The sequence below is a fragment of the Genypterus blacodes genome, unplaced genomic scaffold (genome assembly GCF_046128005.1).
Source record: "Genypterus blacodes isolate CSIRO-AG114 ecotype Tasmania unplaced genomic scaffold, CSIRO-AGI_Gbla_v1 ptg000003l_1, whole genome shotgun sequence".
In the NCBI taxonomy this organism is placed as follows: domain Eukaryota; kingdom Metazoa; phylum Chordata; class Actinopteri; order Ophidiiformes; family Ophidiidae; genus Genypterus; species Genypterus blacodes.
In genome coordinates this window covers 2,709,233-2,853,411 of record NW_027466817.1, presented here as the reverse complement: position 1 = coordinate 2,853,411, position 144,179 = coordinate 2,709,233, and the positions used below count along the sequence as shown (strand labels likewise).

At 41.5% G+C, this 144,179-nt stretch overlaps 8 protein-coding genes across 8 annotated transcripts; 1 reads left to right on the top strand and 7 right to left on the bottom strand.

Moving 5' to 3' along the window:
- Positions 1-63,072: 63,072 nt before the first annotated feature.
- Positions 63,073-94,485, top strand: ecel1 (endothelin converting enzyme-like 1). Its single transcript, XM_076143365.1, has 18 exons — positions 63,073-63,145; positions 63,221-63,930; positions 64,790-64,858; positions 65,344-65,454; positions 65,583-65,675; positions 66,842-66,966; positions 79,538-79,760; positions 81,547-81,645; positions 82,175-82,249; positions 84,089-84,192; positions 85,194-85,252; positions 87,160-87,211; positions 89,037-89,104; positions 89,639-89,763; positions 90,115-90,180; positions 90,686-90,781; positions 91,686-91,762; positions 92,940-94,485. The coding sequence occupies exons 1-18, from the start codon at positions 63,073-63,075 to the stop codon at positions 93,037-93,039; spliced, it is 2,325 nt and encodes a 774-aa protein (XP_075999480.1). The 3' UTR covers positions 93,040-94,485.
- Positions 94,486-96,892: 2,407 nt separating this feature from the next.
- mrps23 (mitochondrial ribosomal protein S23) lies at positions 96,893-100,446 on the bottom strand. Its single transcript, XM_076146129.1, has 5 exons — positions 100,310-100,446; positions 99,073-99,252; positions 98,386-98,463; positions 98,051-98,174; positions 96,893-97,492 (listed from the first exon to the last, which is right to left on the bottom strand). The coding sequence occupies exons 1-5, from the start codon at positions 100,351-100,353 to the stop codon at positions 97,373-97,375; spliced, it is 546 nt and encodes a 181-aa protein (XP_076002244.1). The 5' UTR covers positions 100,354-100,446; the 3' UTR covers positions 96,893-97,372.
- Positions 100,447-101,114: 668 nt separating this feature from the next.
- LOC142992203 (trace amine-associated receptor 13c-like) lies at positions 101,115-102,116 on the bottom strand. The gene has a single exon (XM_076142555.1). It carries the CDS (start codon positions 102,114-102,116, stop codon positions 101,115-101,117), a length of 1,002 nt encoding a protein of 333 aa, XP_075998670.1.
- Positions 102,117-105,003: 2,887 nt separating this feature from the next.
- LOC142992198 (trace amine-associated receptor 13c-like) lies at positions 105,004-106,005 on the bottom strand. Its single transcript, XM_076142541.1, has one exon. It carries the CDS (start codon positions 106,003-106,005, stop codon positions 105,004-105,006), a length of 1,002 nt encoding a protein of 333 aa, XP_075998656.1.
- A 3,826-nt stretch (positions 106,006-109,831) lies between these two features.
- LOC142992189 (trace amine-associated receptor 13c-like) lies at positions 109,832-110,833 on the bottom strand. The gene has a single exon (XM_076142530.1). It carries the CDS (start codon positions 110,831-110,833, stop codon positions 109,832-109,834), a length of 1,002 nt encoding a protein of 333 aa, XP_075998645.1.
- Positions 110,834-114,086: 3,253 nt separating this feature from the next.
- On the bottom strand, positions 114,087-115,076 carry LOC142992180 (trace amine-associated receptor 13c-like). The gene has a single exon (XM_076142518.1). The coding sequence runs from the start codon at positions 115,074-115,076 to the stop codon at positions 114,087-114,089; it is 990 nt and encodes a 329-aa protein (XP_075998633.1).
- A 3,268-nt stretch (positions 115,077-118,344) lies between these two features.
- Positions 118,345-119,334, bottom strand: LOC142992174 (trace amine-associated receptor 13c-like). Its single transcript, XM_076142503.1, has one exon. It carries the CDS (start codon positions 119,332-119,334, stop codon positions 118,345-118,347), a length of 990 nt encoding a protein of 329 aa, XP_075998618.1.
- Positions 119,335-133,991: 14,657 nt separating this feature from the next.
- On the bottom strand, positions 133,992-134,981 carry LOC142992165 (trace amine-associated receptor 13c-like). Its single transcript, XM_076142492.1, has one exon. The coding sequence runs from the start codon at positions 134,979-134,981 to the stop codon at positions 133,992-133,994; it is 990 nt and encodes a 329-aa protein (XP_075998607.1).
- Between the last annotated feature and the right edge of the window lie 9,198 nt (positions 134,982-144,179).

Here is a 144,179-nt window from a genome sequence, read left to right as displayed (position 1 = left end):
ACCAACCAAGATCAGCTGCATTTGCCAGCAGATAGGAAACCACGATGGAACAGTGTGTGAGTGGAGCTTTAAAATGTACACGTAGAGTATAAATATAATTCTACTGTACAGTGTATATTTGATCCATATTGCCTTTGTAAAATCCAACACTGTAGTAAAATGGTTGGGTAGCACATACATAAAATGTGTACTTTACAAAAAAAATCTTTAAAATATCACTTTACTTAACAAAATTAATAGCTTTCTTTGAGAATAGATTAAACTTTAATGACCTGGAAATGGCATATAATGCCATTTGTTGTAATGAGATGTTCTTCTGAAATACCACAGTAAAGAATATGACAAAATCCCCCTCAGACATATTATAGTGTAGGATGAATGGGGAACATTTTTATGGGGTAATGTGCTTTTCACCATAACTCTCAGAGAGGTCATTTAAAGCAGCCCAAAGATTTGGGTGCTTTCAGCCCCACATAAATCCCACTGGGAGACTGCATTTCCCATGGATGGTGGTGATGACATGAGATGGCAAAGCTTTCTTGTTTCATCTGCCCAGGAAAATACTCAAGTTGTGTCTGAACCAGAAACCAGCTCTCCAGTGGCCTGTGTGATTGGAGCCAACAATGGCTTCCAGTCATGTGTGCTGATTGGCACAGAGAGCTTGGTTGTGTTACTTGAATCACTTCATAACGTACGTGTACTTATTGTATCATCAGTGGCTTAGGTGTCTTTTGCTCATATGCTGATTTTTAAGTTTTATGTCAATCTACTTGTAAGCTGTTTTCCTGCATCAAGAGGAGAACAGACAGGGCGGAGTAAAAATGTCTCGCCAAACCTTTGCATGCAGAAATAATAAACCATTACCACATTAATTTTCAGACTAAGGTACAATTATTGTAAACAAACAAAGTTTGGGTGGTGAGAAGATTGGCAGCTTATAGGCTACATTTTTAGTATGAGTCACCTGGTTGGATCCGACTGTTAATCTGCTAGAATTGCTGGAATTTCAATAACAAAAAATAACTTTATTTCAATAAGACACAACTTTCGTGTTAGTTTAGCGCATCTGATTGCCTTAAGCAGTAGTTTTGCGCTCTGTATTTGCTAGCTTTCCATTCATCCTTTGTAACTAATTCACCCTTTGTAAATATAACAATGTTGGTCATTTCTTCATTACAAGTTTTTTCCTTATCTGGATAATGTGTCTGAATACAGATCACATTTTAATGCAAGGAATAAAACTTAATCCATATACTTGAGCCTGAACTCACCAAAAAATGTATATCCTTCTGAAGATATTTGGTCCTAGAATACAAAAATATACACATAGCACAAAACGCTGTGATCTCCTATGCTTCAGCAGGCACAGCATGTACTGGTTCAGGTAGATACATGAGTGTGTTCATGAGGCTTGACTGAGGTCGCACACTCGGAGTCGCAGCACAGACAAACATTACTGTTCATCCATTTCCCATCTCTCCTTTCCTCCCCTGCGTTCACCTGTTAACCCCTTTTTGTGAAATACCCAACGGTGTCTTTCTGCCTCGCTGACTACACCAGCATCCCCTCGAGATGGGTTCTCCCATGCGGGCAGGTTCATATTTACAAGACAGGATTGTGATGGGAAGGAGGGGGTGTGATACAGGCAAGGACAATGAAAAGTAGTCGGCTAAGTTAGAGAAGTGAGAGGTGGGTAGAAGTGAATCCGTCTGCTGGGCTGATATCAAACAGCGATCAATGGCTTTGGACTGAAGCGGCGAATGTAACACAGAACTTTTTACTTGCTGGGGTGAGAAAACTTCTGATGAGTCAAAGATGTCACACCGAAATCATTACAAGTTAAGGGTTACACATAGATAACCAGTATGGTATTCAGCAGTAATACAATAACAGAGTCATCAATCAAACTGCATCATATCCTTCATGAGCTGGACCACACTGTCTGCCTGATATGTTTTTTCTTAATAAAAGTCTAATAATGACTTGATATATTAGTTTGTCAAACCTTGATGGAAGCATAATATTGAAAACAACAGAAACGATGCTTCTCTGTTTTTTGAGCGATGAGGAATGAGATGGAAGGCGTGGGGGGGAGGGGAGGGGGGAGTAGTGAGTGAGCAAGACGGAGAAAGACAAGAGAAGACAGTGAAAAGAGGAGGAAGAGGACAGGGGTTGATAGAAAGAGAAGAGCGAGAACGGACGATCGAGCAAAGGAGGGAGGAGGAGAGCGCTTTCCAAAGAGCGTGTATTGCAATGATGAAAGGAGTGTGAAAGAGTGAGAGAAAGAGGGAGAGAGACGGAGAGAGAGAGAGAGCCCATGCTGGCAGTAAACAGCTAATGGAGAGCGGTGGAGTCCATTGATCCGCTTGGCAGCTCAGGCTGTTTCATTTGGTCATTCGATTATTCCGTCATTTGGCTGATGTTGTTTCTGTCTGCGAGGTTTGCTGCTCTACATTCAAACGTATGAGAGTCGCACCTGAAAACCAGAGGGATTACAGCACTATGGGAGCAAATGACGCGGGGCTCTAGTCTGGAAAAATGGAAGGCTTTAGCAGGTTGAGATGCAACTTTGTATGCACGCTCTCCAAATCCCTTCATTTATAGGTCTTCACATTTTCTTTACTTCATACCTTTGATTTTTTTATTTTGGTTTCCCATTTTATGGATCAGTTTTAGGTGAAAGGAAAAGGAAAATGAATAAACTCTGAGTAAAAGTCCAACTTTTTCCCAAAATGAATAAAGGCTCATGGGCTTTACCATATTGCAGTTTTAAAATGGAGAAGAGGATACAGTAGCAGGAAATTGCTGGTTCATAATCTTATTGAATCTCTTTAAGAGCTATGAATAATTATTTAGTATAACATGCCCTAAATATGAAATATTAAAAACCTTCAGGAAGAGGGTGAGGAGGTCAGAGCAGAGCTGCAGCTGGCTTCTTGGCTTGAAAGGAGGTGGCTAATCTCTGGCTTGGGAACACCTTGGAATAACCCGAGGAAGATCTGGGGCACGGCCACGGGAGAGGCAACTATGATGAGCCTCTCCATGTTGCTTCCTCTACATGGACCCAAATAAGTAGTGGAAATGGAAGGATGGATGGAATTTAAGAAGATTGGGTACACAATAATGTACTTGAGGGTATCTGGTATGGGTTAGGGTTATTATAAATAATTTTTGATGGGGTCTAAAATACAAATGATGGCAATAAACAGAAACACAGTTCGATGATTAAGGGGACTTCCAAGTTCCCTGAAAGACCATAACCCAGACTGTCCACTGAGGGCCACTATAGCAGAAAAGCAGCAAATGGAATAGATAGGACGGGGATATTTACGATCCCCTACGAGAGGATGTACCTTCCAGCTGGCATGAGAGCTCTATAAAGCCCTCAGTGGCACATCATTTACCCAGAAACAGCACTTCACAGCCAGCATTAAAGGGGTGAAAGACTGATAAACAGTCCAAAAAAAACAGTCGATGCCCCAAGGCAGATGGAAACAAATACAACTTCATAGATAAAAGTGAGATTTGACATGACAGCACAGAACCCTTTTTTGTAATTTTTCCATATTTACTGCTGCAGGTCTCCTGAAAATAGTATCGTTTTTCTTCTTGGGCTCTCTTCTCAATCTAAAGAAGCTCTCAGTACTTACTTGCAATTCCAAACTAAGTTTTGCCCTCAAACTCTACACTGACTCACTCCTCTGACCTTGAAGACATTGGCTCTTAGCATGACACTGCTTTAACGCCATCCTGTTGTCATTTGCCATTAGCTTCACATTAGTCCAGGGAGATTTGTGGACTGACCTCTCATCAAATCATTTACTTCAATGAATCAATTTAGTCTGACACACGCAGTATATTAATCAGCTGGCTTAGCCGGCTTAATGGCTCAATTGGAAGCCGTGGAAGAAGAGGGAGAATCACAGCGAGTTGTGGAGGGTCACGGCAGAAAAATACTATCCTTAAGTAACCTGCTGGCTGTTAGTGTTGATCACACAAGTCTATCAGACAGGATTTACTTTAATCACAACCTGAAAGGGAATGGGTTGGAAATGACTTCTCCTTTCTGTGTGAGAGGAAGATAACAGCTATCTCTGCACAAATTGCAGGGATTTTGTAGTATAGCTGCTAGCAATGATATAATGTTGTATAAGAAAGTTCAGTAGGTCACAGATTTTATAGTGCTGTTGCTTTACAAATAATTCAGCTGTATAAGTGTTCTGTAACTAATCTGTAACTTGCCTTAACATCTACCTCAAGGCCAGTATTAATATCATGGCACCTTTCTTATTGTCATACATTCCAAACTTAACTGAAGTTCTGCTGCCTTTTGGGCAATCAATGACACTAGCAAGGGACTGTATTCCGACTTGATGCATAGAATTATGTAGATCCTTATTCAGATATCAAAATTGCCTGAGGGCTTAAGTACCTCTCAGGTGAGCTATGAGTTTGAAGTGTAGTTCTCTCATTCAGGATTGTCTGCAGATAACCATGACTCAGCCTTGGAATTTAATTTCACTTGGTGTGTTGTGTAACTATCTGTTTTTATTTTATTTTGTCCAGGTTTTTGGCAGCAGGTGCCTTAAAGGGACGAACTGAACACGATGTAAAATCTAATATCCAGAAAGTTGAACACAAGGAGATCCTGAAAGTTACTGTCATGTGTCTTTTGGAAAAGGAAACACAGGTTTTCTATGTATACTCTTGTAACAATGTCGACTATGACATTTAATCAAATCGACAATGGCTCTAATGAGGCTTTGACAACATGTCAGTTGAATGAAATGCTAATTAAGGGATTCATTTTCACGACACATGTCTCCAAAACAACTTATCACAGGAAGTCTGTCATATTTACTTGCAATTTGCAAGGGATTACAGTTTGCAGCAGTGTTCGTTTTGACAGGGACTTTGATTTTAGTTTTCATCTTTGTAGTGAAGCCAGTTTCAGACAGATCTTAAAAATATGGGATTTTTTAATCTAAACTTAAGTGTTTTCATTTTCGTTTAAGGCTGTGACACCGGTTGTGATCCAAAATCCACCTCTTTTACAATAAACCACCCACTATCTCTGCCAAAGGCCTCAATAAAGTCTATGGAGGCTTTGACACTTTCCTTCACTCCCTCCTGCTGCACCTGGAAGCCGCAGGCAACTATAATGAACATCAACAATGAAACTGTTGAACTGGTTAACTCCTTTAAATACTTCTGACTCACTCAGGACAATAAACTCAATTCTGACCAACACACCACTGACACATAAAGCAGCCAGGAAAGACTTTGTCATAAGAAAACTCACTCACTCGTACTTTCTGTTGCACCTCACCTTCTGTCACTATTGTACAAGAGCATCACCCAGCCCATCCTACTGTACTGCTCACTCTGTTTCTTCACCACAGACAAGAACAAACCCACATCACACATATCACCTCAAAAATCATAGGATTCCCCACACATAAACTCTCAGACCTCAATAACAGAGCACTAATGCACAGAGCACTGATCATACACACCTCCTCAATCCACTCTTCTGAGTTTTGGAACAGGCTGAAACATGTTGGTATGTGGATATACAGTATTTTATATATATACATTTGATGTATTTATGCAAGATTTGCAAAAATCTGTGCAGACAAATTTCCCCTTGTGTTGTATTGTAAGAGGAAGAGTTGTATTTGTCATTGTATTTCCACAGCAAAAGCAGTATCACCCTACACCCTCTCACTTAAGATACTAGTCATGCTTTCTTCTTTATTTATGTACATTTTTAATGCATTTTTGTTTTGCAAGAATATTTGCATTATTTTCTATTTTTTATATATTTCTTTATTTCGTTTAGTACTATTTTATTTGATTTTATTTGCACTATTTGATTTTATTTGCACTATTCTATTTTATTTGCATGTCGGGAGACGAAAAACAAAGTAAGAATTTCATTACACACTGTAAACTGTGTTTATCTGCTGTGTAAATGACAATAAACATCTTGAATCTTGAATCTTCTTTAAAATGGGGTACTGTGTAGTATACGGGCGAATATGGCCAAGCGTTTTAGTTTTATCTTCTTCGAAAGACAGAAATGTGACCACATGAAGCCCATTGTGTTAAATATTCAATCGGTGCTGATGCTCAACCTTCAGCAAGGATGTTACCTTTTGGTTCCAGTCCACTTCTAATTTCATTCCTTAATTGTCCCCACAGGATGAGGTCCAATCTTTCCTGTGGCTTGACTTTTTCTTTTCACACCAAATTGAAGTCATACATGTCCAACATTATGGTGTGATATTGAGACACTTGTGACTAAATATGCCACTCAGTTTAGGTAACAACAGGGAGTTTCTGGTGTTGATTTGATGTGACGATTTCTCTGGTGTCCCACCTCTTCCAGAGGTGGTGAAAAAAAGATTAGAAAAAGTGATTAGGTTTTTCATCCATCCAACAATTCATTTCCTGGGGAGCCCTGCAGACCCACTGTTAGTGTGGCTCCAGACTTATCTTGGTATAGATAAGGCTCACAACACCAAATCATATACACAGATTAGCAGATCTGCTGACTGACAACGTTTAAATGATCTGACATATGTGCTTTTCCTTTCAGCTTCTCACTACAAAAAAAAAGTAAAGCTCTCCTTACATGTTACTGCCAACAATACATAATGTATAAGAATGTGTCATTCTATGGCCGCTTTCTTTTTGAGACAAAGTCTACGCGAATAGCTGTGGGCTAAAAATGCAATAGAGCCGAGTTGACTCAGTTGTTATCCAGACAGATGATGTGTTAGCTTGGAGTGTTAAAGTGACTGTAATCCTCTATTCATAGCATGCAAGCAGGCATATGTTGGTAAATGGCCTCAGTGGATTGCGAGCCAAAGATTAGTGGGGTAAAGGCTTGTTAAACACAAAGGGCCCAATTCAGCGATGGTGCCTAAAGTGGGCTGCATTAATGGGACAGCTTAAGTTAAAAGACCAACTGGAAAAGTATTCAGAGTTGAGCTTCATGCGTGCGTAACTTTATATCTGGACGGCACATTGGGATGATTACTATCAGCCCTGTCCAGTCCACAACTCTGAGGTTGCCTGGATCACCTGGTGTTCATGTTTAAGAGATCGGGGCTTTCCCACAGCCAATTTCAGTCCCTGCCTTTGAAAACACATCCCTGCTATTAGTCTTCCCAAATCTAGATAAGCATTTTGTTACAATGATCACGTTTGTTTAGAATCAAAGCAAGATCTATGGACCTATTGAATAGTAAATATGATCAATTAAATCTGAGTTCTCCATTAAGAGTCTGAATGTCATGTGTTTTACGTCTTTGGAAATATTCTGGATAACCATTTGATGCTCCCACCAGAGAAAGCAATGTAATATACATTACAGCAATGTTCCCTCAGGTCTCTCACAGTTCCTTACGCTCCCCTAATAAAAGCAGAAAATCTGTAGTAGGTGGCAGAGATCAGAGGTTGATTGATCCAATTATGAGATCACAGATAATCAATAAACACCAAAAAAGCATGGAGATGAGGTGAACTCAATGAATGTCGAAATACATCAAAACTGAATAAACTGCTGTAGTGGCAGAGGCAGAGTGGTTGCCTGTGAGTGATCATCACGGCTTCCAGACACTTTCCAGCACATATCAGTCAGTTGTGCAGGATTTCTTACAGCTCCCTGCAGGAGAAGACCACTCCTAATTAAAACGTCCCAAGTCTGATATGCAGTTAGCTGCATGCATAACTGATCTGAGAGTCCTCAGGTAAGTCTTCAGTCTGAATTAAGAAGTCTAGAGGAGTGCAATTTGGGTATGAAATCGATGAGTATCTCAACTCTGAATGCATAATAGATACCTACACATTTACAAGATGTATGGCCAAGAACAAGGAAGAAGAAGAGCAATAGAGAGGTATACCACAAAGGACGGTAAAGAAAAAGGAGAATGAACAAGGGTGTAGTGGATGTGAAAGGGCAGAGGTTATAGGTATCAGGAGACAGCAAACATGTTTACAAGTATACTAGTATAGTTGCTTTGTCAATGTCACTCTTGTTGTCATGCCAAGGCAATACCACAGCATTTCATTCACTCCACATTGCAGTGAAAGAAGGCTGCTGGGAGGAGGAGTGAAAAGGAGGGTTTGTGGGGTCGAGGGAGCTACAGATGGAGAGAGCAGTGACGGATGACTGGGAGATGGATGGACGGCACTAAATGACGCCATTTGTCAATGAATTAACGGCGCGTGATGAGCCAGCATGTGAGCAAGGACTTTGTCTGCTGCCTCTGCTGCCAACAGTCAACACAGACGTGTTTGTTTATTTGTGCAAAGGTGTGGGCACCTAGCAGCTGCAACGCTAGGATATGATGGACGGGGGGGAGGCAAAAACACAGCAATGAGGCGATCAGCAAGACAGTCAACAGGACTGAAGATTTAAACTAATATTCCAATGGGTTTACAAAATGTCATGGTTTTGCGATCATGTGCGTGCAAACGAGGGAACAGGATTGTAATTTAGAGCATTCTGGTCAAAACAAATCAGATTGAATATGGTATGCAGTTCCTGATCCCGTGGTTGGGAATGAGTAAGACACAGTGATTTGAATATGTGGATCAATGGACCTGGACTGTCATATTAAGTTGAATCTGGATTAGGTCAGGAACACAGTTCACTAGGCCTAGTTTAGTCAGCATGTTACATAATATGGACATCAACTTCAGACTGTTGAAGAAAATAATAGCCTGTGTAATAGGCCATGGAATGTGGAACAGAGATGCTGGCCAAACATTTGCTGTCTGGACAATTACTCAGGTGTGTTTAATCAGATGTATACGTGGATGAACTCAAATGGGTCACATTTTTTGACGTGAACATGTTAGAGAAGTAAAAACGAATTAAAAACAGAGCTTTCAGGGCTTGTACCATAAAGATGTCAATCTCAAGTTTTGACACTAACAATGTTCAATACATACTACTGACTATATTACACTGAAGGGAAATGAGGGATAACAAAAAGCAGAATATGTCCCCTCTCCTGTCAGATTGTGTTGCTGGTGCTGGAATTTAAATGCAGCTTTGTAACTGTGAGCCATGATCCAGATTGCCTCTTTAATCTTGCACTGGCTGTGGGAGTATCATAGCATTTGCGCTCTTCAGACTCTACATCTAATTTTTATTTATTCACAATTTGGAGACATTTATTGAATGCGTGATGTATTTGAATTGATCTTACCAATGAAAGTTTAATATCTAAACATTGATTCTTAAACATTTGGTTGTAATCCAGTTTTGGAATGTTGTACTGGATTTCTTTTTTTGATTTAGTTAACTGATGCGCTTGACTGATGCAGTTGACCAAAAATCAATTATTGGACAGTAAAACTATGAATACCATGGTCGTTTTTGCTCTATAAGGTAAAAAAAAACCTTTGCTTGTCAGGTGATCTCTCGTGAAATCTTAATCCACCCTGGCATTTTTCATAATGCTTTTAATGTTTATGTTGTTCTGCGGCAGCCAGGCAGGCAGGCAGGCAGGCTGACTAACTTTGTTAGGGCAGGACATCCATTACGGGACAGAGCTGGGTGTGATTATTTATGCACACTTAAGCCAGAGTGCGTCGGTATGTAATTAACTGTAAGCAGTCTTCATTGGAATTGCAAATCAATGTCCTGGCATGCTTTACCTCAACTCCTATTGAAGCATTCCCCCCCCATTTCTTAACCACCCCGCCCACCCTCCCTCCCCCTCTGTGTCTCTATCCACTCCTACCTGTATTGAACAGTTTGTCTCCCTGCTACAGCCAGCATTTGCTCCTGGAAGCAGGCCAACCCCAGTATGAATGAGAAAGATGGAGGGATGAAGAAGAGGCCCCGGTTGCCTCCTGTATATGGAAATTAACCTTCATGTACGGTGAGTCTCCACTCACATCTACTGCAGGAGAATCTGCAACTAGGAGAAATTCACAATTACAGATTTTTATGGAAGTTTGTCACATCCTACCTTATGGAATTTAACCATTTTTTTGGGTCAGGTGGACAGATTTCCTGCCCCAAATGTGTGTTTTGTATGCTCCATTGAAGATCCTGAGCGGGCTGCATTTGTTCAGCTGAAAGATGGATTGTGCCGATTCTTATCCATAACATATCTGTCCCAAAGATAATTTTAATCACTTAACAATAAAATTTGGTCCCTCTTCCTTTTCCTGTTTTCAGTTTCCAACCGATTGTCATTTGAAAGAAAGTTGACAGAGATTTAGGATTACGATTCCAATAACTCTTCATACTCAGCGCCCATCATAATCTATAATGTCTAATCTCTGTCTAAATCTATCATTTGTCGAGGAATTTAATATATCTTACTTTTTGTGATGGACTGCCGAAAAGAAGACATTGTCTCAATAATAAAGCAGTAAATTCTGGCTCTTTTGCTTGGTTTGGTCTGTGCTCATGCTCGTGCTTCATCACCAGTTTCTGAGTCACCAGCCTCTCCAGTAATCAACTCTTATCCGAAACACCTGTGGATCATTCCATCCGTCATCACAGCACCTGTAGTTCATCATCACACCACCCATATGGACTCTGTGACACCTTAAGGTGATTTGAGTGGTCACCAAAACACAAAAAAAAAAATGTGAGAAAAAGGAAACATCACCATAAATGAAGCGAGTTGACATTCATTGAGGTATGCTTTTTGAGTTTTGCCAACCCCTTTGACTCCTGTTTTCTATTGCATTTTTGTATTAAATAAATCTGACTCTTCCACTTCAAGACACACACATAATTTCATTTCTGGCTATGCTGGTGACACTATTTGGTGCTGTTGTTTGTCTATTTGCGGACGATCCCTGTTAAAGTCATTTCTTGTAACAGGAAAGGGTGGTTTGATATGATAAATGGTGGTGCTGCTGGGGTGGGGGAGGGGTAGCAGGTCCTTTAAGTGCTCCACTGGCATGCAGCCCCTTGTGGTTCTGAATTGATGCAACATGGTTTATGGTTAAAATGTCTGGAACCGAGTCACTCTCTCCTCTTTCTTTGATCATTCTTTTTTTTTTAAAGACATCTTGCTTTCAAGGTCCCTTTTATGTCAACGGATTGTAGCAGAAAAGAAAAAATGCTGGGAATAAGGCAAAATGAAGAGGAGGAGGATGATTTAAGGGAAGAAAATATGAAAAAAAAGTGGAAAGAAAAGACGGAAGCAACAGAAAAGGCGGTTTTGGCATGTTTCAATCAAGAAAGGAGTAGCTTGGGGAGTAGGAGGAGACGTAACGAGGAACCTGGCGGAAAACTCTCTCCTCTCCTCCTCTCCGTCACATTTTTACCTCTGGATTTCTGTCGTCGTCCTCTCTTCCTCTCCTCTATCAGAGCGTAACCTTCAGGCTTCTTTGCGCCGATCTCCTCACCGCCGGCTGTATTAGTGGAACCTTTTACTGCTGCCTCGGCCAAATCAGTCACAGTCGCTTCCCTCGCTGTCTGCTCCTCAAACACTTTCTCCTCTCTCTCTTTTCTCTCAACACATATTCTCTCTCTCTCTCTCTCTCTCTCTCTCTCTCTCTCTCTCTCTCTCTCTCTCTCTCTCTCTCTCTCTCTCTCTCTCTCTCTCTCTCTCTCTCTCTCTCTCTCTCTCTCTCTCTCTCTCTCTCTCTCTCTCTCTCTCTCTCTCTCTCTCTCTCTCTCTCCAGTTTTCGTCTCTACTCTCTGTTCATATCCTCTTCAATCTTCTCCACACCATTCTTTCTCCTCCTTTTACTTTTTGATACGCCACTTTTTCCTTCACTTTACAATGTGCCACATCCTTCTGTCTGTCCTCCGTTTAGCCCCCCTTAACCTGTTTACCCGTTCAGTTCCTCCTGGCTTGAAAATGCATTCTCAACACCCTCTCTCTTGTTATCACTGCTTCTCCTCCACAGTTTCTTCGCCGCTTTCCTTCATTCCTTCCTCCCACCTTCCTTTTCGGATTTTTCTGCAATTTCCTGCCACTTCCTCCCATTTGTTCTCTCTCGCCTTGTTGTGCTCCCTGACACCCTTTTACCCTCATTTTTTGTTCCATTTTTACCTCCTTCGTCATGTCACCCTTTGTGCCCCCTCCCCTGTGGTGTGATTCACTTTTTTCCCATCATCCAGTCAGGCCTTGGGTCCTCCAGCCAAATGAGATTTGGAGGCCAGGCCCATATGCTCTTCTCCCCCTTCAGATTGGAGTCAGTTACTGTAGGCTGCATGCAGGTATAAACCATTTATGGGTCCCAGAACCACCTACTCAGCCAGACACAGAACGGAGAAAGGGAAGATTCACTTTCTCTCTCATTCTCCCCCCACCCTCTTCATTTTCCCCCTTGCTTGCCCTCTCTTGTATTTTCTCCTATTGAATGTTACAGTGCAAGTCTTACTTATGAACACAGTGCATCCCAAGCTGACAAACTGACAAACTCCTCACATCGAAAGTGTATCAGTGCAAAATTTAGCAGTTGAGCACAATTTATCAACGCAAAACCAGAGTACATATAATTTTATCATTTTCTGCTTACAAATCTAATTTACATAATCAGTTTGATGCCTCTAAATCATAAATGTAAACACTCCTGTCTGGAAATACAGAGAAAGATGAGTTCGGTGTTTGCTGAAAAACATTTTAGGAATCAAAGAACATCAGACCTTTTCACATCCAACTATAGCAACCCATCGATTCTGATAAATGCTGCTCACCCAGTAAATAGAGATTGTGGGTAAGTACTTCATATGAGCATTGGGGTCTTTCTCTCATCTGCACACATGAATAGCACCAAAATAATAGCTCAATTTTGGAATAGTTGTTCATGGAAAAATGTGTCTCTGGACAGTGCTGAGTGAACTGTGACCACTATGCTTCAATCTTGGTCATAATTTCAAACTCAAACTCAAATGTATGAGGCAGAATGTGAAGTTCAATGTGTTTTTTACAGAGTAGCTTCAACATGACACAGATGATGAGGTGCAGATGATCTCGGCCGTCATTACTTTTAACGCTGATGACGATCTTAGCCAAAAGACTTGAAACAGGACTAAGAATTTCCTTTTATCTCTAATATGCTTTTGGAAAACGAGTGAAGTCTGGTCAGGCAATCATTGACTCTTAACAGGATTTCCTATTCTTCAGTCACAACATGATGATTTAACGTCTTTACAAGTTACATTTAATATCTTGCAGCCATGCAGCTCAAAAACAGATGCTATGGAGCTATTAAAGCCAGGGCAGGTTTGGAGTTGAGGGGCTGTGTTTCACATGCCCCATGTTTTGTGTGAAAGAGTTATATTGGCAAAGTGAGAACATCAACAAGTACAGTTGAGCTCAAAATAATGAAAAGAAATGCAATGGAAATTCACACCAGCATTTTACAATTTAAACTTTTAGTCATTGATCTTGTGTTCATCTGTTTTGCAGTTTCTGAGCCTGCCTTGTCTATGTCGAACCCTCTTTGTCTTTGATCTTGGGACTGTTCTTGGAATTTTGGTTGAATAAATACTTCTTAAAAATCTTCAGTTTTGTGTTATCTGTGCTTGAGTCCTCTCCTTTGGGGACCTATGAGAGAACCGCCTCCAAGTCTTCAGTTCCTGCTTGAGCTTCTAAGTAGTCAGGTGTTCATGTGTGTCTTTATTGCATGTTCTCAGTTATTGAGACTGCTTTGCCCTTTGCCTTTGTTTTTGGACTCTTTTTGCATCTATGTTGAGATTTGAATTTGTTAAATAAAGCCTTGTCTTTGTCCCCAGTTTTGTATTGTTGTCTGTGCTAACTCTTCACCTCTGCCACCAGAACCCCCAGGATAGTTGCTTCCTCCTTTGCTCCCTTGTACTGCATCTAAGTTTTGGACATAATATTAATTTGCTAGACATGTGTATTGGATTTCATATCAAAACAAGGTCAGCAATGCTCAGAGCCCAGAGGCTTCAGCTTGTTATGCTTCATTCTTATGCATGGATCCATATCTGCTCCTTCATGGCCTTTTAGGTCAGAAGGAATAAATGCATTGTGAAAGTCTTATTCCTGTATGCCTTGTCAGAAATATCAGTAAAATGCACAGTTGATGGTGGCCATCTGTTTGGAGAATAGGTGGTGGTACACAAATAATTTTCACATGACTTCAAACACAGACTAATACAACTACCAGTGCATGAAATACTATATAATATCTGCATTAGACAGAAACAGCAAAAATCTGAAGAAATTCTACTATAAAAAACAGCTACAAACACAACCCATTGATTTTTTTGTGAACAAATGTTTTGAAATTTTATAACAGTTACAAAATAGAACTGTGCAATACAAACATTAAACTCCACAACCCATTATCTCTTATAACTCATTATTCTCTGTGTGTGTGTGTGTGTGTGTGTGTGTGTGTGTGTGTGTGTGTGTGTGTGTGTGTGTAAAGCTTGGTTTAATAATCTCCAAAACATGAATATATGACCTTTCCATGAAGGACTAGCTTGGTCCTCCTATGGTCAGAAGCATCCCAACACCCGCATCTTTATCCAGTTTGATGTTCCTGTGAACACGCATTAGCTTCCAGGCCTGTGAGTCGTTCATTAGACATGCTGCCTCTGAGCCACATTTTAAACTTCACACATTCACATGGCGGATGATCGTTCACATGCTGGACATATCCAACTGACAGTTTACGGTGTTTCTCTCTAGATAATGTCTTATGAAAGTTTAATCGCAATAATGCTCATTATGTTAGGTACATCATCTGCCTGCTCACTTGTGTTAGCTGGCTTGAGATCTGTCAGCTTCATCATAACATCAGTGGAGGATCGGGGGAGCACTGGGTGGGGGAGGGGTTGTGCTAGTGCACTTCATCACATCACAATCACTACTAAAACACACACACACACACACACACACACACACACACACACACACACACACACACACACACACACACACACACACACACACACAAAGCTGCTAGGCAGACACTCAAGAGTAGTTCAACCCTGGCTGTGTATACAGTTGTGTAGCTCGATTTTATTTTCACTCTGAAATAATTACTGAGGTCCAGACGTTGCTGACCTCATAGCTGGCTACAGCCATGGGTGTGGCAGATAAAAATGCATTACGATCACAGTGCTTTCTGCATGCATTAACAATGTGTATCGCAGCTGTACAGCTTTTGATTAGAATCCAATCGCAATTTGAGCCGGACCACATCTGTATGAGGTCTGGCACGTTGGATTGCATTTAAATGACAATGTGGTCTGTGGACTTTTACCTCATGTACTAACATGTGCTTTTCCTTCTGGATCTCGATGCAGATTGCATGTTAATGCAAGCTGTAAATGTATAAATGTCTAAATCTGCTCTGGACTTGTATGGTCACTGGAGAAGCAAAATAAAGCTGCAGAGAGTTGCAAAAGGGCTGTTCAAACTGATATCCCCCTACATGTGCAGAGACCTGTCAAGCAATGTTTGTGCATTTGGCCACATTTTTATTTTTTAGGTCAGTTGCCTGGATTTTTATTGTAAATGGAGTTCTGACCACAGCCAATGCTCTGAGGCCCTCAGTGGCTCAAACAGGACCAATTCATCCACATGACTGGATCTGACTGAGAGGCAACAAAATAGACTTTACTAGCAGCAATGAAAATTGTAATGTGACCTTTACCTTGAGAGTCACTTCAATTGTGAGCATTGTGAGTAACCCTGTCTGCTAGACTCTATTCTTTTGTTAGTGTGTTGTACATGACATTATTTAGAGCTCACTGCGTGCTTCTCCCTTATAGTTACGTAATATGTAATCAGTTATCAGCAACACTTAAAGTAATTGAGCAGCTTGAGAAGTTTTAGTGAAAATGATACTTGATATGCAGTTACAGCAGTATTTCCTCTCAGCAAACATCTCTATCTACATCACATTGTCGTTTTTTTTGGTTTCTGCTTCCCTTCGCTTGGCTTTGTGCCGTCTCCATTCCCCACCTCTCTGTGGCTCAGCAGGGTGCTGATGCGCCCAGCTGGATGTGGAGGGATGCTAACTTTACCTTTTGCCAACATATCTCAGAACACAATAGACTGCCCCTGTGCCACCCCATGCCAGTATAGCAGATTAGACCCACTTCACCTCACCCTGCTTGCACTGCAGGCCAACCCCACTCCACTCAGTCCTGTGCCCATGGGTGAAGAGCCCAGCCTCCTTAGAGTCTTCTCCTGCCTGTGTGAGGAGTGAACGCATGTGGGATTGAGTGGACAAGGTTAAAAAGAGATCAATCCCAGGGCCAGATACCTTTTGTGCTGGTTTGGGATGCAGATCATAATAAAAATAATATTTTGTATTTGTGTAGCAACTTTCACAGACAACAGGTCACAAGGTGTTCCACATGCAATAATATCAAACAAAAATTTGGGAAAACAAATACATAACAGATATCCACTAAGACCAAATAAAACCATAAAAGAAAGTAACTACCTAAAAGCTTGTCTAAACAAAAAACACTAAACACGACCTCAGAGTCAACAGAGCGGACAGCAGAGAGGGGATAGACACCGGAAGGATCTATCTATCTATCTATCTATCTATCTATCTATTTGTGCCTATCTATAATTTTGTGTCCCAAGTTCATCCTACTGATATAAACAAACATATATGTATGTTTACGTATATAGGATAAGATTGAAAGATGAAACAAAACTGAATAAAAAAATCATTAATTATAATAATAATAACAGAATCAGAGCCACAGAGTTTTCACTCTTATCTCCATAATCCTTTATACTTAGGGAACCCACTGAAAGACTGCCATAGTTTCTTCTCTGGACAGATCCAAGCAAAGTTTCTCCTAATTTACTTCTAAAGGTCTTTTATTAGCTTTCAAAGTCTACATGCACCTCTCCCAAACACTGATCCCAATCCTCACACTCAAACTGTCTGTTAAAGAGGACATGCCCCCTGGTAAACATTCAGCCACAGCCATCTGCCTCTCTTGTTGGTTCTGGCCCAGTTTCACAGCTTTGTGCCGAGATGAGACCAAATCCCGAGCTTCCTGGCAAAACTGGAGACATGATCAATTACTGGAAGAAAGCTGGAAATAAAAAGGAAATTGGGTGCTTGCTGTTTTCCATCCATTGACAGTCTGGTTAATCAGACCTGGGACATTGACTCACCGAGACGGCGATGTTATTAACCGTTGAAAAACACCCATTGTGTATTAAGTTATCTTCTTGAATACATTTCCGTGGGCTTACTTAGTTTTCCCTGAGGTGAGATTATGAGGTGTAGAGAGCAATATAACACCACATCCACAGCAAAGGACAGGACGACGGGGAGGACAGAGACAGAAAGCGAACAGGTGAATAGAGCTGAGGAGATAAACAAATGGGGGGATATATCGAGAAAGACAGACGCAAAGAGGTTGAAACAAAGACGACAGCAAACGAGGAGGAGGAGATGGGTAAAGAGACTTCGAGAGGCCAGAGTCAATGTAGCGCTGCCACTCAAATGAAAGGTACGAATACAAAAATCATTACAAAAACTAAAGGAGCAGAAACGAACAATGTGAGAGAAGAAGCAAGGCACAGGAATGACAGCAGTAAAGGTCAAAAGGGAGGAGAACACGCTGAATGAGTGGTGACGAGGGAATTAGCGGTTAGATGAAGAGGGAGGTGGTAAATGAGGACAGACGCAGTGATAAAGGAGGTGTACAGGTGTGAGGTTTATAAGATCAGAGAGGGGAAATGATCCCTTCCTACACAGTAATGAGCGTGGAGGAGAAATTGAGGGGTGGAAGGAAAACAAAAGAGGGGCTGATAAGTTTTAGATAAGGTTATGAGAGTAATAGCAGCTGAGAGATTATGATTTGTATCACAGGTGGAGATAAGAGACGCTTGACAAAAAGAGAAATCTGAGGGAGCGTCAACAACAACACACACACGCACACACACACAATAATGTCACTACTGCTGCCACTACACATACATATTTACGTCATGTTTGATAAGGCTAATACTATACTTCAGTTCATGTTCACACCCCATGATAGTTCTGGATGGTGCTCCAAGCCATTTATTAGCAGCATGTAGGTGCATATAGGTTTAGCTTAGGTTTAATTGTATAGTTCTACTCCATTTTCAGCATAGCTCCTGTCCGAAAATGCTTTTTCTGACCACCAGATCCAGACTTCATCTTTTAGTTGATTAGTATTAGTCGTAGTTTATCCCTGGAGACATATGCCTGAATTTTCCCTTATTAATGTTAATGTATAGAAGGATCCGTCTTACAGGCTTGGTTATATTGGTAGTACTCTGAATACACAGGACCCATTGCTTTGAAGATTCAACTGTGAGTTCCATAAGCAAAGTGATTAGCATAATACTGCAGCAGTCAAACAAGCTGGGCTGAGTACATGTTTTCATTTTTCACACATTAATAAAGCCTGTTTGCTATTTATCAAAAGGCTGAACTTTTATATTTTGCACGCTGCTATGAAAAACTGCTTTTATTTTTCATTAGTCTCACCTCACTTTTCCCCCCCACTTCATTATATTATAACAACTTTGCATCTTTTGTTTTCCTGTTTTACATCTCCTCCATTTCATCCTCTTCTTTATAACACAATTTCCATCTTTCACCTTCCTCCGTTTGGCCACGCTGTGCTCTACATTGTATTAAGATTTATAGGCACAAGAGTTGAATGCACAGTACACACACACATATATATACACACAGACACACACAGTGTTCCTGTGTCTTTCAATTACATTAGCACACTCACAAAGGATCAGCATACAGGCAGCACTAACTAATGTTTTTCATTATGTAGCAAAATCTCAGTAAAGGTTCTTTTCAATGCAACCAACACTTTGGTTTAATGAATGAATGTCTGGCTGGTTGACGTGGCAACCAGTGGCCCATGCACACAGGTATCCAAAAGCAATTTAGTCCATATAAAATCCATGCGTCTTTGATAGTGAGTGACATTTCAGTGTGTGTGTGTGTGTGTGTGTGTGTGTGTGTGTGTGTGTGTGTGTGTGTGTGTGTGTGTGTGTGTGTGCAAAAAGATGACAGGTGTTTTCTCTCTGTTTGAGAGGTGGTCTGGAGCAGCTGATTGTGCGTGTGTGTGTGAGTGTGTGTACGTGTGTCCAGATTACACTAAAAGCTCTTCAGTATGTGCAAACGAGTTTTATTGATCTTCAGCGTCTCATAAACTACAGTGTTATTTAGCTCTCCTCTGTAACAGGAGGAGAGCAAATATAAGACATTAAAAAGCTAAACAAAACTATATCCAAGTAAAAACATAAATCCTTAAAACGTGCACATTTGCAGAGGCAATAAACTCACACTGACTTATCCATCGTTTCAACTGAATATACTAAAGTAGTCCTCAGAATAACAGGAGGGCACCGCAAGTGTAGTTAAATTAATGGAATAAAACATGAATACAGAAAACACAATCAGAAAAGAGACAGTACATTACTGACGTGTTCATACAGAGAGAATGGGGTCTGTACTTTTAAAGCACCATCCTTGAAAAACTGACCTTGGTAGTAAGATGATGACTGAATAGATGGAGATGAGGATCATTTTCGAACCTGAAGTAGTTGTAGGAGATATAAGGGTCCTGGTTTGTGGAGAGTTTCTGATTGGTTGCCTGAAGTTTGTCTCATGGCAGCTAGAACACATGACAATAAAGCCCATATGTGTTTTTGAAAAATTCCTACAGTGAACGTTAATATTACATGTGGATATGTTTAAATCTGACAATTTTCTCAGTGTTTTTGTGTATAAACGTTTACATAGCTACATCTGTCCAGCCCACAAGAAAAACTAAACTTTTTCTCCCCATCAGACTGTTTTTCTTCTGCCTCTTGGTCTGTCTGCCTTCTCTAATCTGTTTGTAGTCATGCATGAAGCCTCTCATTGTCTTAAAGTGCAAGGGAGCAGAGTGGCAGACCTCAAACTTCATGGGCAGTAGGCATCAAGTTGATTCCCACACCAGCGTCATGCACAGCTGAATGCTTTGTGTGTGTGTGTGTGTCCGCGTGTGTGTTTTCACTTTCACTTGTCTCCCTCTGCCTGCCTTCCTCCCGCTTCAATTCATCTCATTTCCACACCTCCCTCCTTCTTTGACTCCTCTGTGAACCATGAGGAAAACACTCGCTTCCTCGTTTCACACCGCGCCTCCTCTGCCAGCCTCGCCGCTTCTCAGCATTAGCTAGAACCCATCGCTTCAGAAGACGCAAAGTGTAACAGACCACACACACATGCGCACAAGCACGCGCGCGTGTAACACGTACACGTGCAAACCTGAACATACACAAACCCTTATGCACACAGACGTGGTTCAGTGCACTTATTCATACCAATTGAAATGATTCAGTCTCATTTGAATAAGTGCACAATTTGCTCTCTCAAATGGATTCACTTATTGTCAATGCAAATGGCTGTATATAGTGTATGTATGGATACAGTGTAAAGTATGCGCCATTTTCCCAAAGAGCACACATATGGAACAGGAAGAACTCAATGGCTCTTGCCAATCTCGTCATTCGCACCCATACATACATACATACATACATACATACATACATACATACATACATACATACATACATACATACACCCATACATACACCCACACATACACCCATACATACACACACACAAGTATATGCCCACATATTCATATACATCTACATATACATATACACAAGAATAATTGTGCAAATTTCCAATTCAGGCTCTGGTGGTGCTGTTTTCTCCCCTCTGAAGTAAGTCCCGTTTACAGAGAAACTGCTGTAATTATGGAGTTTTATGGCTGTGATTACTGCTGGCAAGGACTTGAGTTTAGGATATTAGTACATCTATTCCTGTCCACTCCTCTTTTCTCTATATGTGTCCCCTCTGTTCTCCTCTATCGATCTTGTTAGGGCCACAGTGTGGGCTGAAGCTGACTGTGAAGCTATATCAACTAAATGACTGGCCATTCATGCTTCTTACATTGCCATGGCATCAAACACCCCACCCCCATGCTGTGTCAATGTGCAAACACACATACACACGTGCACAGACATACTCGTGCAGTCACAGAGTGGACAAACAGAATGAAACACAGCAGCAGTTAATATGCTGCCCTACTGGGAGAGAGATACTGAATTGAGTCGATTGATAAGATTGACTGGGCAGTCGCAATTCACTCAGCCTGTGTGTGTGTGTGTGTGTGTGTGTGTGTGTGTGTGTGTGTGTGTGTGTGTGTGTGTGTTATATGTACGCAACTGGTCTATCTATGTTTTCTAAGAATCTTTTTGCACATCTGTGTTGCATTGAGGTTTGAATTGTGTGTTTACATGCAAGTAGATGACCATAAGTGTTCATGAGAATCTATGTAGGTGTGTGTGTGTGCTCGTATCTTTCTGTGCGTTAATAAGTAAGTGCTGGTCCTGCGGTAAATTGTGTGTGTGTGACAGGTGGGGTGCAGTGCCATTTTAATTTTAATGATGAAGTCAGTGGAGTAGAGATAGTTCTAATTTGCTGTGGCCTCCCCAGTGGCCTGGCATAATGGACTGAAAATGGGCTCAGAATTAAAGTTAGGGACTTTCCAAACACAGCAAAGCCCGAGCTAATTCCGATCTGTACCACATCGTCTGACAATATTGCCGCATTTATGTTCATCCTGTGCAAACTAGTCACACAGGCATGATTAGCACAGTCACACACATGGGGAAGTGTCGGTCTTTCTGTTGATAATGTGTCCATCCAACACATAGTGAAACCTGGCAACTATTCTCATGACTTCGAGCTCCGACTATGACCCTTGTAGCCACATCTGTTATCATTGGCGCACTCACACCCAAAACAAGAGTTCAATCTCCCACCTGTGGTACTTCCAGCTTGATATCAATAAAATGTGTTAGTGGTTGGGAAGCTATTGAGTATTCTCATGCGTGTCGCTGCACTAGTCAGTTCGCGATCGGTTGGGCCGGATATTGAGGGATCCAAGAGATGCTCACCATTGATCTGATCATTATTCCCTTCTAATCCAGTCTACCTTGACTAGTTGAGTTAGTAGTGACAAGAGGAAAACTGGGAATCAGGCATTCCAAACTCCCCTGCAAACCCAGAGAAAGCTCAGTGTCACACACAGTCTCGGGTGATTCCCTTTAGCTAATGTTGCAGTTATTAGATGGAGGTCCAACAGGTCGAAGTGCAAGAAGCAGCCGGCAGAATTTATTATTAATCTTTGAACTCCAGAGCGTAAGGCTAAGAACAGTACATCTTTTGTTTTTCTTTTACAAATGCAAATTATAAACAATACTATAATCTCAAGACAAAAATGTTTGTGTTTGTGTTCTCCTCAGTACTACTTGAACATTCACTTACAGCCCTGCTCTAACAGTGTCCTGTTTGTGAACAGCTTGTCATTAATTAACTACTACTCCAATTTTCCATACTCACATGCATATTGTGTATTTTTGATTACATTTGTGCCAAATATAAACAGTTCCACTCATGTCTATTTCTCCTTTTTTTATTTTCAAAGAATTCAAAGATGGAAATGTGTTGCTGCCAGGTAGAAATGTTTTATCCTAATATGTCTTTTTATTGTTTCTATAGAGAATAGCTTTACATTTCACACACACCTCATGGTCAAACGAAGGTGAATGGAAATAGTTAAGCTGTGTAATGTTAATGTGTGTTTCCCTGCTATGAACACTAACAGCACAGTCCATTGTGTCTGAATCTTTTATGAATCCCTTACTATTTATTCAGCAGTTCATGTTGGTTTGGTGAGTCTTTGTTTTTCCATAATACAAGCAAAATTGGATGAATCAGTAGACAGTAGACAAGCTAAATAAAAGGATAACATACTGTATGCGCTTTTGCATTTCAAACATTTTGCTGTCAGTTAGTTTCAGAGCTGCTAACTCACAAAGGGCCCAATACAGAGTTGAAATATGCAATCTGAAGTGGGGTTTGATACTAAAAATGTGCTCTTCCATATTGACTTTGCCTCAGGACTTAAGCCGCTCTCAGGTGAGTTTGAAAATGGAACAGAGACTTGGGACTTCAGTCGTTTTCCATTGCACCTGGTCCTCTCCAGACGCGATCTGTAGTAAGTCCTGAGCAACTGATATGCGCCGGGACGTTTACATACAACTGTCCAATTAATAATAAAGCAATAAGGAGGAATGTTAATGTGGTATTTATTATCTGGCCGGGTGTTCAATTACACTTTAACATTCTTCTATTTAAATATATATATGGTGTGTGTATGGTGTCTGCTCAAAATGTTCCTGGCGATATCTATACAGGTGATCCTGTATTGTCACAGACAGGAAACCATTCGTGGCCTCGACCCGATGTGATGTCACTAAGGGGCCTACAGTGCAGTCAAAGAATTTGTGTGGAAAAGCGATCCAAATGATGAAGAACTGGAAAAAGAATCCATATTCCCTCTCTGTCCTCCTCCGTCACTGTACTCTTGGTCTGCTCATCGCGCGTCAGCGTCTCGGCCCTTCACGTTTTTAAAAGAGTTATGCTGAAGCACAAAGTTGGAGAAGCGGTGCGTAAAAACATTTGTTGTTGATGTTTTCTTTTGCCAGTGTTGGTTTTGGTTTCCCAAATGTGATGGATAAACATGACTGCACACACACAGCATCAGTGAGACCCCCAGCACACACTGATAGTCTTTCTCATGTGCATCCCAGTAACGTTGCAACATGGATTATGTATTGCAGTATTTATGTATCACTCTGGATTATTAATTTGTAACCTTAAAAAAACTAAATAAACACTCAAGCCTCACTGTGAGTGAGTTTAATGTTTGCCAAATAAGACGAACAACAAATTACACATTTAAAAAAATGCCTGCTTAACACTTACAAGAATGGAGCTCCTAACTTAAGGTTATTGATGAAGTGGGTCTAATCAAGAGAGACTTGAAGACTTCCAAAACAGTATCCACCAGTATTTTGTCTAAAAACATTTGAATGTGACCAGGTGAAGACATCACTCTGCCCCAACATGCTGAGTATCATTTGAAACCTGAGCCTTTACTCTTTCCAAGCATACAAATATTCTTTATAGTGAGTCAAAGGAAGATGCTCACTTCTTGATAGAATGCCAGCATTTTGTGTCTTTCTCATCTCTTACTTGTTCACTGCCATTACTTCTGTTAATTCTATTACTCTGAGGACTGCTTTAATGCCATCAGTGAAAATGTTTGTGAGCCATCGTCCTTGATTAAAGGGTCTTTTCATGTGTCTTGACTTAAATCAGCTGTTTCTTCTGTTCTGGAACTCTCTGGTAAGTTGTCTTATTAGCTGTAGAAGAGTTGGAGTCATTTAAGTGATGCCGTACGCTTTGCGTCTAAATATGGAGGCTTCGTCTGGGTCTATCCTCTCTAAAATCTTAAACCTGAAATGATTTTCTTTGTTCAATCTCCTTTATGTTTGATACAGTTATTGTCCAGGAGGTGTGCAGCAGTTTTGCGGTGGACTTCTACCATGTGGTTATTGTGATAATAGTGTTTTTGACCTTGAAAAAAAGAAAACAAATCAAATTTTGTTCAAATTTTGTTCCAGACAACAATACTTTGACATTGTAATATTTCTAAGGCTATTTTCTTTCTACCTAACATGGATTCTCAGGGTTGTTGGCTATCCAAACGGGTCTGAACCCTGCATACTGCCCTTGTGGTTGGATCGTTATTCTCCATTTGCTTTGAGCTTGTAATTTTAGGCAAGGATACACCAAGAAAGCCCGATGGCTCTGGGGGTCGATCAGAACGGTTTTCCTGTCGTACAGGATTCGGCAAAATCACAGGCAGGTGATTGTTTTAAAGTGAGGGAGACAGGAGACATTGAAAAATCTCTTTCCCAAATAGCTGATCAGCCGCCGATCCCGGCACTGATGAGCTGGCTACATTACTGCCAAATGATTGGCAGAGAAATCTGTCATTATGTACGCAATGAGTGAGAGGTGCAGCATTTAAACAGAAAGCAGTTAGTGGAGGGGAGTTATCACAAAACATACGGTAAAGTAATTTATGATACATTAAAGGTTTTTTAGAGAAGTTGTCGTACGTTCAGCCCACAAAATAACAGCAGCTCCTTTCTTTTGTATTGTATTGTTCTCTTAAATACTCTACAGTGTGTCTGTCACTGTTTCTATATGTGGAATTCAAACGCGTTCTAACTGTAAGGCTGACAAAACAAAATTGATTGATCATAACACTAACTGCTTCATAAAAATATATGAAGTACAGTATTTTATTATGCATTAGCAATTTCTTTTAGCCTGGCCGGTGGCGTTTCTTTCTTGCTCAATTGCAGGAAATGGACACATCAACCACGCCTGATGGGCTTCTTGAACCACATCAATGACTCAATAATTAGTTGGCTTAGAGTTACGATTAAGCCTATATAGTAGAGTTACACAGTAGAGTTATAAGATACTAACATAAGCCCACACACCTGCATTTTCAACTTTTATATGATAGTCATCCGTAAGCCAGACAAAAAAGTCTGGATCTATTTCAGTAAAGAACAGATTTTTAGTATTTTGCACAGAGGATGCTCAGTCTTTTTGATAAAATCTGAAAAAAGAAGCAACCAACTAACAACACAGTGACTGGTTTCACATATAATAAGTTGTATGTAAGTCATGTTTATGTGAATTCTTTCCTGAGAATGGAAAGGAGAGAAGGAGGAATAAGTTTTGTTTCTCAGGGTTTCTTCCTCGTTCCTTACATGTCAAGGTTTTTGAGTCTTCCCGGAGAGCTTTGGGCTGCGGCAGGAGCCGTCTGTTGTTGTGGGCCTAAAACAGCCCTTCGAGATATCGGGCTCTACAAATAAACTTGACTTGATTTGAAATAGAGGTAAGAAGCGTGTGCGAATGAGGATAAAAATAGACAAAACCAAACATTTCATAATAAGCACTGAAGTCTTTACCTTCTGTAAAGCCTGCTGTGAGCTGAATCAGCACTCCTTAGTTTTTCAGTGGCCCAATAAAGTAGAGTGGCAGCCTGCATGCCTGCTCCGACCTGACAACACTTGGACACAATCAATCAACACTTCCAATCAAAGCTAATGGAAAAGGCCGTGCGGGCTCCTGTGTGTGTGTGTGTGTGTGTGTGTGTGCGTGCGTGCGTGCGTGCGTGCGTGCGTGCGTGCGTGCGTGTGTATGTGCTGTGTGAGCATGCATACTTACAGCAAAAGTGAACAGACTCTAACATGTGTGTCAATAAGTCTTAATGAGTTGTTAATTAGATTCTTGTGAGGGCTTTTCATTGACTGTATTCTAACCTCTTAAACATCATTATTAACCACTGAATTAGTATTTTTTAGGTTAGTTAAGCTCTCAACACTAAGCTAATGACCATGCTGCTGAAGATCATTAGCAGGCTAATTAAAGAGCACAGTGTCTCTGTAATGGACAAAATAACAACATGGTGCACATTCAATATGCTTGGTGTTCACAACCAGGTAAAACATTGCAAAATGACTCATTAACACATAAGTCACACTTGCCTTAAAAAACACTTTTTGCAGGATATTTTAATGTATAAATGTGACAGAAACTGGTGTAAATTGCTCTTAGCTGTCTCACGTTACTTACAAGGACATATTTCACTAGAGAGGTTCTTCATGTAAACTATGTATATGTGTTAACCCTATGAGATCATCGCATCAACGTCCCTGATGCCATCCTGCGCCCACACTACTGTGCCATGTTCTCACAACCTCCAGTGGCTGTGGCTTCTTGCGGTTTCAATCTCAATCTACTTGTACCTCATATTGCCTATTTTACCTCAGGGTCTACGTATAAAGTTTATCATCAACAGTAGTAATTATAATACAACCTTCCTTCCTTCTTTCTCTCTATCTATCTCTCTCTTTTCCCCCTCTTTCTGTATGAAAAATTATCTCCAAAATATCCTATAATTGTATGTGCAATGTAAAATGTTTGCTTCAATAAAAACAAATAGTAAAAAAAACGAAAAAAAACTATGTATATGTACAAATTGCACTACCTATAACAAATCGTGGGGGAAGACTGATCAAGGGATGTTGGCCAGTATGACAGCTGCACCACTTGCTCCCTACCGCATGCAGAAGTGTATGCACAGATAAAATCGAGTCAACTAAATCTAACGTTCCTTTGGTGTGAGCTTTTAAACAATTTCCACATTTGCCACTTATCTTTGGAGGTCATTTGGTCATTGTCAGGCCATGAAACTCTCTATCTGGGATCGCTCTCTCTCTCACACACACATACACACACATTACGTCAGATTTACAGCCCTGCACCGCGCTCGTACTTCAAACCCACAATCAATACACGTCAGACCAAAAACCTCGGCGCTGCCAAGCTCGGTTCACTCACATTCACACATCCTCACACAAACCTCTTTGTATGGTCTGTTTGTGTGCATTGTGTGTGTGTGTACATGTTTCTGCACAACTCAAATAACACTTTTGTGTCAAATGTCATACTTTTGACCCAGAGAGCATCATGAATGTGTTGATCAGCAGGATCAGTTTACAGCTGGGACCTTTTTTCAACAGTGCTCGCCTTCATTTTTAGTTAGTTTGATTTGTTACTATGCATTATTAACATGTATTGGCCTACTTCTGCTCTGGATGCATTGAATGTGAGTTTCTCTCTAGACACTTGGCACTGGCTTCAATAAATGCAATATTTGGAGCCAGATTCTAACTGGGATGTCAATATATACATTGACTTTTTGAAGACACCCCATGCTATCGCTCTCAGTTTATTACCCCCCCAAATTAAGTTTCAATTGGACCATCTTCAGCCATCAGGTCAGTCTCCGGATCAATCGAGTAGTCCTTTCCAAAATTGAAATTGTTCTCATGACTCATCAATCAATTAGATCAGTTAGATTTTACAATGTTACTGAAACACGTATTGAAATATGTCTCTGTCACAAAGAGAGAGGCTCTATCAGGCCTAGGACGCGTACAGTAAGTTCCTATTCAGACGATAAATGATTTATGAGAGGAGTGAGTCATGAGTCAGTGATTTTTTACTGTTGTCCGGGTCGACAATGTCTGTGTTTTTCTCCCACAACCTCTAAAATTCTGGGCCAATTTATGCACTGTTTTTCCACGATCTCACTGGTCCTCTCATCATTTTATTGCCATCTGAATCAGCATCTCTGAGTCTTGATGGGCCTGAAAATCATTTTTAAAATCTTTCTGGGCCTCTACTGACTGCAGTAGTAATCAGCACAAACTATATTGGTTTTTCTTCGTTTGGAACAATGGGAATGTTGCTATCAGACTCGAGGGGCTGAACACGCGAGATGAGTAATTGGCCGTCATATTGACTGACAGAAGGTAGCTTTGTATTCAACTGGAGCTTGTAGTCTAGATCAGATTTGACCTCTGTTTAACAGTATTTAAATACTTAATCATCACTGTCCTATCAATTAATACTACTTGTAAAAATGGCTCTAAAAAGGGCAATAAAAACAAACAATGCCAGCCTTTTTCTTTTAATAGTTAATTCTAGGGAATTCTGTCCCTTTAATTTTCAAAATAGCATCTTACATTCAACTCTTCCTCCCGTGCTTGACTTAAGAATCAAAACATTTCCGTCTTTTATGTTTTCATTCCACCTGCCTGCCTCCTTATGACAGGCTGGTGGCCCCATCCTGCATTTAGGTCAAGACCTTCCCCCCCTGCAGCCATGAGCGAAGAGTGAATGACTATATCTGAGCCATATGCCAGGTTCCTTCAACTGTGATGATAGCAGGGGTCGGAACCTTTTCCCACGACAGGAGCCTAATGCTATCCTCAAAATATACAAAATATACAGCCTCACGTGCCTGCCGTCATGGATCAGTCTGTTGCTACTGGCACAACTCGAACCAGGAAATCCTAATGCCAAATTATTCATGCTCAGAGAGAGAGAGTGAGAGTGAGAGTGAGAGAGTGAGAGAGTGAGAGAGAGAGAGAGAGAGAGAGAGAGAGAGAGAGAGAGAGAGAGAGAGAGGGAGAGGAAGAGGGAGAGGGAGGGAGACAGAGAGATCCGGCTCAGCTTCAATTAAATAACAGGTACAACAAATACCATTACGGTTTCTGTGTTCACTGTTCTGGTGGGAGCGATGTCTCTGCTTGTTATGTTGGCAGAATAGATTAAACTGTCTTAACTGCAGACAGTCACATGTACAGAATCCAGCACGCACAGGTCAAAATGTTGTCGCCTGGACGGGTTGCCTTCACTTCAGCACAGCTCCTTGAATTTTTATACTGAGCACATCCTTGAGCTAAATCTGCTGCATTTAAACACATCATTTCCTATCCACTTCAACGAGGTGAAGCTCAGGCGTTTGTAGACGTAGCACGCCGTCAGCATGCGTTGGACTAACTAAGCTTAGAACGTTTGTGTTTGTGAAACTATCACATCGAAAAATCATTTTCTTTGCAGCATTTGATTACTAATTTTGTGGCTTTTACTAGTTTTGTGCAGATATGTTCGGAACTGATACTGATAAGCAAACATCAACCAGTACATGCACACACACTTGCTTCTTGTAAGCAACAATTCAAGGGCACAACATGTACAGCAAGCCAAAATGTTTGAGCATGTGACTTATCATATCTCTAATAGTTGCACCTTTTAAGCCTTGTTGGGACTTAACATTTAGCTTTAAACCTCATAGGGATTAAGAGATAACAATCTAGAATTTATTATAGAAAAACAACTTGAATATGGTTGCTGTTTTTGACGGAGCTGCTCCCTTTTTCTGCCATGAAGTTGTTTTTATCTCCCTTAGGTGGCTGCTGGCAGGACTTTCTACCGCTGCAGCATTTCCCTTTTTCTCTCCGTGTCTCCGTTTGTCTCATTTTCTGTCTATGTTTCATTCCTGCGGTTGCCCCTCTCTCATTTCGCCTCAGTAACTTTACTGGCATGATTGTGTATCAGGATCAATACTACTATAACAGTATGTGCAATGTACAGCTTTGAGAAACTACAAAATGCTTTAACAAGACAGTACTGCATAAATTCAAAACAATATTGAGGTGTCGGTTTGAAATTATGAACCACATATCACAAAAGCTTCAGCAGATAGACACAAAACACAAAGCATCCCTGTCTCTCCACACCTCTTACTCTGCTGTTTGACTCGTTCCATCTTTTTGATTCATCACCTCCACAACTTTTGTGTTTTTCTACATCATATGTCTTTGCCATCTTTAAATCTCCTTTGCCTCTGTCACCATATTAATTGCATCGTTCACCCTCTTCCTTTCTCTCTGTTGTGAATACTTGATGTCCTTCATGAAACTTGTGAAAATCTTGCACATACAAAGGAGTGTGTGTGTTTGTATGAGGCTCAAAGCTGAATCGGTGCCCAGCTGAGCTGAACAATTAACTGCTCTGGAATACAACAGATAGACATTTAAGACCCCAGCATACTTCAAACAACGTGAAATTTCCATGGCTAAAAGTCATCTGGCACAATTGGCAGAGATTTGGGTTCCTTTGGTGCAAACACCCCAAAGCCAACTTTAGTTTTTTGTGTTGTCTACTTCTGATAACTCCCCTGGAAAGAGGTGGAGGCCTAGATTTGAGTGTAAAGCTACAGCAACACTGAACACCTTGTAGCTGCATTTTGTATTTTAAATATCTCTTCTTCAAATTTGTTTTTAGAATGTTTAGAATAAATGGTGAGTAGAGTTCAAGATGGCATCAGAATATTATTTCTTGCTGTCACGGTAATGTTTTCATTAAACATACCGTGCATGCAGTATCTGCTGCATGATTTACAAGATGACTTTTCACCAGTTCCCATCAGTAGATTGACATTATCATGATTAACTTAGCATGTGACACTTTTTTAATCACGCTAGAATAAATTATTAGAAAACCCACCAATCAATAAAGTTGTTAAAATATCTAACTTCATCTTCTTAGTGTATGTAGATTAAACCCCCCCAAACTCGGAGCACAGTAGCAACCACCCAGCTTTGATTGGCATGATGGTAGATTTTGTCAGTATATCTACAGTAGCTGCATCGTCAGGCTGAAAAGGAAATAATATAATCATGCTGTTTCCATAATCGGTATCTTAATTCAACTGGCATCATTAATTATTTTTTTGCAGACATTCTTTGTGTCAATTTCTTCAAAGTGTGTGTTCAGTATAACCATATAGCTGTTCGGAAAGGACCTCAGGCAGCAATGTGCATCATTTGCATTATGAACAGTAACCAGGATTTTGTGTTTTGAAGTGTTGAAGGTTTCAATTCTTTATTTTTGCAGTGGGGTTAGGGTTAGGGTTAGAGTTAGAGTTAGAGTTAACCCTAACCCTAACCCTAACCCACAGAATCAATGGATATCTACCTTACCCACAGAATCAATGGATATTCTTCATATAAACTATGCAGGAATTTGGATCAGGTTGGATAAATGCTGTTCCCATGCCTGCATTGAGGGATTTCATACAGACAACAACAACAACAACAACAACAAAATTAATCCTCGCTGTTGTGCAATATAAAAATCAAAGCCAGTCCACTCTATATATCATAACCCATTTCATCACAGCTATAGGGTAACTAGCCAACTCCTGCTGGAACAGAGATCCATTTGGCTGTTTAGCCATGATGTCATTTTCTGGCTGTGGTCACTGTGATGTAGCTCAACAAAAATTAGAAAGATTCCTGAGGACAAATCAGGGCATCCTCTGCCAGACAAGACATCAAGATGAGTTTGTTAGCTTTACTCCGCTACACCATACAGCGTGTCAACACTGCTTTTTTTTCACAGATTAAATTAAAAGTGAATATTGCAGCTTTAGGAGCCACTCGACTTATAGTTCACAGTATACTGTAGATGACAATGTCTGTTTGATTGGCTATGACAGAAGGAATTATTGATGAATTAAAACTAATAAATCATTGCATTGGACAGGAGGATGGACATTGTGCGCAGTATAAGTCTGACTCTAACTTTGACTGTTGGAGCTGATATTATCAGAGGTGCTGCGTCGGTGACAATGCACTCTTTTTATCTAGACCTACTCAATACATGTAAGATCGAGTAAATTTAGTTAAAAAAGTGCTTTATTAGTTGTGTGAAATTTCCTTAGAAAATGGCAAAATTTGCTTTGGACATGGGGACATTAGTTCTGTCCCGAATTATTTGTTCTGCCATTAATTTTGCCATTAGGGGCGGCAGTGGCTCAGTCCATAGGGGATTCAGCTTGGGAACCGGAGGGTCGCCGGTTCGAGTCCCGTATGGACCAAGAAAGTGGACTGACAGCTGGAGAGTTGCCAGTTTGCCTCCAGGGCACTGCCGAGGTGCCCTTGAGCAAGGCACCAAACCCCTAACACTGCTCCACGGGCGCCGTATAATGTGCGTGTGTGTGCGATATGAGGTGGTGCAAGATAAATTTCAATTGCATGCGATTTGCTGTGAATTGCATGCAAAATGACGATTAATAATAAAGTATCTTAAAAGTATCTTAAGTATCTCTTAAGTATCTAAAAAACCATAAAAAGTTATATTTGGGTTTGTTTCTTTATGTCAGACTTGGTGTGAACAGGTTGTAAATGTGTATAGTTAGTAAATAGAAAGTGAGTGTTATGCTCTGATTGGTGTTTTCATGTGCTTTGGATGAAGTGACGGAGAAGTTAATATGTTTAATATAAGTTTCATTTGTTCATCCAATCTGTATTCAGGACTATACTTTACATTACTTTGATTATTATTATTATTATTATTATTATTATTATCTGTGGATATAAAGTGTTGTCCATATGTCCTATAGTAGCCACCGCTCTCTGCATACTAGGTACTTATTGTTTTATATATTTTTCTTCTTGCTCCGATATTATCCCTCAGGAGCAATAAAGATTCATACCCTGAAAACCCTTCTAGGTACATTGCTGTGTTATTACCGACAGCAATGAGGCAATGTTTCTTTCTTACATATATTATTACACGTAGCCTCCATGTCCTCTTAAGAAATAGCTTTAATTTTGTGTGAATCTGTAATGTTGGTTTCATGTACGGTGGATGTTCAACATTATTACTTCCCAAAAAAGAACGCATGATCCCACCAAACAAAATCACATGCTGCCCAGAGACACTTAATGGACATTGCAAATTAAGGTTTCCTGGTCATGAGGGCACAGGGTTGCAAACACACATAGCCAGTTAATGATGCTGCCTGTACGCTGCCTAAAACAAAATGTGACATTGGTGATTTCAAAGGATGATATCATACAACACAATGGGGGACATAGTATACATATTTCCATGTCCACCTGTTCACTCAGGCCTAGACATTCGGTCTACTTGGGTCTTGGTATATGGTCTTCTGCTACTGCTGTGAGTCTGGCGTCTGTATCCAAACTGTATCTCTATCAGCTCTGATCACACAGTGCATCATCACCACGGGGGAAAATTATTTTCATTGCGTTCGTGCATCATATTGCTGCCAGTGCATGTCCTCTCTCTCTTTATTTAAGTGTGTTTGGGTGGACTGCATTTTGGCTTCCATATAATAAGATTATTCACACTAAAAGCAGGACATTTTTGGCACTATGGTACTTTACGGCCCCCTTCTACTTTTTCCTGATAGGTTGCATCAGGCCTGGCCAAACACTCAAACGAAAGGTGTACATCTCTCAGATAGGATCCTTATGTCCATTCATTACAAACAATCTAATGCATTTAAGATACAATTTAAGCAAGATTCAGTATGATTCAATTTAGACAGGACATGACATGCTAGGATACCATATGATGCAATTAAATAAGGTGCAATGTAGAAATGTGTGCTGCAGATAATTCAGTTTCAATTAAGCATCTCATTTGTCCTCATGCTGACCTGTATTTCTGTGCAAAGAAATATAAAATACCATTGTAAATCTTCAGCAAACAGACTTTTTATTAATTAAACAAAATGACACAAATGAGACTGCTCAGAAATATAAATATGCTGCACCAAAATATGAATGCTACACTCATTTCACTCAGCATATTATATCGAAAATGAATTAACAAGTGTCTACCAGATAAATGAAGTTGATGTGGTGAAAGATTTGTTGCTCTTCATGTAAATTAATTGGTGGTGGTAAAGGTGTGTTGATTACCAAAGAGCAATTACACACAGAGCGAGAGCGAGAACCAGAGAGAGCGAGAGCGAGAGAGAGCTCTGGGAGTGTGGGGGTCTAAACTAAGTTTTACAGATTTATCTGCTACAAGCTTTTGGGTTTGCGCAACTGCATCATAAACATTTATACTGTATCTCAATCACAAGCCTCCAACATTATGGGTGTGTCTAACCAGGTGTGATGTTGGAGTAGAAAGAAATGTGTTACATGCTGACATACTAACATGTTACAAAAGTAGAGCACCAATCTTAATGGAGGCTTTCCTGTGGGTTTGTCCCATCGGATGCATTTCCATTAGTTTTGTAAGGGCTGCAACAACTAATTGGCTATATGAAGATGATGTTACCATATCCAGTTATAATCCGATACCTCAAATGATCATAAATCAGCTTGCTTACTGCAATGTAAATGCCTTATCTGTAGTTTGTAGTAGTTTTTAGAACCACCCCCCTGTTGCCAGTCATCATGACTAATACCGTCTATGAACAACTCAGTTCCGCTCTACCGAAGCACCACAGGTGTGCACTTTCAGCTACACCGTCTACAATGCCTGTATGCGCTCCACTGCCACATGCGGGGGTTTGTTAGTTCGTCCCATCTGTGTCAGTTGGAACTGATCTATTAAGCCTCTTTACTGTCCTGCTGTTACTGCTTATTATGAGTGATAAGTTATTGTCTTCATTCTAATTTATTAAAGGACTGAGAAAAGGAAGTTAGCCCACAGCTGCTGCCTGCAGGGCAAACAGTCTTCCATCTGCAGTGGGAGCTGGTCAGTAGCTGTTGAACGGTCCTGTTCTTATCATGTAAAAATAAGTTATTGCTTAAAATTCAACGGAGTAACAAAATGAGAAAGAAGATTATGTGATTCTTCTCTTCAAAACAGCTTTTCATTTAGGTGTATATGTTAATTTGCCCGGGCTGGTGCCAATGAATGTATTAAGAAAAATGAATTCTGCTTTTCATTGAGGATTTTCCCTTAATGTTTATGATTTTAATTGAGTGTAATTAGGAACAACATATCCCAGTGCATTATTACATCTACAATAACTAAATATCTATTCAATTTAAGCTTCCTTATTGTGGTGGTAGATTATGCTCTCTACTTTCCCTTCATGTCAGCATTTTTAAAATCAGAGCATAGAGAATTGATTTGCATGTAAATTGTGCAGATATTTGTACAAATATGGTTTTGTCTCAACAGATTCAGTAACGCTGCATTCACCCCACAGCAAGAAGCTGCTCTGCCTGATGGCATCCGGAATATGCTCCTGACTGACATGACAACATTGCATAGAGTGGTGACAGCCAGTTTTAAAATATCTCCGAGTAAAATTATCGCCATTGTGCATGATAATGGTGCAAATATTGTGGCTGCTGCAAACATACTGGAGTAGAAGCAGGAGTGACCCTGTGTCCGCTGCTCAGGCTGCACATTGCAAGAACCCAAACACTGATGGGCCATCGGGGCTGCAAGGTGTCTTGTACAAGGTTTTTTTTTTTTAGTGACTGACCTGCAACAAGGTAATAGGGAAGTGACAACAAATGGTCACACCTAACCACAACCTTGTTCAAGACGAAAGTACAAGATGGAACAGCACATTCTATATGGTAAACAGACTACTTGAACAAAGGTGCCCTGTAACTCCGTCACACTGTCGGACTCATCCATCATAAAAAGGGGCAAAAGAAAACTGATCAGTGGACCCTGCTTGAATAACTCCCACTGCCCTGAAGCCCTTTGAACATGTCACTTTGTTTATGAGTGGGAAGAAATACACTACAATCTCTGCTGTAGGGGCTGTTGAAGTCCACCCAGAGTCTTTGAGTCAGCGCCAATGAAAGCTTTCCAAGGCACTGTTACAGAGCAGCTTCGGCAGGGATGGAAGAAGGAGAACACTTTCTCTGACAGTGCTCCAAATACAGTGATCATCTCTTCAGCTTTGGACCCAAGGTTTAGGAAAACTGAAATTTCTGATACCTGGCCGAGTCTTCAGTGTGCATGACAAAGTCCAAACATTGGCATTCGGAGAGAGAAAGCACATGGATCAGCAACAACATGCCATAAGTGGCACTGAAACTAGTATCGCTGCCAACCCAGTGTTACTACAGATGCTGGACCGATAAACTCCGTCTCACTGCTTGACTCACAGGGTTTGGGAGTCAGAGCTCAACCATCATGTGAGAAACAAAGTCCTGGCATACTTTGGTGAGAGCCCTTTGGGCAAGGAAGAACATTTACTTTACTTTGGTGGCTAATCAGCATAGATAGCCTGCCTAGGTGAGGTCCTATCTATGTAGCCCTGGAACCTCAACAGCATCTGAGAGCCTTTTCTCTCAGCAGTAGGAAACATTTCCTCCAAGAAGAGAATCAGCCTTAGCCGGGAGCATGTCAACAGGTTGATGTTGGAATAGAGAAGCAAAGTGTTTGTATGTGTGTGTGTACGCACATGTGCCAGCGTGCGTGTGTTCAACTACTGTACCAAGACTGATAATGACTACCAGAATTTTTATCTCAAAGTGGTTCAAATCGATGTCTCACTCAGTCCCACCAATACCAAACACACCTTCAGTCGGAGCTCAACCATACCTGCTAAGCAAGACCTTTGAAAATAAACAGAACTATATGGTCACAGCAGGCCTGAAGTAGCTGCGAAATCAAGACAACTAGAAAACTCTTACCAGTGTTTATCAAAGTCACGGCAATGCAATAGATGAATCACACACACCTGAAATTTTGTTGGCCCTCCTACACACACATACACACACGCACCGGAGGGGGCACCGCAATACAAACATTTCCTGAATTATTCATGCTGTTTTTCAAGAACTGGAACTTTCTTTGTGGAGATAAGGTTAAGTTCCCTCCATATAGATTGTTCTCATTTCTGTAATTGGTAGAAGAGCGGATGGACACTGTGAATAGCCTCTCTACTAAAGAGCCCAGCAGGTGTTGTAGGTGCATGTGAGCACCTGGTCAGAGTCTTCCTGGGGGTCTGTTTCGAGTTCAAGATCTTTTTGGGTAAGGTGACAGTACTGACCATCAAATCCATGTGATGCCTCATCCCTTCTTGGTTCCATACTTTGGAAGAACATTTCTGAGCTTTGCCTTCTGTGTAGCTTGGGCCTTAGACCCAGACACCATCCGCAATTTTGGTCCGTCATAGTCCCATAATGAGACTCTTTACCACCCTAACTCCGCTGTTGCACTTTGCCTGTCTGTTAATAACTTTAAAAAGATCTCTACACACACTGGATGCAACATTTGACAAATCTAGTGGAGGAAAGCGGAGGGAAAGTTCACAAACGGGCATGCAAAATGCTGATTCCCCACTATTACGCTCTTTCACTCCTTTCTCATCATTTCACTCCAGCTCACACACAAACAGAAGTGGCAACTCATAAAACAAACCCCACAAATACACACACACACACACACACGTGCGTCACTGATTTCACTTACAAATGACAACATGCATATGGACCTTGCATTTTGCCCGCACATAAATGGATACCAGCACACTCACCCAACCGCACACATACATTTGGATCATTTCACTGTCAGATGAAAGCACTCACACACCACTGGTGCCATTTCACTCTCAAACACATGCATACATAAACAATCACACACATCCATCTTTACTGTGGGCAGCTGTGGAGTCAGTCAGTGGGTTTTCTGGCCTGTGGTAATAACAGAGAGGGAGATGATGGGAGCTGAATGTTTAGTGGTTGCAGTAGAGGGCAATCTAAGTGAGACTGCAGTCCTACACACACATACACCCATACCCCCCCCACACACCCTGTCCACAGTGACTGGGACAGTACTGTCCATTTTTATCAGGGAGGAAGGAGGTAGCATCTTTATATTCTGAAGAGGGAACATTAATGAAAAAACAAAAGGAAATTCAGGAAATGGATTGAAGAATGCCGGAAATGTGAATGTATGCTCATTTATTCATGCACCTGGGATTAATAGTCATTTATTCTTCATGAGGTCAGCACAGAAACAAAATGCAAAATAATAACAGGACTAAAAAACTACACAACAAAAAAGACTCCACACAGTGTAGTGATACAGACATTTTTGAAGTGAGTAGCCCAATCGTATATTGTAAAATTAATCTATTAAATACAGTTTGCATATTGTGATTATTTGCATTTTAAAGTATATTCAAATTTAAATACATATTAACCATCATAGCAGCTTTGTTGAAAAGTAAGTTAAAAATCAAAGCTAATTTTCACCTTTACACCTGGAACAATTTGGTTGAATATTTGTTTTTGTCACATTAACATTTACTTGATAGACAGATACAATGCCAGGCTGTCAGTCAGATTAATCGCTGGAGGACGCTGTATACTCCCACTTCCCTTTTCAGAAATCATAATTTCCACATTTCATGCAAAGTTAGGATGCAAAGCAGAAACACTGTTTTGTATCTCGCTCGCATTTTATTTATGAATGCAAGCAGCACTGATGTATTTTGTCATGAAACGACCAAACAGAGGTGAGAATGTACATTAGTGCAAGTATGTTATTAAAGCATTAATTATTATCTTAACTAACATTATAATTTGTCAACATCTATACTGGACAAAAATATAAGCACTTGTAATTGTGGAAGATTACTGAGTTCAATGGTAATGTCAGCCAAAATAATTTAATTAAGCTCTATCTATTGATGTCGTTAGATGCATCCATCTGGTCTCTGTAGCTTGCTTATTCTAGTTCATCCAATCCCAGTGGCCATTGGATGAGAGACAGGATACACACTAGACAGGTCACCAGTCTGTCACAGGGCTAACACACAGGAGACAGACAACTGGCTCATACTCTCATTCACACCTACGGGCAAGATTTTCAAATTCACCTATGCTGCATGTGTATGGAGGTGGGAGGAAACCAAAGTAGCCGCAGGAAACCCACACGGACACAGGGAGACATGGAAACTCCACAGAGAGAGGCCCACACGGGAAGTAAGTCTGAGCTGGACGTTGTTGTTACATTCAAAAAGAATGAAGCTCTAGTTCCTCCACTCTACGGAGATATTGGTGTCCTTCATGTTTTGAGCCAACACCATAAACAGTTGCCCTTTAACAGGTCTCATTGACATTTTTATGCATTGCCATTTCCAGCAGAGGAAATATAATCAGATAACATATATGTCTTCAGATTTCTCTCTCTCTCTCTCTCTCTCTCTCTCTCTCTCTCTCTCTCTCTCTCTCTCTCTCTCTCTCTCTCTCTCTCTCTCTCTCTCTCTCTCTCTCTCTCTCTCTCTCTCTCTCTCTCTCTCTCTCTCTCTCTCTCTCTCTCTCTCTCTCTCTCTCTCTCTCTCTCTCTGTGTGTGTGTGCTTGTGTGCGCGTTGTGCATGTTTATGGATGTGATCTTTGAGTGTATTGAATCACCATGCAAAATCAAGCCTATCCTTCAGGCAAAAGCTTTATTGACAGGTGTCGTCAACAGGAGGCTTAATCTTGTTTGAATTTTTTGGCCTGAGGCACTTGTACCTGTTTTGTGTGTGTGTGTGTGTGTGTGTGTGTGTGTGTGCAGCAGGTGTCCAAGTTGTTGGACAACTTTGTGTGTGTTTCTACGCAGATGTTTCTGTGGGAAGTTGTAACTGTGTTTGTGTGTCCAATGGGTTTATGGGTGTGTGATGCCTGTGGCATTTCTCCCTGTGCTGGGTGTTTTCACATGCAGCACCAAAGCACTGAACTTCAGTTAATTCTCTGTCTCGCCTCCATAACACACCCACAGCATGAAACTCTCTTTAACACCCACTCTGCTTTCAATTTTGATTATTTATGACAGTGATTGACAGCCAATTAATTACCAGGCACATTCAAAAAAATACCTGAATTGAATCAGTGGTGGGTTTTCCATTGACCTGTATTTTCTCATAATTTTAAGTCGTGCTGTTGAAAAATGGGTAATCGAAACATTTACCACTCATAAACAGTCATATGTTTATAAAAAAAAACCTCCCCTCAAATGTCACGAACATTATTTATGTTAGCTTGAGGTGGATTTTGTGGCAAGCTAATAAAAAAATATTCAGTTATTCCCAAACTAAAGCAAACACACTTTCTGATTGAGTGGTTACATAGGCCATGACGTTTAAGCCCCTTTCAGACTTGACTCCTGTTATACAGCTGCCATCACTGAGCCATTAAAGTGATGGCTTTCTGTTATTCAGAAATTCTGAAAATTACGCAATGGTTTTGTTTTAACACAACAGGACCCTTGCAGCATGATTTTAATGTTAACTGTTAACTCCCCCGCTGCTGCAATGTCACTTCTTTTGGTCTCCTCGGTGTGGATGGAGAGCAGCTCCATAATTTTCTTTGTGGGTTCAGTTTGTATACATTATTTTTTAGTCCCTGCAAGTTTGTTTACAAGTGAAAAATAGGCATGTTGATCCCGGTGCAGCATTTAAATCATTTCCTTGTCTCTCCTGCTGGCTTTATGTCTACATTAAATTCAAACTCATGCTGTGTTGGAAGAAAGACAGCTTTTTAAGTACGGGGCCACCAACTAATGTTGCCGAAGCAACTACGACGGCAAAGTGACAGGAATGCAATTGCAAACATGACCCAACAGTGTACTAGATGGAAAGCAACACAATTATTTAGGAGTTACAAGAGGATATGTGGTGAATGGCCATTTAAGTGATTATAGACCAAACATTTCATTGTCAAGGAGAAACACAGACAGATTTGCGGATATATTGATTATTAACTACTACTAGACCCTTGAAAGTCCACTCCATGATGATGTCTGATCATAATATCACATAAATTGTATATAAGATAACATTTCCTATATACCTAAATGGAACGGAAACCCAGTGCAAGTGTATCATCAGACAATTAAAGGTCAATGGGACACTAAAGTTATCAATTATTGATATTTGGAGATAAACTGAAGTCAGGAGGGGGAATTTTGATTGTTACCCTCTAGGTGTTCTTTCCACTGACCCTCAGAGTGAAACAACAGGACTTGACAAACACGATGGGGGGGATGTCCCCAGCTCACCATGACTTTGATCATTTCTTTATGTTTCTTCAGACTGAAGGGAAGTATCAGGTATGTGTTGAATACGCGTATGAGCTCAGGACAGAGGAAACACTGTCCGAATGAGAAATTTGTTCAAAAAGAATGGAGTAATGATAAAGTTATCCTTCACCAAGCTCAAGCACAATTAGTTTATAGTCAACAACAGTGTTTTTTAGGCTACTTTATAAATAGTTATTAAGATTTTTGAACGACTTCTATGGTACAACTCACTCTAAACTCAACTTCCTGTTAAGTTGATGGTTCTGACTTGATGCAGAGGTTGAACATTTTCAGTGTATCTCTGGATCAGTCCAGATATCTCCATTGAAGCAAAAGCTGTGAACACATTGTTATATGTTATAATATCTGAAATGAGGTTTGCCATCCAAATTATCTGCCCCAATTCTCCTTATTTGATAGTTACCATAGTGGCTTTAATATGTTTAAGAGTTGTAGACAAGCACCATCGTACAGGTGAGAAAAGCTCTTAACAGTCCAGGATTATACATTACATTACATTACATTACGAGCATTTGGCAGACGCTTTTATCCAAAGCGACTTACATTACATTACCACCCTACGCAGAGGGGGGAGCAATTGAGGGTTCGGTGCCTTGCTCAGGGGCACCTTGGCAGGGACTCGAACCGGCGACCCTCCAGTTCCCGAGCGGAAGCTCTACCCACTGAGCTACTACTACTACTACTACTGCCTCCCCTTCCTTATACTTGATGTGATCTGTCCACACAGTTATCACACAAGCAGTGTTACTGACACACCTTCTTGCATGTATTCTATCTATCAGGGTGTTTAAATACTACATCCATGTGAGGCCACGTGAGGACTATAAATCATATCTCGTCGGCTAATCCTGATTTTACTCAACGGTTAATAAAGTTGGCAACAATGAAGGAGATCAGGGAGATTTTAGGTATAATCAGAATTAACCACATTTTTACGATTTGTGTTTCAACATACTGCTTTTTCTAGCTGCCGTCCTTCACATACAGGTGGGATGTGTTTTTCCAACTTCATGAAACCTTTTTCTAGCACATAATGATTTAAGGTCACAATCAAACCTAATACCCAACAGCCAAGGTATATTGCAAGGACCTCTTTTAACCAATTTATTGAGGACAGTATAACCTCTTTCTCAGCTCTAATTTGATCGAAATGATTTTTCTGCTCCAAGCGAAGCACACATGGCACAAAAACATCTTTTGATGCTTTGGTAGAAAAAGGTGCACAAACATGTCAGGGATGAAAGAGAGCTACAATTGCATGTGCATGTACGAATAAAGGGGTTCATAAATTCAATTAACAGGGATAAGTAACTTTAATGTTTAATATGTGTGTTTTGTACTGTCTCCTCCTACACATTGTGTGTGTGGGGTGTGGGGTGTGTGAGTGTGGGGGGGGGGGAGGGGGGAGGGGGGAGGGGGGAGGGGGTATTATGGCAGGTGATGGGGATTTAGGGAAGGAAGAAAATTGAAAAGAAGTCTTGAAGGTGGCTCCTCATTATCGAAAAGGCAATTCCAATCCAACGTAATTAAGGAACAACAATGCAATAACTGTCAGCTCATTACAGAGAATAATAAAATTCACATCACAGTGTCACTCTCACAAATGCCAACTTCAGGCGCCAAGTGTGATCATGCAGCCAATCCCACCCTCTTTAAGACAGAAATTACAATAGAGCTTTGGGTGGCAGCCCATCTGCTTAGATTTCTTATCTGCTTTCAGCTTTCAGTCAGGACTAGGTAAGTGTGTGTGAGGAGACAGGAGCGGAGGTGTTACACATTCATAAGCCCACTGTAATTAAAGGAATACAAATAAACATAAATAGAACGGAAAATCATGCAAATGATCTTTTCAGTTTGAGACTATATGGTTATTTAAAAATAGATTATACAACTGCTAATTAACTCTCTCTTCTACGTTGTACTAAATGGAAATAATGTGTGTGTGTGTGTGTGTGTGTGTGTGTGTGTGTGCGGTCTAGTCTGAACTCAAGCCTACATGGATATATGAATATAATAAAGTAGCACTGGGCACATAGAAACCTTAGAGTATGTTTGCGTGAGGGCCAAATGAAACACATCATTGCTCCTGTGTGTAATGGAATACCAGCAAACATGACCATCTTCTAGTGTACCGTAAAAGAGAAAGAGAGAGAGAGAGATGATCTCTTGGAGCACATACAATTTAATTATAGCTGCAATCAATCTGATTTACTGACACTGACACACACACACACACACATAAAGACACACACAAGCCCTCACATACACAAGTGCACCCAAGATCCTCTTAATAAGATTACACCGCCTCACTTTGCCTTTTTGTATCTGGAGTCTGGAGTCACACACACAATGAAGACGCCAGAGTGGCTTTCCTCTGTTCGTATATCCATATCATAAAAACACAAATTCAAGTTACATATATACATCTGGAGAGATAGCCACCCATCCTCCCCCTCCACACACACACACACACACAAAGTATTGTTCTCAGCAGTAATGTAATCTTGCCTCAGCTGCTGGCTTCATCAGACTGATGTAATGGGAAACTGGTATTTATGTTTTTCTGAAAAGATGGATTGAGTGGATAGCAAGAGGAGGGTGACAGGAGGTTGCGACCGTGAACCAACTCCACTCAGCCTATCAGGCTACAGGAGGGAGGAAAGAGAAAGAAAATGGGGGGGATGAAAGAAGTAAAGAGGCCAACGAGATTGGATCAGAAGTGGAGGATGGGTAAACAGTTGTTAAATGAATGATGGGAGGGGGAAGGAGAGATAAATATTCATACCGTGAGAAAAGGTGAGATTGGATCAGAAGTGGTAGAGATGTGGAGAATAGAAGGAGGAGGAAGAAAAACAGAGAGTAGACATATTGAGAAGTTGTTTTGGAAGGAGGAGGTGTATATTAAGTAGATTAAGCAGATTACAGAGGAATGGTCAAGACTGTGTGTGTGTGTGCAGTGGAGCGCGGTTATTACACGGAGGAAATCCCCTGTGGAAGGAATTGTAATGTGAGAAGTAATTCAATACTATGTCAATAGCAGCAGGGTGAATGGGACTGTTTGCTTTATACAGACATAGTAATGACAGTGAAAATAAGGATCCGGGGTTTACACACTTCCATGATCAGCCATCTGTGTGGATGCATGTGTGCGTGAGTACATGGCTGTAAATGTGAAAGAATGTGTGTAAATGTTTATGTCACACACTCTTAGGTTCTTTGAGATTGCCTCTGTTCAGCTGGTCCTGGCAGAATGATTCCAATGATTTACTGACATAAGTTAACTGGCAAATCATCTTAGGGAAAACGAGTGAAGTTCTTCAAAAGGTTTATTTTTCAAAATCTCACCTTTGAGTTTGAGTATTTTATACTGCATTGGATGGTTGCTTTGGCACAATGAAAGAATCTACTTTTGCTGTTGCGCCAAAACAGTTTTTACTGTTACAAGCACTGCACAAGTTCAGTAATCATACATAGTATGTTGTGCTCATGCTACTGACCCATAGCCTACAGTGTCTTTTTAGCCACAATGTGGGTGCTCAGGCTGTACGTCTTTTGTACGTCTTAAAGTGGCATCATCATCAAAAATGTCAACCCAAAAGGAAAGGCACCATTACTATTATCCTGCACAGAACGCAAAAATAAATAAAATGAGTATAGATCCACAGATGCCTTGAAAGACATCATTGTATTTGTAATGTTATTGTTGTCGTGCAGAGGAGCACTTCCCTGGACCTACTCACACTGATAGTCAGCAGACCCACATTCACAGGAATCCATCCAATCAAAGTTCATTTAAGGTTCAGGTAATTATACGGACATGGAGAACCCCCATGACACTCTGCTATGAGTAGTTCAGTTGTCACATGGTTGGGTGTGTCACCAATCGAGCTCTGCTGGTTGGCCCATCAAAACACAAACATACGTACATAGTTGTTTGAAATTTGTGGTTGTGTATTTCTATTGAAGCAAGCATTAGACATGACGCGTGTACAGTTATAGGACATTTCGGAGATTGTTTTTTATACAGAAAGAGGGGGGGAAGGAGAGAGAGTAGTCTGAAGGTCTCAAAGTTCAAACAAAATTTGGACAAATTTCAGACTTGCCCCACAGATTTAACAGGCACACAACTCCTTCAATTTTGACCTGGGCTTTCATCGTCAAATCTTTATTGATGATGTCATATTGATTGTTCTAATTACATTGCTTGTCTATGCCATTCACACGAGAATGAAATGAGTGTCATGGATTTAATAAAAATGTCTTACATGTTCACAAGACATATCTACTGTATGTGACTTCATGGGGTTACAGTCGCAGTGTAGCCATAGTGACATTATTCATTACTCATTCCAAGCTTATCGTATTGTGGTCCTCAGCATCTGATCCAAACTGAACAATGTAATATCAGCCATGTTGCCATGGGGTCTGTAAAGGACGCTGCGATTGAGACTTCTAACGGTTGTATCTTTGTTCCTCACAGTCAGCATTTTCTGCTTTCATGCTCTTATTGCTGCATTGCCGCTGGCTTTATGTCATATAGTCTGTTCATTGGACCTAACACTGATATCGACTGGCTGCCTAACATGCCACTGGCAGGAGGAAATCATTTCAGCAAAATGTGACAGCAAAAACCAGGTGCGTTACTATGGACACCGCAATGAGTGTTTGTACTTGTGAAAAATCAATGAAAACATTTCTTCCAGCATTTTTTTTTCCTTTTTTGGGGGAAATGTGGGATCTGTTTGTTTGAGATAAAGAGTCTATGGGGTGCGCAAAAACACATCTTGTTTGTACTGTTTGTTTATTCGCCAGCTTCACCTCCCCTTCTGCAGCTCTCCCTCTCCTATAGCATCACAGGGTACAGAAACGATACGACAAACAACGGCGAGGAAACACGACACTTGTGTGCACACGAGATAAAAAGTATCCTTAAATTTGTATTGTTCTTTGTGCGAAATATCATAATTGATGTGCACAAACTGGCAAGTTGTCACAATAGGGTAAAATAAGTTTCTAAATCCTGTACTTGGCTTTGCTAAGGTATCCTTCTATGCTATAATGACTTAAGTTTATTCAAACCTTCTTGATTTGCATAAGTTAATTACCTCGATTAGTTGTTTTATTTAGATAAATCGGGCTTCTGAAAGTATTTAAATAGAGCTGCATGACTTAATTTGTTCAGCAATACAGGGCCATTATTGTTACTAAGAAGAAACTGCAAAGACCATTAAGGGCAAATGGCTTCCACTGGTGTCAACATGGAAAGTGGCTGGATGTTAAGTAAGTAATAATGCACAAACAGGTGTCAGGTCCAATAGAATCAATAAAGAGACACTTTAGATCGCATTATTGTGCTTTTATCGTAAAAAATCGTGGTTATCAATAGTTCTGCAATCACTGTTCTGTATTTGTAAAAGGTAACACATGCCAAGGTGTCCTTATACACAAAAACCTGACAAGATAGAGGTGAAAAATGATACAATTTAAGACCTCAGTACTACTCTGGTGCTGTAGAAAGCATCCTGAGAAGGAGCATTACTCTGCAAAACTCGTACACCAGGGGATCCCAAACATTTGAAAATTTTCATATTGTATTACAAATATTCACATTGTACTTGCATACGATAAATGCTGATCATCTTTCATTTTTAGTTCCATATTCATAGTGTTTGACGTGTTTGAATTAATCAATTTAATTCATGTTTGATTTAATCTTAACCAGTCTTGTGCGCTGGAGTCTCATTACTTATACATGACAGTCTAGCATCACAAATGTGTTGAATTGAGGCTTAACTCGACAAAATTGAAAAAGACCTGCAACTTCACTTGGACTTACCTTTTCCCAAAGCAAAGATAGTTAAAGCTTTACAGTCAAATCTATGTGTGAATCCATTAATTCCACAATAACATCCCAAAATTATAAAAAAAATACATTTATTAATGGTGCATTGTGACTTGTTTAGGTCTTGAAACATAAAGTTTGAGACTTGTGACTTGACTTGAACTAGCTAGTCTACTTGAGTGCTCAGGTTGGAGACTTGACTTGCACAAAAATGACTCAGCCCCATCTTTACCTCACACCTTGGACCCCTCTCAAAGATGTTAGGCCAGTGTGTGTGTGTGTGTGTGTGTGTGTGTGTGTGTGTGTGTGTGTGTGTGTGTGTGTGTGTGTGTGTGTGTTTTACCTGAATTTCATGACACCACCAGTCATCCATTCAAGCCAGGTGGAGGAGAAGTTGGGAGGACCAAAGTTTGCCTTGGAGGCCTGCATAAAGAATACAGAGAGAGCTTCAGGGTCAGGAACTAAGGTCCAGGTTGAAGTAGAATAACATACTTTACTCCATATACCAAGTGTAACTTTGTCCCAAGCTCCAACACACAGCAAAGTCTGAGGTCACCTGTCCACATAAGACTCATCTCTCGATTAGAGTCTTTGTATTGTGCTTTCATCTCTGATTAATATACAGCTTTCTGTAATGTGCAATTCTGATTAGTCAGCATTCTCAGCATTCTATTCATTCAATTATATTCTCAATAATTGCCGCTGATAACTGTGATGACTGTGTGGTCATCCTTATAATGTTGAGCGTTCATTGTTGTATCCCATTGTCTCGCCCTGATCAGCTGGTTTGTTCCGCAGTAATCACCCACGGACACGACATTGTCCCTTAATTAGTTCTTTACCATTGGCAGGTTCCATACTGCTGTCCTATAGATAGACGAGGTGCAACACTGTTGTGTAATCAAAGAGTAGCCTGATGCCGCTGGTGTGTGTGGCCACAGAGTGGGTTAAACCATCTGCTCTACTTCCTCTACTTCTCTCCATGGGTTCTTTAAGAAGCTCTAAGCTTACACAACCACAGGGCAGTGAGGAAACCTCTGAGGACACACACACACACACACACACACACACACACACACACACACACACACACACACACACACACACACACACACACACACACACACACACACACACACACACACACACACACACACACACACAGACACGGTTGAGATAAGGCCCTACTTTAAGGTACTTGAGCTTTCTCACTTGTTCATAAGCTGTAAGTACACCGTGTGTTGCTGTTGCTTGTAGTCTGCATTCTTCAGTGCCAACAAACCCAACAAGGGAGGAAAGACTGAGGTGTAAATAAATATACACATGACTGAATTTTACATGCATACACAATAAAACACTCATTGTGTGGGAAAAATTCCTTTCCCGGGAGCAATTTTACTCCTTCCTTGTATTCTTCCCTTAATGAGGTGTGAGCAGCGCTCTGCTTGGGTTTTTGTCAGCAGGGTGGCTGGAGCTTTACAGGCAAATTAAAACCAATTATGTTTCCATTTCACGCTCTTTTATCGAACCAATAATAAAAATTTTAAAAAGTAACTCAGGAGGGAAGGAGGGGTGAAAAAAGAGGATGGATGGAGGAGGCTGACGGGAGGAGGATACACAAGGGGCTGTAACTCTAAACTCCTCCCTCATGGTTTAGGTCTGTGGTACAATCTCCAATTTTGCGTCAGTGTGTGTGCACGTGTGTGAGGGTGTCTGTGTGCGTGTGTGACATTCTGGCCTGAAAAATAGGCATAAAGCTTGCAAAGACATTAAAGTAAGACATTAAAGGCCATACAGCCCAACACGCCTGTAATCAAAATAATGTATAGTTGTACTGTGGCCTCCATTGACTCTCATCATTCATACATATACAGTATACTGATGACAGTGATAAATAAGCGCACACGCACACACACACACACACACACAGTATGGCATACCCTATACCACAATGATGTGCTTGTGTGGGTATCCTGTGACTACCCATCTCTATCGGTATCGGTATCGGTATCTCTCTCTCTCTCTCTCTCTCTCTCTCTCTCTCTCTCACACACACGCGCACGCACGCACGCACGCACGCACGCACGCACGCACGCACGCACAAAAACACAAAAACACACACACACACACACACACACACACACACACACACACACACACACACACACACACACACACACACACACACACACACACACACACACACACACACACACACACACACACACACATCCCTATTGCTCTCTGGTAATTGATTGATTGGGCAAGAGAACACAACAGACACAATTAGTTCACCCTGGTCATCTTGTTAGTGATTCCCTGAGGATTGGCTTGACATGTTAGACACCCACCTACGTGGGGACACACACACACACACGCACACACAAAAAGACACTATGTTCCCTTCCTGTTGCCACGTTTTCATTTCTCCTCCACAATTCCTCTTTCTAGTCAAACTCAAGGCTCTGACCTTTGGCCTCCCCCTTGCTTTTCATCACACACTCCTCACTCCACCCTCGCTCCATCCGTCACTCATTCATCACCCCCTTACCCCCGATCTCGCCCCCGCCCCCACTTGTTTCCCCCCCCGCCCACACATCTTCATCAACCCTTCTTGTAACACTGTCGCTGTAACACTTTTAATTACGGCAAGTTAAAAATTACGAGCCGGGAACACCATGTCGCTAGCAGGTTGGCTTTAATCGCTATGTGTCGTAATTCTGGACAAAGTAGGAGGAGGGGCAGAGGGCAGGTTGGAGGGGGTCACATGGGCGGCAGAGAGAGAGAGAGAGAGGGAGTGAGTGAGATTGACTTTGAGATGACCTCTTTAATCAATCGGCGGCCAATAGCATGAAGACGACTTCCCGAGCCGTTTCCTCCCTTCCACTCGTATCTGCCCTCCATCCTTTATTACTCACCCCAGACACATCATCTCCCACATTCCCATCTTCCTCGATTTGAATACGTGCATGACTTGATATCAATCTAAAATGGGTGTAATGTTTCTGCTGTTTTGTTGGGTAAGTAAAATAATAAATGAGTAACATTTCTCTGGAGTTCTCCTGCTAGTTTGCTCGGTAATTAAAATGAGATCAGATGCCTTCGGCCACCTCACCACACACACACACACGTCTTTTTGATTCCAAACAGAGACGAGCCCACACAGCACCTTCCACTCTCCACCATGAATTCATAATGATTCATGGTGATTTATGGCACAGTGCTCACGTGAGGGTTCAGCGCTGTAACCACTCTCATGTATTAAAATGGAGCACACCCCTCCAATGGCAGCCCTAAGTGGCATGTCTACCCAACCTAAACAAGCCATAAAGCTCTTCAACCTTCAGTGGATCCCAGACCAGAGTCTAACTGTAGATGATGACCACTCCACTCCGGCCAGGAAAGACATTCTCCACTGAGTCCTTCCCCATCCAATGATACAGATATATTTGTGTCCTTTGCAGCAAAAGTCCATTAGGATTTAGGTCACGACAGGGCTAAGTGAATGTGTGTGTGTGCAGATGGTGGCAGTGACAGAAATGTTAGCGACGATGGCATCTGACCAAAGGATCCATATAGGGATGACATCACCCCTCAGCAGAGAGAAGAGGAAGAGGAGGAGGAGGGGTATCAGCAAACTATGAGCTTAGAATACCAATGTGGGAGGATAGCTCTAAGTGATGCTGGCACTGAATCTCCAACCATCTCCTCCCCTTCTCCATCCACCCCCCAACCCTCCGCCCCTTGACTATAACTCCTCTATTGTCAGCCTTTTATCATGGGGTCCTGACACCTGTCCTTTTCACACCCTCCCTCATGTTCTCATGTCTTTCTCTCAGAATTCAGGTTGCCGGCTGCAAATCTGGTCTGTGCCCTCTGCAGTCACAGTGCGGCCCCAATGCCGTAAAGTCTAGTCCACTTTTTTTATTTTTTAACCTTTATTATGTACCTCATCCTGGCAGGGGATGTTTGGTCACAGCTACATGTACACCATCGCACTATTGTGCTTTTATATTTTACACTTCAGAGTCCTAAGAGTTTCCCTCACGTGCTGGTATTGTTTTCTACCATATGCTAATGACTTCTTTCCGTATAGCATCTCACCGCATGAGTCTAGGTGAGGACTGCTACCATGGCTGTAGCCTCGCCGCCATGTTTACTAACGTGGTCTGAGACACGAAACTGAAAATGAGTCAGACCCTCTCCAACCAACTGAGCCTGGTACAGAGCCTGTGGCGGTCGCATCCACAGCACCATCATTAACAATAAGATGAACAGCCTGAGTGTTGCCCAAAGGAACCAAGGCAATATTTTTTTACTCAGACTGCCTCAAAGACAAAAAGCTTGGTTGCAAAAAGGGACAATACTGGCATTTCATTTGTTCCACTTCAAGTGCTGCCAAACCTGCATTTACATGGTTAATAAATAGAAACAGTCCTGCAGTCACAAGCAAGGTGTCGTTTCTGAGGTAACCTTACCACTGCTGTAGATGCAAATGAGGCCCGAAATATTTATATATTGCTTTGTGAGGCACAGATTTTCCTCACAATGGCTTCATTATATGTTATGGTGGAGGTGAAAGATTAGAGTAGCTTGTTGCCACAGGCCACACAGTTGGACACCAGCATGAACAGGGTTCATCACTTCTGGGAGCATTCATCCGACAGAAACAGAGACAGGTTACAATGAAGTCGTGCTGATAACTTTTACGACTCAATGTGTCTATTTTTCATTCTTTATTTTGGCTAATACAATATGCATTTGATGCACTGAAACAGAAATTTGGGGTTTGTTACTTTGCATACTCTCATGTTTGGTCAAGTCAGTGTTTTTCATTGTAAATGACAAATGGGTTGGGTCTTTGGGTGGGATTCCTTCTCTTTCTCTTTATTCTTGTTTCTTTTGTATGTTTTTCTTCTTTTCTTCACCACAGCCTATGATGCATCTGTAGTTGCCTACAGTGCTGTTTGACACCATCCTGTAAAACTGTACCGTATGAGATCATCGCATCAACATCACTGATGCTACCTTGGACTCTGCGTCCACACTACTGTACCATGTTCTCACAACCGCCAGCGACCATGGCTTCCGGCTGTTTCTATTTTAATCGACTGGTACTTCATATTGACTATTTCACTCCAGGGTTTGGTCAAAAAAAGAACAACGATAATAATAATAATACAACCTTCTTTCCTTTTCTCTATCTCTCTCTCTCTTCCCCCCTCTTTCTGTATAAAGAGCAATCTCCAAAATGTCCTTTAACTGTATGCACACTGTCATGTCTAATGCTTGCTTCAATAAAGATATACAGAAAATAACTAATGTTTTGTTGTTCTTTGGTCCTCATAAGCCGCCTACTGAGCTTTTTACATCATTACTTCAACCAAGGAGGTCTTCACCCATGTCCGTCGGTCTGTTTGTTAACAGGATTATTCACAAATTAGGGTTTTGGTCCAGATCCAAATTTAAGGGCAGGAACAGATGAGATGTCTTGCACTTAGCTCCAGTTACATGGGCTTTTTTACTGTTTGTATGCTTAGAATTGGCTCTGTTGAATCTGCTGGTTTATACGCAGCAATAGAAACATATTAGGCTGTTGAGCAACATTTAATTCATTAGTCATTTCAAATGTATTATCACTTTAAGTACTTATTCTCTCAGGGCAGTCTTTGTTTTTTACTCTGTCCTGGCGTATCTGCAGACCTCAGTAACATTCCCTGCATTAAATAACAACAAAATGGCCTAAAGTTCATAAAACAAAATACACAGAATTTGCAAAATATCTTAACGCTAAAAACAATGCCTTGCAGACAAAGGGGATGTCTTGTGCAAGGGTACATTGACCAACATCTGCTTTAAGGGAGGGGAAACAGCCCAAATGAGACTAATGTTACCTCTGTCATTTCATTGCTTTATGCTTCTCTTCCTCATGTATTTGCTGCCTTTTATGCTTGTTTGCTCATCGTCTCCCCATCGATTTATCCTTCAGTACACTATCTAACATGTGGATTGTTTCTTTTTGTTATATAAAACATTAAAACATCATTACTAAATTAATTGTTACACCTTATTATAATTACTTCAAGAAAATAAGACCATTATGGAGACAGTGGGTGGCCATTATCTCCTAAAACTTTAATGCAACAGCACAGAAGAAGGGAAAATAAAGGTTTAACTTCCAGATCTGAATGAGTGTTATACGTCGTTAAATGCCTTGTAGGGAAGTAAAAATGCTATAAGTGCATCTTAAAACCGCTCTTTGTGTTATTTGCCCGCAGTTTTGCTCTTGCTGTAACAGATTTTCCAATACTTCCATCCCCGCATCTCACCCACTCCCTCTCATCCATTCCTTCATATCTCTTTCCATCAATCTCATTCCATCCAATCGTATCCCTCCCTCTCCATGTGTCTCTCTCTCCCTATAGCTGTGTGAAGCAGAGCTCTTTGGGGGTCTGCTGACTTAATTACTGTAATGGGGTTTCTGACACTTGAGACTAAAGAAGTAAAAAAGATGGAGGAGAGGGACTGAGGGGCCAGAGGAAGGGACATTATTATTAGTTTAATATAAAGGTCTGTAAAAGCACTGTGAGGCTTCACACACAGAAACATTCTTTTGCAGCAGTTTGTGGGGTCTTTTCATCAGTCTTTTTCCTTTTTTTGTGAAAGTGTAATTGCAGACGCATGCATGAGTTTGTCCATGCATGTGTGTGTGTGTGTGTGTGTGTGTGTGTGTGTGTGTGTGTGCACAATCAAAGAATGCACAGATGTCTGTGGAGCTGCCTTGTGTTTTGTCCATGTTTTCATAGCAGTCGTCCAAACTCAAGTGTTCAGAAGCCTTGAGAGTTTTTCAGAAAAATTGTTAATTAAGCAATCATTGAAAGTTGCAGCTGTGACTCAAGGGAGACGTGCCAGTGTGTTATTTGGGGTTCTTGTTTTTCTGAGTTGTTTGTGGCTGTGCTTCATAAACCCTGGTTCAAGATCCTTGAGAGCGTCAATGGGGAATTTTGCAAAGTAATTTTCGAAAGTTAGCACGGCATTTGTTGGTCCTGTGGGTGGAGAGAAACGCCACAGAGACTGTTCCCTGAATTACTGAGGACGTTTGGGGTTCTTCATGAAGACTTTGGTTGAAGAAATTAATTGACGACAAAGAAATCCCCAGAAATCATTTTTTCCCCTGTTTGACTGGAAAATAGAATTGACCTACGAGGTAATCGACTGCATAAGCTAAGGCCTAGACTCAAATTAGAGTAGGAGTATAACATGGAGGGAGAGGAGGAGGAGGAGGAGGAGGAGGAGGAGGTAGAAAGGGATTCATTGAAGATAAAAGAGAAGAGAGTCGAGGGGAGGGAGGGGAGGAGGGAGTGAGCGCCAAGCTCTTGTCCATCTTCATTACGTTGCGTTTCAATTTTTATCTGTCACAGAGATGTTTCAGAAGTCTGTCTGAATGGTCTGGCTTACACACCGAAAAACGTGGGGACACACACACATATTTGGATCGGACTCAATTCATTTTCAATTTAATTAAATCTGAAAGTGAATTTTGCTCAGAATTAAAAAGTGCTAAACTTTCACCCTCAAAAGGTTTTACTTACATAACTATGAATGAATAGAATAGAAATGATGTCATCCATATTACATTCCTCCCAGTGTCTCTTTGGTTTCATTCATTCCGTGCTTAGAAAAACTATTTTAGTAAGGGCCGTCAGTGTTGCTGCTGCAGGTATCTCTCCTCTCCACCCCACTTTGACACGCCTACTTCTACTGAATTTAATAAATTGTATGAGAATCAAACACAGAGGAGACGTCAGAGAGACACAGAGAGATCATGTGCAATATATGCGAGTTAGATTATGGAAGATTAATATTGGCAGGGCTGCACAAAAGTGGCACACATGCGAGAACTCAACATGCATTTGCGAAAGACACAAGAAACGCTTGGGTAATGCTCGCTCGCTCTCTCTCTCTCTCTCTCTCTCTCTCTCTCTCTCTCTCTCTCTCTCTCTCTCTCTCTCTCTCTCTCTCTCTCTCTCTCTCTCTCTCTCTCTCTCTCTCTCTCTCTCTCTCTCTCTCTCTCTCTCTCTCTCTCTCTCTCTCTCTCTCTCTCTCTCTCTCTCTCTCTCTCTCTCCTCTCTCTCTCTCTCTCTCCAGTCCTTGCAAACCTTTATAGAGGGCAGACTTAAGGTGCACACAGACTTTGGGCTCTGCATCCTCAGAGTGCCGAAATTGTAATGCATACACGGCTACTTCCTGGCCTGGGGATAACAAATGCAGCAAAATGTGCAGCAGATGACTGTTTGAATGAACTGTAACTACATTCCGACATGGACTAGAGGACAGATTAAATACATTTTTAACTTGCACTGCTGCTTGGTTTGTGATTGTGTGGCCTGGAAATTATTGAACCTAAGCAATGGGAAAAGTTGGTTTTGTTGTAGCGATGTCCTATGTTCTCAAGCGACAGGGTTCATGACAAAGGCTTAATTTAAGGAGCTGTGATTTTACAAGGTGATACAAGGAATACAAGTTTGCTATTATCAAGGTCTGTATAACCAGCTTCTTATTTTCATTTTGCTCTATATAACAAACACACCTAGATAAATACACCAGATTAATCAGGACACGGCAGGGTTTTATCAGAAATGTGTTACATCTACTGTAATATGATAACAGAGGAAGAATTGGTGCTATGCATTTTATTCCTGAGGCCTAATCTAAAACTAAACTAAATCCCCTCATCCCTAAATTCAGCAAAACTTTTTCCCTCCTAAGAACACACACACACACACACACACACTTAACCCCTCTGGAGGCTAGACTCGGCCGTCAGACAGCTGAGGTAGGGTGCTGGTAGGGGGTGAGGAATATAAATGGTGCTCCCTTCGCTCCATTAGTCTGTTTGAGTGGGAGATAAAGGGGGGTGGACACATGGGGTGGGGTCAGGCTCAGGTGCTGAACAGACAGGAGAAAATCCATCCACTCGTCCTCCTCCCTTCTCCCCCTTATCTGAGTTGTTGCATCCTCTAAACTAGGCATAACCGCCACCTCCATCCATCTTCTCTTTGGCTCAACATGGAAGCTACCTGGAGGCTGAACTCTCTAATTCTATCACACTATCCCACAAAAAGGACTGGCCATAGAACAAAATAATAGACTATTTTTTTATTATGAAATCAACAACCCTCTCACTTAGATTATATGTCATTTAGGCAGATCATCTCTGTCTCTGGCTTGATTGCCATTGCTTCACAGGGGACGTTGATGAATCTAGTGAACCAGGACAAAAATGTATATTTTTAGCTGCTCAAAAATAGATTTGCACTCTGCAGCTCATTGACTCTTCAGCTCATTTCTTGAAGAAATATTTGAACGTTTGCACAGATGTGCATGATTGCTTGCAGGGTTGTTGTTTGTATGCGTGTGTTCACAAGAGCCAGACAAAGAGAGCGAGAGTGATTTTCTTGCATCCCTGTGAGGAAGCAGGTGTGTAAATAACACCCTAATAAAAGTGGGGATGAATCAAAGCGCTGAGGGACCAGCGCACCACTCATCCATGCACTCCCTCTCCCTTGTCAAACTCTGACATCGATCCCAGCTCATCTGCTCACTGTCAATGTCCCCAGCTGCACGAGGAGGAGCTTTCTCTCTCCTTTGCTCTACTGGGGCAATCCTGGTAATTCCGTCTCTGTAGGTCAGGAGTATTGTGGTATAATTCTGTGTCCTGTTTCCATGTGGGCTGACTTTACCCAAATCCACTGCTTCACTGATTCAGATTATAGGTCAGCGTGCCTGGTCTGCCTCGTTTCCTTCGCTGTTATTACCTGTTAGTGAAATGAGCCCAGTGACGGTTAAGGAAAGTGGGATAAAATGCCCCCCAGCTGAAAGCAAATTAGCTGAAGCAATCAGATCCAAAAGAGGAAGGAACTAAACACTCATTAACAGTAATGTGCAGTTGAGGTAAATGAAAAGCAAACAGGCATTCAGTGGCCATCAAAAACGGGGGGCTAAAGACCCAATATAGATATATAATGGAAAAAACGATAATTGTTTTTTTGCTACACTGACAACAATGAATGTAGTGAAATCAGTTAACATCAGATTCGCTCTACGTAACGTTGACATCTTACAGAATAACACCCCCTTATTGTGATGTTTGTTATTTTCCCTCTTTTTTTAAGCTGTAATATTGTTGATAGTGTTTGCTGTAGTTAAATGCAAACTTTAACAGAAGAGTATCCAGTAATACAAACACACAGGCTCTGAAATGCCCCAAAAGCTTGACTTGGATGAGGTATGTACTTCTTTAACACGCTTAGATTCTAAAGGTAAAATGCCTCCACACACCCAATTAGACAGACCCAGCAAGAACAAAACTGCAAAAACTAAATAACTAAATAACTTGGAATTAAATATTAGTAACTTTCAAATAAACTATTTTTTGATAAGATTTGTGTTCATCTTCAAGTAGAAAGACAAAATCCAAAACTCCCAAAGAACAAAACCATAGAGAACAATACATGTTGTGTTTGTTTGTATGTTTTCCGAACCAACCGGCACTTTTCCTTAATAGGCTTTTCCTCTCAGTGAACAATTGGAGTAATGAAATGGCCAGTTAGTTACTCCGCTGATTTGCATAATAATATTAGTCGACCTTTGGGTTTGATGGGTTTGGTTTGTATGACTTTCAGGCTACATGGAGATTAATACGTCCATTGTTAATGTTTAGCGGCTGTGTGGATTGTATGATTTATTAAAATAGACTTTCTGATGTGGTAATTCCATGAAACATGCACCCCAATAATATCAATCATTGAAATTGACTGACTCATTTTGAATGTGGTGCTGTCCTCTATGGACTGATGTGATGCATAAATTCCCTCCAAATCAGTTTTCAGGCACAAGTAAGGAAATGTACTCTTCAGAATAGATACAAGCATTGTTGGTAATATAGTCAATATAAAATAATTTTGATGTATCTTGTAGGCTGGTGTGAAGTTGCAAATGTCATATTCATATATCATATTTCAATTATTTTAAATATTGAACACATGGGGGGAAAACAGAAAGCATTGGAGTGAACATATGGATAAACATCTGCTCAACTTGTGCCTATGTGCGTTAATGAACTCTCTCTCTCCCCCCTCTCTCTCTCTCCTCCCTCCCTCCCTCCCTCTCTCTCTCTCCATACATCGGGGGCTGTCAGCTGCAGCGGCGACACAAAAGCTGCTCGGATCCCGGCGTGTGCGGATCTCCAGAGGGGGAGCTCCTAATCCAGCCGGACCCTCAGTGTGGAGTGGATGTCCTCCATTTAAACGCACACAGAGACCACAGGAGACACTTTTACTTCGGTGGCGTGACGTAACTCATCTCTTTTTGACTGACCACAGGTAAGATCTGCACGGAGAAGTTTTCATCTCTGTCTCTGTCTGTCTGTGTGTGTGTGTGTGTGAGCTTTATTAATGACGGCTGTCATTTACCTCTAGATTATGATGCAATAACCTCAGCGAGCGCAACTTTGACGATTCCGTTATAATTATGGAGTACGAAGACAAAACAGAGAAGCGAGAAATGAACTTGGAAGTCGCATTTTTACAATGATTTCAAGTGTTTTGCCGCATTGAAACGAAATGTCTCTTCTCGTTTGTTGCCTCTACTAATTTCTTACGCGCACATTATCTCGGTTATTTGTCATTTTTGTTGCAAGTTGTCAGAAAAATGTATAGTCAGTGTGACCTGGTTTAGAAGTTTGGTGGTCAGTGGTTAAGTGCCCCGGCTGGACATTCCAAACTGGAATGGACATGTTCTGAACCCGTGTTGTCAGCTTTGATGATACTGTGTATGATGTGTGATGGGGGTATATGGTTTTTGCCTGCTCGGTGCTGGCGATGTCCCTGAACGCAGCGTTACGTTCTATATAGCGACAATAAAGTTGATCTTGTTTTAATCGGGAACCGAATTGACCATAACGCGTATGTGACATTTGGAGCAATTTGGCGTTCATTTATGCGCAACACAGCAGTTCTATGCTTCTCCAAAAAGTTCGAATTGCATAATGAATAGGCTGACCGCTGCTCTGTAATAAGCCCCCTCTGTGTTTACTATTCATCAGTTTTATTACCATACACTGTGTTGTTGTCTGCATGCTGTTTTTCTGTTTAGAGTCAAAGGCATATATTTGCTTTTTTTTTTGTCAAGTCACATAACTCTACTCATGATGTATCGTGTTTGGAAAGGATTGTCTGTCATCTCATTTTAATCTATTATACGTGTGTGTACTTATTAGAATCACAATCAACAGCTTGAGCATCTCTAAATCTGAAAACTGAAACTTTTAAATGGCGAAATGATGGGTGGATAAGCACAACAGTTATTCTTTGGTTGATTATAGAACAGCCACATAATCTCATGTAATATTGAACATTTGCCAATGTGCAAGGAGGCATTGAGAGTCATCAAGGTTAATAGAGTTACAGGAACTTGAGAGCTCTCCTGTCAAGAGAGACGGAGGGCTCTTGGGTTCGTGAAATGCTTCTAAGGATAAAGCAACCCCTTTTGTTAGTTAGTAGTAAAATGAAAAATGTGAATGTTAATGCTTCTCTGTTGTAACTCATTCTCAGATATTATTTTTAGTAGCTCCTATGGCACAAACCAGAGCAGATACTATAGGGCTGTTCCGCTGTAGGTTTTATCCAAAGCTGAAGCCCGTCCAACACAGTGGCACACTACTGCAGCCTCTGGCAAACAGTGATAAGGCTGGAGGGGTCCGAATCCCACACTGAACCTGCTGAGTGCCTTGGAGCATTTGGAGCAGGCTCTGTGACTGCTTTGATTAGCGGATAATAAGCAAACTGTAACTTGCCAAAGAGAAGATAAAAAGCAGAAAGTTCCAACGAAGCGGTTACGTTCCATGAAGCACCATCACAAACTGTGAGGGAAGGGAGGGGGCGAGGAGTTTGACCACAGTGAATTTATGTTGATGGATAAAATGTGTTGTATGGGAAGTGAGAGTAAAATTGAGCAATTCCGATGTATTTGTGGAAGTAAACTTTATATAGTCCGCAAGTTGCTTAGGGTATTGCAGATACAAAAAGTGGGACAGTAATTAGTTCAGCTTGATTTAATGACAATTCCACTCAAAAGATTTACAATCTATATGTGTCATTGTAATGCTGTTGCTGGTAAACATTATTCCTATAGATGACATTGTCCCAGGTGACTCAGAGTCTCACTGGCAATGGCATCTGGTGTGCAGGTGATAAATCAGCACAACTGATGCCAACATACACATCAGCATTTGGACCCAGCAAGGTATTTTCTCATTTTAGGACATTTCAGGATACTTGTTTACTGCCACAGGAACTACATAAAAGTAGATATAAATCATACATTTTTACTTGGAACATCACTGGAAGGATCTACTACGTCTTTTAGAAGAACATCTATGGAATGGATGGATGGGTTTTACACCTATGTTAGGTGTTCTGTAATAGAGCCACATAGGGTCTATAATGCAGCTTATTCCTCCACTTATTGATTACTCATCGATCAGTTATGAGGCTTTACTATTAGTGCTGTTTCCTTACACAGCGTGCATTAAAGCATTGTTTCCTATTTGGCTTGAATAGTCCTTTATATGACCCTGATATCCCCTGGAGGCCCAGATTTTGAGAGCTGCCGCTTAGTGATTAATTGATTTCGTCTTTTAGTTGAAAGAGGTGTTGGAAGTGTTTGACAATTTACAAGGTGATTTCTGCAAGGGTGTGTATTTATACATGATTATGATTGTGTGTGTGTGCACATGTGTATGTGTTTGTGCAGCATTATTAGTATTACTCTCAGATATTAGGGGCCGTCATGTTCGGTAAATAGCCATTCATCATGCATGCCTTTCCTGTGATGGTACCCTGAAGATCCAATCCATTAGCCATACACTGGTTGTCCACTGCAAGTGTGTGTGTGTGTGTGTGTGTGTGTGTGTGTGTGTGTGTGTGTGTGTGTGTGTGTGTGTGAAGGGGGGTGTGAGTGTATGTACACATATGTGTGAGTCATAACTTATTGTAATGCATCAGTAGTTCTGACAGGAGAAAGAGAGTGCACTTTGAAAGAGAAGTTATGAGAACAGTATGTATATCAAACAATGTAAACGGTACCTGAATAGAAATCCAAAAATATCTATATTATAATGAATTATTGAAGCAGCTATTGAAAGAAAGGTATCCTGAGAATGTCTGTATATCAATGGTTGTGATGTGTGTGTGAAAGAGAGAGAGGGAGAGAGAGAGAGAGAGAGAGAGAGAGAGAGAGAGAGAGAGAGAGAGAGATCTAGCTAAGGACTGATGGATGATAGGTTAGATGGATAATGACACCCCACAGCTGACGATAACCACCAGTCTGGATTATCGTCAACTTCTTTTACTTATTCCTCAGGTTTCCCATTAAAACTTTCTTTCTTTCTTTCTTTCTTTCTTTCAGTCATGTAGTAGGGAAAAGAGCTAGTTGAAGACATCAGTGTTGAAGTTTGCTATTCTCATAGAGAGAGCCGGACTCAGTTTTCACAGATCGTCAAAGAAGGATGGCAAAAAGGAGATAGAATGCCAACAACTTTAAAATACTATGTGTGCGTGCGTTCAAAAGAGAGAGACTAAGAGAGATGGAGAGAGAGAGTAAGAGGGACTAAACTTAATCTATTGTTGGGCTTTGAGTTAAACTTGAGATTAAAAGTATTTCTGGATGTGTGAAACATATGAATGACATGTGTTTTGTATTTTGGCAGCTGCTTAAAATGTGCTGAGTTATTATTCCTTTAAATCTCCATGGAGAATCAGCTGAGGCTCTCTAGTGTCTTCGTCTGTGTGTGTGTGTGCGTGTGTGTGTGCATGTGTGCGTGCAAATCTTCATTTTGGTGAGGCAAAATATCAATTCTCTCTGCCTTCCTTGCTCTATCACCTCTCCTCTACAATAACATGTCATCCTATCCATCTATCTATCTATCTATCTATCTATCCATCCATCTATCTATCCATCTATCCATCCATCTATCCATCTATCTATGATAATGTAAATGTCATTATTCTACTATTAGCAATGTAAGTGAAACTCAAAATGAAAAAACTAACTAACTTAAAATTCACTAATAGATCTAAAATCAGCTAACTGTCATGTACTTATATAGTGGGAAATACACCTGTAAGTTTACAAGAACCCTTAAAAGCATTTTGGATTTTTGGCTGAAGTGGTCACAGTACTATTCCAGACATTTTTTCTCAGTTATTAACATTTGCTCAGATCACACAGATACTCACTTAATATAAAATGATGATCAAAGTCATGTTTTCTTTTACTCTGCAGTCCCAATAACATAAATCAAACTGATGTAGATTTTTGCAAATGACCTTTAAACTGGCTTAGATATGGTGATCCCCCCCCCCCCACACACACACACACACACCACACCCTTTCCATAGCCACATGATTCCCACACTCTTGTCCTCATCTCAACTACTCTCTCTTCTCTCCTCCACCCAAAGTTCTGAGTCACACTTGGACATCTTGTGAGGATCTCCAATCAATCCAACAGTGTTTGCTGACAAACAAGAGAATGTGACAAAGTGAAATAGACCGGCCAAAACAAACTCGTTGGTCATTCCCTGCTGTTGTAATCATGAGTTCAATTTCCTATCTCTCTCCTTCTCCACCCCTCCCCTACCTTAATTTCATTTTATCAACAGGTGACCTATAACTGGTTGAAGACAGGAGAACAAATGGAAAAGGAGGAGAGAGAAAGAGGATGAGAGAGAGAGAGCATGACCACAGAGATTACACATGCACAATGGGAGCTCCTTGCTCTGCCAATTTTTGATTTGAAAAGAATAAAAGGGACTTTGAGTAAGAAGCCCAAAGGCATTTGCAAATCATTTCACCCTTTTGCCCTGTAGTGGGCACCCTCCCTTTGTCAGAGCAACAGCAAACATTGCTGAACATAAAAATATCTCTTTTTCACCCTTCTGTCCCAAAACCCCTCTGCCATCGACATCTACAGCCTGTTGCCATGGAGAAGACCTACTCATTAACTGCCCATTATGATGAATTCCAGGAAGTGAAGTACGGTGGCCGTTACAGCAGTGATATCCTCAGCAATGGAATGACCCTTCACCTGGGGGGCAGCCTGGATCGCCATATGGGACGTAACCGGGGAGGGGGCTGGTCCAATGGACGCAACAAGGACCTGGGCAGTACCGGCAGTGGAAGTGGGCTTCCTCGATGGAGCAGAAGGGAGATCTGCTTGCTCTCTGCGCTGGTCTTCGCAGCAGGAATGTGCGTCATCTTGGGCAGCATGCTCGCACTCAAGTACATTTCTCTCGAGGCCCAGCAGGACCCGCAATGCAGACAGGACTGCCAACGTAAACGCTCCCTGCTGCGGGCAGCGCGTTTTGTTCAGGCCAATATCGACCCTACAATCCAGCCATGCCAGGACTTCTACACCTTCGCATGCGGTGGTTGGCTAAGGCGCCATGGTATCCCAGAGGACAAGCTCAGCTATGGTATCATTACTGCCATAGGGGAGCATAATGAGGAGAAACTACAGCGCCTCCTAATGGAGCCCATACGGAGGCGTGGGCCAGACTCAGCCGAACGTAAGGTCAAGGAATTCTACCGCTCATGTGTCAACATCCAGGAGATAGACAAACTGGGCTCTGGTCCCATGACAGAGGTGATAGACAGCTGTGGTGGATGGGACCTGGTTGGGGCTCCTCCGGGTGCTGCTGGCTGGGAGAGGGAGGGCGCCCTACAGAGGCCAGACTTCACTGAGCTGCTGTACAGGACACAGGGCGTTTACAGCACTGCAGTCTTCTTCTCCCTCACTGTCAATGTGGATGACAAGAACTCCTCCAGGAATGCCATTAGGGTGAGAAAAGAGGGACTGCATTCATACATATTGAATTTGTTTTTTTGCTTAGGAGCATGTGAGTTTGTCATTCAAGGAATTTTGCTCCTCAGGGCGAAAAATCTTGAAGGTAACCCGACCATGGGACACTAGAACTGAGAGCCTAACATTTCATTGTAGAGCTCCTTGAAGCAGGGCCAAGCAAGTTTCACTGTTTTAGGGACAGGTTATGTTTGAGATGTCTAATCAGAAATCTGACACACAATAATAGCCTACCATACAATACCTACCTACCTAATAAATACCAATTTGGGCAAATCAGTGTCTTAAAACTGTTCCCTCATAAGAAGAGACCATCTCTTCTCCTCCCAGTTTGAAAGACAAGCACGTTAGGTGAATTGGCAATCTGAATTGGCACATAGGCGTTAATGTGAATGTGAGTGAGTTCATCTCTCTGTGGGTTACCCTGCATCTCACAGTTGCCTGGAGCCTAGTGAGTGTTGGCAGAAGCTCCAGCCTCCCGCGTCTCCGTGCAGGATAAGCAGTTATAGAGGAAGATGGCTTAATGGAAAACAAATCTTCTAGCTGTTGTCAACTGACATTAGAATATACAGTGAATAACATCAACTGGCTCGTGTCTGAGAGATTAATATCAACTCAATATAAAGTTTTGACCAAATGGTATATCACAAGTAAAGACATTGTGTATTGCTATGATTAATTCACATCATTATCTTGTTTGTTATCGCAAAGTTATCTATGTGACATTATCAACAAACCGATTGCGTGTTCATCTGTTCACCACATGTGGTAGAACAATGTTTAAGTATGTGATTTTTACTCTTCCTCTTCGGCTCTCTTCCTCCGTGTGTGTGTGCAGATTGATCAGGAGGGCCTCACACTGCCTGAAAGAAGCCTCTATCTCGGACAGGATGAAGACAGCGTTAAGGTAAACAGGCGTCTCGCTTCTTCGGCCCATCTCTTTCCCTCCCTCTGCCATCACATGCCCTTTGTCTTCCTCTCTCTTCACCCTTTTCCTCACATCTGCCGCTCGTTCCTCCACAATCTTCTTCTCCTTCTATGTCCTCCTCGATTTCCTCCATTCCAGCTTTTCAGCTCCATACCCTCCTGCCATCCTTCTATCATCTTCTCTGTCCATTACTCCACCGTTTTCATAGACTCCTCTTTCTTCTCTTTCTACAACACCCTATTTTCTCCTCTTGCACTAGTGTCATATCCATCCCTCAGTCCATCAGTTCTTGTATCTTAACAATAACCCTCCTGTCCTATAAATTCTCCTCTCCATCAATCGACCTGTTTTCTTCTGTCACCCATTGTGCTTTTGTTATCCTGTCTTTGCCACACATCAACCCCCTCACAGGCCATAATTGATGATGTCGCTGATGATGTAATTGTGTATCCATTATTGCTCAGATCTTGGTAGCGTACAAGGCCCTGATGGAGCGCTTGCTGAGCATGCTGGGAGCTCAAAATGCCACACAGAATTCCAAAGAGATTATAGAGTTGGAGACCCGTCTGGCCAATGTGAGTTAATGATGCTTGTGTGTGTGTGTGTGTGTGTGTGTGTGTGTGTGTGTGTGTGTGTGTGTGTGTGTGTGTGTTTCAGTGTGCTGTGCTTAATTAAGTTCAAATGTATTTTTTCCTTTTGCAAGATCACTGTGTCAGAATATGATGACCAAAGAAAGGACATCAGCAGCATGTATAACCGAATCACCCTGAAGCAGCTACAGCGCATCGCTCCCAGTGTAAGACCTGTACACACACACACACACACACACACACACACACACACACACACACACACACACACACACACACAGTGACTAAGACTGCGCACGTGTCTGTTCGAGTAGATGCATTTTGGGTTGAAGAAGATAAGATGGATTAAGATTTGAACTCCAACTGAGCATTTTAAGTAGTGAAGGGAATGTGGGAGCACATAGTGGGAGTGTACAGAATGTGTGAATACGTCTGGGGAGGGCAAAGGCAGGTAATCCATGACTGGGTAAGTGCTACACACACACACAGACACACGCATGCACACACACACAGACAGACAGACACAGACGCACGCACGCGCACACACACACACACGCACACGCACACGCACACACACACACACACACACACACACACACACTCTTTGACTAACTGAAGATGTCCACCCTGCAGGAGCAGACTGTGAGATTGAGGGAGGGAATGAAAAAAGTAGGAGGAGAGGAAGGGAAGAAATGATAAAACATGTGGGTGAGAAAAGCGGAGAAAAGAGGAAACAGCAGGAAAACTGAATCTCTAACATGTGTCCTGGTATGGAGAAAGGGTGGATAAGGAAAGAAGGGAGGGAAGAGAGATGGAACCTGGGCATGTGCTGAGAGAAAGATAAAGAGTCAGATTTTAGCTTCCCAGCCAAAAGGGAGAGAAAAAAAGGAAAAGAGGCAGTCTGGACGTGAGTGTGAATAAATGTGGTGAAAGAGAAGCTGAACAGAAAAGGGAAGCATGGAAAGACACGGATTAGAGCACAGATCCAACTGGAGGAAAAACTGAAATGCTGCTTAACGGCGTCATTCAGCGAATGCCGTTTGTATTCAGTTGGAATTTCAAGTCTGAATTTCTTCAATATAAAACTTTGGAGCTGATCGCTTTAAGTTTGAAAAATTTCACAGAAAAAATCCACCTCAAGTCAAAAGGTTTCATAGGTTTCTTATTTACTGCAGAATGTGTGACAAATGGTGGAACTAACCATGGAGTAAGCCATTTCTGACACAGTCTCATCTTATTCTGGAAACCAAACCAGCTTTTGAGCACCTATTGTTTTTACATTCAGTTCTAACTTATTACACTAATATTTTGGTGGTTTTTCAGGGTTTTACCATAGACATCATGACTCTTTTGCACTCCTCTCTCACCCTAGCTTCACTGGAAACGCTTGCTGGACAGAATCTTCCATGAAAACTTGTCAGAAGAGGAGGAGATTGTCGTGCTAGCCACCGATTACATACAGAAAGTCTCCGATATCATCAAGGCCACTTCTAAGAGGTAAAGAAAGAGAGGTGGAGGTGGTGGTTGTGAGGGCGGGAGGGGTGGAGGGGTGGAGATAAAGACGAGGGCACTGGGGTGCATGCAAAATCGATGAAATGAGATGCAGTCATTTTTGGGTAAACACTTTTGTTTGAGCAGTTTCTTGTATGTGTGTGTGTGTGTGTGTGTGTGTGTTCTGCCTCTGGCCTCGGCTTGTCACTGTAATTTGGCTTACAATGCAGTGTCACAGGGTGTATGGATTTGGGTTTTGAGTGCTGCTGTGCATGTATTTGTGTGTGCAAATGTGTGTGTGTGTGTGTGTTTGAATCACTGCTGGGTGAACTTCCAGCCCTACTGCAGCTGATTATTATTGATCCACACTCACACCTTTTCCACCACACACACACACACACACCCATACACACACTTTTTCTTTTCTTCATAGACTCCAGAGGCCTTACATGGCTGTTGCGTGTCAGCGTGCATGCGTGTGTGTGTTACAGCCACTGACAGCTCCCCAATAGTCACAAATAGACACGAACCTCATACATGGCTGACCGCTTGGATGACGAGCTGCTGGATTTGCTTGTCGCCAGTGTCTGTCATTGCGTACACGTCCATCAACGAGGCATATTTGAACATTTTGGTAATTTCATGACTCACTAGCTCACAACATTATGCCGACATTCACCTTTGGTAATTATAATCCCTCCACCCTGTTTCACTTTTTTCCCCACACACAGGTTATACATCCTCTGCCAGTCATGAAGCCAGGTCAGAGGTCTCACACTGAAACCTGGTGCATTGACATCCATGACACTGCGTAACAGGTCATATCACTGACCTCTGCAAGAATGAATCAATTTTAAAATCTTACTTTTGCCAAATATGATGAATTGCCTGAGATTTCTTTTGCCAGTAATCTAAGTTCAAAGTTTTTTCTTCAAAAACTTTCATTTCCTCAGAATTAGAACAAGTGTGATTGCATTTTTTTTATCCGTTGGATTTTACGTTTCTCGTGCCAACTAACTCACAAACACAAGCACTTGCAAAGGAAAGATACTTTCACTACAATGGAGCATTTGTGAGAAGGTAAGTAGGTCACTGCTTTTGGAACATCATCATCATCATTTGTCAGACTCAGGCTTTGATTGTTCTTTTTTGAAGCAGTTTCATCAATCACATGTGTAAACAAATGAGACTATTGATATTTATACAGCTCTGCAAAGCTGAGTTATATTGAGTTTATATTATCCGCAGCATGTGAGAGCCAAAGCCGGATGATCAAAGGTTTGTAGATGTCTGCATGATTGAACTTTATATATAAAACAGCCAAAGTCCTTATAAGGGCACGAACGTGTAGAGCCTCCAAAATATAATCAAGATATGTCAGTCAATTTGGTTCCAATGTTGTGCAGAATCATATCTTCAGACAGCTCACATAAATGTTCTCTTATGACGCAGTTGAGGTGAGGAGATACAAGTGCAGGTTAATGAGGTTTGAAAATAGCCCTGTTTTTGAATGGAGTTAACGTAAATTATCAGCGTTCTGCAGCGTTACAGGAAGACTCTCCAAAGATGTTGGGAAGCATTTCTGATTGGTGCTCCATTTGTGTTGAACATGTCAAACACCACGGCCACTGCAGCACCGCTATTTTCAACGGTTATGACTCAGGGCCTCAGTAGCACAACCAAGTCAAATCTAAAGAAACACCCAAACAGAATAAGAGAAGTTCAGAATTATGAGCCAGTTCTTCGTGATCACTCTGCGATGCGGTTCGAGCAGCAGTTTTCAGCATCTCTCTGAAATGACTCTGAGCCTGTCGCCAGTGATGTCAGTGCAAAGATCTCTTCACCAATCAAGGGTAGATACCAGCCTACAAACACACATGGTGATATGCCCGACACAGCCAGTGGAAAAGCCTCTGCCTAGACAGGGGTTTACCAACAGCCATTTCTGCATACCAAAGAGCTTCTGTGCCTGATTATAGATGTGTTTCCACTGTTATATCAGCTTAGGTGAAACCTCTCTTGCATCAATGTGCAGTCGCAGGTATTACAGTCTGTCTCAGGCTGTGTCTTCACCATTACGTTTAGAATGCTTTGAATGATTTATGGACTGCCGTTGGTTCTTTATCCATCTCCATTCAAATTAGGATATATCTAAACGATATTCCTCGCTCTTCACATTTTTCAAATTTCTTTACTTTTATCAGCCATAACAAAAGATGGGATCTTTTTTGCATTTTACGCTCTAGGATTTAGCACTGCTCCCATCAGTGTAAACAGTGTTTCCGTATCAATTTTCTTCTATCTGTCCTCTGCTTTTTCAAAATAGTCTTCTCTGTGTTCCTGCTCTATTTCATCTACTCCCTGTCTGATGTCTTTTTTTTGTGGGCTGTTGTTTTTATTAAGAATACTTCAACATTCATACCCACTGAGGACCATATCATTAGAAGATACATAATCCTCTGAAAAAACATGGTTACATTATCATCATCACCATCCATTAACATCCTTCTGCTAAGGCCGCAGAAGCAAGGTTTGAAGCTCTATTTCCTCCATTGGTTGTTTACAAATTCAATCTTCTTGTTGCTTGTCCATCCATCCCCTTGATGGCTTTAGTAATAGATTCCTCACTGTGATTCAATCATCCACTGTCTCCCTTCTTTTTGTTCCTGTGTTCTTTTGCCCATCTGACATCATGTCAATGCCTTCCTTTTTCCACCTGTTAACTTGTGCACCTTTATGGTTTGCCTGATATGATTTACAGTTTAGAGCTACACTTAAATTTGAAACCCACATTTTATGCCATCCAGCCGGCAAAATATACAAAGGTAACCGACCAAAATAAAAGTAGAACCGCATGAATAGATGCTACACCTGACCACAAGTTTAGCAACTTTGCCTAATTCAGAGGTTACTGACAAATATTCTCTGTTGTTGAAATGAACTGTTCTGTCAGGTGGACATTTTGGCAGTAGATGTGAGTGCAATTGTGCACAAAATTTGATAACAATAAGCTGATGAATTCATGAGATACAGCACAGTAGAATAAGCTACTGTTTGCCCACTCAACTTTGGCAGCAAACTATGACAAAAACAAATATTGATCATTTAGGATACAACATTTAAAATACAACAATGTAACAGTTTAGGGGAAAATTAGCAAAAGCTGAAAATCGTCTTGGATTTGTTGTGGATAGACCCCAAGGAATCCATGGAATTTTGATTCTGATGCTGATGGGTTAAAACCTGTAACGTTATAAATATTGCATTTCAAAGTGGTTATTACAGCGACCACCACCATCTCTGCAGTTCCTTTTACCTTCATAACGTGAGTAAAATGCTATTCTCCTGGACGATCACCATTTGAGTTCACATTGCTGAGCGAAATCAGAAGCCGTTCCAAAGGTGGCACTGCTGGATGAATTATGTTGCCCCCTAGAGGATAAAGCATTTCATCAACTGGATTGGCATGAGGATGCAACTGAGTATTTGAGCAGCAACACGCCTTGTGTGCAGTCAAAGTTACCATCAAATACAATCCTGGCATAACAAACTCTCTCTATGATCAAAGTTTCTTATTTAAATTTGATATTTTACTGATATCAGATAAATGATTATACTTCAAGTCTGTCTGTCCCTCTGTTCATCACTGTCTCAGTACCTCTCTCTAAGTCTATTTACACTCTTCTAGTAGGTCTTGCCTTCTTTCTGGTTTCTTCCTCTGCTCTCTCTCTCCAAGATTTTCCTCCAACTCTTTCTGCTGTTCAATTTTTTAATATTTATTCCTGCCATTAGTGTTCTAGGGAGTAGTTAAAGGCTTGATAACTGAGGTTACCATTGGGGAATATCGGGGGGGCATTAAAAAACAGTTATATGTATCGGTTTAGATGATTAATGGATTATGATGCTGTTGTTTACAAATGATACAAATTATGCATGAGATATTTCCTTTCCCATTGTATTCAGTTTTTTTTCCCTCCTCTATCAAACAGGAGTTGTCTGTTTGTCATGTGTACCAGTTTATCTGAAGTAGGCACCACTGTATGGTCAGGTTTGTGCAGTTAATCCTTTTGCTTCCATAGGGTTTTTTTTTCTTGTTGTAGTCTCATATTGTCTGCATCAGAAACCTTCTAAAGCTGTTTTTGCAGCATGGTTATCACAATTGTCTGACTTGTGTGGTTTAGTGACTGCCTGTGGCGTCAGCTCCTTTTATGTTGCTGGAATCTGTGTTGTCAGAGAGATTCCCATAAGGACCACAGGCTGATGATTCTGCTACATAATCGAACGGTAGGAATCCATCCATTCGTCATGGAACTCATTCACACAGTCGCTTCGCAGCATGAACGTCCGGATTCTGAATCTTACTGGGGCTTTTCTGTGTCAAATTTGCTTGGTCCCCCTGTGGCTGCATGGGTGTCCCCTGGATTCTACCATTTCTTCCAGCTCTCCATATGCATGCATATGCAATTTAGAATATGGCCTCTCCAATCTACACTTGCCGGCTTATTGTAGTGGTTGGAAGCTCAACCCCCCCACGCACCCCTAACCCCTTTCTGCTGCACCTTTGACTGTCGAATGTGCGCTCTAGATCTGATAAGGGAAAATCGGCACTAAAATCATCAGAGCATATCTAAGTGAAACTGAAGAGCAATGTATGATCTCGTAACATTTAGTGTTCCATCTCTTCCAATTTATGATTTTAGATGCGATAACAGTTGTGCTTCAGTAACATTCAGGCTACAAAAACTGATATATTTTCCCCTCTGATGTACTGAAGTAGGATTGTTCCCTTCTGTATGAGTTGCGCACTGTTGCTCACTTCAGCCGTTGCGGACACATCAGACCAGAACAGAGGACATCTTGCTCTTCATTTACACATCTTAGATCCATAGTGACTCTCAATAATGCAAACAAGTGCTGCCTGTCTCCGTTCTCATGATAAAATGATTCTCTGTCAAATCACATTTGTTACCCTCGCTCGATAACCACTGTAGTCCTGGACATTTCTCTGCTTTGGCCACCCTGTGTGAACCCTGTGTCTTGATGCTTCAATGGCTATTTTTGTTTGTTTTCTAAATTGTCACTGGACACAGAAATGCTGTCCAAACATTTCCTAGGACTGACCCTTAGCATTTCAGGAGACACAAGCAGGGTTTGAAATTGAACTCCCTCATTGCGCTTGAGTATATGATTTTCCTGATACATCCACACATGGATGTATCCAATTTCCTAATGAGATTGACATCATAGTATGACCGTTAAGATGCGTCTGTGCACATTGCTTTTCATTTCAGTGGAGAGTATCGCATGTTCACTATCCGGTGCAGCCTTTGCTGTCAGAGCCATTCTATGCGACCAGACAGGTTGGGAACTAATATTAGCAGGAATGTTACCTTTGATTCCAGGTATTGTTGCATTTAATGGGCAGTTTTGAAACCAGTTTGGTTTCAAAACCATCTTTTGACATCTTATATCAAGGGTGGCAACATTCTTCCATATTCCGTCGCATATTCTTTACACTAACCTCTTTCAAAACTTGTTTCAGTGTCATGTTCTTCCTTTATATTGCCTTGTCATTAGTCACCTATGTATGTTTCTGCACTCTTCACTCTTTAAAAAACCTACATGATTGTTTGATGGAACAGATGGAATAGTTTTACCCTAATGATTTATCCTAAACGTTTACTAAGAAAGCAAAAGACAGAGTTTTAACAAGAGGGTTAATTTTAAGAACTGCCATCAAGGGCTGAGGAATAATTGCCATGTGCTAATGCTCATATGGTCTCATTCACAGTTATCAACTGATAGTGTTCTCTTTTTATTGCTGAATTTAAATCTTATGGCCCAAGACCAATTCTGAGCTTCCAGTTGGCTTGCCTACTACAACAACTGGATTTACCGATTCAGTGGGCTCATCAGTCTTCTTGACAACTCTCATTTTATTCATCCTGCAGAGTTCTTCTTTCACTTTATCCCTCAGCAGGACAAAGTTTTTTTTAAAGAAGGATGTACTTTGGAGACTGCATTTTCCTGTAGTGTTGTAGTGTGTCCTCCTTCCATACGCCCCTGAAATACATCCTTTCCATATAGCCTGACAGTATATCATCTGTGCTGTCATCTTTATTAACTGCATCAATTTATTCTTTTGATCTGCTGCATTTCTTTAGCTGGCTTTACCTTTTTCTTCACCATTCTAAATGTCAGCACACCTATTTCTTGCAGATTGCATTTGCCTCCAACTATAATTCTGCTGCTGTGTAGGCTGGTTCAGATTTAGCATTTATTATTAAAGCTTTAAAACCACAGATGTGTTGTTGTGTATGTTCAGTTCCATCCTTCTGTAACATTTGAACTTTGGTCTTTCCTTTATTTGGTTCCATTCTTTTGTTTCATTCATATGGAGTGGCCTGTTTGGTAGTTTCTGCCACAGGGTTGGCTACAGGGGTTGGACCCGATTGCAGAAACAAAACACAATGGCAATGGAGAAAGTTATCTTTAGGAAGTAGGTGACAATTGCAAAACGAGCAGACCAACTCAATCCAAAGAGTAATGCTAAGGAGAAGTGTCTTTTTCCATTTCAACTTTATACCTCCACTTGCCTATAATATCACCTGCATCACTGGCGAGGGGCCAGTCGGCAGAGCTCAACCTGCAATGTCGACAAATAACCAGGGAGAAGGTTCTCCTTGGGCCTCTGCAAAAGTTGCAAGATGTGTGTTGCCCTGAAAGTTACACCACACCAACAGAGATGATCAAAGACGGACATAAAAATCATGGAAATGGCTGGAAATGTTGAGAATGGTTAAAACAAGAAACACTTTAACCATTATCAGGCAGGGAACAAAGGGAAGTGGCTGGTGCACAGGAGGAGGATCGTAAACCCATGACAACTTCTCATGCCCCACTAATTCCGATGACTTTTTTCAGAGAAATGTCTGCTTTTCTTAGCAATGTCTCCATCAAAAGATTCACTATAAACCCAATTTCTGGCTCTAATTTGAGATGCTTACAAAGCACCCATTTACATGACTTTGCCTTTGTCCTGACTTCAAATGTTCTCTTACTATTATATTATTATTATTATTATCATATTGTGTTGCATATACTGTATGTGAAAAACTGCAATACACTTCAAACATCTGCATTATGACAGCCACTGCAGTCCCTGTTTGCAAATGCAGCAGGGGGAGCTGCCCACCAATTGCTCTTTGTAGATCTCTACGCAATCGAGACCTTTGCCTGTAGATTCTATTCTCCTGCCCTCAGCAGGTTCTTTTGTTTTCTATCCTCTCTTCTTCAACTCTCTCCATCCATCCTTCCCCTCTCCCCTGTGCAAGCGCTCTTTCTCAACTTTCCATGATAAGCTCCAGCTCTGCCATGATTCTCCAGTGTCCCGCTGGTCTCCCATTCTGCCATCTGTTTTCTCTCCCTGTTTCCACTTGTTCCCGGCTCCTCACCTCTCCCAACTGCCCTCTTAACTTTTCTCTGTTGCCATTTTCTCTCTCTCTAAAACACTTTTGTTTTTCTTTTTTGCTCTCCATCCTCCTCCTGCTTCCACTTTGTGACTGGTTTCTGCCTCCCATGCAGTTCATTATCAGGGTTTAAACAAAGGTTGGCATAACTAGCTGCAAACACACACACGCACACACAAACACACTTGCACACGTAAACAGATTTCTTGTAGCCATTCCATCTCCTAAGGGCTGTTGCTTATTTGCATATCTTATGAGAACTTGCTTGAAAATGCCCTGGTTCACGTCAAGGGGCCTCTTCACGGCTCCCTGTCACCAGTTACACAGCTTGTCGCCAGTAAAACACACACACACACACACACACACACACACACACACACACACACACACACACACACACACACACACACACACACACACACACACACACACACACACACACACACACACACACACACACACACACACACACACAATATGAGACTCGAGCCTCTTTTACACCTTGCACTAAAAGGGTTGGATTCTGCCTATACTGTCATTGGATGTAAGTTGAGCCATTACCCTGCGCTCCCACCTATCAGTGTTAATTGAAATAACAAATGGCTTTTACATATGTACCCATCACACTCCAGATTCAAAGTAGGAACTGTGGAGATACAAAGTTTTTGAAGTGTTCTTTTTGACTTCTTGTCATTTTTATTTTCTTCTCTCTTTGGAGGATATTGAGAGTTGATATTTTGGTCTTTGGAAGACAGGGGAACATGTCCCTAAGAATACCAAAGGCATTCATGCTTTCATGTGAAGATCCTTTCAACCACATAGCATCAGCCCTGTCTTTTCCCTGTCACACACACACGCACACGCACACGCTGTTTGGCTTCATGCAGTGGGAGTCGAAGTTTGTGACAGAGGTGTTGGCCCATTGCATCATTGTCCAGTAGAGCAGACATTGAGGAGGTTTAGGTCCTCTAAAGGCCACTAATGGACCACAGCAATTCTTTGATGTCTTGCTCTGTCCACTCATATGTGGACACACACACACTCACACACAGACACACAGATTCTGCTTCAATGATAACTAAGTTGAGGTGCTGGCCTTGGCTGACCTACGCATAAGTGCAGACCAAAGCATTAGGAAAGCTAGATGGTCTAAGAGGACACACACTGTGCACTTCCACAGTTAGACAGTGACAGACAGATCCACACAGTACAGACAGAGTTACATCATCTGGGACTTGGGTGTTTCAGGAAGACAAATGGATCTTTTCATTCATCTCCTCACTGCACCCGTTCTGCCTTCCTTCATTTCTTCCTCACTTGGTGCTCTTACCCTAACCACTTCTGTCCTTCCCACTATCCATCCTTCAGAGGACCTTCTCTTCATCCACTTCTTTTTCACTTGCCTCCTGCTTTGTTTTCATCACTTATTTATTTCTCTTTTCGCCTTCCCTCTCGCCTTTCCTTTGTTCTTTCATCCAATATACATCCTCTTGCTTTTTTCTAATGTAATTTCCTCCTTTCTCGCCCCCCCACATCATTACCTTCTCCTGTTCTTTATTCTTTCCTTCATTGCCTTTTTCACTCCTTCCTCCTTCCTCCACGCCCCACCATGCACTGCGATTGGGGACAGCAGCCATACCTCTATCCTCTTCCCATCATCTCATCCTACATCCATTTTTCGTTCTCCCCTCCCTCCTCTGAGCTTGATTGCCGAACAAGTATGTGTGTGAGTGTGTGCACGTGTGTAAGGTCTCCATGCACTATCATGACTGAAGCCAATCCCATTAGCCAAATGAGTAAGTCTCCAATAAAGGGGAACATAATGACAACACCAGCCTCTCTACACTCCTCCCTTGCGCTCAGCCTCTCTCTTTGTGGCTGATCCATCCATTCATCCGTCACTCTTGGGAAAGCCAATGTGTGTCATTTGTCTTGTTTGGCATGTTCCCTAACAAAGAGAATGAGTGTACCTCTGCATGGGTATTTGTGTGTTTGCATGTGTTTTAGTGTATATGCATTTTCACAAGTAGTCTTTGAAAGTACAACAGCCAGTGAGTTCAGGAAGGCAAGGGGGGATCGCAGGTCTAAAAACACAGGCTTTGTTTACCACGTTGCTCTGCTAAGCTCTAGTGAAGTCAGGAACAGAGACAGAAGCCTCCCTTTCTCAAGCCCATTACCTGTCGTAATGTGTTGTTGGTGGATAATGTCTTTTCATCTCTCTAACTAGCTCCATTAAAATCCATTCAGTTAATGAGCCTTCACTCAGCTCTCCTGTGATTAAGACCTACTGCTTGATCTGTACAGCACCCTCAGCAAGAGGTCCTCTCCTTTCATTTAGCTCCACTGTGACTCCATTACTAGCAGCCAGACACGAGAGAGAGAGAGAAAGAGAGGGGGGGGGGGGGAGCATATGTCTGTAACTACGTATAAGGTGGATGGAGAGTGGAGTGACTCAGTAGGAGAGTTGACTCACCCCTTGTTCTAGGAAACACAACTACTAATGTAATCACACATCCAGGAAGAATGTGTTTATTTATTGATTAAGTGGTGGGGTGTATGAAGTTGCTTTGAAAATTAATAAAAATGTAGCGAGACAGGCAAATTGTACAGATTTCCTTTTTTTAGTTAAAGATCTATTTTTGACAAAACTGTAAGGGTTCAATGTGCGAGATATCACCCTATACAGCACTGCTGTGCAAACAGAGCCAAAGCTGCCTACTCTAGATAGCATCTCTTTGGCATCTGATTGGCCAGACGTGTGAGGCATGAGCTGCCAACACCCACACACTGCAAACACACATTTAGGTGTGTCAAATATGTTACATGTTGACATAAACATGTTACAGAATTACAAGCCTTGTCAAAACAGCTCTGATGGCAATTATGGTTATATGGGATTGTCTGACCAGATGGATTTTGTATATGGCACACACGAAGAACCAATCATATGATAGATTTATATATATACTGTCTGTATAAGTCAAATCTAACATAAAAAATGTTATTAACATTTTCATTCCTTTTTTAGCTTCATTGCCATCCCCTCCCCTTGAAGGTATTCCAGCTGTGCCACACAGAGGAGTGCTGTAGTTTTACCATAATCATGCAGTCCTTCTGTGGGCACACAGTCCCACTGATACATAAACACGCACTAGAATAAACACAGGAAATCACATAAAATACAAGTGTGACCATGTGTTAAACCATCACTAAACAGGACAAAGTAAAAGAAAATCTATGACGCAGATGCATACAAGATCTCTACACAGATCAAGGATGCCCCCTGATTTATTCACTTAACCAATCCTTTTTTTATTCCTCTATTTTTACACCAATTAGATTTACATCAAAAGTGTTTTGTCGGTGAGACCTCGGGGTGCTGTTTTCAAGGCTCTTTTGATTTAATATCTGTCATGCGTGAGGGAATTTTTTTATAAAACAAAATAACACCATGCCTGGAGGTTCATGGAGCCTTGCAGTGGGAGTGGGGGGCATTTGTCCCTGCAGGGCAGAATAGATAAGTGTACCCTGTGAGGGCATGAGGAGGCACCAGCACTCTGCTGTCTGAGGGGTAAGACACAGCTTGAATGCATAAATGAATGATCCATTTTCTCTCCTCTTGCTTGACAATTTCCTCGCCCCTCTCCTGCTCACTCTGCTCAATCACACCAGATTTCTTATATTTTGGGGGCCTGTTGATTCCTCATCATTTGCTCTCTCTCACTGTCTTGTGGTGCTTTTCTTACTTTTCTGAAATATACAAGGCTTCAACAACAGATGCAAAAGGATTTTCAGGTCAGGTGGAACCAGACTACACACATTATACCTGCTATTTTAACAAGAGAACTCAACTGGAAGTGTGCTATTCTCTAGTGCCCTATTTTTCTGAATCCCAGAGCAGGTCATGTACGACAAGTGCAGTGTGCCTTTGACCTGCTTCAAGCAGGACCCCAGTGGACAACGCAATATTTGGTGAATTCTGACAGCAAAATTGCATTGACATAGCACTTTATGTTCCATTCTTTCTACTGTAGGTCACAGTGAATCAGTGTAATACTGACCGGTAGGTTGAGAAAATCCACTGCAGTTGCCACTCAACTTTTGTCATTCTCCCTCAAAAAATAGGGCCCACTGAGTTCTAAATGTTAAGAATGAATTTGTTTGTTATTGTAGCAGACCATGTTGATGCTTTACAGAGACCATGTTGCATGTTTCTATAGTTTTATTTATGTTTAAACATTGTAGAGTTGCAAAACTTCACAAGTTCACACATTTGCCAATGTCCAGTGGGTTTGCAATCAGGCTAGCAAGTAACAACGGCTATCTCATGGCCGTCTAGTCGGAACAGAGTGGGCTTTCGGGAGGGGAACGTTTGACCTGATCGTGCATCATTTTACATGTATTTACATCTGTTTTGGGAATGATCAGTGTGCTGCTCCGGCATGAATGTGAGTGGATACATTGTGCCAAAAACACAATTTGAGTGGCGACCCAAAACTAAAAAAATGTTTTGTCAGACAGTTTACAGCCTCCTAGCTTGCTAAATGGCATAAGTATTATTTTGTTTGTACTGCACTCTGGTGCGGTAGTCTTTAAAAATTGACAGTGCTCGTTTCACTTAAGGTGAATTAATATGGCACCAGAGCGCAGTACAGCCAAACAAGTAGTTCCGCCACTAAGTAGCTCTGTAGACAGTGGACAGTAGAGAAAATTAACTGTTTCCACTCAGGTTGAATGGAGTTGAAGGGGATCGGTGTGCTTTACTGCACATTAATGCATTGCAAAGGTTTCCAAATAGACCCCTGATGAAAATTTTATTTGCCCAAAGAATGAGTTGCTCGAGAAAGGGAGATTAACCCAGTGGTCAACTCACAATTGCATCATTATGTTGAAACTACTGGCTATCTGCATCAACACTGAAAATACTATATTGTTCTATGTGTATTATACTATATCTAACCCTACAATGTAAGGGAAGGGCTCAATTGTTTATCGGGGCACTGCTTAATGAGGGACAGCAAATTGAGATCTGCTGAATAAGATTCAATTATTGAAAACTAAACTAAAATATAAAGCAATGTAACACACCTTTCTGCTCTCCTTTCTAGGGTTCTCCATAACTACATGCTGTGGCGCATTGTGGCAGCGCTCAGCGAACATCTGTCCACTGCCTTCCGTAGCACCATCCATGAATTTTCTAGAGAGATTGATGGCACGGAGCAGCAGCTGGAGCTGGGCAGGCTCTGCCTCACCCAGGCCAACAAACATTTCGGCATGGCCCTGGGAGCACTGTTTGTCCAGCAGCACTTCTCCTCACAGAGCAAGACCAAGGTCTGGGTGTGGGCTGAGTGATGGGTTGTTGGGATAGAATGATGGATGTATGGCTAGATGGATGAGTGGTCTGACGTGAATGAATGTATTTTTACCACGTTTACTAAACTGCTCAGTAAATTTGATATGAACTTTTGAAAGGTCAATAAAATGTCATTTTATAAGACGTGTTAATGCCAACATACTAGCATCCTTTTAACGGCAGTCTTTCAAATGAGTATTTGGCAAGTTAAGTAACAATTCATTTATTTAAATCATATGGTAAGGCTGTATCAGTACCAGTACAGACAGCTCAGAAGTACTCCAAGAATAATCACAATGTACCTGTTGGACGATGTGATAACGATATGTGATGTAATAAGCATCTCCTATTGTACTTGCTTGCACGTATAGACACCAACTCAGACTGGTTATGGTGCACACTTGACTAAACTAATGACAGACGAGGTTCCACAGAGGAAAATATAAATGAAATAGAAATGGTTTCTTACTATTACTCACTCAGGGTTTCGTTTTCCACGCGATGGTCTCTCAGATTGGGTGATGTCTGTGGTCTTGTCCAACTTGACCAAGCGATTGGTCATCATTTCAGTTCTGTTTGCGAAACTGCTCGTAACTCCATTTGCACACTGAGTCGTCTACATCTGCTGCATCAAAGACAGTTGACAAGGAGAGAAAAAAAAAACATCTTTATTGGCTCGGCTCTCAAACATTTGTCAACCTCAATGACTATTATTTGATTACAGCCCTCCTCAGTGTGCACATAGCATAAAGTACTTGTGATAAAAAGATTTTAGAATTCCATGCTTGTCTCAGTAGTCTCTCAAACCTTTACTGAGCACTTTTTGTTAATATTTTGCTCTCTAACAAGCTGTTGCACCTATTCCTTTCAATTACCTCCAGTCCCTTTTCTCTCTCTCACCTTAATCCTCTGCCGTCTTTGCCTCTGTATTCTTATCTGAGTCTCATGTCCATCCTTGGACATGGGGATATGGTTTCCAATGGGATTTTTGACCTCTGTAACCTCATACTCTTTCCTTAAGCCCTTTATTATCTCGCTTTCACCTTCTGCGTCTAATACCCTCACTGTCCAACGTCAAGCACTTTATTTTACAAGGAGCCACCTTTCTTATTCTCCTGCAAAGTTATCTAAAGCTACTAAAGTAGGACTATAAAATGTTTGTCTGACAGAACGGGATAAGTACTGTCTGTAACTGTCTATTGTAACTGTAACTTGCAGGGAGTTCACAAGATTCTAATTCAATATTTACATTCCTAAATAATTTGATGATGATTGAAGCGTCACTGAATTGGAAATTTACAGCAATAAAGCAAGAAAATATGGACTTGGACTTTCTTGTACTGGGATGATCTTTGAATGTTTGAGAATATTGCCTCATCCATTTGGCAAGAAATGACCACTATCTATTATGTTAGCATCTTGAGTGGATTAGAAGGCACTGGCAGCCGGAATAGACTTTTAATGATAATGCCTCAGAACAAAAAGAAATAAATTGATTTTAGGTAGAGAGTTAGGAGTCAGAGAGGGAAAAACAAGGTTCCCTGTCATTCTGAATCAATGTATACAGGGGGTAGCATCTATTTCAGGTAGAACAAAAACATTAATATAATAATCCTCAGTTACTACAATTATCCTAGTGCAATCTAAACAAGGCCCGTTTCAAAAGCATCAAAAGACAGCATTGTTTTACTGTGTAGGAAAGGGATTGAACATGTTTGTTTACAACTCTACAGGAAACCTTTAACCCTGTGCTCTCTCCTCCAGGTACAGGAGCTGGTCGAGGACATAAAGCACTCCCTTGACCTCCGGCTGCAGGAGCTGGACTGGATGGATGAAACCACCAAGGAGGCAGCTAGAGCAAAGGTTTGCATCACATACACCACTCGCCGTCAGATCCGATTAGTATTTGAAAAGGATTTGATGTGTTTTTTCTTTAGTTTTCTCTCCACGGTTGATTGATTGCTTGGTTAGATGGAAGTGTGTGATAGAATACATCAAGGGCTTGACATTGAGCAGTCAAATTCATCTAATCCGGATCTCTCTCTCTCGTGCTGATTTAGGGTCTGCAGAGGAAGATATCCCTTCTAATACTTTTACAATCTGAAGTTATAATCCCTTTAGAGGGACATGCTGAATATAAACAGCTTTTCTGCAATCCTATTATAAGGAGTTTGCTTGATTAGTTGATGTGTGTGTGTGTGTGTGTGTGTGTGTGTGTGTTTGTGTGGTTGAATAGTTGTGTGCATAAGTCTATAAATGTGTTCACATGTGTGTTTATGGATGGTTATTGCTTATCGCATGCATGTGTGATTTATTCATGTCTTATTTTGTTTCCCTCCACGTTCACTTTCCCTCTCTCCCTCTCTCCCACTCTCCCTCTCCTCTCTGGCAGCTGAAGCACATGATGGTGATGACAGGATATCCAGATTTCTTGCTCAAACCAGAGCTCATAGATCAAGAATATGGGGTGAGTCATGTGCTTCAGTGCAGACAGGCACCCACACATCTTATGCACAGCTTCCCTTTATCAGCCTCTCCCTCTGTCTGTTTGTATTTAGATAGAGCAAACACACATACTGTGCAGGTTGAAATGAGCCCAAGACACACTCAGTGTGGTGATTCTAGACATAGGCAATATAGGCAGTTAAGCAGGGTGCAAGTGAGGAAGGGTGCGCGCGCACACGCACACACACACACACACACACGCGCGCGCGCGCACACACACACACACACACACACACACACACACCCATTTGTCTGTGAGAGCATTGTTTGTATCGCTCTTGTCCACCCAGATTCCAATGCTCAGGAAGGTTGAATGTGCTCTTGTCATGAACACGTGTGCATTCATACCAGCAAAATATCCTGACAAATTCATATCACCATTTTCATGTTAGTAAGTTTATCCATCACCCACAGAAGGTTTTGATATATATGTAGTATTTAATTGTTAAATACATATTTTGACATTGCAGTCAAGAGGTATTTGACGTTAGCTAGTGCTTCATAGCGATACGTTTATGGCTGTACAGTACTCACTCCTGACAGACAGTACACACAAATGCACAAACAAGTGCAGAGCTCAAAATATTGATTTTCAGTAGCATCAAACCTGTGAGAGATAGACAGTGAGGCAGACAGACAGCGGCAAGCTAAAAGATGAAAAGAGAAAGACAGAGAGACAAGGAAAAACGCTCTCTTCCCTCTCTCTCGCTCTCTCTCATGCCTCTGTGGATGATCAATCAAGCCAGTTGTAACTACGCAAAGGGAAATAAACTTGAACATTTAGATCCAACCATAAAACACAAGCAGAACCTGTTACAAGGCAATCAGCTGTCAAACATATGCGGTCAAGACTTTATTGACTGAGATGGCTCAGTGCCTGCTGTGTATACAGAGGTGTCTGGTGTCACTTGACAGAAGGATCTTCAACAAATCCTCAGACAAGACGCCCACTCTGATGGGATTTCTTAACAAAGTGACGTTTATAAGTAGTGAAGTGAATAGTAAATAGACATGCAATATATTGATATCACTGCCACATCTATAAAGAACACAGTTTGTCCTATCTTTTCTTCTTTGGAGCAATTTGTGAATAGCATGAAAATGATCAGAACTAGTTTGGACACAAGCTATTAATCTACATTATTACTTTATCTTAAATGGGCACTTGGTTACAACTAACAAATTAGACCTTTAATTACCCTTTGCAAGTCAAAGATATGATAGGGATTAAAATGCAGACACAGATTCACTTCGGATTAAAATGGTAAAACTGTATTGTCCACATTTTTGTCATTATATAGCTCAAACAACGATTAATTTATCATTCCCTGTCACATAGGTCCACTATATAAACATAGTCCTGTTTTGATTTTGCCCTGCCCACCCCGAGACATTTCTGACCAATGAGCAAAGTGGGAGTTCTCATATGTAAGCCCAGAAAATGGCTAAAGAGGTCTACAAAAGCGTGTATCTTTAGTTTGGTCAGCATCAGATTTTCTCCCGATTGCTACTACTACAAAACTGTCTTAAGGTCCAATAAGACTTCTGGAAAACATGGGATAATGAGTTTGTTGTAAGTTTAAAGGATGCAAATATTATACATTTACAAGTGATGTGATCATAAATATTTTTTGGCAAGTAATCAAAGTCTGTTTCATAAATGCAGTTTAAAGTTGGGCACTGGAGTGTCGAAATATTAGATATCTTAGTGGTTAGAGATTACCATAATATAAAACCTAAGGAACAATGCTTGAATTAATGCCAATTATAAAGTTAAGGTGACCTTGATCATTCTCTACAGTTTGATGTGGATGAGAAGACCTACTTCAAGAATATCCTCAACAGTATCAACTTCAACATCAAGCTGTCAGTCAAAAAGATCCATGAAGAAGTGGACAAGACGGCGTGAGTCTGCACACTACATACACATTCATGAACTCGCGTTACACAAGCTCGATCGCTCTTTGGCTTACTAGCAGGCTGTGCCAAGCAATTAAAGTAGGTTGATATATTTGGAATCTAATCTGATCTCAGCCAGCTGCGTCACAGGCTGGACGCCGTAGTTGCAACATCGTGAGTGCGTGTCTGTCTAATATGTTTGACATGCCTAACGTGTCCCTCTGCGTCCCTATTTCGTTTGACATACTCTAACTGCTGATTTGCTACTAATTGAAAACAAACAACAGATACCACGTCGTCGTACACGGGAAGAGAAAATGTATTTTATTTACTTATCTATAGCAGCCAGACAGCAGGAAAGTGCTTTGGGACATGCAATTCATTTTTTCATATAAAATACACCCCAGTTCACCATTCCTGAATTGAGTGCCTCTCTGCTTTGACAACACCTCACAGTCACATTAGTATTCCAAGGTGCTGAACACAACTGTATCATTAGCCTACACTCAACACCACGAAGAGATAAATCCACATATTTGCTCTTTATCGGCAAAGTGTGAGCCATTCAGCATTCAATCTGTCTTGTTTCAGGATAATAAATAAATAAGGTGGTAAACACTCATCCTGCCCACTGCATTTGTCTACCCCACCCCCACTTCCTATGCAGAGCCATTGGTGGTTCATTCCTGCAACAAGGGCATCTGACACTTTTAGAATTTGTTATTCGTGGGGTTTTTGTGTCAATTTATGAGTCTGAGCTTTAAGTGGAAGCCACCATTCAGGAATATGTCTGTTTTTTTATGTGCTGAAAGGAAACTTTGGGGGTTGTACACACACGTTTCATATATTTCTCACCACGGGCTTTTAGGGAAAGAAAGGCAATAGGCATTTGAAATTCAGCTCAGGATCTGGCTGTTTGTTTCTGGTAGATTTGCGTTGTGTGTGTGTGATGTTGTGTGTGATCCTGTTTTCAAAGTCCTGTTTGTTTGACATGTTCCTCTTCTCAGGTGGCTTCTGCCCCCTCAGGCCCTTAATGCATATTACCTCCCTAACAAGAATCAAATGGGTGAGTGCACGACTCTTCATTGTACATACATTAATGATATTGATGTCTTCTCTCTTATCTGTCACACACACACACACACACACACACACACACACACACACACACACACACACACACACACACACGCACACGCACACGCACACGCACACGCACCAGCATCATTAACTCACATTGGCCTTTCCCCATAGCTATTTTGTGTCACGGCATGCCCCGTGCATCAGTTACATGCAACTACACTGTGTTGCCGTCGGTTTCAGACACACATCCGCCTTTAGAAATAAAGCTGCTAACTCATTATTTCATATTCCTTCTCATCGCTCACTTACTGCTTAAATCTCCTGATACCCCCCTGGAGGAAAAACAAGCAGTAACACCTTCCCTTACAGAGTGTTTTAAGAAATCTATCCTTGCAGTGTCATTTCTCCTTCCTCATATTCTCCTGGTCTTTGCTGGCTGGCTGTCTGTGCCTGCCTGTTTGTTGGATTAAATCTCTCGGAGAAAAATCAATGTCTTTCTCGCAAGCTGATGCTACAAGACAGAGGGAGTCAGGCAAACACAGCCATCAGGGCCGCCTGGATCATTTTTTAACACACGCATCATTTTTCTCTCTCCCTGCAATATCTGCACTTCTCAGGTCTCTCTTCTCTTGCCCTTTGTACATTGTAATATTTTTCCTTGTTATGTTCTGTTTTTACTCATCAAATCATTCTTATCAATCTATCAATCTTACCTCTTGTTACTGTTGTACCTTTCTCTCTCCCTTTTCTCTCATTGATTTGATTCTCTGTCTGAAATTACTCACTTTAAATCTGACTATTCTATGATATTGTGAAATTATTTATTATTTTTTCATATTTGGTCGAGTACTTCGCCTCTTGCACTCATTATTTTTGAATAATTTCCCAGTTTGGGATCAATAAAGAAACTATCTATCCATCTATCCAACTATCTATCTAGAGCTCATATGTCCACCAAGGCAGAATTTATTGTTATAAATAGAAAGAAATGATAAGGACTTAATTTTTTATTTGTCATTAATCTATTAGTTTTAAAAGACCATATTCTTTTCGAAGAAGAAAAAAAAAAGCCCATGTCCAGATTGGCAGTAAAGTCAGTGAGACAGAGTGAAAACGACCTGCCACAAGGTCAGATTCAGAACTTTAATCAAGTCTGGGTTAACCAATTAGATATAAATAGTGGATTCTGCTGTTTTGTGTATGAAATCTGCAAGTGCTGCTTGTGTTCCATCCTGTTTCCAACACAAGCCAATTTAAAATCTTTTCATGTGGTAAATTGAAAGCCAATTAAAAGTCAATGCATAATGCAAACATAACTTATAAAGCCTCGAACATGGAAAGCTCAGGTACGATAACATATCAGTTTATTTTAAAGGTGAACCATGCAACTTCTATCATTGGCACTGGCAAGTGGCAGAAGGTGGGAGTGGCTTGAAGGACCTTATTACCCAGAGATTAAGTGACATGATATCAGTAAACTTAAGGTCTTTGTTTTAAAGAGTGGTGGTGTGGAGCAGCTTAAGAGCTTTAGCCCTTGCCGGATTCCTCTCTTGATGAGGTTTAGGATTTTTTTCTCCCCTGGAAACCATGCCAAAGAAAAGAAATTAATTTGTGCAAATTGATCGGATTTATAGCATCTTAATTGGTGAGATCCGACATTATCCTCTTGCAGCCCCTCTATGAGATTTAAGAGGACACAGTGGGTGTGATGATACATAAAGAGTTTGGTTAATGCAGCTTTAAGACATAGTGTTTGTCTAGATTCTACAACAGACTGTGTGAGTACAGTGACCCTACAAGTTCTGTGCCTGTCACACTGTGCGATGGGTATCTGTGTCAGAATGTAAGATATCAAACGATGCCTATCTTGTGTCTTTATCTCTTTTCCAGTCTTTCCTGCTGGCATCCTTCAGCCCACGCTTTACAACCCTGAGTTTCCACAGTAAGTAGTCATCCTCTTATCCCCCGCCATTCCCTGCTGCTGTCCACAGGGGAGCATTCTCACCAACACAACTGCTACAGCAACATAGGTCATTAAACGCTACGTTAGTCTGGCAAAGCTTTGCTTCCTTTAAGTCCCAAAATACCTGATTAAACCAATCTAACTACCCACCAAGAGCTCAATTACTGAACAAGGTCTTGCTAATAGAAAAGGTGTCATTGAGAGGTTGCCTCCTTAAATGTGATCCATCAGGTCATTTAACAGTGGATGAAAGTAGAAGGTTTTCCTCTTGTGGTGGCAGTCAAGTAAGCTCGCGCATCACATGATATTTCCAAATCAAATTTCCATTTCGAGGACCAGACAAAGCTATTCAAAACGAAGCCAACATTTCTTATCGGAATATACTGTATAACATTAGGTTCAGATTAGATTCAATTTATTGATCAAATGCGGCAAAGATCAAAAGCAGAAATCCAAACTAGTATAATGGTTTCCCAATATTTTTCATCTTTTTAGGGTGGAAAACACCTTCAATACATAATAACTTAAACTAATGGAAAATCTAAGGATAATAATATCTAGGCACTCAGTGTACATGTATAGAGACCTAACAGTTTTGTAATTTCACTTTTTGTACTGATAAAAAGCCAGACTTACTATCAGTTCCTTCAAATCTGTTACACTTCTTCCTTTATTCATACCAACTCTCCTGAGTAATCACACACAAACACACGCACGCACCTCAAATATGAGTTAATTAGACCCAGTGGTCCGTGTACTCAACATTAACAAATGCTTCTATGTCTTCATTAGATGTGATCAGCACTGCACTCTACTTGCTGCCATGCATACTGATCAATATTAATTAATGATTCTATTAAAGTGTGTATATGTGGGTGCTTGCGAGTGTGTATACCTGTCCCCTTTAAGTTATTACAGAGCTACACCTAACCTTGCATAAACTCTTGTGAGCTTACTCTCTCTTTCACATACACATACACACACACACACACACACTCTCCACACACAGCTCTCCACTATCACGTCAAGTATAATGAAGCTTCAATCGGCCAGTTAGTTAAGCGAGGGAGTCGGGGCCAGTGTATCGACTAGCTGTCAGAAAGTCATTTTCAGACGTAGCCATGTGAATAGGCAAGAGTCTGCCCTCATCTCGTCACTTGCAATCTGCATGTGCAGCATGGACAAAACTCTGCCTCTTCCCAGAGTCAAGGAGAGGTCGACCGACCTGCAGCTTCCTGGAAACAAGGGGTGCGGGTGGGTGGATATGCAAGAGGCGGTTATCTGCTGTGTCCTGTTACAAGGGTTTTAATTGTTTATCAGCAGCTTGTTAATTACAGATTTAATGTTCACACTGTGGCAGAAAGTATCCCAATTTGGATGTTCCAATCTGGACCACATGGATACAAAATCAGACCCTCAGGTTTATGATATTCTGTACATGCCACTTCAACTTTAAAATGAACTGGACCGAGCAGCCCTTGCAATTTAAACAGTGGTACAAAACAACAGCATGAATTCCAAATACCTGACATCATGCAGAATTCTTTCAAAAGGCATATGGTTCTTTTCTGTTGTATCCTGAATGAATATGCATAATTTATTGTGTTTTCAGTAGTTAGTTTGCCATACATTCTAATCAGATTTTGCTGGATTCAAAGGATTTGTCAAAACATTTAATTACATAGACTCCGATGACCTTAAAGGTACATTTAAGACCCCAGTAATCCAAGGTTTTATGAGCAGCAATGAAACCTTGAAAACCGAATAGTGCCCAATCGCTTGATTCTGTTTCTCTCTTACTCAGGTCGCTGAATTATGGGGGAATAGGAGCTATCATTGGCCATGAGCTAACACATGGATATGATGACTGGGGTAAGATGACCTCTTCACCCAACAAGACTCATATAAGCATCCATCATTTTAATATTGCATTATTCCAATCGGAGAATTTCATGGAAATCTGACTATTTTAGATTAGTGACTATTAAAAGCCGCAATCTGCATTTCTCATTTCCAGTCAAAAGTACTGCCCATTAAGATATTAGAATTTGCAAACACAGATTTAAAGTTGTATAATGTGGCTGGATTCTTAGTACCTAAAATAGTTAAGACTGTGGCTTGTAAACCACCAAGGTCCGAATTCACTTGTCGAAATTGATTTGCTTGGTAAATCAGCTCAAGTGGCTGGTGAACTCTGGGGTTCACGGGCCAAAGTTATCACTGGACCAAAGACAATAAGTTTAGACCCTAAAATGAAGAGATAGTTCAAAGAAATCCAGAAACCAGGAACATGTTGGGCAGCTCTTTAGACTGTGAAGAAAAGTTGCAGGTTGTGTTGTCTCCATGCTAATGCTGCCCCTGCCCTTTTGCCCCTCATCTTAGTGATGCAATGGTTCATGTCCTTAGGGGGTCAGTATGATCGCCATGGCAACCTTAAACAGTGGTGGACAGAAGATTCCTACAGAAAGTTCCAGACGAAGGCCGAATGCATCGTCAAGCTCTACGATAATTTCACAGTTTATAACCAGAAGGTGGGTTTACATACATCATATCAGCATACACGCATGGATTTAATGATATATTATGCTGGTGTTATTCATCGACTGAAAACAATACATTTTTATTCAGCTGATCCATTGCAAAATGTGCTTCAGATAACAAACAATTGTTCATGAATACATACTGTATATGTTCTATTGTATTATTATTATATTATATTATTTATACTGTGGCTAAAACTCTGGTTTTGTATGCTAGTGTTCATATTTTAACTCATTCAACATAAATCATTAAAGTGCATGCATGCGTACGTAAACCCATGCACACAGATATTTATGCTATTGGTATTTTAGAGCTTTCTGTGTTGCCATGTCTGTGTTTAGGTGAATGGTCGTCTGACACTAGGGGAGAACATAGCAGATATGGGAGGACTCAAACTGTCATACTTTGTAAGTAAAAACCACTGTTAAAATATTGCAGTAATATATATTCACAATATTTATTGGTTTATTAGAATCTATCAGTGCACGGCATCAGTGCTACATATCTCTTAAATGCCCCGCTTTACTATCACATAAATAATACAAATATGAATCCATGAGTTCCTTTTTGGACCTGACAGTAAGGGCCAGTAGATCTATTGCCAATATATCAACAACCGTGTGGTATGATGTGTTTAGGTCTAAGTTAATCAGCGGACGTTTTTCAAACAACTGGTATCAAACAGCAATGTGACCCTGAACTGGATGGATGCATGGAGATCTAGTCAGTTTGCACTAAGCCGCCTACCTTTGAAGTTCAAAATGTTGCAAGAGCACTTTCACATCTGCAATATCCCTTTATTTGTATATATCATAGGTTTGTTTTTTTTACAGATGATGAGTCATATTCTGTCTGTATAGCTCGTGTTTTACCTCCATTCACCTCTGCCGCTGTCTCTTTCTCTCGGACCAGGCATATCAGAAGTGGGTGAGGGAACATGGTCCAGAGAGACCCCTTCCTGGCCTCAAATACACTCATGAACAGCTACTCTTCATTGCCTTTGCACAGGTACCAATACCTTTCAACGTAATTCACACTTCTGATATTTCAACCATTAAGCTGAAGAAACACTGTTAAGACAGAGCATGTAGGAATTAAATCTTGCATTGCACATTATTGCTTCCCTTAACAAGAAGACAGGTGATTTACACATCAAAATGAAATAACATAAAGCTGGTCATGAAGTGCACTCCCCAGCATGTAGAATCAGCTGTGAAAAGCCGTTGTGGCTACAGGGAGAACTGTGCAAATTCTGAAAATTTGCCAGCAGGATTACGTTTTTTCTAAATTAACATTGACTGGTAACCGACGGGATTCCAATGAAGAACAAGGCCCCCTGAGTTCTGGAATCTGCAGTATGAAATCAGTGCAACACAACACGTAGGGTCTTCACAGACTCTGTGTGTATGTGTGTAGTATGAGCTTCTACAGAGCATAACAGCTAGTTATGTCTGACAAAAAATGTTTTGCAGTATTCTCTGAAACAACAAATAGCAGTAGAAAGGAAATACCCTGTCAAGCAAACAAAGTCAACGACACACATTCTAAGTCACATCCGAATGAAGCATTGCGGTGCCTGTACCATGATCAGGTCTTCTTTCCCCTACAATTTTGTAAGGGGAGCACCAGGTAAAAGCTATTGAGACAATACTGCTTTTCTGCTTTTGAGCATTGCATTCTAAGGGAGAAGTTTAAGCTATTTGTGTCTCTGTAGCATCTGCAACTAATCAGCTGAGTGGGCTTAAATGTCATTTTCATTGATCAGTAATACATGTGAGTCAAATACATTTTAAAATACCACTCAGATTTCATAGTGAATAGCTTAGCCAACATTTAAATGAGGAATTACCTTCCTGCTTAGGAGATCCAGCTGGAATAATGGTTAAGTAAATATTCTCTTTTGGGTTTTCAGAACTGGTGTATGAAAAGACGATCCCAGTCCATCTATCTGCAGTTACTCACTGACAAACATGCTCCAGAGCACTACAGGTATAGTATTCATTTAACATCAACAGCTCTATCAAGAATACTAATACAAAGAGAAGCCATAAAAGGTCAGGCAAAGTTTGTTACCAGTTTGGAATGACCTCATCATTTCTTCTTTTCATGTCTGAAAATATCCTTGAAGCTTTCATAGCCCATGTTGGAAGAATGTCAGCCTTGATGGAATCTATTAATACTTCATTCGGCAACAATAACATCCACCAAATGTCCCTGTAGCTGCTTATAAGTTTTGCATCTTCATAACCGTGAGGAGGGATTTGAGACCATTCTGTCTTTAGAATCCTGTTTAAGTTCATTAATATTTCTGTATGTTAATTTTGGCACTTTCGGACTAAAATACCATTTAGTTTCAGTGGTATTTCAGTCATTTTGTAATGTGTAACATTAAAGTGTAACATTAGCGTGTAACTGCAAGAGCGCATTGTCTTTATTAAAAAGATGTATGATATCGTAGGACCATGTTTGGCACGTTAAGACAGTTCATGTTGTGCTTTACCTTCGCATGAAGGTCGGGGCGGCTCGGCCGCTAATGTGGTCACAGGTTCGTCGTTGTTCGTCATTTTCGCTCCACACGGTTTGAAATGTGTCTTTTTTTTCTGCCATATCAAATGTGAAACGTTATAAATGTCACTCCTGCACTTATCTCTCCCAACAAGCGTTGACATTTGGGTAGCTAGGTCTACTTCCCGCGGAGATTCGAGTCGGATTCACGTGACTACAAGGACACTTCTGATTGGATATTTTTCTTACGTGTCGGTGTTGCATTTGGCATTCTGATTGGCTGTTTTCACAATTCGTCCCGACATTTAAACACAGACATTCGACATTTTATTCTCGTTTTAATTCGTTGACGAAAAAGTCAAGAAATTAACACAAATATAAATCCATATTCCATTCCAAAACACACATTTACTTTATTCTGAGGCCACGCTGTTGACGATCATCCACTTGTAAGTTTTGGGTCATTGCTGTCTTGAATCACCCTTCTACTGATTTTCTGGCATTCTCTTGTAAAAATGTCGTGATTGAGTCGTTGCTCCTTCAAAGACAGTAAACGGTTCGGGCCCCGAGGCAATAAAGCAAAACCAATCTTCAATACCAAGATCTCAGTCATCATTCCACACATTAATATGGGACTTTGCTGTGTTTGATCCCCCTGCAGAGTGATCGGCAGTGTTTCCCAGTTTGACGAGTTTGCCCGGGTTTTCCACTGTCCTAAAGGCTCCCCGATGCACCCTGTGGATAAATGCTCTGTATGGTGACCTCTCCACCTAGCCTGATGACCTGGGGATACCCTTTGACATCATCAGGGGCTCCCTCCCTACACACACATACACACACAAAACTTGTTACACATCTCATTCGCTTAAAGCCAATGGAACAATCTATGTATTCACAGTGGATAAACCCCATTCTTGTCTACCAAGGATGCACGTGAGAGGGGTGTGTTTTTCAGCATTAACAGTGTCAATGAGTTTTTAAATGATAACTCAATCTGTACTTACCAAGGTAAATCATATATGACATGATTATTGATTATGTACATATCATTTGATTATATATTTTTCTATCTTTTACTTTGCATTTATTTTCAGATCATCTATTTTTATATTTTAGCAGATATACAACATTTATTATGGATTGGTTTCATGTGCTATTTCATTTTTTTATTGAACCACCTGTTTCCACTATGGTTTCTCGTATGTGTAGCATCTACCAGAGATCAGTCAGTTTCAGTATACCTAAAACTATGGATCGCTGATTGTTTTCAGACCAAGTAAAGTGTTTTGGGGAGAATATTAGAACATAAAGTAGGGTTGGGGTTGATACAATTTTGTCACTAATGTGAAATGAAAAAGGACCATTTGATGATGAACTGGGATCAGCGGTATCAGTCCGCCTGCCAAAGTGTTGGCCTTCCTTCAATTTGGTAATGAACTTTCATTTGTGTTGAAATACTGCCCTCTTGTGACTAAAGAGACCAACGATCATGACTGTGGTAGTGTTTGCCTGCATTTGGTTCGATGTTAATGTTGTGTTTGTACGATTTTGGAGACTTGTTGACTTTTTTTAGAAGTGATGGACTCATGTTGATGTTTTTCTCAGGATTTGTAGCAAAGTGCAATGCCAAATGGAAAATGGTATGGTTATGTCTTTGTATCTACATTTCTCAGTCTGCAGTAAAATGAGGAATGAAAGGACTCTGAAAAATGAGATAGGATTGTTTTTTTTCCACAGTGAAATGCTCGACACTATTGGACAAGCTGATATGAGAGATCTCTATTGCAAATCAAAAAACCTTGGCCATTGGATTATTCAAGCCTTGTGTTTCCTGATGAACTCTGAATCAATAGACAGAGAGGCTGTTGTCCCATCATGCATTCACTGTAAGCCACCAACAGAAACAATCACTGTACATAATAAAGTGCAACTATGTTCGGTGGAATGTCATACATTTGTACAGTGTTATTTTAAAAACTTTACTTTTGTATAAAGAGTTTTTGTACAGTGGAGATGTATATCAAATGTTATGATTGTGTAGTTTAGTTTGTTTTGATGAGATTGCATGTTCAAACATGTTCATAACTGATCAAAACAAAATTCTGATCAACGTATGTGGTGGATACACACACACACACACACACACATACACCTGTCTCAATCTACAGCTGCTTGTTCACATTTGGCTGCTATCTCTTTCCCCCCCAGTTCCTCACTGTTCAATGTTTGAATAAATACAAAATGATCACTGTGTCATGTTTACTTGTGTGTTGTGTGTGTGCATGCACACCAAATCTTTTGTATGTGTACATCATTATAATGTGTGTGTTTAACCATGTGTTGTCATTGTGTCCTCCTCCAGCAATATAAGCCAGTTCTCTGTTGGTTTTCCTGTTCTGGATGGTAGAAGACAGTGTTTCTGCACTTACGATTTCTTGTGACCTGAAGTTCTTTTATCTACCTATGTTGAACGCACTTATTGGAAGTCGCAATGTAATGTAATGTAATGTTTCTCCATCTGCCAGCCCTTTTCTGCATAGGCAAGTATTGTATTTACTGACCAACAGGAATACTACAGATTCCGGTCTTCTCTTTTTCATTAAGGAAATAACATTGGTCCATTCCTACTTGCTACTGCAGCAGCGCTGTTGTGCAGACTGATGGAAAACAGGTCAGTTGATAAATGTTTCTTACAATAATATATTGACATGTCAGACAGACCAATAAGCACAGCAACCGCCTACTACAAACTGGATTGTTTCAGTTGGTTTTTGGTTAATTATGGTAATGACTGCTTGCAAAGGTACTATATGCTCTTTAAACAGTGTATATACTGCTGGCCCAGTTGAGCTGAGCGCACACAGACAGACACAACAACTCACGGAAGCAGACTGGATTGGTGAAGTGAAGGAGTGAGGCACTACATTGTTTTTGCATGTGCGTCTGAGCTGAGCACAAAGTGATGTCAAGAGATCTGACAAAGCATCGCTCTCTGACTACTTGGGAATGAGAATGAGCTGGTGTGTGTGTTAAACACTACACCACGGCAGCACTGCACACACAGGAGGGCACACAAGCATACATACACTTGTGCCTCTGTGTGCTCTTCAAGCGATGATGTCGTGCCACCCCTATGCACTTGCCGCCCTAGGCACTTGCCTAACTTCCCTATTGGAAGTACTACTGCCTGGAGCAAACCAGTTTATCTATTACAGGACTCCTCCATACAGCCCTGTGGCTATTCCTTCTAGAGAGATCCACAGTAACTTCATTATACTTTGAGGGGCTGGGAATGAAGGATTAGGGCACTTGTGATACAATCGTCATTGAGGCAAACAGCCACAAGTGCTTTTAGCTCTCTCAAAACCGGGTGTTAAATATTTAAAAAGATAATGGCAAGATCAAAATCTTTTTTCCACACATTAGAAGAAGAGAGCCTCATAAATGAATCATGGAAACTGCTGAATATGGTTTCTATCTGGCTCTATGATTTTGTTTCTATAACTTTGTTTCAAGAAACACTATCAGAAAATAGTCCTCTATGCCTTCTGATGTTAATCCAGGTGAACATAAGATGGAAAAGAGACCATTTTTCTTGCAAGGATAAATGACCTCATTCAAGAGTCAATTTAATTTTTTTTAAAGCCCATGTCAAGAGAGAGTGAGACATTCAACAAAAAACAGAAACAACTTATCAGAACTGCAAATGAGGAAATAGTAACACCTCTTTTAGGATCAATGCTGAAAGGGCCGGTATGTGGCATTTATGAATGAGGTAGATATTTAATTTCCCCTGTTCAGCATAATAAATCTGGGGCTCACTTCACCCACTTGGAGCAAGTCAACCATGGCCCGAGCATGGCACACAATTAGGTGCAGGCACACCCCACAATAAGCTGCTTAACAACTGATTTAACTTCTTTTATCGCTATGTCTTCCTTGTTGATGACTGTTAACAGCACATATAGAACATGTAAATGCACTGCAAGTATACTAATTGTGGGAGTTCTGACAGGAAGATGTGTTGCATAACTTTCCATTATTAGCACCATGCAATACTGTGGTACAAACAATCTTATTATAGTCCTGGCCATGGCCCATAGATTGGCTGTGCTATTGACTATAAACTAAACTTTGTTTTTTAAATCAATACCAATGATGGCTCTGCAAATTGTACCCTTCTCTTACTTTGTCATATTACTATGAATTATGGGGCACTCTCACAATTGAAATGTGGAAAATACAGTAGCCAAGGAGGACTTTCATGATCCAGTTAAAGGCTGCATGAGCTCTCTGGCTCCATCAGACAACTGCAAGTCTGCAAGTCCAGACATTTCAACTAAGCTCATAATAAAGTTGAAGCAATACATTGTGCAGGGAACAAAACAGTGAAAGTTGTAAGCATGAACTTAGAACACTGACTGGTAGATATTTTTGCAGAGGTTTTTGTTGCATTTCCAGATATGATAACAAATGCAATCCTTTATGCTTTGTGATCTATTTAAACTTGCTTAATTTTCCGAAAAAATTACAATGCATCAACAAACTAATCTATACAAGATGTACTATCGCATTATGCTGAAAACTACAAAATAATACCCAAGTATTCATTCCTTTCAGCAAAATAGTTTAGTGATTTTTGCAGTAACAAGCAGAATCCCATTAAATACAATGACAGAGGACAAAACATTACCAAATTAAGATTACAGCTGTGCTAACCAAGGACTGACACAACAATATGGGTCATTTTCATTTTGGATTTTTAGGCTGTATGTTGTTCCGGAGTTGGCGTCCATTGCTTTCCACGAGCCTTTGGGCAAATGTCACTGTGTGATTGAACATGTGTGTGGTGCTGTTCACTGTTTGATAGGAATGTAGCCCTGAATGACATCTGTCACTTGTCGGCAATGAGTTTACAGATCAACCAATCCTGTAGAAGTGTGTTGTGACACTGGTTTTTACAAGATAAACTGTTGAAATCTAAAACTTCTTCATCTGGTATAGGCGTCCATCACTCTCAGACCTAAATGAAGAAACACATCAGCACGTGTGGTACAGAGACACTGGTTTTCATGACCATTGAGCTGCTGAGGTTTATGATTCCTTTGTGTTCTGTTCCGTCTCTGGTATCTCAGCAGGACCGTCAGTCTGCACCTCTGCCAACATGTCTGTTAACTTAAGCTCCAGCACTGGATCCCTGGACCTTGCTGCCATCTGCAGGATAAAAGGAGTAATGCTCAGGTACATATTTGCAGAAGTTGCAAAGGCAGACCAAAACATAAGCATCAGTCTGACTGGTCGACTGGATTTGCTCACCTTGGTGGATATATCTGGCAGTGGTCATAATATGTTAAGACTCTTAGGCAGTAAAGGTATTTCAAAGTAAAGGTCTTACACGTTTCTGATTATTTGATTAGTTGATAAAGACAAAATCAAGTAACAGCAATTCTTTTGAGTCAAATGTCTACCAAAACCTCTTTATCATAGGCAGGACCAGGTAGTTATTCTATAGACCATGTTTGTTTGTTGGTTTGTTGGTTTGTTTGTTTGTTTATTGGCAGGATTTCTCAAAAGATCTATTCAAGAGACAAACGCTACACACTACAGTGCTGAGACAGATCCAGCACGTCCATGTGTGTATTACAACTTCAAAACATAGATGGACCATATATTTATAGGGGACCAATGATCTCTTTCTGCCACAGTCTTTTCTGTACTTCTCTACAACTTCTTAAAATTGATTTGTTGAGTGTTTCATCTTTTCAATCTCACCATAGGACCTCCTTTCCTTCTCAGCGTGATGCCTTCAGCCAGCAGGGCCTTCCCAGTCTCCTCAAACAAAACGGAGTCGTCCAGCTCTCCGAGGCTCTTCAGTTCTGTGTATTTCTTTACAAATCTATTGGTCCAAACAAAAAACAGGAACACATAATTTTGGCAAATGTTTTAATGTTACTCTCAATTTGAATATGCTGTCATTCCTTCTTAAATACTGGCATCAAAGAAAAAAACAACACACAATTAAAGAGAAAATCACTTGTTTGAATTCCTACTTCCATAATTTGAAACTTGCTTGCAAACAGTTTTACCAGTGAAAGGTGAAAGCATACCTCTGAGACGTAGACACAAAGTTTGATTTGGTCAGGTCAAAAGGCCGAGGACCCATCCAATAGATCTGATAGAATTTCCTGTAAGGCAGACATTAAGCTTTTTCATTACCACCACCACACTTGTGGTTCAACAAAAAACCACAAATCACCAAAATTAACAAAAATGTCTATCAAATATCCGTCAATAACTATCACATGACAGTAAAATGTGCATCTTTCGCAGTCTACATTACTCTACCCATACCCTGAGTACCCACAAGAGGGTACTCAGGGAAGGCACACCACCGCCATGGCCGAGAAGTCCTCCAATTGTGACTCCCGTCTGTCAGTGATTGAATTGAACAGATTGACGTAACCCATGGTTGCAGGGTCGTATAAGGAAGTCAGTCACTCCAAAATGGCACTTTGCTGTGGTCAAGAATAAACCACGACTTTAAGTCATGTGATTTGAGGTGATGTGAGCACTGAACACACCACAGCAACAAATGTCCAAGTTGAAAGATGAAAAGTGGCATTTTCAAGTAACTGTAAACATCTTTTTAAGAGCTGCCGTTTTAAGATTCCTTGAATACCTACAGGTTCATTACACCAGCTTGGATGTTTGTCCCTTGAAATATATGTATCATCTTGCAAATCGTGTATGCAAACTTATATTACCAATATTTATCATATGAGCAGTCCACTTACGCTCTGATTTCATCCTCTTTGTAAAATATATCAGACACAGTCTCCATTTTCTTTCTATCTGGTTTTGTCTGTATCTTTACATAGCGAGGATCCCTCGTTGGTGGAAAGGCCTCGTACACATCGTACCAAATGGGCTTCTCTGATGGTTTCATGACACCAGAGCGCAAAAGATCTCGAACCCTGTTGATAATACACAAGCACAGAATAAGACAAGAATCATGACAAAAACGCTAAATATTAAGACAATTCTAACACTTCTTTTCTTTCTGTCTGCATTCAAGTCTCTCCAAGAAGCATGTACAGGTCCCTGCAATGGTTTATAGAATGGAAATTATCACCATGAAATTAGGGGTCTTGAATGTGTTGTAGTTACTTTGATGACAGCAGAAAACAGGAAGAGTATGACTCAAAGTTCTTATTCATTGTTTCCTGTTTATAATTGAGCCTTATTGGAATATTTTGCCATTCTGATCCTTCTTGACAATAGTAAGACATTAGTGGGGCTTTCATTATCGTGAAAGATTTTAATTTTACACAAATGACAATATACACAATTCTCAAGAGGTACTAATTGCCACCTACAAAAGCATATACAGTATAAATAAGGACCATACACAAAATTCACCATGAATCAAAAAGCTACAAGGACTCCATATAAATTACATGGTGTTATTTTGTCAATCATGTTTACAGTGTTATTTACTCTTGTTCTTATTCTGTGACTGTAACCACATTCTGTCTTAGGTCAGCAGTTAAAACGGTCCCTAGTTACTGCAGAACACCACACAGTCTGTTGTTAGTGGAATCTTCTGCATATGGGCTCATTAACAACAAGCTACAATTATTAAAACTAAAATGAAATCTACAAATGTGGACAGAGAGTTACTTGAAATAGGAGCAGTTTGGTTGTGGGTAGTATTTTAAAAAAAGAATGACGGAATGTGAACGCCATAAAGGTCACCTTGTTATGACAGTCCACCTGCTTCAAACTAAGATGTCTATACACATTCTTACAAAAATGCGACATCATTTCTTTATTCGTGTTAATTCTAAATTCAAAATGAAGCGTGGAACAATTAAAATCAAGACATTGTATCTTCACAGTGTCGTCTCTATTAACGGAAATACGGGTGCAATTACTGGATGACGTGCTGGACGAAACTCGCACAAAGCTAACCTTGCGGGTGTGTGTTAGATCATTGTTTAACGCCAACGTCAAATGTCAGTGTTGTCTTACCGTGTGAATACGGTTCCAAACTTCTCTAACCTGCTGCCGGCCATACTTTCTCTGTAAACCCAAAACGCGCCGGAGCTGTGCTAGCACTATGGGGTCTAACGCGCAGGCTCTTCCTCTTCTTCTACTTGACTTTTCGGCAGACTAGACCCGTTAACGGCGCATTGCTGCCATCTACCGTTTACTGTGAGAACTACATTGTATCCTGTCTAAAGCACACGGAGAAAAGCGATGGTTCTTGTTGTTGTTATTCTTCTTGTTGCTCGTGTTCTTCTTCTTCAAGGCTGCGGACTGTGAAGAGCGTTGCTCTCTATAATAAAACCAACTAGTTTAACGCAGCGACGTTGAAATAGATGTCTCGACATGGTAATAGTTCTTTCCCAAAAAAACTGAAAATAGATAAGGGGAAAAGAAGACACTATCAGGTCTGACAGTTCCATACACCAGTTTCCGAAAGTTTGGGCAGTGGCCTCTGGTGGGCGATGAAGGTACTGGAGGTGAGCCGCAAGAGGCCATTTACAGTAAACAACATACAAATAACTGAATACAAATTAATGACAAAATATTTACATTAAAACCATCAGAAAAACTAATCAAAAAAATGTGACATGATAAATAATAATGTACAATAAAATAAACATAATTACTTGTGCAACGCAAAATAGAAAAAATAGAAACAAAACAGGTCCCCATGTGACCAAAGGCTTGTTTTCAAAAATATCTCTTTTGATTAATTTAAATGTTTAACTTTATGATCATCTGTGTACCTGTCTCAGATCACAGAAACGTACTGATGTGGTTATTGTGGTTAAAACGTATGTTTGGAAATGTTCAATGTAACAATCAGATGAAAACATTTTCTGAAACAAGGATAAAACAGGGCATAAATAATTGGATTTAAGGTGGAATTGAGATAACACAACCAAACAAACGTTTCAAAGACTGCAACAGGTGAACTGAAACCAGTATAAGCATCAATTAAAGAAGTTATGAAAAAAGGCATCCAACAAAAGATGAATGCACAGATGACAATACTCAGGGTCTTTGCTGCTTTGTGCTCTGACTGTTTAATCAACCCACCTTTTCCTCTGTCCTTTGAATTCATACGATTGCTTTTATTTCCAATCTGTTTTATATGCTGTTTAGCCACAAAAAATATTTTTGCATACAGGCAAATCATGACAGCGCATGGAAAGAAAAAGATGATAATACTGTTTAGGATTCCCCAGAGAGAGTTAAACATAAGATGGCAGCTGCCCAGGCAGTTAATAGATTCCATATATTCCTCTAACCCAACTGAATTTCCCTTTGAATACAGTAGCCCAAAAGCATAACTAGCAGACAGTGCCCAGCTGGCACCTACCATAATCCAGGCTACTGACATTGTAATTGTCCTGGAATAATGCAAAGGATTGCATATTGCTTGATATCGGTCCACAGCAATACAAACTAGGTGGAAGATAGAGAGAGTACAGAGAAACATGTCCAAACTGGAGTGAAGCAAACAAAAGATATCACCATAGAACCAACAACCATCAACTGACCGCATGGAGCTGAAGGGCATTACAACAGCACCCACAAGCAGATCAACCAGAGCCAGAGACATAATCATCACATTGGTAGGCTTATGCATGTGCTTGAAACAAGCGACTGACAAAATAACAACACCGTTCCCTACAACAGTAACCAGCATGCCTGCACCAAACACCAAATAGAGAATGACACAGGTTCCCACAGTCAACTGTATCCTGACACAAGAGGCATTATAGCCTGGAAAACAGTGCTGCTCTTCAGAAAGGCGACCTGTCATTTTGCATCAAAGGACATATGCAAACAATCTCACCCAAACATTACATGGAGCTCAGAGCTAGTGGGGGAACATGCCCTGAGTAAATATAGAGACCTCTGTCCTGCACCTAAAGACACAGCCTAGGCAACACCTACAAATGATCTCTTGACACACTGATCCATCCTATCACCGTCTGTGTCACATACTGTCAAACTGTCCAATAGACAGTATTTCTGTTTGGACAATGGGCAAACAAGTTAAACAATTGAATGGAAGTAGTGGCTTAGCATATTCTAGGCCTTTGATAAGGTTAATTAATACTGTATGCATCAAAGATTAACTAGACGATTGGTAATAACTTAGTTAAAAACTATTTAATATTGGTACTGATGATTTCATTTGAGTTTACAGGCTTCATATTGGGTTTGAACCCATCATTTATTAATGTATAAATATGAAGTCGGTGTTGTAGCTTTGTATGTTTTAGTTACACCAGTGTTGTAACTTTGTTCATTCACTATTGTTTATTTACATAGCTACAGAGTCTGACACTGTTGTAAGCAACACAGGAAGCATACAGGTTTTTGACCATAACATTGACATTATAATTTTGTGTTTTCTAATTAAGCATTGAAAGCATTTATTGTAACACAAATAGTTAAATTGTATAAGTTAATTGAAGACTACATAGAAGTTGAACACAAAGAAAAACTGTACTACGGAGAAGATAACAGCTGGAAAGAAGAACAGAAGACAAAGACTGACTCCTCTGTTTGTGATAGGCTGGCTGAGGTCCTTTTGGCACCAAATCGCTGAGTTCTATGCCCTAAGATCGAATCCTGCATATCCAAAATTCACCATTCACAATTACTTTGTCTGTCTGAATTAATGATAGGATCTATGTTAACATGCATATACAAACTGGAAATTACAAACAAATTCCCTCTGCTGCCCCTGTGTGTCATCCGCCTGGTTCATCATCCAGCACAACCCTATTGGCTCAGTGTCTTAGTCACAGCTGTTTCTAATCCCCAATCACCCCAGCTGGCTTCTCCTGTCTTGATTCCCCCATGTGTATTTAGTCCCTGTGCTCCTTCTCTTTTGTCCATTTAGTTTCAGTACCTTTTATGTGAGCAATCCAGCATTTATTTCTAGTAAAAGTCTCCTTGTGTATGACCATCTTCCTGTTTTTGACCCTGATTAAACTTCCCAGGCAGTTCTGACCAATCTCAAAACAGTTTGCAAGGGCTTGGCCTTTATTTAGTAAAGTCTCAGGGCGCTTGTGAATGTTACATGTGAACACAAATCCGAACAATGATTGTTTGTAAACATAATACCCACAATCGGAACAAAGCAAATGAACCACAGGTCTGAATACAGCCTTTCACACTAGGTCAGTGGTGTTGTCAGTATAATCAGGTGATGGGTCATAGCTGCCGATTCTCTATTTCCCTTTCTATCCTCCTGCACTCTGACTGTTGTTTTCCAGTTCTCTTGGCTGTTGAGCTGTCTCCATGCCAGAAGGCTCCCCAAGCTAGGAGGTCATTGAGTAGGTCAACCAAAATCTATCCTTAGCTTGAATGTATTGTTGTTACATTAATTAGAGCAGAACACAGAAAGAGCATTGTTAAATGTTCTTGTTCATCAAGTTGATAGTAAAGCCTTGATGCAATATATTGCCCTTTTGTTCATTATGATAACAGTAAGGCATAAGTAGACATAATTCTAATTCATAATAAACAAATGCAACATCATTTCTTTTATGTTTGAATTCTGAATCACAATGAAGTGTGGTATTCTAAATCCCATAAACAAGACATATCTGCACAGAACGTACACATCACTATACGACTACTATATCAATCTCCTGTAGCAGGACAGAGTGAACCCTCGATGTCCTTTTTCTCAGAGCAAAAATAATTAAAATAGTAATAATTGTCAAAATATGGATGATTTTATTTCTTATCATATAGTTTTCAATATCAAATTGCCTCTGGTAGAGAATGCTGTTAATCCAGGTTGGTTCAATCACAAAATAAAACCCTCCTTTACATGTTTATTTGCTGCAGGTTCTTGTTCTCTTGATCTATAAAGACACTTCCAATCAGATCTGTTTACCCAATCAACACCAATATATGTCCAGTGAATTTGGACATATAATGACTTGGTTTGGCTTTTTTACCCCCTATTTTCTTCAACAGAAATGGATTACACTACAGAGGACAAAATGGCAACAGAGACCAATCAAACAGTGTGAAAGGGTTTGTTTTATCTTGTGATCCAGATTACGATGCTCCTAAAGTGGCCATATTGTCCATAATGGACACCGGTCTGTAATTTTATGATTGTATATTTATAGTTTAAGCAGTCTTGCATACTTACATACTTTGCTATGTTTCTCCTCATTGTCGCCCAATGTCATTTTTTATCGATCAGACTAAATGGATTAATTAAGCAATAAATGTAATGGTATATCCGTTTTAATCTTGCTGATTTTCACCATAATTTACTGCTTCAAATTGAATAGTGCTAAAACACTTAAAGTTACTCCTCTACTTTTACTGTATATTGCTATGAAAGAAAGGTTGGAAAACTCAGTGTGCAATATGTCCAATCAAATATGTCTAGCTGTAATTTGAAAGACATTGCAGTTACAAGTACTGCATTTCAAAGTAGGGTTTTTTTCTAATTAAAATACTGAAGAGTATGAGCTGCCTAAGAGATGTCTAAATAGCAGAAAAGAACAATAATCACACATACAGTAAAAGTACAAACAAGGGGAATCCTCAACAGTAAATTGTAAATAACAGTAAATAATAACAATAAAAAAAAGTGACCTGTCTGTCAAGTGGCAATATGACCAAGAGCTTATTTCAATAGATATCTCTATCTGAACATGTTAAGGATGTTAGGATTTATGTTCAGAAATTTTCACAGTAACAATCAGATGAAAGCACTTTCTGAAACAAGGATAAAACAGGGCATAGATAATTGGATTTAAGGTGGAATTGAAGTAACCCAACCAAACAAATGCTTCAAAGACTGCAAAAGGTGAGCTGAAACCAGTGTAAGCATCAATTAAAGAAGTTATGAAAAAAGGCATCCAACAAAAGATGAATGCACAGATGACAATACTCAGAGTCTTTGCTGCTTTGTGCTCTGACTGTTTAACCAACCCACCCTTTCCTCTGTCATTTGGATTCTTCAAATTGCTTATATCTTCAATCTTTTTCACATGCTGTTTAGCCACAAAAAATATTTTAGCATACAGGCAAATCAAGACAGTGCATGGAAAGAAAAAGCTGATAATACTGTCCAGGACTCCCCAGAGAGAGTTAAACATAAGATGGCAGCTGCCCAGGCAGTTTATAGATTCCATATATTCCTCTAACCCTGCTATATTTGCCTTTGAGTACAGCAACCCAAAAGCATAAGTAGCAGCCAGTGCCCAGCTGACACCTACCATAATCCCGGCCACTGACATTGTAATTGTCCTGGAATAATGCAAAGGATTGCATATTGCTTGATATCGGTCCACAGCAATGCAAACTAGGTGGAAGATGGAGAGAGTAGTAAGAAACATGTCCAAACTGGAGTGAAGCAAACAAAAGATATCACCATAGAACCAACAACCATCAACTGACCGAACGGAGCTGAAGGGCATCACAACAGCACCCACAAGCAGATCAACCAGAGCCAGAGACATTATCATTACATTGGTAGGGTTATGCATGTGCTTGAAACAAGCGACTGACAAAATAACAACAGAGTTCCCTACAACAGTAACCAGCATGCCTGCACCAAACACCAAATAGAGGATGACACAGGTCCCCACAGTCAACTGTATCCTGACACAAGAGGCATTATAGCCTGGAAAACAGTGCTGCTCTTCAGAAACACTACCAGTCATCATGCATCAAAGGACATATGCAAACAATCTCACCCAAACTTTACAAGGCTCTCAGAGCTAGTCGGGGAACTCGTTCTGAGTTAATATAGAGACCTCTGTCCTGCAGCCAAAATCACAGCCTAGGCAACACCTACAAATGATCTCTTGACACACTCATACATCCAATCACAGTCTTTTTCATCTGCATCCTGTCAAACAGTCCAATCAACATAATTTTTTTGGGCAATGGGCAAAGAAGTGATACACAATTGAATGGGAGTAGTGTCTTTGCTTTTTCTAATATTATACAAGCAAAACATTAACTTGATGATGAGTAACAACTTAATCGAAAAGAAATTAACATTGGCTCTGATCATTTCATTTGAGTTTATAGACGCTGTGTTTGCAACAAATGCGGTTTGCCTGAGTTTCAATTCTGTTACAATAATGTCCTCATTTTGTGTCAAAGTATTAGTAGAACTATATTGTTGTAGGTTAGTGTTGCACTCTTAACTTTATTCTTGGAGTATCTTTTCAGACTTATCACAGGGCATCCACTCCTTCTCAGTCTTCCCAGTCTCTTCAAACATAATCGAGTCTTTCATCTTTCCATGGCTCCTCAATTATTTTCAATGGACGATTTTTTAGAACATTGAACAGAATGGACAATTTTAGGTCATTTTGCTCACTCTTAGGAGCCACCATCAGTCTATCCTCCAGATACCACACCCAGTCTAATGGCCAAACAGAACACCTTAACCAGGAACTGGGAACCGGCCTGCACTAGATTGTCTACCAGAACAAACCAGCAAATACCTTATCTGAGTAGAGTATGCCTACACTGCCATGTTCTTCCACTGGTCTCGCACAATTTCAGTGCTCCTCAGTACGCCCCCCCGCCACCTGTTTCCAGCTCTGGAAGAAGAGGTCAGTGTGCCCTCAGCCTTGTCTCTGATTAGTCAGTGGCTTTGCACCTGGACCTGTACCAGGCATGTTCTAATCAGGAACTCAAGACACTACATGGAGCGGCTGACCGTCATTGCACCCCGCCCCTTTACCAGCCAGAGGGTTTGATTGTCAACGCACGACCTTCCCCTATGTGTGAGATCACATAAATTGCCCTTTTGTTTGGTTTGCCCATTTACTGTGTCCACGGTGATTAATCTTGTGGCTGTGACACTGAAACTCCCTCGCCCTACCACCAGCGTCATCTTGATGAACCTGGGCTGTCAGGTGCCAGGCATAGAGGGTGGGCAGCACTGTCATGCCCCACTCTACGGACGAGGTTATGGTCTGTTTGTTCCTAATTATTCCTTGTTTCAAGTTACTTTTCAGTCACTGACATCCCCTTTTATTTCAGATTCCCTCTGCTGCTCCTTTGTGTCATCCACCTGGTTCATCATCCAGCTGTTTCTAATCCCCAATCACCCCAGCTAGCCTCTCTAAACTTGATTTAGTCCAGGCAAAGTAACTCATTTTGGAGCCAAAAATGGAACTAATTGTAAAAGAATTTCTTTCAGCATAGATCATTTCTATGAGGTGTCCAGAACAACATACAAAAAAAACCCCTCCCCTGTTGTTGCTACCTTGTCGTGGTGGGGAGGCTTGTGTGCCTCCGTGACCCTGAAGACTATACCGGCGGGGGTTATACCCCTGGCAGGTACTACCAAGCCAGGCAGTTTTCAGGTTAGAGGCCAGTCTAAAAGCAGCATTGCCATCACCCATTGGTAGTACAATGATTGGATGAAGACTGGGCCGATGTATTTGTCATACCTACGAATGGTGTTTCTGCCTATGCAAATTAGGACATATTCAGTAAGTGTGGGGCTCATGTGCATATTGAAATTAATTTCAAAAGAAACTTGTAATACAAAAAAAGTTAATTTTCATGTATACTTTTACTATGTACTTTTTATTGTGTTAGGAGTAAAGGAAAAAATTAAGCCTATGCGGGTGTATTTTGGGCATATTCGATTAGTGTATAGCTCATTTGCATATTAAAATTCATTTTTGAAGAAACTTGTAATACAAAAAATGTTACTTTTCATGGGTACTTTCATTGTGTAAAGTTTCATTTTGATTGGAGTAAAGGAAAAAAATAGCCCCATTGGGGTGTATTGTTGCCTGGCCTTATTGGCACACATCTCGGATTGATGAGAATTAAACATATTTCCTCAACTAGGATTTCTTAGGACTTTTAGTATGTTGTTCTGGACACCTCATAGAAATGATCTAAGCTGCAAAAAATTATTTTACAATTAGTCTGTCGTAAAACGCTACTTTGCCTGGACTTTCCCCCATGTGTATATAACAGGTGTGTCTGGACCGCTGTAATAGCTGACCAGGCTGGCAGCACATCCGTCACTCCTGATTATCTCTGCGTTGTGTTCTTGTGTTGAATAAATAAACCGGACCACAGACAGCTGCTGGTTGTTTCTTTATTACCGAAGATTGTCTCCTGTACAAATAAAATAAATATAACATGCAATCTCCCGGACCTGAGTCAACAGCCCTCCTCTCCATAACGCATGGCGCGTCATCAACCAGGGACCACTTAAAGTAACAATTCGAGTGAGGACACTTTAAATAAAATGTGTTTAAATAAAACAAAACACATCCAAAACATGAATAAGACAACAACCAGACATTTATCAGAGACTTGGTGAAATTTCAAACCAAAACATAGATACATTTTGAACCTGGTTACATGTATTTAGACTTTGTGCTCCTTCTCTTCTGTCCAGTTAGTGTCAGTAGCTTTTATGTGAGCAATCCAGCATTTATTCCTAGTAAAAGTCTCCTTGTGTATGACCATCCTCCTGGTTTTGACCCTTAAAGTCTTGGGGCGTTTGTGAATGTAACTGTGGGAACACAAATCTGAACAATGATTGTTTGTAAATATTATACCCAGAATCGGAACAAAGCAAATGAACCACAGGTCTGAATACAGCCTGTCACACTTGGTCAGCGGTGGTGTCAGTATAATCAGAAGATGGGTCATAGCAGCCAATTCTCTATTTCCCTTTCTATTCTCCTGCACTGTGACTGACTCTGACGCCAGAAGGCTCCCCAAGCCAGGAGGTCATTGAATAGGTCAACCAAAATATATCCAGATATGTCTTGTTTATTCTAAATCCCATAAACAAGACATATCTGCATATCATACTACAATATCAATCTCCTGTAGCAGGACAGAGTGAACCCTTGATGTCCTTTTCCTCAGAGCAAAATAATTGAAATAGTAATAATCATTAAAATATTGATGATTTTACTTCTTATCATATAGTTTTTGATAACAAATAGCCCCTGGGAGAGAATGCTGTTAATCCAGGTTGGTTCAAACACAAAATAAAACCCTCCTTTACATGTATATTTGCTGCAGGTTCTTGTTCTCTTGATCTATAAAGACACTTCCAATCAGATCTTTTTACCTAATCAACACCAATGTATCCCTTTTAATCTTGCTGATTTTTCACCGTAATTTACTGCTTCAAATGAAAGAAAGTTACTAATCTACTTTTACTGTATATTGCTTTGAAAAAAAGGTTGATGGCCATAGATCACTGTGCAATATTTCAAATCAAATATGTGTACTTGTAATTAGAAAGACATTGCATTTACAAAGACTGCATTTTAAAGTGTTTTTTTTTCTAATCAAAATACTGAAGAGCATGAGCTGCTCTATGACTAAATAGCAAAAAAGAACAATCATCACGCAGTAAAAAGAGTACAAACAAGAGGAATCCTCAACAGTAAATTGTAAATGACAACAGAATAGAAATACAATGACCTGTCTGTCATGTGGCAATATGACCAAGATTATTATTATTATCTTATGTTAAGGATGTTAGGATTTATGTTCAGAAATTTTCACAGTAACAATCAGATGAAAACACTTTCTGAAACAAGGATAAAACAGGGCATATATAATTGGATTCAAGGTGGAATTGAATAAACCCAACCAAGCAAATGCTTCAAAGACTGCAAAAGGTGAGCTGAAACCAGTGTAAGCATCAATTAAAGAAGTTGTGAAATAAGGCATCCAACAAAAGATGAATGCACAGATGACAATACTCAGAGTCTTTGCTGCTTTGTGCTCTGACTGTTTAACCAACCCACCTTTTCCTCTGTCGTTTGAATTCATAACATTACTTATATCTTCAATCTTTTTCACATGCTGTTTAGCCACAAAAAATATTTTAGCATACAGGCAAATTAAGACGGTGCATGGAAAGAAAAAGCAGATAGTACTGTCCAGGACTCCCCAGAGAGAGTTAAACATAAGATGACAGCTGCCCAGGCAGTTTATAGATTCCATATATTCCTCTAACCCTGCTATATTTGCCTTTGAGTACAGCAACCCAAAAGCAAAAGTAGCAGCCAGTGCCCAGCTGGCACCTACCATAATCCAGGCCACTGACATTGGAATTGTCCTGGAATAATGCAGAGGATTGCATATTGCTTGATATCGGTCCACAGCAATGCAAACTAGGTGGAAGATGGAGAGAGAAGTAAGAAACACGTCCAAACTGGAGTGAAGCAAACAAAAGGTATCACCATAGAACCAACAGCCATCAACTGACCGAACAGAGCTGAAAGGCATCACAACAGCACCCACAAGCAGATCAACCAGAGCCAGAGACATTATCATCACATTGGTAGGCTTATGCATGTGCTTGAAACAAGCTACTGACAAAATGACAACAGAGTTCCCTACAACAGTAACCAGCATGCCTGCACCAAACACCAAATAGAGGATGACACAGGTCCCCACAGTCAACTTTATCCTGATACAAGAGGCATTATAGCCTGGAAAACAGTGCTGCTCTTCAGAAACACTACCAGTCATCGTGCATCAAAGGGCATATACGTACAAACAATCCCACCCAAATGTTACCGGGAGCTCAGAGCTAGTGGGAGAATGTGCCCTGAGTTAATATAGAGACGTCTGTCATCCATTCTAAGACACAGCCCAGGCAACACCTACAAATGATCTCTTGACACACTGATCCATCCAATCACAGTCCTTTTCATCTGCATACAAGATTCATTGTTTTTCAGTATGTTTAGCTGTTCAATGGAGAGACAAAACAAGTTAGGCTATGTGAGAGCTTACTTTGTCTGATACAAGAGCAATGAAAAGCTACCTATGGATATTTTGATGCTTCTCAATCATGTTTAGAGTGAATAATTCTATTTTTTCCTGTTTTGATGCTGTGACTGTGGTCAACCACAGACACATTTTAGTTGAAGTTCCAGACAGCTTCACAATGATAAGGTCACCTCAGTGCCCCTTTGTGGCAGAATCTCGTGCCATCTACTGGATCTACTGTACCACTTGATACAAATCCAGTGTGGATTTGATTGTATGTGATCCACACCTGTGGCTTTGATTAAATGTGCTCCACACTAACATCTAGACTGGTATTCCTAAACTAAACATAACATTATGCATGTTTTAAACCGGTATATTTACCCCCTTCATAAGCATGGTTATATGGAATGATGTACGTATTTGTTTATTTATTTGTTTTTGTTTTTTATTAATAGTATGGACTCGGACATTAGAGGGGAGGGATTAAAAAAGGAAACGAGGGATTGTTCCACTGGAAGGGGATATGTTTATTGTTTTAATCCTGCAAACCTGCACAGCACTTTCATTTCTTATATTTACGTATACATGCTTATTTATTTACTGCTTAATCTTGTATACATTTTATTATACTATTTGCCTATAGATGCATGTTTTTTTGAAGCGCTTATATTTTATAAAGCACTTATGGTTTCGGGATAACAAACAAAACATCCCAGTTTTTATGAAAAACTCCAGGTGGCGCCCAAGCATTTTACAAAAACACCCCGGACAACCCTTGGGTCCACTGTACTAAGCACTTACTTTTTTATATATTTATTTTCTTTCCCTCGTTTCTTATGCTTTATAAACAAAAGTATATATCCTTTATATATTTATTTTATATATTTATATATATATCAATATTATCTTAATTTAATATTGGTTTTAATGTTGGTGTGTACTTGTCTTGTATTCATTTATAATATCTTTGTTTTCTTAGTCCGGGCCTGGATTCGATTAATGCATCGGGTGAGGGCCGCTTGGGGTCCAGTCATATGCCTTGTTAACACAGACAAGCATGTATTTTAATCTACCAAAGTTTTATCACTAGAACAAGTCCTATGCCCATGCAGCAGACTCAGTGTAACTTTGATTACAGTATATGTGATCCACACGAACCTCTGTCCTGTATTCCTAATCTAAAGTTGGAGAATCTTTCCAGTGATGTGTTTTTTTAACACCTATCAGATAACTTGCACTGCGGTCTCTCCTAGGATTTCCTTTTTCTCCATCTAGATCAGGTTGCATTCATAGCAGTACCTCCTAGGATTTCCTTTTACTTTGTTCATACCATGTGATGTGCTTTATGTATGGACAAAGGTCTGTTATAACATAATTGTGTGATATAATTTAAATATGTCATCCCTATTATTTTAGATTCTTCAAGGACATTCAAGGGATATAACCTTGAAAATAGCACTTGGTGAAATGATGTGAATTATGACAGTTTGCCCTTTTTTGGAGTTGGCATCCAAAGATCTTTAATGTGAACAAAGTCTCAGGAGAGCTAACGCTGGAATGGGACAGAGTGGAAGCAAGAGCAGCTTAAAGTGCTGGGACCTGGAGCTGCTGTCGGGCATGCGGAAGCTCACAGCAAATTGGAGCTGACGAGACAGTCTCTGCTGTGTGCAGACGGAGCAGAAACTGGGGGGTTGAACCTGGAGTTCTAAAATGCAAGACCGGATGAGACAAAGTCACAAACAACACAAATTCGTGACTGAACTCTTGAAAGGCCAATACCAGACACAATAAATGAACCAATGCTTACATACAGGCAGCTGATGGTTGATGAACTGATGATGAGTGACATGTGTGTAGGAGAGAGGACGGGAACAGGGACCAGGTTACCTGGCCCAACCAGGAAGAGACAGACGGACAACAACTGGGAAACACACACACTCACAAGGCAGGGAGATATATAGAAACAAATCCTGACAACTCACTGTGCTCGTCTACACAAGTGCAATGTGGAACCTAACACGAGAGCTGCAAAACAAAAGGTTTGGTTCATGGAGCCACCACACAAGTCCCTTAAAATTAGTCACTTAAGCACACCACACACAAACAAAAGACCTGTGCACTTAAACAAAACTAGGGAAAACAGAACAAATAGGATCAGTTTCTATTACTGTATGTCACAACCTTGACACACAGGAAGTGACATAAAGGAGTCAGGCCACAACCTGATTCACAACCAAAAGACATTTATTAAATAGAGTTTTAGAAAAGGGGACAGAATGGGAAATATGTGGTGATGCTGACGGCATAATGAGAGCAAGTGGATGGGGCCTTGCTTTTAAACTATCCGCAGCAAATCATGGCAATGTCAAGATATCAATTAGTTTTTTAATGACGCAAACAACAAAAAACCTCATTCTTTGTGGATGCAAAAACACTCACCCAAGTTGGTCCATCAATATTGCTATGAAGAAAAGGTTGCCAAAGCGTGAATCAATGTAAAAGTTTTCAAATCAAATATGTCCAGTTGTAACTTGAAAGACATTGCAGTGACTAGGACTGCAACATATATATATATTTGTCTTAATCAAAATACTGTAGAGTATCTGTGCCGTTATAGTGCAATCCTCATACATAAAATAACAAACAACCGAAAGAAATACTCCTTACATTACAAATTAAAAAGACAAAACAATCACCTGTCCCTAATGTGGACATTTCACCAAGGGCTTAAACTGTTTATCTGTGTAGCTGGCTCAGATCATTACATTACATTACGAGCATTTGGCAGACGCTTTTATCCAAAGCGACTTACATTACATTACCACCCTATTACCACCCTACGCAGAGGGGGGAGCAATTGAGGGTTCGGTGCCTTGCTCAGGGGCACCTTGGCAGGGACTCGAACCGGTGACCCTCCAGTTCCCAAACGGAAGCTCTACCCACTGAGCTACTGCCTCCTCCAGATCACAAAAACGTATTGCTGTGATTGTTATGTTTAGGATTAATGTTAAGAAATTTTAAATGTAACAATCAGCTTTAAACATTTTCTGAAACAAGGATAAAACAGGGCATAAATAATTGGATTTAAGGTGGAATTTAAGTAACCCAACCAAAATAAAGCTTCAAAGACTGCAAAAGGTGAGCTGAAACCAGAGAAAGCATCGATTACAGAAATTATGAAATACGGCAGCCAACAAAAGATGAATGCACAGATGACAATACTCAGAGTCTTTGCTGCTTTGTGCTCTGACTGTTTAATCAACCCACCCTTTCCTCTGTCATTTGGATTCTTCAAATTGCTTATATCTTCAATCTTTTTCACATGCTGTTTAGCCACAAAAAATATTTTAGCATACAGGCAAATCAAGACAGTGCATGGAAAGAAAAAGCAGATAATACTGTCCAGGACTCCCCAGAGAGAGTTAAACATAAGATGGCAGCTGCCCAGGCAGTTTATAGATTCCATATATTCCTCTAACCCTGCTATATTTGCCTTTGAGTACAGCAACCCAAAAGCATAAGTAGCAGCCAGTGCCCAGCTGACACCTACCATAATCCAGGCCACTGACATTGTAATTGTCCTGGAATAATGCAGAGGATTGCATATTGCTTGATATCGGTCCACAGCAATGCAAACTAGGTGGAAGATGGAGAGAGTAGTAAGAAACACGTCCAAACTGGAGTGAAGCAAACAAAAGGTATCACCATAGAACCAACAGCCATCAACTGACCGAACAGAGCTGAAAGGCATCACAACAGCACCCACAAGCAGATCAACCAGAGCCAGAGACATTATCATCACATTGGTAGGCTTATGCATGTGCTTGAAACAAGCTACTGACAAAATGACAACAGAGTTCCCTACAACAGTAACCAGCATGCCTGCACCAAACACCAAATAGAGGATGACACAGGTCCCCACAGTCAACTTTATCCTGATACAAGAGGCATTATAGCCTGGAAAACAGTGCTGCTCTTCAGAAAGACTACCAGTCATCGTGCATCAAAGGGCATATATGTACAAACAATCCCACCCAAATGTTACCGGGAGCTCAGAGCTAGTGGGAGAATGTGCCCTGAGTTAATATAGAGACGTCTGTCATCCATTCTAAGACACAGCCCAGGCAACACCTACAAATGATCTCTTGACACACTGATCCATCCAATCACAGTCCTTTTCATCTGCATACAAGATTCATTGTTTTTCAGTATGTTTAGCTGTTCAATGGAGAGACAAAACAAGTTAGGCTATGTGAGAGCTTACTTTGTCTGATACAAGAGCAATGAAAAGCTACCTATGGATATTTTGATGCTTCTCAATCATGTTTAGAGTGAATAATTCTATTTTTTCCTGTTTTGATGCTGTGACTGTGGTCAACCACAGACACATTTTAGTTGAAGTTCCAGACAGCTTCACAATGATAAGGTCACCTCAGTGCCCCTTTGTGGCAGAATCTCGTGCCATCTACTGGATCTACTGTACCACTTGATACAAATCCAGTGTGGATTTGATTGTATGTGATCCACACCTGTGGCTTTGATTAAATGTGCTCCACACAAACATCTAGACTGGTATTCCTAAACTAAACATTACATTATGCATGTTTTAAACCGGCATATTTACCCCCTTCATAAGCATGGTTATATGGAATGATGTACGTATTTGTTTATTTATTTGTTTTTGTTTTTTATTAATAGTATGGACGGACTCGGACATTAGAGGGGAGGGATTAAAAAAGGAAACGCGGGATTGTTCCACTGGAAGGGGATATGTTTATTGTTTTAATCCTGCAAACCTGCACAGCACTTTCATTTCTTATATTTACGTATACATGCTTATTTATTTACTGCTTAATCTTGTATACATTTTATTATACTATTTGCCTATAGATGCATGTTTTTTTGAAGCACTTATATTTTATAAAGCACTTATGGTTTCGGGATAACAAACAAAACAGGTTACAAACCATCCCAGTTTTTATGAAATCTCCAGGTGGCGCCCAAGCATCTTACAAAAACACCCCGGACAACCCTTGGGTCCACTGTACTAAGCACTTACTTTTTTATATATTTATTTTCTTTCCCTCGTTTCTTATGCTTTATAAACAAAAGTATATATCCTTTATATATTTATTTTATATATATATATATATATATATATATATCAATATTATCTTGATTTAATATTGGTTTTAATGTTGGTGTGTACTTGTCTTGTATTCATTTATAATATCTTTGTTTTCTTAGTCCGGGCCTGGATTCGATTAATGCATCGGGTGAGGGCCGCTTGGGGTCCAGTCATATGCCTTGTTAACACAGACAAGCATGTATTTTAATCTACCAAAGTTTTATCACTAGAACAAGTCCTATGCCCATGCAGCAGACTCAGTGTAACTTTGATTACAGTATATGTGATCCACACGAACCTCTGTCCTGTATTCCTAATCTAAAGTTGGAGAATCTTTCCAGTGATGTGTTTTTTTAACACCTATCAGATAACTTGCACAGCGGTCTCTCCTAGGATTTCCTCTTTCTCCATCTAGATCAGGTTGCATTCATAGCAGTACCTCCTAGGATTTCCTTTTACTTTGTTCATACCATGTGATGTGCTTTATGTATGGACAAAGGTCTGTTATAACATAATTTTGTGATATAATTTAAATATGTCATCCCTATTATTTTAGATTCTTCAAGGACACTCAAGGGATATAACCTTAAAAAATAGCACTTGGTGAAATGATGTGAATTATGACAGTTTGCCCTTTTTTGGAGTTGGCATCCAAAGATCTTTAATGTGAACAAAGTCTCAGGAGAGCTAACGCTGGAATGGGACAGAGTGGAAGCAAGAGCAGCTTAAAGTGCTGGGACCTGGAGCTGCTGTCGGGCATGCGGAAGCTCACAGCAAATTGGAGCTGACGAGACAGTCTCTGCTGTGTGCAGACGGAGCAGAAACTGGGGGGTTGAACCTGGAGTTCTAAAATGCAAGACCGGATGAGACAAAGTCACAAACAACACAAATTCGTGACTGAACTCTTGAAAGGCCAATACCAGACACAATAAATGAACCAATGCTTACATACAGGCAGCTGATGGTTGATGAACTGATGATGAGTGACATGTGTGTAGGAGAGAGGACGGGAACAGGGACCAGGTTACCTGGCCCAACCAGGAAGAGACAGACGGACAACAACTGGGAAACACACACACTCACAAGGCAGGGAGATATATAGAAACAAATCCTGACAACTCACTGTGCTCGTCTACACAAGTGCAATGTGGAACCTAACACGAGAGCTGCAAAACAAAAGGTTTGGTTCATGGAGCCACCACACAAGTCCCTTAAAATTAGTCACTTAAGCACACCACACACAAACAAAAGACCTGTGCACTTAAACAAAACTAGGGAAAACAGAACAAATAGGATCAGTTTCTATTACTGTATGTCACAACCTTGACACACAGGAAGTGACATAAAGGAGTCAGGCCACAACCTGATTCACAACCAAAAGACATTTATTAAATAGAGTTTTAGAAAAGGGGACAGAATGGGAAATATGTGGTGATGCTGACGGCATAATGAGAGCAAGTGGATGGGGCCTTGCTTTTAAACTATCCGCAGCAAATCATGGCAATGTCAAGATAACAATTAGTTTTTTAATGACGCAAACAACAAAAAACCTCATTCTTTGTGGATGCAAAAACACCCACCCAAGTTGGTCCAGCAATATTGCTATGAAGAAAAGGTTGCCAAAGCGTGAATCAATGTAAAAGTTTTCAAATCAAATATGTCCAGTTGTAACTTGAAAGACATTGCAGTGACTAGGACTGCAACATATATATATCTTAATCAAAATACTGTGGAGTATCTGTGCCGTTATAGTGCAATCATCATACATAAAATAACAAACAACCGAAAGAAATACTCCTTACATTACAAATTAAATTTAAAAAGACAAAACAATCACCTGTCCCTAATGTGGACATTTCACCAAGGGCTTAAACTGTTTATCTGTGTAGCTGGCTCAGATCATTACATTACATTACGAGCATTTGGCAGACGCTTTTATCCAAAGCGACTTACATTACATTACCACCCTACGCAGAGGGGGGAGCAATTGAGGGTTCGGTGCCTTGCTCAGGGACACCTTGGCAGGGACTCGAACCTGTGACCCTCCAGTTCCCAAGCGGAAGCTCTACCCACTGAGCTACTGCCTCCCCCAGATCACATAAATGTATTGCTGTGATTGCTATGTTTAGGATTAATGTTAAGAAATTTTAAATGTAACAATCAGCTTTAAACATTTTCTGAAACAAGGATAAAACAGGGCATAAATAATTGGATTTAAGGTGGAATTTAAGTAACCCAACCAAAATAAAGCTTCAAAGACTGCAAAAGGTGAGCTGAAACCAGAGAAAGCATCGATTACAGAAATTATGAAATACGGCAGCCAACAAAAGATGAATGCACAGATGACAATACCCAGAGTCTTTGCTGCTTTGTGCTCTGACTGTTTAATCAACCCACCTTTTCCTCTGTCATTTGAATTCTTAAAATTGCTTATATCTTCAATCTTTTTTACATGCTGTTTAGCCACAAAAACTATTTTAGCATACAGGCAAATCATGACAGTGCATGGAAAGAAAAAGCAGATAATACTGTCCAGGATTCCCCAGAGGGAGTTTAATATAAAATTACAGCTGCCCAGGCAGTTTATAGATGCCATATATTCCTCTAACCCTGCTATATTTGCCTTTGAGTACAGAAGCCCAAAGGCATAAGTAGCAGCCAGTGCCCAGCTGGCACCTACCATAATCCAGGCCACTGACATTGTAATTGTCCTGGAATAATGCAGAGGATCGCATATTGCTTGATATCGGTCCACAGCAATGCAAATTAGGTGGAAGATAGATAGACTACAGAGAAACATGTCCAAACTGGAGTGAAGCAAACAAAAGGTATCACCATAAAACCAACAGCCATCAACTGTCCGAACGGAGCTGAAAGGCATCACAACAGCACCCACAAGCAGATCAACCAGAGCCAGAGACATAATCATCACATTGGTAGGCTTATGCATGTGCTTGAAACAGGCTACTGACAAAATGACAACAGAGTTCCCTACAACAGTAACCAGCATGCCTGCACCAAACACCAAATAGAGAATGACACAGGTCCCCCCAGTCAACTGTATCCTGACACAAGAGGCATTATAGCCTGGAAAACAGTACTGCTCTTCAGAAAGACTACCAGTCATTGTGCATCAACAGGCTTAGGCAAACAATCTCTCCTAAACCTTACAGGGAGCTCAGAGCTAGTGGGGGAACATTCCAAGAGTTAATATAGAGACCTCTGTCAGGTAGCCAAAGACACAGCCTTGGCAACACCTACAAATGATCTCTTGACACACAGATATGTCCAATGTCCAATGTCCATGTCTTTTTCATCTGAATACAAGAGACATTATTTTTCATTATTTCTATCGGTTTAATAGAGAGACAAAACAAGTTATGCTATGTGAGAGCTTACTTTGTATGATACAAGAGCAATGTAAAGCTACCTGTGGAAATACCATAACGTCCCACTCTGCAGTTCTAGGGGACCAAGCACAGAGGACTATTAAATGTATTGGTTCAATGAGCAGATGAAATCATTTTGGAATATATTTTTGTTGGCTTAATGACATTGAGACAATCCGTCTGGATTTTTTGTTTCCCTTTTCCAAAGAATATGTTGATTAATTTTGTTGTTATGACCTCTGCTCTCCCCGCCTCCGACAGTGACAGGAAAACACCACTATCTCTATCTTCCCTTATAAATACCCTCCAGTTAACCTACTCCACTATGTAAGCACTTTATAATTTTATTACTTATTATTCGTTGTCTACACTATTTCATTTGCACATAATACATTTTTTCATATATACTATATTTCACTTATATATTTATTTATTGCCACTGTATTTATTTGTTATTTATGTGCGTAACTGTGGTGTTTTTGTATATTTATATGAGTTTTTTTATTTTTGAACCCAGATCTTCACCAGGAGTGGAGGAATGTTTTAATGAGTCTTTTTATAATGGCCTCCGTGTGCCAGTGCACATTAAGTGTCTCGCACAGCTTGAAACAATCTTGTCAACCTACCAAAGAGTTATCAGTAGAACATGTCCGATGCACATACAGCAGACTCAGTGTGGCTTTGATTACATGTGATTCACACCGCCTTCGGTCCTGTATTCCTAATCTAAAGTTGCAGAATCTCTTCAATGATGAGTTTCATTGCATATCAGATAACTTGCACAGCCGTCTCTCCTTGTCACATTGTGTCAGCTTATGTTCCATTTTATCTTGAAACTCACTGTCTTGTCTGTTTCAGGCGTCTTCACTTCCTACCCTCCTGTGCTTCCCGCCAGTGTGATTAACTGCCTTCCTTAATGTCATTCACCTGTGTCTTGTTGCCTCCTCCCCTATCTCGTATTTTCAAAAGATGGCGTCGCAAATGGCTACCTCCGTGTGTTGGTGCGCCTTGTTTTTAGTTGTTTATCTATTTCTGGGGCAAATTCTTTTCTCGGGGCCTTTCTCAGCAGAGAGGAGCTCTGAAACATCAGGGGAACTACTCCAGTGGAATTGTTTCCCACCTTTCTTGACACATCTGAGGTTACTGGACGTTCTACTCGAGGGTTCACTAGCCCTTGTCCATGCAGTGAAACGGCAGAGGAGAGTAAGTAAGCCGGCGCTCTTCTTCGTCTCCGATTGCGCGGATCGCGTACACTGCTTCCGGGAATGTTTCTCTCCGATGTGCGTTGACTGCACCATTCTGAGTTGGAAGGCTGAATCACTCCGAGTTTCAACATCTCCTCCACCTCATGCTGCAGCTTTTCCACCAGCTGTTGTGGGACACAGTAGGGACAATAATGGTGTTTGCTATTGCGTGTAACATGACATTTGTTTAGCACTGGCACACGGTGGCCTAATAAAATAGAGCTAGACCCAGTAAAAGTACTCCTCCCTTCCTAGTGAGAACCCGGGTTCAAAACAAAGTGAGGGACAGAAAAAATATAAACTCATGACAATTTAATGGCTTAAATAAATAATGGAATAATGTATATATGTGTACGTTAAGTAATAAATAAATAAAAAGAGTTAAAATATAAATATAACATAACTAAAACATACACATATATAGTACGCACAAATAAGTAAATAAATAAATATAGGCATAAGTAAAATAAGCATATGAAATATAATACCATGCGACTAAATAAATAACTATAAAAGAATAAAAGGGGTTAGATAAATTAGTTAAAATGAGGGGTTGTCCGATCCAGGGGCTGAATGGGCAACACTCTTCCTCCCTTCCAAGCAATAAGTGGTAGCCTGTCTGTGTGAAGTGCTTCATGCATAATTAGGGATGTAAAATACAATATAAATAAATAAAAACACATATATAAGTAAAAAAAAAAAATAAGATATGTAAATGTATACAGACCGGTACAATAAGTGCTCGCGTGCGAGCGTGAAAGGGGCCGAGAACCCCTCCCCGCCACCGTGGGTCGTGTCCTCCCTCTGTTCCTAAAAAACGTCCTAAATCCCTCTAAATAAAGTAAAAATAATTAATAAATGGGAAGAAAGAAGACATGCTCATAAAACATAAATAAGGAGCCATTATTGTTGTCATAAAAGAGGCGGCAGGTCATGAGAGTATGTAATATTGATTTAAAGTGCTCTGATAGATTAAATAAATTAATACATAGATATATAAATAAATAAATACCTAAATAAAAAACCCACATGAGAGACATGACCCCCGCCCGATAAATAAATACTTAAAAAAATAAAATGAACCTGGGTTCTCTCCCTTTTCTTCCAGGGGGCCCAAACTGTTGTTGGTCATGTGCACGGTCGGCCAGTAATTTAAATTTGTGAAAAATGTTTTCATCCCCGAGCGGGGTTTGAACCCGCAGGCCACACGCACCAACATAATAAACTTAACAAAGAACTCTCTCATTTTGGGCCCAGAGGAGGAGCTGCTGCTGAAGGGGTTAACTTTCATTCCTGCCACAGTTCCGAGACACAGCGGGAATCTCGTGAGGGACATCCACAGATTTAATAGGAAGCTAAAAATCATTGACTATTTTGTCTATGGGGATGACACAACAACACAAACCATTCACGCTCCCATCACAGTGGGAGCCAATTAATAAACTCATCACACATAAACAAATTCTACACAGTCCCCCTCATCCCAATGCTGCAGGACAAGCTCTCCCAGCTTCACCTGCCCGACTCCACCTGCAGGTAGATCACAGACTTCCTGACTGACAGGAAGCAGCACGTGAAGCTGGGGAAACATGTCTCTGCTTCACACTCCATCAGCTTCGGTTCCCCTCAAAGCTGCGTTCTTTCCCCTCTACTCTTCTCCTTGTATAAAAACGACTGCACCTCCAGTCATCAATCAGTCCAGCTCCTGAAGTTTGCGGACGACACCACCCTCATTGGACTCATCTCTGATGGGGACGAGTCCACGTACAGGCAGGAGATTGACCGTATGGTGAATTGGTGCGAGCAGAACAATCTGGAGCTTAATGCTCTGAAAACAAAGGAGATGGTCGTGGATTTTCGACTGAGCGCAGCCCCACCCACCCCCATCATTCTGTGTGACTCCCCAACAGTCTTTTCATTTCCTGGGATCCCAGGACCTCAAGTGCGAGCTCAACATCAGCTCCCTCACCATAAAAGCCCAGCAAAGGATGTTCTTCCTGCGGCAGCTGAAGAAGTTCAGCCTGCCAAAGACAATGATGGTGCACTTCTACTCTGCCATCATTGAGTCCATCCTCACCTCCTCCATCACCGTCTCATACGCTGTGCGGAAAAGGTGATCGGCTGCAACCTGCCGTCCCTCCAGGACCTGTACGCCTCCCGGACCCTGAAGAGGGCAGGCAAGATTCTGGCCAACCCCTCCCACCCTGGATACAAACAGCTTTTAACCCTACCCACTGGCAGGAGGCTGAGGTCCATCAGGACCAAAACCTCACGCCACAAATCCAGCTTCTTTCCCCCTGCAGTGGGCCTTATCAACAAGGCCCAGGTCTTCCACTGACTTCAGAACAAACCCCTGCACGTTCACTATACTTTACTCAACAGTATTCAATTTAGTTAATTTATTACAATAAACCCCTGCACATTTTTTAAAACTTTATTTAACAGTATTCATTTAGTTAATTTATTTCATTTAGTGTGTTTTTTAATTTATTAATTCCTGAGCTGCTGTTCGTATGTGTTGTTTTAAATGATGTTTCTTGTTGTCTTTTTTTATGTTATTTGTAAGCACCAAGGCTTCATGGCCAAGTAGTACCAAAATCAAATCTCACTCCCGCTCAAAAGACTGCAATAAAATCACTCAGCAATAACCCGGACATCATTATTAAACCGGCCGACAAGGGGTCCTGCATTGTGATCATGGACAAGTCCCAATACATACAGGAAGCACACCGACAATTAGAGAACACACAACACTACATCCCTATAACATACTCACTGCAGACACGGTTACTAAATACATGATCATGGAAGTAGTGGACTCCTTGTTGGCTGGCAATTTTATCACTAGGAACCAACACAACTTTCTACTCTACCCGGACACACCATGTGACCAGCTGTTCTATCTCCTCCCCAAAATCCACAAAGACCCAGAGAAGTGGACTGTCCCTCACGAGATTCCCCCGGGGAGACCTATCGTCTCGGACTGTGGCAGCGGAGCAGCAGGACTATTTAAGGCTGGAACTTGCTGTGCCAAGCCTGTTGGTCATACCAGATCTTCTGGCTTTTCTAGGCCTCACGTCATTGACCTCCACCTCCTTCTGGTATCTTGCCAGCCGATCCCTCATCTCAAGCACAAACTGCACCACCCCTCTATCGCTTGGAGTTGTGGGAGGGGTCTCCCAGCTTTTTAGGAGCAGAACCGATGGCCCCTGTACCTCCCAGCCACATAGCAGCTCAAATGGCGAGGAACCCGTTGAGGGCTGGGGAACTCCTAGGCGAAGAGTAGAAAGGTTCTAGTGGCCTGAGCTGCTTCTCAAAGTGGAGTTGGCGAGGGGATTTTCTTGGCCCCTTAGTGCCACCCTCACACAAACTACTGTCAAGGTCTGGGAGTGGTTGGACACCAACTTTCGCCAGGGCACGAGTTACCACAGGACAAGAAAGATTCACATTGACCTCCCTTTTATCCCCAGAGTCAGTCACCGTTGGCAGTTCCTTTCCCTGCAGTAAGCCCATGAGTACAGGTAAATTCCATCCCAGGATGGCATAGACAGGCAACTGTTCTACCACCCCAACAGTCAACAGATAAGGTTGCTCATCAATGGTAACAGTTAAGTCAGCTTAAGGATAAGGATGCTTATCCCCAAGCACACACAAAATGTCAGCTTGTCTGCTGTAATCAACACTGCCCACTGGCACCAGACTGTGCTTAACCAGAGACATGAAGCTGCCAGTGTCCAACAGTGCAGTTACCTGCTGGCAATTGACAGTCACAATTGTATAGCGCTGACCTCAAACTTCCTCATCCCCGGTGAGCCCCATCTCAGGCCTGGGTGCATGACATGCACCTGTGACCTAAGCTTTGCGTATGGGACACACAGAAGCTTTGTGGCCTGGCTGCTGGCAATTAAAAACAAACAAAGTCCTTACCGGATGCGCATTGGTTTGGGGCAGGGCTGGTGTTACCTAGAAGCTACTGGCTACTCTCCCTCTTTGCAGGCCTGGGCTGGGGTGGCTGGAGTGTTGGTCAGTGTGCTGCACTGGTGGAGCGTATAACTGGTCCTCCTCTCTGAGCGTTGAGGTACTGTAGAGCCAGCTTAGCAGCTGCGAGTCGGTCCGCTGGCTCATGCTCCTTCACCCAGGTCCTCGCCTCAAAGGGAAGTACCCGGAGTAGCTGCTCCAAGATGATGGCCTCACCGACTTCCTCCTTGCTGTGCTGCTCTGGCCGAATCCAGCACCGGTAGAGGCCCTTAAGGCGGTGGTAGGTCTGGGTCGGGTTCTCGCCAGGTAGCACAGTAGTTGACCGGAACTGCTGCCGATAATCTCTGGGGAGATGTCAAACTTGGTCAGCAGCGCTGCTTTCAGGTCAGTATAGCAGTGGGCTCTCTCCTCGTCCATCACGGTGTAGGCCTCCATTGCCTTCCCAGACAGCAGTGGAACGAGTCGGCATGCCCACTCACTGTCCAGCCATTTCCATGTTTAATGTGCTCAAAACGTAGCAAATAATTCTCAATGTCCTCACCCATCTGATATTGTGGAATTCTTGGCTCAGTATAGTGTCTCCATTCTGGCCTTGGCTGGTCAGGTCTGCTGCTAGAGTCCTGATAGTGGAGAGAGGCTGCCTCTGCCGATGTATGATGTCGTAAATGCTGATGTGCAGGGGTTGGCAGTTCCGATCTGGGACTGCCTGCTGTCACTGTGCTTGGCTTGCAACAGTAACTGGCAGGTTCAGAGCAGGCGGTGCTTGGGCAACATTTTGCCATGGCTGGGCGGCATAATGAGGCAACTGGACAGTCATTGGAAGAGAGGCCCTCAGGCTTTGAAGTCTCTCATCATTGTCAATAGTTCTCCACCTGATCCACTTGTCAAGACTGGGGCTGTGGGAGCTGCTGTGGCCGTCCCGGACCTGTATTCCTCATCGTCTTCCTCTGACGATTACGATGATGACACCGCTGTCTCCCACGCCAGGTCTACACTGGTGGTTGCCATCTCATGCTGCTCTCGCCGCTGGGAATGCAGTCCAGTGTGCTGCCTTGGAAGGCAGGTTGTCTTCTGACTAGCCATCCCACTTCTGACACCATATGTCGCGGGGTTCTTTTTCAAACTCCACAAAACAGGCGTAGTCGAACAATATTAAGCTGATGTGATTTATTATGCCAGCCTCCAAGGTGCAAATCTTAAGAATATTTAAAAGTAGCACAAAGATGAAAAAACAGCAAAACAAAATATCACAAAAGCGAGTTCCTCAATAACTCGTACAGCTTTCACAAAGAAAAACAGAACTCAATACATAACCTGGAATTTCAGTGTTACCTCCTCCGTAACCAAACCAAGACTGACGTTTCCCAGGCCCAAGGAAGTCTCTTTAGCATCCGTAGCCCCTCCCACTAGGCTTAACAATTCCACAAGAAATACAGTTTCCTATCACACACACAGCAGCCACAGCTTCCTTAAACCCAAATATATATTACAAAACTAATTTTACAAACAGAAACATAATTATGCTGATTCACGTGACCGTGAAAGTGCGCGAAAACGGCGTATTTAACAACGGAAAATGTACAACGTGGTGAGTGTACCTGAGGTTTGTGTGAATGTATGCTTAGACCAGTGGTTCTCAAACTTGAGAACTTTACAGCACGAGTACAAAAAGTTACTGACACAATCTGAAAGTTGTGTCAGTTGACAACAACAGTTTCAACAAAAACCCAAATTCTTATTGAAAAATAGTTACTAACACAACCTGAAAGTCGTTTCAGTTGACAACAGTTTCGACCACAAAATTCCAAATTCTTATTGGAAAGGAAATAATAAACATTTACAAGTTTTATTAGTGCAGAAAATGCCACAATAACATGCTTCATTAAAGTTTCAAGTTTCAGGGGAAAGGGAGCATGTAGGTACCATCAGTGGTACTTACTACACAGTTTGAGAACCACGCGCTTAGACAAACATAGAACTGCCAAGTGTGCACCCTTGGTTGCAATGTATGTGTGTGTGCTGCGTTGCTCTGTCACAGAGAGCGATCCGAAACAATGTGGTTGTGGACCTTTCACCTGAAATTCAGAACACCTGCGCCTCTACACAGGATCCACCTTCACACTCCCAGACCCAACTCATCCCTTCACTTACCTGCAAGGGAGGGAGGGCAAAACATGATGAGGGGGACAACCGAGGATATCATTATCTCTGAAATAACCCACTCTGAGCCCTCCTCAACTCCCTTATCAACATCACCACCTGCATCACCCACTAATAATACACGTACACATAGACTCACAAAATACCCAAACACAACAGGTAAATACACAGATTGAAACATATCACTCCAACACTCATTATAGGGGATTCCAATCTTAACTTGATTGAACACATAGTACATTCAGACATACAAATTGATAGTTATCCGGGCTCTAAATTCAAATTTTACAAACTCAAAACCGCACTCACACGTAGTACACGGAATTATTTCAGATTGCATTAACAATAGAGAGCAACACCCCACAAAAACTGCCATAAGACAACTGCAGGGTCTCTGGAGGACGGCCAAGCTCACCTTCCCGAAACGCCTCCATCCACATCCCCATTATTAATTACTCTGATGCTCTACCAACCACTCAGCAAGAAAACCTGGCAGCACTAAATGAGTATATCACTTGCCACTATAACCATCTAGTAGATCTCACAGGCTGCGTTTCCGAGTAGGCGCGGACTTGATCCACTGGACCACGGCTTGCAGCATTTTTAAGTATTGGCTCTAGCAGTTAAACTGGGTCTGATGGAAAAGCGCACGGGCCACACTGCCCTGCGCACTAACATAATAAACCTGACAAAACATTGGATCCTTTCAGACCCAGAGGAGGAGCTCCTGCAGAAGGGGGCTCACTTTTATTCCGGCCGCAGTCCCGAGAGACCGGGGGGAACTCGTGAGGGACGTCCACAGTTATAACAGGAAGCTAAAGATTGTGGACTATTTTGGCTATGAGGATGACTACCAGCACAAACCATTCACGCTTCCATCACAATGGGAGCCACTACAGACACAGATATCATCACCAATTAATTAACTCATTACACATAATAAACAAATTTTACAAAGTCATCCTCATGGCCAAATAGCTCTGAAACTAAACCTCACTCCTGCTCAAAAAACTGCAATAAAATCCCTCAATAACCCGGACATCATCATCGCACCGGCTGACAAGGGGTCTGCAATTGTGATCATGGACAAAGACAATTACAAATACATTCTAGAAGCACAACGCCAATTACGAAACACACAACACTATACTCCTATAACACACTCACTGCAAAACACACACAAAGTCCATGATCACAGAAATTGTGGACCCTTTGTTGGCCGGTAACTTCATCACTAAAACCATACGAAAATATTAAAATGAACACCGCTGCGCTGTTTTCTCTCTGTCTCCTGAGGCCGTCTGATTTACATTTATTGTCCACTTGATGCCACAGTAGAGCAAATGAAGCAACATGGAGCTTCTGCCCATGTGTCGAGCAATTGGATGGAAAGGCTTCATGAAGCTTCATCCCGCCATCACTTGTGAACTTCACAAGACAAACTGGCACAGGACATGGACTACTTATACATGAGGTAAGGGCACACAAGTAACAAAGATCAGGGGCAGGGCATACGATCACAGGAGCGGGAAAACACACAAAGGTAGGAAGTTAAGTGACCTGGAACGAGAGGGAAAGGTACGTTTCAAAACAAAACAGGAAGTGCAAGATGACACTAGACATGAGTGACAGTAACTTAACATAACGTGAGGGACAAGGACGAGACATTAAACACTGAACATGAACTAAACTATAAGATGGCCTGACTCTGACTAGAGACATGACATTAAATAATCTGGCAGGACATGACAGTACCCCCCTTCTAGGGCCGAAATCTTGGATGAGAGTTTTGTCCACGATGTAGTTGGACGGGAGCCACTAGCGTTCCTCTGTGCCATAACCTTCCCAATCGACAAGGAACTGTCGACCTCGACCACGGTTGCGGACAGCAAGAAGCTTCTTGACCATGTATGCCAGACCGCCTAAGACGATCCGAGGGGGAGGAGGAGGCTTGGAAGTGGGCACAAGGGGACTGTCCTGGACTGGCTTGACTTTGGCGACGTGGAATGTTGGGTGGACCTTCAATGACCTGGGGAGTCTTAGACCGACAGAGACTGGATTAATAATTTTTGAAATTGGAAAAGGGCCCACAAACCTTGGGGCCAACTTCCTGGAATGGACTTGGAGAGGTAGGTCCTTTGTGGCAAGCTACACCTTTTGGCCTGGTCTGTACAGTGGAGCTGGTCTGCAGTGGCGATCCGCTAACTCCTTCATCCGGGCTGAGCTGCGGAGAAGAGCCTGCGGCGCTCGGGCCCAGATCCGGCGACTGCGCTTGACCAAGGCACAGTCGCAGGCGTACCCATTGGTGCAATGGAAAAGGGAAAGGCCGGTGGAGGCCGTAGGCAAGGTGTTGGGGTGAGGTGGTCACTCCAGATGGTCTGATTCTGGGACACAAGGCAACGAAGGCTTGTCTGTTTGACCATTGGATTGTGGGTGGTATCCTGAAGACAGGTTGACGGTGTCGCCAAGGAGACGGCAGAACTCCTTCCAAAACCTTGAAACGCATCGGCGAAAGTGCGGCGGGTGTTCTGTGTGCCGCACCAGCGGTGAGTGCGCCGCCAGTTCACCGGTGAGTGCGCCGCCAGTTCACCGGTGAGTTCACTGGTGAGTTCACCAGTGAGTGTGCCGGTGAGTGCATCGATGAGTGCGCCGGCACACTATCGGTGTACCCGGCAAACGGCAAGTGCGCGATAGTGTGAGTGATGGAAGGTCAAGTGGCCGGTGGGGGGGCCACTGGGGGGGCCTACGATTTTCCCCCTCCCTCCCTAATGTCGCCACTGGATGTGGGACCATGGGCATTAAGGAACTGGAAGGGGATGGAGCAGAACCATCTGAGCACTGGATGATGTTTTATTCCAGGCACACTGGACAGGCCGCCACACGAATACGAATACTCGAATACCTCCGACTTCATGGATGGACACCAAAACCGCTGCTTTAGCACAAACATGGTCCGCTTAACCCCGGGATGGCATGATAGCGAGGATGTGTGACCCCTGTAAATTACCTTGGATCGCAGTGCCACTTGAACAAACAACTGGTTGCCTGGACAACCACTAGGTGCTGGACTCACATTAGCTTGCTTTAACATCTTCTGCTATCTGCCATGACACCGCCCAAACCATATGGTTGAGTGGAAGGATTGATTCGGGTTCTCTGGCACTAGGTTAAGCTTGACAGTGCATCTGGCTTGGCATTCTGTGATCCTGGTAGATATGATAACATGAAGTTGAACCTGTTGAAAAACAAGGTCCACCTAGATTGACGCAAACTTTTGGCTTTCCCAATGTATTCTAGGTTCTTGTGGTCGGTCCACACAATAAATGGTTGGTCAGCCCACTCCAACCAATGTCTCCTCTCCTCTACTGGCCAGCCTCTCCTTCCAGTTTGCACTGTCAAGCTGCTGGACACACAGAGCAGGGAGGACAGCGGCTGCCTTCTCTTCACAAGCCTCCATAGAGAGCTCCGTTTCCACCACATCTTTGGTCTTGGCTGGTTTTCTGCTCTTCCTTCCGTCCTGTTTGCCTCTAGGGTTTGTAGGCTCATTTTTTTTAGGGACCAGAAAGCCTTTTCCGCCTGGGAGTCCCCATGAAAAAGGAATCTTGGGAGAGGTGAGTGCATGCAGGGGTGCAGCAACTGTGCTACAGTTACGGATGAACTTAAAGTAAAACATTTCCAAACCCCAGAAACTGCTGGACCCTTTTCCTGTTAACAGGAGCGGGAAAACACACAAAAGCAGGTCCACAAGTGACCTGGAACGAGAGGGAAAGGTACGTTTCAAAACAAAACTGGGGCAGCGAGTTTTAATCTTGGAGAATTCCACATAACAACAAAAATATCGTCTATTGCATCGAATGTACACATTGTTTTAAACGTTATATAGGAGAAACCAAAAATACTCTCTTTAGCAGATTAAAACTGCATCGGTACAAAATTAAATACAACATCAAAGACACACCACTAGTCCGACATTTCCACAGACACGGAATCCATCTAAACATCAGTGTTTGGATCTACCTACCGCTTCATGTGTAATTTCTCTATCACACATTACCACAGAGCTCGGACACACAGTCTTTTTAAGCGTTTTTTTGAAAAATGTAGAGAGCGTTTTGGCTGATCTGGTCCAGTGGAAGGCTCGTTGAGCCGGTACGCGGTTGTGCCAAGTTCAAGCGAGGTCGGGGAAACAAACTTTTCTAGATGTAATTCACTGGCCAGCCGTGTACGGGACCAAGTGAAGCCAACAAGAGTGTAATGCACCCCCCGAAAGGGAGAGGATCTGGTTTCATGATATCTTGGTATTTTTATGTTTTGTATGTGTTTTATGTTTTTTATGGGTCTTATTTATTTTATTGTATTTTATGAGTTGGCTTCTTGTATGCATGATTTCAAGCCCTGACGCCTGTCTTTCACCGTTTTTACCAGCATGATCTTATTACTATTATAATTCTTTCATGTATTATATTGATTTATTTATAATAAGGTAGTGAAGAGATTTTAAGGGGCAGAGAGATGGGGCTAGGGACACAGCCCGCTGGGAACGGAGATGACGTTTTTGAACCCCCAAGCAAGCAGTAATTTCAGTTGTCTTGTTTTATCTTGTACATTGATATATTATTTATTCTTTTATTTGTTTGTTTACTATGTATTTTACTTATGTATGCATGTTATGACCTCTGCATGTGGCACCTACACAGACAACTAGCACTTATAGCTCCGGGGGTGTAACATTCTGTCAACTCATGCCAATTCCTGTTTTGTTTTGAAACTCATTGTCTTGTCTCTGTTTCAGGTGTCTTCACTCCCTACTCTCCTGTGCTTCTTTGTCAGTGTGATTACCTGCCTCCCCTAATGTTGTTCACTTGTGTCTCGTTATCTCTTCCCCCGTCTGGTATGTATACACCTGTGTTTTGTGTGCCCTTTGACAGTTTGTTATTGTTTGTGGCTTCCTAGTCTTCCTTATTCCCCGTAACAGGGCTCCTCTTTTGATCCCGAGTTACCCGTGTACCGACCTCTGCCTGAACAAAACTGTCTGTTCCCCCAGCCCTTGTTAACCGGCCCACGCGTAAACCTGACCTCGCCGCCTGTCTACAGCCCCTGACCTACGCCTATCCCCGACGCCGCCTCTTGCCCGCTCCACTGGACACTTTTGTCTGCCTGATTAAAGACTTTGTTAGCTGAATCTGCACTTGGGTCTTCTGTTCTGTGCACTCTGACATGGGGGTGGGGGGTGCCTTTGTATGAGGCCAGCACCTGTTGGAGAGGGGGTGAGAGTCATTGTTCATGATGCTACGTAGCTGCTTGCGCAGTCAAACACTGGGAATTGGATGAAACTAAAATGATGATTTTAAATAATCATTATGGGGAAAGGTTGGTGTTTTTATTGATTAGGCTGGATTCTTTTAGTGAGGTGGATTTCGGCATGGCACAAACTTGGGCAAAAAAATGATTTGGTAAACATGCCGCCATTTTTAAAGCGAGGGAGGCCATTTTAACATCCAGAGAGGAGCCTGTGCCTTGCCGAGATCCGCCTCAGACACCTGACGGAATTTCCTCCGCTGTCTTAGGTTCCCCGGCAGCCTGTGGAGAGGAGGCGGCTGTACCTCCAGAGACCCTGCTACAACCCACCATCACAACCACACACCGAACAATAACACTTGAGGCGCAGGTGACTCGTACACACAGTAGTGCAGGCACCACGCTGTCCACACGTCCACAGCCACAACAATTGTCCCCAACAAAAAAGCATAAGAGCAATGTGGCTGTGGACGATTTGTTCTTTTTCTTGCTCTTATTATGTTGATCGTTATTTGCACCAATTACCAAAGCAATTTCCTTGTAAGTGAAAATCTAATTGTCAATAAAGCTTTCGTGGCCCCTTTATGTTCTCCTGTGTGTTTCTCGCTCCCCATGGCAGTACCCCTTGCTTGATCTCCTGTGTGTACCGACCTACACCTGCACCTGACCTCGTCTCAACCCCTCGAACCTACGGCTGCACTTGACCTCGTCTCTCGCCGCCAGCCATCGGACTGACCCTGCATGTCCCTGACGCCTTCTCTTGCCCACTCCTTTGGATACCTCTACCCAGCTTAATAAACACTTTTTGCTCAGTGAATCTGCGCTCTGGTTCAGCTGTTCGTTATCTGACACTCCTAAGATTTCCTTTTTCTCCATCTAGATCAGGTTGCATTCATAGCATCACCTCCTAGGGTTTCCATCTATCTATCTATCTATCTATCTATCTATCTATCTATCTATCTATCTATCTATCTATCTATCTATCTATCTATCTCACCCCTATTATTTAGATTCTTCCAGGACATCAAAGGCATATAACATGAAGTCTCCACAGACTGAACACACCCAAATTGCAGCAATGTTTAGAAAATTTGTTTCTTCTTGCCTCTATTTGCTGGCAAGATACCACTCTACCCTCGAGAAAAGTGACATCAAGCACACAATTTAGAAAAGATTAAGTGCTCTTCAGTCCACACAAGTTTATTTGCTATTGACCAGGTTACAAACAAATTGACAACCAGGACAAATTCATACAACTATCTCCAGCAACTAATGGCAATGTCTTTATCGCAAAGTTTTTTTTTAAATTAATGAAAAATCTCATTCTTTGTGGATCACAAACACTCACCCAAGTTAGTCCTCTAACTACGGAGGAAAGGTTGCCAAAGTGTGGATCAGTGTATGATTTTTCACATCAAATATGTCCAAATATGTTTAATTTGACAGACATTGCAGTGACTTAGGACTGCAATATGCGATTTTTTGAATCAAAATACTGTAAAGTAGCTTTGCTGTTGTAGCGGAAAAGAGCAATCATCCCACATAAAAAAAGGCTAAAAACCTAGGGAATACACCACATTAAATTAAAAATAACAGCGAAAATCAATCACCTCTCCCTAATGTGGACATTTCACCGAGGGCTTCTTTAACTGTTTATCCGTATAGCTGGCTCAGATCACATAAACGTATTGCTGTGATTGTTATGGTTAGGATTTTTAAGAAATGTTAAATGTAACAATCAGTTTTAAACATTTTCTGAAACAAGGATAAAACAGGGCATAAATAATTGGATTTAAGGAGGAATTGAAGTAAGCCAACCAAATAAAGGCTTCATAGACTGCAAAAGGTGAGCTGAAACCAGAGAAAGCATCAATTACAGTTATTATGAAAAAAGGCAGCCAACAAAAGATGAATACACAGATCACAATACTCAGAGTCTTTGCTGCTTTGTGCTCTGATTGTTTAATCAACCCTCCTTTTCCTCTATCATTCGAATTCAAAACATTGCTTATATCTTCAATCTTTTTTACATGCTGTTTAGCCACAAAAACAATTTTAGCATACAGGCAAATCATGACAGTGCATGGAAAGAAAAAGCAGATAATACTGTCCAGGACTCCCGAGAGAGAGTTAAACATAAGATTACAGCTACCCAGGCAGTTTATAGATTCCATATATTCTTCTATTCCTGCTACATTTCCCTTTGAATACAGTAGCCCAAAAGAATATGTAGCAACCAATGCCCAGCTGGCACCTACCATAATCCAGGCCACTGACATTGTAATTGTGCTGGAATAATGCAGAGGATTGCATATTGCTTGATATCGGTCCACAGCAATGCAAATTAGATGGATGACAGAGAGACTAGAAAGAAACATGTCCAAACTGGAGTGAAGCAAACAAAAGGCATCTCCGTAAAACCAACAGCCATCAACAGCCCGAACGGAGCTGAAAGGCATCACAACAGCACCCACAAGCAGATCAACCAGAGCCAGAGACATAATCATTACATTGGTAGGCTTATGCATGTGCTTGAAACAGGCTACTGACAAAATAACAACACCGTTCCCTACAACAGTAACCAGCATGCCTGCACCAAACACCAAATAGAGAATCACACAAGTCCCCACAGTCAACTGTATCCTGACACAAGAGGCATTATAGCCTGGAAAACAGTACTGCTCTTCAGAAAGACTACCCGTCATTGTGCATCAACAGGCGTATGCAAACAATCTCACCTAAACGTTACAGTGAGCTATTAGGGCTAGTGGGAGAACATTGTCTGGGTTAATATAGAGACCTCTGTCCTGCAGTCAAAGGCAAATAGCCTCGTCAATGCCTACAAATAATCTCTTGACACACTGATCCAAGCAATCACAGTCTGTTTCATCTCTATTCTGTCAAACATTATTTTTGATTGGGCAATGGGCAAACATGAAATAAACAAATCAATGTGTGGAAACATTTGGCATTTGTTAGGCCTGTAACCAGGTTAATTGTACAGTAGGGGGCAAAGATTAACTAGATAGCTTTTAGTAACTTTTTTTCATAAATAATTACATCTAACTGGTGTTTTTAGTCGGTGTTTTGTATAAAGTCTCATCTTTCGGTTTTTGGTCCATTGATCATATTCTTCATCCATTCCTGCTCCAGTAGAGGAACTTAATTGTCTGGTTCTAATTTCCTTACCAAATACTGTTGCCCATACATTTGATAAGGTGTTACATATGCCTCTAAAATATGACAGTTTACATAATCGTGTTGTTGAAGTTAGATGAATTGATATTCAACTTGTTTCATTTAGTAAACTGCATCAGTATTGCAACAATATTGTGACTGTGGTGACTGAGGCAAGAGGAAATTCACATCACAGGGAGAAATGATAAATACATAATCTATATTGAACACACAAATGCATTAAGAATGAGTCCATGAACCCTCAGGCCCAAGGTCAGAAATAAATCCGAAACAACTTTTTTTGGAATTGTTCCACTACAATAAAATTGTAAAAGCTACAGCTGTTACACACTGCAAGTAAAGAAAAGTAGAAAAAAACAACACCAGGTATTCCACGGACCCACCTACAATACATAAAACAATAAATTGAAAATGCCCCAGAAAAAAATCAAACCGACAAAGTTTTTTTTTTTTCAATTCGTTTTTATTGAAGCAGATATTGTACATGACATTGTGCATACAGGTGAAGGGACTTTTGGAGATCATTTTTTATATAGAAAGAGGGGAAAGAGGAGAGATAGAGAGAAGGGAGGCAGGTTGTGATATCCCTACTATTGTTGTTGAACTTTATACATAGACCCTGAGGTAAAATACAAGTGGGCTAGAGTTGCAATGAAGTCATAGGGTACATACAGAACTTACAGGACGATGTCAAACAGCAATGTAGGTTAGAACAAATTGCATCATAGGTTGTGATCGAGAGAGAGAGAGATAGGGGAGAAACAAACAGGAAATAAAAAAAAACAGAGATGGCATTCCGCCCCAAAACCCCACCCAACCCCACAGTCATACAACCCCGCATTCACACACCCCCGTCCTGGACTGCCTGAAATGCAAAATAAAATGATAAAATAAAATAAGAAGGGACTGATCTGTGTTCTGGTAATCAGTCACTGGCATAGTCTGTAGATCTGTGAAATAGGAGAGGAAAGGTTGCCATCTATGAAAGAATTTATCAGTGTGGTTCCTCATAGTGCATTTGATTTTCTCGAGTCTAAGAAAGTACATTGTATCCTTAAGCCATTGTGAAATAGAGGGAGGGGTGAGGGATTTCCAATGTAGGAGCATGCGTCGCCTGGCAAGCAAAGAGGTGAACATGATGATTTCCTTTTGTGGGGTGTTAAAACGGTGTAGGTCATAAGGAGTACCGAAGATGGCATTATAAGGGGAGGGTTGAATTTGTATTCCCAATATGGTGGACAGTGTGTTGAAGTAACCTGCCCAGTAGTTGAGGAGCCTGGGGCAAAGAAAAAACATGTGGCTTAAGTTACAGTGAGGGATCAAACATCTATTACAATTGTCATCCACGTCTGTGTACGTTTCGGCCAATCTGGATTTAGAGAAGTGGACCCTGTGCACAACCTTGAACTGGATAAGAGCGAGACGGGCACAGGATGAGGCAGTATGCAGATTGCGTATGATATCGTCCCACCAGTCTATGTCCAGATGGAGTCTCGCGTTCAGTCTCCCAAGCAGCCCGTGTTTTCAATTAGATAGGTGCCCGAGGTCCAGAATACGGCTTTAAATCTCAGATATAGTCCCACTTGGGTGAGTCCTGAACGATAGCAGGTCTTCCCACATGAGTTGAGGGGGAGGAGAGGGGAAGTTTTGGAATTGGCTGCAGGCAAAGTGTTTGATTTGCAAGTACCTAAATAATTGGTTAGCAGGTAGTCTGTGTTGAGTTGACAGCTTGGCGAAGCTGTTGAAACTGCCATCAGAGTACAGGTCAAGGAAACATTGCATGCCTTGGTGGTGCCATGCTGAGAAGGAAGAGTCCAAGAATGAAGGCGAGAACAGGTGGTTGTTGCGTATTGGACCCAGGGGGGAGGCGTTTATGAATTTAAAGTGTTTCCTGAATTGGTACCAAATCATTAGAATATTACGAACAACAGGGTTCTTAGTGAATTGGGAGATCTTGGTTGGGAGGGACGAGTAGATCAGGGCAGTGGCGGAGGAGCATGATTGGGCTTCGAGCCTGCACCAAGGTAGCTCGGGTATTCACCCAGTAGCGGAGTTTGTCAATGTGGAATGCCCAATAATAGGATTGGAGATTTGGAAGGGCGAGACCCCCACTGAACTTACATCTTTGTAGTAGTGGTTTGCAGATCCTTGGAGGCTTCGCACCCCAGATGAAGGCGCTGATCATTTGGTGTATAGGAGTCAAAGAAGAGTTTTTGGAAGGAATAGAGGAAGAGATTGAAACAGGTAAAGGAATCTCGGCAGAATGTTCATTTTGATCACGTTTATTTTCCCAATCAAGGAGAGCGGTAAACTGTTCCATCTAAGAAAGTCAGTTTTCACGGTTGAAGTGAGCACGGTGAAGTTGGCGGACAGGAGGTCAGAAAATGAACGGGTCACATTGATGCCGAGATACTTAAACCCCGAGCTACTGGGGTTAAAGGGGAGGTCTGTTTGGCGGAGTTGCAAACTTAAAGTGTTAATGGGGTAACACTCGCTCTTAGAAATGTTGATTTTATAGCCAAAGAAACTGCTGGATGTGTCAAGGATGAACAGAACCGCTGGAAGACTAGATATGGGGTCAGTTAGGTAGAGCAACAAGTCATCCGCATGTAGTGATAGTCTGTGTTCGATGCCATTACGGATAACACCTTTAAAGAGAGTGGAAGATTGTAATGAGATGGCCAATGGTTCGATGGCCAAGGGCAAAGAGGAGTGGAGATAGGGGGCAGCCCTGGCGGGTCCCCCGTTGTAGCGTGAAGTAGTCTGAACGAATATTGTTTGTGTGGACACTAGCCTGTGGTGATGAGTATAATAATCTGATCCAGCTGCTGAATTTGTCTCCGAAGCCAAATTGCTTCAGTACTGCAAATAGGTATTCCCATTCTACCTTGTTTTTAGGCTTTTTCAGCGTCCAGGGAGATTACAATCTCTGGTGAGGATACAGAGTGAGAAGGGTGCGAGTGTTAAAAAATAATTGTCGCCCTTCAAAAAAGCCATTTTGTTCTTTCGAAATAATAGTGGGGACGACTCTTTCCAGGCGAAGAGCGATCGTTTTGGCCAAGGTATTAACATCAGCGTTTAAAAGGGATAGGGGTCTGTAGGAGCCACAGGCGGTGGGGTCTTTGTCTTTTTTGAGGAGGAGTGCTATTGAAGCTTGACGCAGCATGGGCGGGAGTGTACCTTTCTCTAGTGATTCATTAAACATGGCCAGGAGTAGGGGTGCGAGTTGAGTGCTGAATTTCTTGAAAAACTCTATGGGAAATCCGTCAGGGCCAGGTGCTTTGTTGGATTGCATGGCTCTGATTGCGGAGAGTAGTTCTTCAACGGAAATTGAAGAATCCAGAGCTATCACAGTGTCGGAGTTGATGATTGGGAAATTGAGGTTGGCAAGGAACTGAGTCATCTCTGTATTGTCTGAGGGAAACTCAGACTTGTAAAGGGAGAGGTAGAATGATTTAAATGTGACGTTTATTTCCACGGGGTCAGTGGTGGGGGTGTTTGATTCGGTGCAGATCTTGGGTATCAGACGGGAGGTGGATTTTCTTTTTAACTGGTGTGCTAGTAGACGACTGGACTTGTCGCCATGTTCATAGTAAGTAGCGCGCGATTGTAGTAGTAGGGGCTCGGTATCCTTGGTGGTTATAAGATCAAATTCGGTCTGGAGGTTAAGGCGTTTCTTGAGAAGTTCTGGGGAGGGGTCGGATGCGCACTGCTGGTCAAGGGAGAAGATGGCAGCGGAGAGATTTTCAACCTTGGTGTTGTATTTTTTCCTGGAGTGAGAGGAGTAGGCAGACAAAGATAAATGGATATTGTGGTGTGTTGGGGACTATGGGGGACAGGGTTTTCCCAGCATGCCTTGGGGCGGTGTGTGTGTGCTGTGAGTGACCTCATGCTTGCCACACTGCTATGGTTAAGTGATGACAACTGCTGATCATTAAAGGCTGTCGTTGAACCTAAATCCCGAAAGATGGCTGCCTTATTTGGAGAGATTCAAGACCCAATACAACCCATCCATGCCATGAAAGGAGCAAAGCCAAAGTTGGTCAACAGCAGAATAAAGAAGGGGAGGGAGCAAGGGGTAGGAGCCACAGACCTTCCGGATGGAGTCAGCAACTCCAGACCAGTGAGGGTGGGGCAGCGACGAGGGACTCTGCATGGGGCGGCTAAACCGCGGCTACAAAATACATGGAATCTTCCCCTCTCCAGGCTACGTCAGAGGCCACACCACTTCACCTGATGACTGCCAGCAATGATGTACTGACAGCCCCACGTGTTCCCCGAGGAGGCCCCCAGCAGAGTGCAATGAGGCTGCCTCACTACAAGAGCCACCTGAGACCTACCTCATTCAAGTACAGCTGGCTGCACAGTTCGATAACTGGGCAGCGCAATAAACAGCAATCCAACTCCTAGAAGTCAAAGCTCTGCAAATCCTCATTGACCTTCGTCCCGAGCGCGTCTGGACTGGAAAGCTGTTGAGAGAGCACTTCAGCATCAATTCGGCCAGCATGTTATCATTGACGACGCCCGAGACAAGCTGGTCAGCCACCAGTGGATAAATGGAGAAAGCTTGGGTGCCTACACTGCAGACATCTGCCTCCATGCATGACAGGGCTACCCCACCTTCGATTAAGCTGCATCGGAGGAGCTAGCCAGTCTAGCCTTTGCCTGAGACCTCTAGCCATAGTGACTTAAAGAGCACATCCACCTAGCTACACCAAAGACTTTGACTGAGGCCCTAAGTGAAGTAGAACGAGTCTAACATGTGGCATTCCCCAAGTATGAGACACCAGGTCCACCAAGAAGGCCTTGAGGGGAGCGACGTCACAGAAGTCACCTGCCAAGCTATGGGTACCCCTCCACAACGACCAACAACGATGAACGCACCAGAATGCTAGGGGGAAAATCCCTCTAGGTGAAGGGGTTTGGGGTCATTGTCCTGTTGGAACACACAACTGCATCCCAAGGCCAAACCTTCTGGCTGATGATTTTAGGATCTTCTGAAGAATTCGGAGGTAATCCCCAATAACACCATGCCTACCATCAAGCATGGGGGTGGTAGTATTGTTCTCTGGGCCTGTTTTTCTGCCAATGGAACTGGCGCTTCACAGATTTCAAAACACAGGACAAGATGTAGATATGTCCTTTATGTGCTAGCACTTATCAAGAGAGTATTCTTGACGATGAAGGGTAGACACATAGGGGTTTTCAAGTGGGCACCCTCCTTCTTTGGCGTTTTGTTGATGAGCCCACAACGCCTCGGGAAGGCTCAACAGTGACTTCTGGCGTCCCAGTAGCCCCCCCTCTGTGTCTGCCTTGCATGCTACTTTGGGGCCCAGCAGGGGTCTTTGCCTCTTTATTCAAAGCCATTGGCTGCTTCCCTCTGCTTCCTCTGACACAGCTTTGACAGTTAGGCGCAGGCTTTGGCTCGGACTCCCAGGTCTCTGAGCAATCTGATGGTAGATGTTGCCACAAATCCTCTGCACCCCACTTCCACAGGGCGGACATCAGGGTTCCAACCACGATGTTGTGCTTCTGCAGCTAGCTCGGCGTAGCGGAGATGTTTTCGCTCAAACACCTTGTCCACTGAGTCTTCCCAGGGTACAGTGAGTGCCACAATGAAGACTTTCTTGAGAGAAGGGGACCAGAGAACCAAGTCAGCCCTTAGGGTAGTGGTTGCAATCTCCGGAGGAAATACAAGTTGCTGGCCTTGCTCCAGTCGTGTGGGGCTGCTCCTGGTTACTTTAGCCCCCTCACACAAAGATGGTTGTTTGCAGGGGGTTGGATCCTGATGGTGGTAGGGAGTTGGTGGCAGCTCGTTTGTCTTCCAAGGTGGAGGCAAGGCCCTTTAAAACTTGTTTGTGATTCCCGCAATGCCCCGTGATACCACCTTCCAAGGCTTTTGACAGGCTGCTCAGATATTGTTGGTATTGGGACATTTCCGATGAAGAACTTACGGTCAGAAAGCACTCCCTTGACGATGGAAATGCACTGTGACTTGGATGGTTTTATCTTCATACGGGCCTGTAACGTCCCTGTAGTGACTCAGAGGGGAAGGGCGCAACATAAGGCAACAGACTTAGGTGAGGGTGCAGGGATACAACACCAGGAAACAATATCAATTAAATAATGTTTATTTTAACAACAAGCAACACAGGGATCAAGGAGGCCTGTTAGTGGCACCAAATAAAAATACAACAGAAAACAATACCCCACCCCCTAGCAGGTGCTAAGCACCCAAAAATACAGTGGGTGGTGCTCACCCTAACCTAAGGTTTCTAACAACAGGTAAACCTACGTGATGCAAGATGTAGACCCCAGGGTATCTTACTGTCCTCACTTGTCCCTGCGTGCAACTCAAAAGAGTTAGCAAATAATTCAAAAGGTAGGAGCTCAACAACCATACCATACCAAACCAAGAGTGGAACAAGAGAGGGGAACTGAAGACCCACTGAGCCACTGCCCCCCCTGGTATATATGGTGTGGGGATAGTTGATTGGTGATATGGAACAGGTGAGTGGCTAAATAAAAAACCCACATGAGAGACATGACCCCCGCCCAATAAATAAATACTTAAACAAATAAAATGAACCTGGGTTCTCTCCCTTTTCTTCCAGGGGGCCCCAACTGTTGTTGGTCATGTGCACGGTCAGCCAGTAATTTAAATTTGTTAAAAATGTTTTCATCCCCGAGCGGGGTTTGAACCCGCCGGCCACACGCACCAACATAATAAACTTAACAAAGAACTTCCTCCTTTTGGGCCCAGAGGAGGAGCTGCTGCTGAAGAGGTTAACTTTCATCCCTGCCACAGTTCCGAGACACAGCGGGAAACTCGTGAGGGACATCCACAGATTTAATAGGAAGCTAAAAATCATGGACTATTTTGTCTATGGGGATGACACAACAACACAAACCATTTATGCAACACAAACCATTTATGCTCCCAGGGAGGCAGTAGCTCAGTGGGTAGAGCTTCCGCTTGGGAACCGGAGGATCGCCGGTTCGAGTCATTGCTGAGGTGCCCCTGAGGAAGGCACCGAACCCTCAATTGCTCCCCCCTCTGCAAAAGGGTGGTAATGAAAGTCGCTTTGGAGCGTCTGCCAAATGATTGTAATGTAATGTAATGTATCACAGTGGGAGCCAATTAATAAACTCATCACACATAAACAAATTCTACACAGTCATCCTCATCCCAATGCTGCAGGACAAGCTCTCCCAGCTTCACGTGCCCGACTCCACCTGCAGGTAGATCACAGACTTCCTGACTGACAGGAAGCAGCACGTGAAGCTGGGGAAACATGTCTCTGCTTCACACTCGATCAGCTTCGGTTCCCCTCAAAGCTGCGTTCTTTCCCCCTCTACTCTTCTCCTTGTATACAAACAACTGCACCTCCAGTCATCAATCAGTCCAGCTCCTGAAGTTTGCGGACGACACCACCCTCATTGGACTCATCTCTGATGGGGAGTCCACGTACAGGCAGGAGATTGACCGTATGGTGAATTGGTGCGGGCAGAACAATCTGGAAACAAAGGAGATGGTCGTGGATTTTCGACTGAGCGCAGCCCCACCCACCCCCATCATTCTGTGTGACTCCCCAATTGACACTGTGGAGTCTTTTCGTTTCCTGGGATCCATTATATCCCAGGACCTCAAGTGCGAGCTCAACATCAGCTCCCTCACCAAAGGATGTTCTTCCTGCGGCAGCTGAAGAAGTTCAGCCTGCCAAAGACAATGATGGTGCACTTCTACTCTGCCATCATTGAGTCCATCCTCACCTCCTCCATCACCGTCTCATACGCTGTGCGGAAAAGGTGATCGGCTGCAACCTGCCTTCCCTCCAGGACCCGTACGCCTCCCGGACCCTGAAGAGGGCAGGCAAGATTCTGGCCAACCCCTCCTACCCTGGATACAAACAGTTTTTAACCCTCCCCACTGGCAGGAGGCTGAGGTCCATCAGAACCAAAACCTCACGCCACAAATCCAGCTTCTTTCCCTCTGCAGAGGGCCTTATCAACAAGGCCCGGGTCTTCCACTGACTTCAGAACAAACCCCTGCACGTTCACTTTACTTTACTCAACAGTATTCAATTTAGTTAATTTATTACAATAAACCCCTGCACATTTTTTAACACTTTATTCAACAGTATTCATTAAGTTAATTTATTTCATTTAATGTGTTTTTTAATTTATTAATTCCTGAGCTGCTGTTCGTATGTGTTGTTTTAAATGATGTTTCTTGTTTTTTTATGTTATTTGTAAGCACCAAGGCTTCATGGCCAAGTAGTACCAAAATCAAATCTCACTCCCACTCAAAAGACTGCAATAAAATCACTCAGCAATAACCCGGACATCATTATTAAACCGGCCGACAAGGGGTCCTGCATTGTGATCATGGACAAGTCCCAATACATACAGGAAGCGCAGTGACAATTAGAGAACACACAACACCACATCCCTATAACACACTCACTGCAGACACGGTTACTAAATACATGATCATGGAAGTAGTGGACTCCTTGTTGGCTGGCAATTTTATCACTAGGAACCAACACAACTTTCTACTCTACCCGGACACACCATGTGACCAGCTGTTCTATCTCCTCCCCAAAATCCACAAAGACCCAGAGAAGTGGACTGTCCCTCACGAGATTCCCCCGGGGAGACCTATCGTCTCGGACTGTGGCAGCAGAGCAGCAAGACTATTTAAG

Coding starts and splice junctions, on each gene's coding strand:
- ecel1 (XM_076143365.1), top strand. CDS start 63,073: ATGGAGAAGACCTACTCATTAACTGCCCATTATGATGAATTCCAGGAA. Junction 79,761..81,546: donor CCTCACAGAGCAAGACCAAG/GTCTGGGTGTGG, acceptor TCTCTCCTCCAG/GTACAGGAGCTGGTCGAGGA. Junction 89,764..90,114: donor TCACAGTTTATAACCAGAAG/GTGGGTTTACAT, acceptor GTCTGTGTTTAG/GTGAATGGTCGTCTGACACT.
- mrps23 (XM_076146129.1), bottom strand. CDS start 100,353: ATGGCCGGCAGCAGGTTAGAGAAGTTTGGAACCGTATTCACACG. Junction 99,253..100,309: donor TTTGGAACCGTATTCACACG/GTAAGACAACAC, acceptor TATTATCAACAG/GGTTCGAGATCTTTTGCGCT. Junction 97,493..98,050: donor GAAGGAAAGGAGGTCCTATG/GTGAGATTGAAA, acceptor TTTATCCTGCAG/ATGGCAGCAAGGTCCAGGGA.
- LOC142992203 (XM_076142555.1), bottom strand. CDS start 102,116: ATGACAGGTCGCCTTTCTGAAGAGCAGCACTGTTTTCCAGGCTATAAT.
- LOC142992198 (XM_076142541.1), bottom strand. CDS start 106,005: ATGACTGGTAGTGTTTCTGAAGAGCAGCACTGTTTTCCAGGCTATAAT.
- LOC142992189 (XM_076142530.1), bottom strand. CDS start 110,833: ATGACTGGTAGTGTTTCTGAAGAGCAGCACTGTTTTCCAGGCTATAAT.
- LOC142992180 (XM_076142518.1), bottom strand. CDS start 115,076: ATGACTGGTAGTCTTTCTGAAGAGCAGCACTGTTTTCCAGGCTATAAT.
- LOC142992174 (XM_076142503.1), bottom strand. CDS start 119,334: ATGACTGGTAGTCTTTCTGAAGAGCAGTACTGTTTTCCAGGCTATAAT.
- LOC142992165 (XM_076142492.1), bottom strand. CDS start 134,981: ATGACGGGTAGTCTTTCTGAAGAGCAGTACTGTTTTCCAGGCTATAAT.